Source organism: Cheilinus undulatus, linkage group 18 (assembly GCF_018320785.1).
Source record: "Cheilinus undulatus linkage group 18, ASM1832078v1, whole genome shotgun sequence".
NCBI lineage: Eukaryota > Metazoa > Chordata > Actinopteri > Labriformes > Labridae > Cheilinus > Cheilinus undulatus.
In genome coordinates, this window is record NC_054882.1 from 14,128,481 (window position 1) to 14,272,319 (window position 143,839).

The following is a 143,839-nucleotide window of genomic DNA, read 5'->3' on the forward strand; positions in this document are numbered from 1 at the left end:
TGACCTTTAAAACTCTATCTCATATTCTTGTCTTTTAAAATTCTTATTTGACTTTGAATTTCGTTTTTTGACCTTTTGAACGAGAAAGTTTGACTTTTTATCTCACATTTAAAGCATTTCAAGTTATCATTTTGACGTTTGTACCTCAAAACCATTTATCATCAGTGCCAAGTTTTCTTTGCCCACATAATTCGTTCTTGATTAAAAAAAAAAAAAAAAAATAGGTTGACAATTTATGGTTAAATGTTGACCATGACGGGCTCTCAGGTTAGACCTAAATTCAGAATCGGGCCCCTGCAGTGACTGAGTTTGACACCCTTGAAACTCACTTCACTCATAGCATGACAGCTAGTCTACCTGACGTTATGCAGCACCAACGTCAGGGGGCGCGCTTGGACTAGTTCTGGTAGAGGAAGCTTGTGGGGGATCAGCAGCCAATCAAATTACAGAAAAGGGAGGAACGGGATTCCGGCCTAATGAACGACAACAGAACTCCAGCGTGAAAGACGAAGAGCACAAGCCATACGATACAGCGGCTAAACTCACCTCTATGAGACCATTATTTACCGTAAGTTGCGCTTTCACAGAGTTGGTTGCATTTTAAGAAAATCTTTTTACCCAAACCGCAAAAACGGGACCGTTAGTGTGCAGCTGGGGGTCAACAGGGGGTCGTTTGTGCTGCTAAAGCTAACGGTTGTTTCTCAGACCCCTAGCTAAAGACTATCACGCAGCTGGCCGAAAATTTTACAACCCGATGCACTACAGCTATCTACTGGTTTATTTTGGTATTCCTTAGACGTTTGATAAAGCATTGTATGATGTTTTACATATCAGACTACGTAAGCTTGCTGCGTTAGCACTGATGTATTTACCCGGCTCCTTTATATCTCGATGTAATCATGGTGGGATGATAGATTTAAACGTTACCAGCGTTAGCTGATGTAAGCTCCTGTTGAGTTATAGTGTAACCCTTTACTATTAGTGCAGATGCCTATAAGTCAAATGTATTAGGTGTTCATATATTGACGTTAGACCCAAAGTTTTTCTGATGCTTTTGTACTACGGAATGGCCTTGTGATTGTCTGGTTGTTGTGGAGCCTTTCCACTTCTTGTCCAGGGTTACTGAGGTCTCTCGTATGAAAGGCAATGCTGAACTTAGAAATTTCAGGGCCCCAGGTAAACAGGGGCAAGGGGCTCTTCACATCCATCCACCCTTTCTTAAGCCCCTATCTAAGAAAGTCAAACAAAAATAACAAAATAAACCAAACAGTTAATATCATAAATAACTATAAAATCTTGTATGTATATACAAAACAATCTCTTTAAAAATGTACTTTGTTGCCCATTTATCTGCCATGTAAGGCATCATCTGTCATGATGATGGTGGTGTCATGATTTTGGTAATTTGATAAATGCATTATTTGCTGTTCATTTTATTCTACTCATTTGTTGAAATACCAGCTAATCTATTTGCATTAATATCTCATTTATTTAAAAAAAACACAACTTTAATATGGCTTAATATTAAAGATAATGTTAGAAAGTCATAAAATTCAGAGATAAGATACTTAAGCTGAGGGAAAAAGTAAGTGAAAATAATCCATTTCATAACTCAGTATCATTACTGAATACTAGTATTAGATAACTGAAAACTTGACATTAATCTAAAATGAATACATTCAAAATGTAATACATTTTATTGTGTCTGACAGAGTTTATAAAAATCTTCATACAATGGGCAAAATGTCATCTTTTGTTAAAAAAAAGTAATTAAAATATTTCCATCACGCAACTGTTAGTTTAAACCTCCGCTTAAACAAATAATGTTCACATCAAATTATTGCAGTAAAACAAAAGAGCAAGTCAAGTTTGGAACCTGTTTTGTCACTTTTCTCAAGAATCAGTGGTGTTAATCGTGCATGTTCACTGTTGCACTCATCTGATGGAAATATACGGACAAAAAATAAAGGTTGACAAATAAAGCCTACTGTATAAGTGTGGGAAACTAACTAACTGATGTGACTTGCAAGGGATGATTTGTAAAGTCTATACAAATTTCTTTTTTAAGGTTTTCTCATGGAATTATTGTTCAAAGTAAGACTTAAAAGAGCCAGAAGTCATTACAAAAGACCTACATGAGGCTCAAGAGCTGCACGTAGAGTATCGCTGTTCCAAAATATTTCTTGCCCAAACAATAAATATTCAGAATCTCAATGATTTGTCCCATGCAGCCTAGTTAATGATTTCCAGACTATTTTGCGTTTCCTAAGGGATAATGATGCAGTGTTTTCTTTCCTGTCTCAACAGATGCTCTAACAAATCGCCACTCAACATCCAAATTGTTGGCAGTCGTACTGACATGCCATTTGTTTGCTGAGCTGCTCCTGTCTTCAGCCGCTGCCAAAGTTAAGCACTAGTGTGCAATTACCAAGTGAATGAGCCTGAACCACCATGAACATGGAAACAGAAACAGTAAGTTTAACCCCAGGATGTTGATAATATCCTACTTAAACACTAAAAATCTGTCATGAAGAGATTTTTTAACCTATGTTTCACAGGAAGTTATTCCTATCTGGCAGAATAAGCCTCATGGATCCACGCGGAGTGTTGTGAGAAGAATAGGTTCGACTCTTCCTCTCAAACCTCCACAGAGGGCATGTTTTCAGGTAAAAAAAAAAAAAACATCCCAAAACTCCTGTATGTTACCTCTTCATGTGTTCATGCATGCCATTTTTACCTACTGCAGTGTACTACATCAATGTGTGTTCTTGTATTGCATGCATCAGGAACTACCAGGCCTGCCCTCTCTTCGCCCCATGGATGGCCCTATCGTTCCTACCTTGGCAGACATAGCCTGGATTGTCGCAGATGAAGAAGAGACATACGCCAGAGTGCGGCAAGTATCCACGAAGTACTCAGAGACAGCCACTGTAGTTATGGAGTGGTGCCAGGTCTCCACCTCATAACTGCATTATCCATGATTCTCTGGCTTTGTTCTCAAATCAGAACTGCTTGCATTAGTTACTGCTGTAACCACACAGATGTCAGACCAGAGGCATGGCATACCAGCACCAAATCATGGGAAATGGAGACTTACCTCCCTGCCCTTAAAAATAACAGATGATGCAAAGGTTGAAGTATGTTTGTAATCCTTCATTATCTCAATATGACAGGCTTCAGTGTGCTGGCATTGGAGTGCTGTATTACTATTGGGGGCTGTGGGGGACAAAATTTTGTATACCCGAGTGTAACATTTTTGGAGGCGAATTGTATTCTGCTAATCTGATATTGTATGCATCATCATATAGTTGTCTAGCAATATGTTCCTGCACACCTAGATGTGTGACGGGTGAGTCAGAGAAGGATACGGCTTTCAAAAACTCCAAAAAAAGCTCCAGCTCACACCTCATTTTTAGCTGACATTTATTGAAACATCATACCTGAGGTCGGTTAGACTGAAACATTGTGTTTCAATAAATATCATCCAAAAACAGGACGGTGTGCAGGAGCTTTGTTGAGTTTTTGAAAGTCTGTAGAATACTGCAGAATCACTTTATCAAGATTTGATCATTATCATGGGCCATGTATTTTATTTTGGGAGATATCCTGTGATTCCCACTCTTTGATTCATTTGTTTAAGCAATCTGGATTTTATCGGGTCTGCTGCCTCAATCCGATTGGTGACATTTCAGTGTAACAGCGGGATATGTGTGGCATTTAGAAATTAGGCTAAACATGTCCTCTTTTTGTTGTACTCTGTGAGAAAGGGCCAACCTTTAAACCTAATGATAGTTCCTATTGCAGTGCTGTTGAACTGGACTGCTTCTGTAATAAACTCATTGTACTGTGGTGAAGTGCTAGGGTGTTTTCCAATGTATAGTGACAAGATCATATGACATGAAGCCACAGCATAAGCTGGACTCAACTTTGAGGTCTGATGTAGTAGAGTCAACCATTCAGTGACACTGATCCTCCACTCTTCTGTTCTCAGGAGTGACACTCGTCCTCTGAAACATGAATGGCGGCCCACACCTCTCCTCGTCCTCCACAGGAACTCATCTGTGCCCAACTTCCGCCCTGCTGGCAAAAGGGTAGAGGGGCTCAGGAAGCCCGGGGTGACAGCGCTAAACCGTACCACCGCCCTGCAGGATGAGCTCAGCAGACTGCGGGCACAGATTGCCAAGATTGTTGCGAGTGATTCTGGTAGGTGACTAAAGCAGGGCCTGCAGAGGACACAGTGGAAACTGATGCAACATGTAATTTGACACTCCTCTTTTTTATGTCTCAGACCATAGTCTAGAACACAGTGCCTTCTTTATTGAGCTTACTTTTTAACATTTCTGTAACTGTCTGCACGTGACTGTGCTCCCTCGGTTGCCAAGTCAGCTGCCCTGATTCTGCTAAAGCTCTGCAGCATTAAGATGACTTGGCATCGGTTTGTAGGTCACTGACAAAGGATAATCTCTGTGGTTCAGTGGCACCATGGTCTCTTGTTGAAAATGTCAGTACTGTTTGGGTATGGATGTATATCCACTTGTATTGCCGTTTTAGGAAATAACCCTTTTTGATTGTGCCTGAAGTACTACACAATTTCAAGCTGGCCTGCCCCAGTAATATCTGCAATATTGGTTCAGTAAGATGATTTGTAAACAGGGCAAGGACCTGATAAAAACTATGTCTTTATGCTAAGTGTGTCAGGTTTCCAGGTTGCAAGGCTTTTACTAAGGTAATGGATTACATTCTGATGATAAAGAAATGTTATTGTTAATGAGTCCCCCAAATACTAAAGTCAGGAAAGGATTTTTTTTTTCTTAAATAATTAAATTGTTTTCTCAATCTCAGTTCCCCAAGAAAAAACAGAGAAATTCTCTATGCTGGCTGACACAGGATTCTGTTTAGTTTTCCGCTTGTTTCTGATTACTCGCTTAAATATTGCCTGGGGGAGAGCTGCTGACAATAACAAAAGCATACCTAAGCCTCATACCCTCACTAAAAGCAGCAGTTAGAAATAGAGAAGCCATGTACACTCTGTACTCAGGATATTTACAGATGGCCTGTCTGTCTCTCAGTAATGTCATTGTCCATGAAACAACATTACACCCTCCTTAACTTCTCGTCTCCCCATCTTTCTTCCAGGCTCCAACCCCCTGACTCCAGACCTTCTCTCTCCAGACGACACAAGTATGAGCTTCTCCATGGCACCCTTTGAGGCGGCACCCTACCAGCCAGCCGCCACAGCTGCTGCCTCCTTCGTCATTAGCGATGTCACAGAGGAGGAAGAAGAGGAGGAGGAAGATGAGAAAGATGTGGTTTCTGTGGTATCAGAGCTTGTTCCCGACCCTCTGCCGCCTGTTTCCATGACAGCATCAGCAACCTTCGACCTGGACAGACCGAGCATGGACTTCCGCGAGGCAGAGGAGGACACGGTGTCGCTATCAAAGTCCACCAGCTTTGCTGATGTGATGGATATTCTGAAGGACATGAACCGCATGAAGATGAGCAAAGACAGGTAGGAATTTTCAGTTAAGGCCACTTTTTTGTCTTTAGAGGGTGTTCAGGCTTTTTTTGTTTTTTTGTTTTTGTTTTTTTTGTGGCTTAAATGGTCAATTGAAACTGCAATTTTTAATCCATTAGCGATTGCATTTAGAAACATGGATTTAATGGTATTAGCCTTTCATTCGGGAGTCATTGTTTCAAATTTGCTGTTTTTCCTGTTCCTCACCAAATGTCAGCCATTTTACCATATTTGGTATGAGAGGAAATTGCATGCTTTTTTTCATGGTTTCCTCTAGGGGCACTACTGTAACGATGAGTTAAAATAAAGAAATTTAAGAAGAAAAACAGTGCATAACTAGAACAGCACTTGGAGAGCGCAGACCTCCACCATTAACCCTATCTCCTAATAGTAAAGAATCCTTTAAAAAATTCTGGGCTCAAGACGGTGATCCAGATCACTCCCAAAATCTAATCAGTTCTTCCTTATGCCATTTCTGACAATTCCAGAAAATGTTATCAAAATCCGTCCATAACTTTTTGAGTTATGTTGCTAACAAACAAACTAATAAACAAACAAACCCTGCCGATCACGTAACCTCCTTGGCGGAGGTAAAAATCACAACTTTGCTCATGATTGCAGTGTTCAAGGCTGTGATAATCCCCTACAAGGAAATCCAGTTTGCAAGTTGTACATTTGTGAAAATATTTTTTTTTTTACATAATAGGCATTAGGGAGTTTTTTTGCACTAAAATTGTTATTCAAAGGGTGAAAATACCCCCAAATTAATCAGTATTTTATAATTATGATCAGGCCCGATGATGATTAAATGAAAAGAAAATACAAAAAAAGTGGAAAATGTTTTTAATGTGTAGTATTTTATTGCTATTTATGTATGGTGGCCATATTTGGCTACTTAAACCCTGAGTGTAAGAATTTATTAAAACCTTAAAATGCCTCCAAAAAATAAAGATGCATAAAATCAAAGTTTCAGTTCATTGTAAACATATTCAAGCCTTTGATATGGGCCTTAAGGCCTTAAGGAAATTCAATTTGCATGAAGTATATAAACATTCTGTATAGAGATATTTTTTAAACATTTTTTGCAGCACTTAAACTGGCATTTCCCAAATATTTACCAATATTATTTATTTATTATCTTGTCTGACTGTGATTTAAAAATAAATGCAAAAAAATGTGAACATTTTCTTTTAAAATGTAGTATTTTAATTTTTGTTACTATTTATGTATGGTGTCCATATATGGCTGCTTACAACCTGCTTGTAAGAATTGATCAAAATCTTAATCTTTTTTAAAACAGTAATGATCAAGATTCCAAGTTGTTGCTCCATATTAACATATTCAAGGCTGTAATAATCCCCTTCAAGGAAATCCAATTAGGATGTAATGTATGAAAAAAAAATTCGTTTTTTGCATTTTGTTACATTCAGAAACCAGATTTTTTTTTTTTTCACTTAAACTGGCATTGAAAGGGTAAAATCCCTAAAAAATAATATTTGATCTTTTATGATCAGGTCTGATCTTGATTAGAGAAATAATTCAAAAAGTTGGAAAAAAATATGAATAAATATCTATTTTTTAATTGTTATTTATGTATGGCATCTATTTCTGGCCACTTGCACCCTCACTGTAACAGTGTCTTGTCCACCATAGAGTGTTAAACAGGAGTATCAATCAAATCCAACTTACCGTACAGGAAACACTATTAATACCTTTTTCAGATCGACAGCAACAATAATAGAAGCCCTAGGTACACAATATTGGATGACTTGTTGTTTGCAGTTCCAAAAATAGCTTCCAAGTTCCTGCATCCTGTCTAAATTGTATAAATATGTTGGCAAAGTTTCTCTACCAAAGCACATTCAGTGTACTTGTGTGATTTTACTCTATGCAGGAGTATGCTTGCAGTTTTTTGAAGGACTCAGTCTTCTCCTTCAACTCTTTGTTATGACATAGTTAAAAGTTTTATTTTAAGTCTTAATCTAAGCTTATTCACAATTGATGCTGTTGATTGAAATAGCAGACTATAGTTTTAAAACATGCCATGAGAGCAATCAAGTGTAGAAAATCTAGCCAGACTTAGATGTGCATTAATATTATAAACTCAACTTTAATGTACAGAGCCAGGTCAGCTTATTTTCCATTATTGCTAGTCTTTATGCTAATCTAACTAGCTCCTGGCTGTTATATCAAGTTTAAAAACACAGAAAAAAAGATCAGAATCAACTGTCCTCTTCACCCAAATGACATCTCTACTTATGTGTTACACATTGTTTTTAATTTGATTTGTGGCATTGCAGTAAACATAAACAGTTTTTATATTATTAATATTTGTATTTTCTGTCTGTTTTTGTTGTAGGTACAACAGAGGTTGTACATCCCTCAGAGAGGAGGATTCGGCCACTCTGATTTCTGAGGCTCTGAGGAAAAAGTTTGTCCTGAAGGAAGAAGATACTGCTGCTGTGAAACGGAAGTGACCATGTCTATTGTCAGTACCAATCCTGCTGCTCCATGTAAGTTGGGACAGGAGAGTAGATGGTATTTAATATTTACATATACAGTATATTTTACAGTAAACTGTTGTAGGCATGTAAAGCAAGTTCAGACCAAAGATTTGACATGACAAGAGTTGAAACTGCATGTAACGGAAGAGGCGAATTTTTTGCAAACTCTCGCATGCTTTCACGTATTTTGCTCTAAGGTGACATCCATCTATCCATTCTGCCATAAAGCCCAGGTCAGGGAGGGCTGCAGTGATGGTTGTCCTTCTGGAACTTTGTCCCATCTTCACACAGGATCTCAGGAGCTCAGTCAGGGTGACCATCAGGTTCTTGGGTCCCCTTTCTTATTGAGGTCCTTCTTCCCTGATTGCTCGGTTTAGCCAAGCGACCAGCTCCTGGAAGAGTCCTGGTTGTGCCAGACTTCTTCCATGTGAGAATCCTGGAGGCCACTGCTTTTGGGAACCTTCTGAGCAGCATTCCCCAGATCTGTGCCTGTCTACATTCCTGTCTCTGAGCTCTGCGGTTGCTTTGACCTCATGGCTTGGTTTTGCTCTGATATTATTGTCTGCTATGTGGCCTTCTATGGAGAGAAGTCTTTCCAGAATATGTCCAATCAGTTTAATTTAGCACAGGTGGACTCCAATCAAGGTGTAGAAACATCTCAGCAAAGATCAGAGATATGGGAGGAACCTGAGCTACATTTAGTGTTGTTGCAAAGGGTCTGAATACTTGTGTGAATGTGATATTTCAGTTTGTCAACTTTAATGAATCAGCAAAAATGTCTAAAAATATGTTTTCGCTTTGTCATGATGGGGTGCTGAATGAAGATCAATAAGAGAAAAAAATGGGTTTTTTTTACTGTAGCATTATAACCGTTACATAAAAAAACAAAAAACTGAAGGGGTCTGAATACTCCCTGAATTCACTGTAGTTGTTTTAAACATCAGTATCACAGCCCTGATTTTTAGAGTTGATGCATCATTAATTATCAGTATTTAGAGGCAGCAGACTGTTTTAGCTCTTCTGTTGATTCTAACTGCTTTTTTTTTCTTTTTATTATTTTTAGGCCTTTGCCTGTGGAATTAAGTTCCCATGGATCCACGACCTTGCTCCTCAGACCCGGGGCTACAGCTGTCTGCCAGAGTTAGGACAAAAAAACACTTTGTTCAAGACTTTCAGAACTAAATGTGAACTTCACAGTGCTGCTGCAGTGTGAGGTGGGGAATGGCCAAGTCTTGATGAAAATACCCAGTTTCAGCACTGCATTGCATTCAATAACCAGTCTGTTTCTCTCTGCAGGAAGGCTTTTATTTTGAACTTTATTACAGACTCAAACGACTGTTTCCATTAGGCACTTGCTTTGTGTAAAGGCTGTTTGGTTTTGTCATATCACATTATGGAACTCCTGTCATCCTAAAAGATTGAACTCAAATTGAAGAATGTCCCTTTAAAAGCCTTTTCTCAATCTTGCCACAAAAAAACTGTTTTTTCCCTTTTTAGTTCTGTCTGAGGCAGTGCAAATAAAGCTCTTGTTTTTTCCGGATATGTAAAGAAGGCCTCTAACATACTTGAAAACATTATGTGTGCAAAGGAGAAAGATCAAATGTACATGCAGAGATGTACTGTAGCTTTTCAGTGTGTGAGTGAGAGTGTGCTAGGAAAAACCTGCAGATCTTCACCTTCAGATCTAGACACTATACGTTGCTTGCACCACTGCACCTCTTCTGCCTGTCATCTTGTTGGTATTTGCTTTATAACTCAATAACGACTGAACTGCAGTACACTGATTTTTAACCATAAATACTCTGAGGTTTTTTTTTGTTTGGTAAATTTTCATCACTCACTGTTACTGCTGTTTTGGCACATGCGGCTAAACACTAGTTCACTTGTACTAGTGTACACTAGTACTAGTTGAATTACGAATTACAGGTCTTTAGCATACACGGTTCCTGATAGGCTGATGAAACAATATTTTATGGTGTTTCTAAATGATGTAGGTGATTTCAGTTCAGGCACAGAAAACTTAGCAGTGAGTGTGAGTGTTTTATTGTCATTGTGCATGCAGTTTTGACAAGTTATGGATAAATTGCTTGTGTGAGTCATGACAATAACAATGAATATTATTAGCAACGCCTTACCACAGATCTAATGCCTGCTCCAATGCCTGGTTTTGTTTCTAAATTTGTTCTAATGCCTCATGTTTTTCTCACATAACCTCTTATCCTGACTGTGCCCTCCTTCCTCATCATCCCATAAACATACAGTGAATATTAAAGTTTGTTTGGTTCCCTAAATGCTCGTTGAAAATAATCCCCCACAAAAAAGACTTGGTGTTGTCACTTTTACCTCCACACTTCACTCCTACTCAGTTACATCTTGTCACTTCCCTGCCAACATGACTGGGAATTTCTTCGTGCATTTTTGCAGAGTGAAAAGTTACCGCTTAGTTATGAGTTTGGATTGAACATTCATGTACCTGTTTGTGTCTTTGTATGCTTTTAAGTTTTTGTTTTGTTTTGTTTTTTTGCTGGATCTCAGTAGTTAATTTCCTCATTCACCGAAGGGTTGAAGTGAACAGTCTGTCTGAGAGTATGTGCTAGTTTAAATATATTCTTTGTACATGTTGAATCTGACTCTGCCATCTGCAACACTTGCTCTGGTCATAAGTGAAAGGGAGATTTGATGTAATTTACACAGACTTTGTTTTTAATAATTCCTCTTCTTCTCCTTAGTGAAAGGTTTCTTAACATAGTGTATGTTTGAGCCAACCACCATCTGTATGTTTTTTCATTTAAAGACTTGTAAATAAAGATTTGCTGATGTTTTGAAACTCACTTTGTTTTCTGTTTTGATAGAGATCATAATGTGTTCCAAATCTTTGCAATGTCATTTATCACCAGCTGGTGGCAGTGCAGGCAAACACAATTCAAAAACATTCAGTTATGGAGGAAAATGTATGCTTTATTTTTAAATAAAGATAGAAATTCCTGTTGAAGAATTACTTATAAATGTATTGAATTCAGAATTTTGCTCTGGTTAATGTTTTTACAATGAAAACAAATCTGAGGAAAAGTGCTAAAGCTAAATGTTACATGATGTACAACTGCATATTTTAAAGTATTTTAAATGACTGGGTGTCTTGTTAAAAGGAAGTCAGGCATGCACAGGCTGAAGAGATTGAATGTAGCATTGCTTAAAATAGTGCAGAAAAATTCCTGGGGAAATTTACTGGAGTTTACAAAAAAAATGATGGAAAATCTAAAAAGTTTCTAAAAAAAATACATTGTATTTTTCTAATTCAATTTCTTCCTGAAAATTGCTGACCAGCCAGGAAAAAAAATCCTGCCATCTTTCAGTCCAAAGTGAAAAAAAAAACTTATATTCCCATAAAAACTTAATTTCTTTTTACCAGGTCAAAATCCTTTTAGGAATTCCCGATGAAAATCAAATGTCCCGGAGAATTTGTGAAAAAACAGATCCCGAAGAGTCCCAAATTCCATGTGATAAAAAAATATTGGAAAAATCTCAGCGACCATCTTTGGTGTGAAGGTCCAAAAGGGTTTAGAACACAGCCAAATCCCTTACTGGAAAAGAACCAGGCCTGGGACAGTCAGGCTCAAGAACTGAATACAAGATTAACGCTTATATCTCTTTCTGCTCTCCCACACTCACCTTCTTTACCTGTACTCTTTTTGTTCACTCTTTTTAACTACTACACCAATGAACTGCGTGTTAGGAAATGTTTCTACATGTACTTTCCAGTACTTCACCGCAGTTGTAAATCATGCTCTGTATTCTCCAGGGGGGAGAAAGACAGAGCACTACTGCTCCACAGGAGGAAGCCTCATCTAGGGTTCAAACTAGGAACCTTTTTGTGTCAGCTTACCAACTAAATAGCATGCTGTCCCAGAATGCTTGTCTGTTAGCCTATAAGTTGTAATTATGACACGTGCACTTTTTTTTAAAGAATGTCTGTATGTGTGTTTCAACTTCAACTTTATTGTCCCCTAAGTGAAATTTGCTTGTTACTATATTCTCTCACATCACCTACTGTCTGTTGTGTTGGTCAAATGCATACTCTACAGCCATAAAACCACTGGAATCATTACATAATCAAGCGCTCAAAATTTCTCAGTTTTCATCATTGCCACATCCTGAAGAAGTACAGCCTATTCAGTTGTTAAAGCCTAATTAAATGTCTGCCTAGTCTACAGGAATCTATGTGACTTGACACCACAACCTAATAAATAATAACAATAACAATAATAATAACAACAACAACAACAATAATAATGTTATCATTATTATCATTATGACTAGTGCTGTTAAAGTTAATCCCATATGACCCCCTTTTATTACTTTTGATTTTACTCTTTTTCTTCTGTCCCTCTTTTTCATGTTTTCTTCTGTATGTACACTCAAAATCACTTCGGATCTGCTGTGTTGTGTGTAAAGTTGTATTTAAGTAAGTTGATTTGAAGTTTTTAAAGAAAAAAAACTGTGTAAAATTAAAGTGCTTTGATGCATGTCCCTTTTGGGCTTCCATAGCCAAGCCTTTAACTATTAGCAAAGCAAGACTAAGGGCTTTTACCTGGAAAGTATTATCGTGTCATTTTTGGTATTGTTTTGTCTTGAATAGGTCTGAGTTAATCACTAAAACACCTTTAATTCTTGTCATTGATAAAAGAATTAATTTTATAATAATTTATGACGCGATATTGTTTTCTTTTGCTAGATTTTAACCTCGATTTTTTTCTAAATCCGGGCTTGATTTTTAGTTTTATTTCTTCAGAAGGTCTCCATTCAGAAACCTACGGATGGATGAATGACATGCTCTCTCTCAGTCCCGGTAAAGAAATCCCCTCCATATGAAAGAAAGAAAATTAACATAGTGAGAGGGAGAAGTAGAAGTGGTTACGTAAACCCTACGTAATGGTTTATTTATGTCTCCTGGCCAATAAAATCTTCCCTGAGTTCAGCCGTCATGACGTAATGTGATCTACTCCAGAATAGCGCGCGGCGGAGGAGCAGCCACACGGAACCGTTTAGCATTTCTGGCTCCTCTCGCCAATGCTTGTTTGTTTATGCGGGATTTCTTTGGTCCGGATTAAAACCTGGCGGGGGAGAAATGCGGTGGGATGTCGGCGCTGAAGGAGAACCAGTGTTACGGACTGTCCAGCGGTACACTGAGCCGCGGCGGTAACGTCTCTGTTTTTCATGTTAAACTCACTGACAGCGCGGCAAGAGCCATTGGCTCCTTTCAAAACGGCAAGGTGGGTTGTTTTCAAACATTTACTCCTCAAATGACTGTCTAAACCGTACAGTGAGGCTCAGTTTTGTTGGACCACTTCACCAATGACAGCTTTACTTAAAAACAAGTGATAAGGAGAACCGAGGAAGCTGGGTTGTGATTTCCATTTCAGCCGAAGTTCACCAACACCTCTCTGGTTTGTTTTCTCCTTTGAGCCTCCGTTTGGCTATGAAATGGGAATACATGTTGCATAATGCAATGCGGAAACGCTTCACTGTGTGATGATGCTTGTAACGAGCTACTGGCCAAGTCGTTACATGCTCCTGGCAAGTATTACGAATGTTAATCAGAGCTGGAGCCCCACTGAAAAGAAAGGAAGCAGGATTTTGTGAGGAGAGAGGCTGTTAGTCTGAGGGTCTTCATGATTGGATTTGAGGATGATACAGTCCCAATTATTTCTGGTAAACATGACTGGAGTTACTGCTCGATTTTGTCTTGTGTGGCTTCAGGGAGGCAGGTGGAAGTACAAATATGGACAGACTCTAAATCAAACTACTGGCAGCATTAAAGGGGGCTGTGCCAAATAATAACGTTAACTTAAAGTCAAAATGCAGCAACTGTGTACATATGTTTGCAGCATTTAAATGAATTTCTGAAACCTAGCACAAAATTATAGAAATTAATGTTTGGTTGGACGTTTCTTTGTTGTTCCAACACTTCTTGGCAATAAATCTTGTAGCATTGGAAAGCCTGTTCATTCCCTTTTAAACAACATGCCTTTGTAGGATGAGCAGCAGAGCTAAGTATGTGGGCTGCAACCTTGAAAAATTTGCTAAATCTTCTCTGCCAATGCCAAACAGCTTATTCTGCCATCACTCTTGTTTGGTGGTTTGGATGATTGAAGTCTGAAGAGACAAAACATATTGGCGCTTTATTTATCTAACAAACAGGAGCCTTAGGCCCTGTCCACACCGAGGTGGGTATGTTCGTGCGGTTTAGGATGCTGTAAATGCTACTTTTTAAAAACGCCTTCCAGGATGAACAGTTTTAGATACTCAGTTTACCCTGTTCAGCAGATGGAAAAAACTGAGAATTTGGCCTGTAGCATCACACTGTGCTGGGTTCTCCTCTGTTTGACGCCACTGGTGTGGGACGTTACTTTTGTTGTCATAGCAATGGCAGATGCAGCCAAAGTTGTGCTAACTTTCTCCAGGCTTATACAGACAGTTGCTCTCTGACTGTATTGATAAACTGAGCCCCCCATAATGAACTATTGAGCTCACTGCTGTTTTATAACCCACCACCAACGTTGATCGTTTTGATCAGACCCGTTTCAGGTTGATGGGACAACTATAAAAAGGAATCAGACCTTACGTAGGAGCTCTGCTCAGCTCTGCTGCTCATCCCACAAATGCATGTTCCTTACAAATGTGACTAATTTCCTCACTTTTTATACTAAGTTTAGTATTTTTCTCATCTTCTGAAGCACTTTCTAAATATCAAAACCATTCTTTCACTCACATTTGTTCGTTAATTGCAGAAACTACAATGCAAAGTACCAGTCTGCCTCTCAGAATCTACAGCTACGCTCACATTATAGTTAAAAAAAAAAAAAACAAATATGATTATTTTTGCTTACATGTGATTCACATCTGATTTTTTTCTGGCAATGTAAACAGCACAAGTCACATTGAATCTGACGTTTTCAGATCAGATCCAGGCCACTTTCATAGCACTACTAAATCAGATGCTGTACCTATCCGATCTTTTTGGAATTTGACTGCAGACAGGTCACATTGAATGTGACTCTAAATACATTCTGGAGTGACACGAAAAAAATTGGTGAGGGCGGGAGTCTCATGCGCTACGAAAAACATGGAAGACAGTGGTGATGGAGGTCGTCAGTAGAGGGACAGTGAGGCGTTAGATCACAAGTATCGGGGATGACTCTATTGTGCAAGCAGAACTTGAGGGGCCTTATAGTAACAGACCTGTTCTTCAAAGAATTCAGACAGAAATGGCTAAACATTGCCGTAGAAGGACGTGGCAGTAGATCCAAAGGAAAATGAAAAGCTTTAAAGTTAAAGAGGCTAAGACTCCAAAGTAGCAACTATAGTCGGATCACGTGTCCATTTTACAAGCTGGACGGTAGTTTGGGGGACAAACCCAGCCATCAGTTCATTGAAGTTGTTCAGGACAGGAACCTGTTTACACAGCAGTCTGCATACAGGTTATATTAAAAATTTAATGTGAACAGCCAAACAAAAACAGTCAGATCTGAGGAAAAATCAGAATTGAGCATTAAGGCCTGCAGTGTGAACATAGCTTAAACAACCTCTTTCAAGCAGCGCATGCCGTCATTCACAGACCAATGGTTGTGCCATGTTGAGCAATTTGGGGTCCTGAGTCTTGGACAGGTGCACGATACAGTCAGTCCCAAGTCATTCCTTGCTCCTACTACTTGGCACTACACTTACATTTTGCATGTTTACATCTGGGGTTGGGGTGTTGTTATTCCTTTTGGAATGGAGGAGTACCGAGGGATGCATGGCCTTTCAAACTGAGATTTTTCAGAGGCACACTTCAAACCGATTATTATTGAAGGAAACCTCCCAGAAAGTCTTTTAAATCATCAACAACATGGCTGCTCAAGCGTCAAAAGAAGTGTACAAATGTAAAGAGTTTCTTCCAAGATAAGATCAGAAAATTCAGACAGCCTTTTAATATCTGAATGTAATGTTGTTTGGATGCATTGTGGTCCTTACTTATATTAGAAATGTGCAGCAACATCTCCACGTCTGGTTATGTAAATGCCATCAACGACTACAGATGACCTATCGAGAGGGGTCAACCCATTTTGTAGGGGGGGATTTTATCACTGGCCCTTGTAGCTCTGTTTCAAGTAGCAATGGGGCACTCAACTTAACCTTTCCACAATGGAGCGAAGTATCGCCCCCATATATTGGATTAACATGTCACAGTGCTCTTTTAGCATAACAGCCTGAAAGCCTGCTAGACCAACAAAACAGTGGCACATTATTGTTTATTAAGGTTATTTTTTAGGCTTTTATCTTTTTATTTGATTGGACAAAGCATGCAGGGTCAGGGTGAGAAATTGAACCTGCGACCAGTGCGTTGAGGACTGCAGCCTTTGTATATGGCCGCCTGCATGAAAGGCTCTAAAATCTCCTGGTAGATGGCTGATGGTGTTGACTAGACCAACAGCAGCAGATGACCTGGGCCCCCAAACCATCACTGACTGTGGAGACTGAAAACACTGGACTTCAAGCACTGAATGATTCTGGTCCTCTCTGATCTTACTCCAGAATCTGGGACCTTGATTTACGAATTAAATTCAAAATTTAGTTTAATCTGAAAACAGGACTTTGGATCAACAGTCCAGCTCTTTTTGTCCTTAGCCCAGGTGAGACTCTGATGACATGTGGTTCAGGATTGGCTCAGCACTAAGAACATGACGCTTGTAATCCATTTCCTGGACTCGTCTGTGTGGTGGCTCTTGATCCACTGACTCCAGTCTCAGTCCAGTCCTTGTGAAGCTCCCTTAAGTTCTTGAATCTGCTTTGTTTAACGATCCTCTGAAGGCAGAGCTCATCCCTCATCCCTGCTCCTTTACTTACCGTTCCTTTAATACAGCTGCTGAGAACTTACCCTCCTTTTAGAGAGTGTCAGTGATTGTCCATTTGACTAAGGAAACCTTTGCAAGACTGACTTTTCAACAATATTCTAATATTTTGAGATAATGGATTTTTTGGGAGCTATAACATGTAATCATCAAGATTAAAGCAAAAATAAAAGTCTTGGAATATTTCATACTGTATGAGACAAATCTAGAATATATAAAAGTTTAACTTTTTAAGAAAATCAGGGGAAAACAGGAGCTTCTGCATTATATTTGATTATTTCAGATGCCAGTTCTTTAATGGGCTTCTGTACGTTAAAGACTTTTTGCCACATTTTTTTCCAACCCACTTTAGAGTCTGGACCCACCAGTTGAGAATCACTGCTCTATAGGCTTCTATACAAAGGTTTGGCCTAGTTAGCCTGAAATGAATCTGATGCAGGAAGTCTGAGCAAACAACAGTCATAAACATTTCCTCTATTCAGTGATTCCTCGTAACACAAAGGGGAAACTACACACTGAAGATTACTGACATTGATTTTTTTTCCTAAGAAAAGGTGAAAACCACACTGCTCCTGTCATAACCTCGTCTTTTCTGAGTGATTCTGTCATGATGACAGAGACAGAAAGTGAGGGGTAGGACCTAACAGGCAATTCTGTTTCTTAATTTAGTTTCTATGTGAGGCTATTCAGAATACCCTGTGCCAAACTGTTTACAAGCCATCTGACTCACTCCTCAAATCAGCAGGTGGTCAAAAACACCTCCATGAAAAGGTCAGTCAAACAATTCCAATCACAAAGTGTCTGTCCGTTCTACAAAGGTGTCATTTCTGCACTTCTCTACAGGCTTATTTCCCCCTGAGAGATGACAGCCTGTTATTTTACCAATATAGTCTTTTATGACATGCTGCTGCATGAAAGGAGCAGGTTATTATGACCGTAGCCTGAGCTCTCTTTACAATGGAGTTGAGTTTATTCAAAGACAAGTCATGCACATGTGTCAGGATGCACCAGGGAAAGATTGTGGGATACTTGCTTAATTTGAAGAAACAGGAGGCACAAATCCAGCTGGTGAAGGCATGATATCTGCAGAAGCAGACTATGGTTACGTTGAGGGGTGGGAATTGAAGTGTAACTCATGGTCCAACAAAATAAAATTCAACAAGATGTAAGATAGAAAGGATGTACAGTGTGTTACACAATACATGACCCATGTCAACCACATTATCCCAAAACAAAAACTGAACAATTGTTGACATATTGTGTATTTATTCCCTGACATGTGGTTTGGTTGCCCCTCTTATCACACTTTTAATCTTTTAACTTCTTTCTGACATATTCCACCGTCTTTTTCTTTTATCATACCATCTATTTCTTCTTCCCCTTTGCATTTCCTTCAGTCATGTTAAAAGTTCCCCACAAGGGAGTCATCAAGTGGTGATGCAGTGAGTCATACTGGCAGGAAATTTCTTTCAAAGTGCCATAGTTTTTTCATTTAAATATTGATATTCAGCACCAGTGATGGGGTTTTTGTATCACCCAACTCATAAAGACAATGCACAGTGTATAGCTGTATTTACAGTGCCTTTAAAAGTATTCACCCCCTTGGTTGTTTTACCCCTTTGCAATCATGGTCAGCTTTGCTTTTAAAGATACAAAAAAAAACAATTTGCTAAACTGCTCAAGATCTTTCAGGTTGCACAGGGCTCAGGCGTGAACAACCCTTTTTCAGTCCAGCCACAATTCCTCTATTGGATTAATGTCTGGGCTTTGACTCAGTCACTCCAGAGCATTCCCCTTGTTGTCTTTAAACCATTTCTGTGTAGCTTTTTCTGTATGCTTCCAGTCATTGTTTTACTGGAAAATAATTATTCTCCCAAGCCGTAGGTCTCTCAGACTGACTAAGATTGCCCTGCAAGATTTTTCTATATTTTGCTGCATTAATTTTACCCTCTACAATTCAAACCCTTCCAGGGCTGGCTGCCGAGAAGCATCCCTACAGCATGATGCTGCCACCACTGTGCTTCACAGTGGAGATTATGTGGTGATGTGCAGTGTTTGATGTCTTAGCTGATGGTCATAAAGCTCCAATCTTGGTCTCATCAGACCAAAGAACTTTCTTCCACTTGTCCAAGGAGTCTCCCACATGCCTTTTGGTGAACTCTAGTCCAGATTTAATCCGGGTTTTCTTCAACAGTGTCTTTCTCTTTGCCAATCTCCCATACAGCTTTGACTGGTGAAGAACCCAGCCAACAGTTGTTGTTTGCAGAGTCTCTCCCATCTCAGCTGCTGAAGCTTGTAACACCTTCAGAGTAGTCAAAGGTGTCTTGGTGGCCTTTCTCACTAGTCTTGCACGCTCACTCAGTTTGTGAGGACGGCTTTGATCTAGGCAGATTTACACATGTGACATATGCCTTCCATTTCTTGATGATGGATTTAACTGGGGGATGTTCAGAGCCTTGGAAATGTTTTTGTGTCCATCCCCTGACTTATACTTTTCAAAAAACCTTTTCTCTGAGTTGCTTGGAGTATTCTTTTGTCTTCATGGTGTAATGGTAGCCAGGAATACTGATTAACCAGTGACTAGACCTTCCACACACAGGTGTCTTTATACTACAATCACTTAGGTGATCCCCATTTTAAAGGGGGTGAATATTTATACAGTCACTTATTTTACCTTACATATTTTTTTATTTAATTGCCATCACATTGTAGAAATCTGTTTCTACTTTGACATTTGTCAAAAAAAGACAAATTAAATTGACCATAACTGATTTCTAAAATCAATAAAAGGATAAAACATCCAAGGGTGTGAAGACTGTTTATCGGCACTGTGTATGGGTGCTTCCTTCACCAGCTGGGCTAAACCAACACCTCCACTTATGAAGTTTTTTGATGTTCCTTTCTGATGTGACATATTGAGCTATAAATTCTGTATAAAAGATTGTTCAGATTCAAGATCTTTCACTGAAAATGTATAAAAATCTGTTTTAGACGTCAGAATCAGGAAAGAAGAGGTGTAATAATTGCTTGTTGGGAACGAACCAGTAAACAGCCAGGTACAGGATGAACCTGGAGCTAATATTAAGACCCCAGTGTATTAGAGAGTGGGTGAAGCAATTCTTCAGTTTTTGGGATATAAACAACGAAACATTTTGAATCAGTTTCAAATGGAGCAAAAAGCACCGCAATTCTGATCACTGGCCAACAGACAGAGCAACAAATGAACCCAGGACGAGCACTGATAATATATTACAGATAATGAAAGATGATATAACACCAACAGAACCAAAAACATCTGCAGTTTTTTGTTGTGCATCTTTGCTTTTGTGTGTGCAAACTAAATGTGATTTGTCCTTTTCTCCAGGGTTGGTCCTCCCATCCCACCATCTGTTTCAATGGGAATCAAGGGGTAAGACTTGCTGACTTTCTCAGTCATTACTTCTCTTGTCATTAGCTATTTCAGAGATGTTTGATATAAATGTGCTTGTCTTTCTATTTTTCCTTCACATCACAGAGAATCACTATCCCGTGTTCGGAGAATGGAGATGATTCCAGAATATTCACCTTTGGTGTGACTAATGTTGCCCGTGATAACCCACATGGGAGCTTTGACTTTGTGCAACAGCTCAGCACTGGGTAAATCAAACACATACAGAACAAATCAAATCAAACGTAGTTATTCTACACGTGATGAGATTACATTAGCTATTTCAATGCTTTCACTGCTGCATGTTAAGTAATATAGAGGCATGACAGATGGAAAGGAATGATGCCATCAAAACGGAGAGAGATCCCACATTTAATGCTGCAAACTTTAAGGCTTTGATTATGTTCGGTGATTACAAGATTATACTCTACCAACAGGATCTTCAATATCATTGTATTAAAACCCATGTACTTTAACAAGGTGTTGCCCCCCCTTTTACTGCTATAACAGCCTCCACCCTTCTTGGAAGGCTTTCCACAAGATTTATACACCTTTGGGTCTGATTGAAACACCTGAATCCAATAATTAACAGGTGTGGCCAAACACTTTTGTTCATATTGTGCATGTTAACGTGTTTTTTAGGCTTTTGATTAAGTGAGATTCTTAACATTTTTCAACATTTAAATATCTCAGGCTCCCTACTGCTGTGAAAAAGTCACCCAGCTGGTGCTGTCTTTCTGTTGTCTGTTTTTAAATGCCAGAGAAAACCCAGGGTTCCTGGCTGCACCAGCTAAGATACCCAGAAATAAAGAGAAGCGAATTTGATAAATGCCAGGAATCATGAACACTGGGTGTTTGAGTTTTAACAAAAAAAAGAAGAAGAAGAAAACAACCTTTGGAGCACATGGGAAAGCATTCATAATGTTTGATAGCATACACTCTGATAAAAACTACCAAAATATAAGCATCACTCCACAACTACGAGATAATACAAAACAGAGGAAGATAACAGAAAACATCCTAAAGACTGCTGTCTTTAACTCGCTCCCCCCCTCTCAGTGCTACCGAGGAGCTGTCATGTCTCGGGGTGATTCAGAAGAAGATGACGGTCAAAGCGACGGATGACTCGTACGATAAGGCTCGTCAGAGCATGGCCCAAGTCGAGGAGGAGACGCGCAGCCGAGGAGCCATCGTCATCAAGCAGAGCGGGCGCTATCAGGGTGAGAAACACAGAACACTCACATGTGTACGCTTGAGTGCTGAGTTATACAAGAGGAATAAGTCTGGCCTGGAGACAAATGTGTGTTGTGCTGAAGCAATAACAAGAAATGGAAAAAACATGGCAGACATATTACATTGGTCACCATAGAAACTTTTGTGGTAACCAGTGGAAAAAAGAAGTTAAAGCCAGGTGCATCCTTTTTTCTGTCTTTACTACAACATGTTAACTTTCATTGTAAAATACAACTCCAATACCAAAAAGGTATTAACCCATATTTTATTCACAAGAGAACATAAGCAACATATCAGAGGTTGAAATGGAGACATTTTACCATTTCATGGAAAGTATTAGCTCATTTCGAATTTGATGGTAGCAAGAAATCTCAAAAAAGTTGGGACAGGGCCATGTTTATCAGTGTGGAACATACCCTCTTCTTTTAAGAACAGTCTGTAAATGTCACTGAGAAACATTTTTCTGAAATTATTCCACAGTCTTTAGACAGATGGGTGCACCTCTGCCCATCTTTAATTCTGACAGACTCTGTCTCTCTAAAATGCTCCTTTTATACGCAGTCATGTTACTGACCTGTCGACAATTTACCTAATCATTTTCAAAATGCTCCTCTAGCTTTACTTTCCAGGCTTTTGCTGCCCTGTCCCTACTTTTTTGGAGATACAGTCATGGACGAAAATATTGGCACCCCTGGAATTTTTCCAGAAAATACACCGTTTCTCCCAGAAATTGTTGCAATTACAAATGTTTTTTGTATACATGTTTTTATTTCCTTCATGTGCATTGGAACAACCCGAAAAATCTGGAGAAAAAAGACAAAATTGACATAATTTTACACAGAACTCAAAAGATGGGCCGGACAAAATTATTGGCACCCTTTTAAAACTGTGGGTAAATCATTTTATTTCAAGCATGTGATGCTCATTTCAACTCACCTGTGGCAGTAACAGGTGCTGGCAATATAAAAATCACACCTGAAGCCAGTTAGAATGTATAAAAGTTGACTCAACCTTTGTGTTGTGTGCCTGTGTGTGTCACACCAGGCATGGAGAAGAGAAAGAGGAGCCGAAAATTGTCTGAGGCAAGAAACAAAATTGTGGAAAAATATGAACATTCTCAAAGTTTCAAGACCATTTCCAGAGATCTTGAAATTCCTTTGTCCACTGTGCGTAATATAATCAAGAAGTTTATAACCCATGGTACTGTGGCTAATCTCCCTGGATGTGGATGGAAGATAAAAATTGACAACAACACAGGAACACAGGATAGTTAGAATAGTGGATAAACATCCTCAGTCAACTTCACACAAATTCAGGCTGTCCTGCAGACTGCAAAAGTGTCAGCTCAGACCATACGTCGTAGTCTGAATGAGATGAAGCGCTATGGCAGGAGACTGAGAACCCCACTGCTGACAAAGAGACATAAAAAAGCCAGACTGGAGTTTGCAAAAATGTACCTGAGTGAGCCTCAATCCTTCTGGGAGAACATTTTGCGGACAGGTGTGACTAAGGTAGAGCGTTTTGGAAAAGCAGGTCATTCTACTGTTTACAGAAAATGGAGTGAGGCCTACAAAGAAAAGAACACAGTACCTACAGTCAAACATGGTGGAGGTTCAAACATGTTTTGAGGTTATTTTGCTGCCTCTGGCACTGGGTGCCCTGACTGTGTGCAAGGAATCATGAAATCTAAGACTATCAAAAAAGTTTTGGGCTGCAATGTAGGGCCAAGTGTCAGAAAGCTGGGTCTGCATCAGAGGTCATGGGTGTTCCAGCAGGACAATGACCCAAAACATACCTCAAAAAAGCACCAAGAAATGGTTGGAGACAAAGCGCTGTAGAGTTCTGAAGTGGCCAGCAGTGAGTCCAGATCTAAATCCCATTGAACACCTATGAAGAGATCTCAAAACTGCTGTTGCAAGAAGCACCCTTCAAATCTGAGAGATCTGGAGCAGTTTGCAAAAGAAGAGTGGTCCAAAATTTCAACTGAGAGGTGTAAGAAGCTTGTCGATGGTTATAGAAAACCATTGGTTTCAGTTATTTTTTCCCGAGGTTGTGCAACCAAATATTAAGTTGAGGGTGCCAATAATTTTGTCCGGCCCATTTTTTTGAGTTTTGTGTAAAATTATGTCAATTTTGTCTTTTTTCTCCAGAGTTTTTGTGTTGTTCCAATGCACATAAAGGTAATAAACACATGTATACCAAAAATATTCAATTGCAACGATTTCTGGGAGAAATGATGTATCTTCTGGAAAAATTCCAGGGGTGGCAACATTTTCGTCCATGACTGTATGTTTCTGCCTTTTAATTCAAAATGAGCTAATATTTTTAATGAAATGGTCAAATGTTTCAGTTTCCACATCTGATATGTTTTGAATAAAATGTTTGTTTATGAGGTTTGGCAATCATTGACTTATGTTTTTATTTACTGTTAACACAGCGCTCCAACTTTTTGGAATTGAGGTTGTATTATTGTAAATAATCTAAGGCTGTAAAGAATGCTGAGTCTCCACAACCACACTTTCAAAACCCACTAAACAACATGCTCATCAAAATATGCAAGTGCATGATAAACCAATGACTTCGTTTCCTGTGTAACCGCAGGCTTTCTTTTTATAACCGCCAATACACTTCCCCTCGAAACATACTCCTGCCAACGTCATCCTTTCCTTCTGTACACACACATTAGCACATGCATGACCCACACAGACACACAGGCTAGTTTTGATTATTCTTCTTTAATAGTTTAGAGGAAGCTTGTATAAAAATTGTTTCCTCTCTCACTGCTGGCTAGAGAAACTGTGTGGTTATTTTCTGATGCAGACAGCAGCTTAGCCCACAATGACGTCTATGTTTGTGTCTTTAAAACCCGTCTGGGTTTCTGAAGAGGTGGAACCATTTCTCTCCTCTGCTGTCAGACAGATATAATCTGCAAGAAGTGCTTTGTTTTTTTCACACATGCATTAAAAAACACATTGATTCTAATGAGAAGCATTAATGCATAAAAGACGAGAGCCAACATTAACTCACCTTTTCTAATAGAAACATCTGTTTGTGAACCTCACAGGATGACTAATGAAGAGATTTAGCTCTGCATTGCAAATGCTGCTTTTAATGCAAGATGTCTTGCTATTTCCCAGGGAAAAAGGTGACGGTGCGAGCCCCAGCACCTGCGCTGGCCAGCCTGGCAAAGCCCCGAAACCCGTCCCGTTCTCTGGTCAGCAACATCAGGAAAGGAGTCGGCATGTCCAAGCTGAGAAAGAGCACCTGTACCTCACACAGGAAGAGCGGAGCCATGGTGCAGGGGAAGTCGCTCACAGAGAGAGTGACTCACCTGCTGGCTCTGAGGCCATACAAGAGGCCTGAGCTGATCCTGAGGCTGCAGAGTGATGGACTGACAGCGGGAGACAAAGACAAGCTGGACTCTGTACTGATGGAGGTAATTTATTTCCTTCTTTGGCAGAATAAAGAACAGGTAAAAAAAAAGGAGAACTAGCTTGAAATTTTTCAGGAATTTATTCACTCATGCATTTTACTCGTCATGCCTAAACCTAACCAGTTCCCTGTGCCACAGTATTCAATAGGCCGGTGAGTGTAATGAATACAATCACTTATACAATGTGATTTTGCATACGCAAAACACCATTTTTTTCTCTCAGGGTGAAAAGATGTGTGCTTCGACGTAGAAATGTCGTGCAGGCTTCTTGCAAACATCTAATGTTTGTGTGGCTGATGATATGTGCTTGCAGCTCCTCTAAATCCCTGTTTGTTTCTTTCATTTGTATGCTCACATCCTGTCAGTATTACCTTTTCTTCTTCTCTGAGTCTATCATTGTGTGCTACATGTTTGAGAAGGCAAGTCCAGACAATGATCAAACCTACCACAAAGAAGACATACTTTATTAATCCCCAGGGGGAATTCAGTCTTTGTTGCACCCTGTTGTTGGACATGCTATATACACAGAGGCCAGGAATACACAAATCCACAAGGGACAAACACAATCCCATGAACATGGACTCATGGAGCGATGTAAGATTGAAGAGCTGCACATGAAAGAGCACACAAGCTGTTGGAGGTGCAGTTCTTGCTCAAGGGCATCTTGCTCTTTCTAGCACCACCTGTTCTCACCATGTGGAGTTTGCAATCATGCTAACTGTAGTTGAGTTCTCAGCCTTATTTATGTTAACTTTCTTTCTAAAGTGAGGACCCACAGCCCATGACCAATTAATCTGGAGCTGCACTGCCTACCTCTGCTGGTCTGGTCTGGGGTGAGAATGCATAAATGGAGAGTAAATATATTATTACTATATTCATATTTTATAAATGTATATTTGGACAGAGGGGCCAAGTTGTCACAAATAGGACCACCAAATGCCCAGTCAAGGTGATATATACTAGTGCATACCTGTATTGTACATAGGTTCATATGGCCATACAAAAAGGTGAGAAATGAAATGGTTAAAAGGACCAAGACTGTTTGCATGATTGATGAAAAGATAAGAGTGATAGTAAAATTTATGAAAAGGGTCCAGGTCTCTATGAATTTATTTTGGGACTTTGTTGTATTTAAGTTTTTTCCAATGTGGATTAGAGCTACAACTTCTCTGATCCATGTTATTAATGATGGGGGCTTTAGAACTTCCTAATGTGGAAAATAAATTTCCCTGCCTGGAACCAGGCAAATGCCACAAAGTTGGCCTGTGTTGTGGTTATATTTATGCTCCTGTCTGAATCTCCAAATATAGCCATGACTGGATGGGGTCCAGTTGTTTTCTGGCAAATATGTGAGAAGGCAACAAAGATGTGGCTCCAACATGAACGTAGAGATGAGCAGTCCCAGCTGTGGCTGGGCTGAGGTGGCATCTGATACGTATGGGATCTGTATTGGAGTTAAGTCTGGACCGTTTGACTCTGCTGAGGGCTTACAATGTAATATTTAAAGACCACAACACCTGACCACTACACCAAATTCATGTACTTTAGTATGGAGTTTGCCACCCTTTGCAGCAATAAAAGCATCCACTCTTCTTGAAAGGCTTTCCACAGGATTTTGGAGTCTTTCTGTAGGAATTAACGCCCGTTCATTCAGCAGAGCATTTATGAGGTCAGGCACTGACTCACAATCTCTGATCCAGTTCATCCCAAAGGTGCTCAGTGTGGTTGAGGGCAGGGCTCTGTGTGGGCCAGTCAAGTTCTTCAATTGCACTGGGGCACAGTCATGTTAGTATAGAAAAGGGCTTTCCCCAAACAGTTGCCACAAAGTTGGAAGCATTGCATTGTCCCAAATGTTTTGGTATGCCTTAGCATTAGGATTGGCCTTCACTGGAGTTATGGGGCCTTACTCAAACCCCAAAAAACTGCCCCATACCATTATCCCTCCTCCACAAAACCTAACAGCTGGCACTGTGCAGTCAGGCAGGTAACGTTCAAACCCAGACTCACTCATCTGACTGCAAAACAGAGGCACCTGATTGGTCACTCCACATAGCATATTTCCACTGCTCCACAGTCCAGTGTCAGTGTGCTTTACTTTATCCAAGGCTTAGCATTGGACTTGATAATGTGAGGCTTGCATGCAGCTGCTTGGCCATGGAAACCCATACCATGAAGCTCCCACTACAATGTTTTAGTGTCAGTTTTGTCAGTGGAAGTTCAGAACTTTTCAGCCATGAAATCAGCAGAGACTTGGGGACCTTTGTGCACCATGAACCTTAGCACTGGAATATCCAGCAGGTATGAAACCTCACCAACCGTCTTATTGCAAAGGGGTCTTCCATCACAGTACCATGCTTGAAGTCACTGAGCTCTTCAGACTGACCCATTTAGGATCACAGATGTTTGTAAATGTAGACCGCATGGCTAGATGATGATTTTATACACCTATGGGAACTGGCCTGATAAAAAAAGCCTGGATTCAATAAGTAACGTGTGTGGCCAAATACGTTTGTCCATTTTGTGTAAATGGTTATTTTCCAGGCATTATTAAACAATGATAAATGAAATGAACTAAAGCATTACAGAAGTCTTCTGCTTTCTTTTCATGTGTTTGTGGATATTTGCAGGTTGGCCAGCTCAGCAGCAGAGACAACACCTTTGGTCTGAAGGACAGCCTGTATAAGGACCTGCAGAAGGACTGGCCTGGCTACACCTCAGGAGATCAGCAGCTTCTTAAACGCATCCTTGTCAGGTAACAGATGTAATACTTAACACCATTTTTTAATCCAGAAAATATCTCCCAATTAGACAACATAGTTGAACCAAATATGTCTTATATCCTCCATATTGTTGATTAGGAGACTGTTTCAGCCACAACAGAACCTCCTAAGTGTACCTGAAGCTCAGGTCAGCCCACTACGAGACACCCCTAACTCCTCTCCAGCCCATCGTCCGAAACCGTCCCTACCTGAGGAATACACAGACCCTCTGCTGAGTAAGAAGCCTCGGATATCTCACCTGTCCACTAAAAGTGCCAGCGACAGGTCCCAGCTGAGGGAGTCGAGATGGGCGGAACGTAAAGACGCCACAGAGAACGACAAGCAGAGGAACTCGCTTGATTCTCGAAAGCTTTTTGACTCCTTGTCAGCCGTCTGTCAGCAGGACGAGGAAACAGCCAAGAGGCTTGAACCAACTCCTCCCCGTGCTCAGGAGGAGCCCATTAGCACGGCAGCAGAGCATCCGAAACCCAATCCTGATCCTCCATCCCCTCTGGTAGAGCCTGATCAGGAGAGACACACAATCAAAAGGAAAAAGAGTAAACACAAACACAAAGATCAGGTAAGAAAATTATTTCTTGTTGGGATTCTGTTGGTATCTTATTTTGATGTGAAACACTGATATTTGATTTTATATCTTTGTAAAGGAGAAGGACAAGCGGAGAGAAAGGAAAGAAAGGAGGAGAGAGCATTATTCAGAGGATTCTGCAGCCGTAGACTTCACAGGTGAGCACTGTCACCTGTACACTTTGTCCTCGTGTCAGTTTTTTATCCATTTTTTTATTGTTTGACAATTTTTTTTTTCTTTTTTTATAGAGCCAAGTGAGATTTTGTTCGACTCGCCTCTGCTTCGAATAGAAAAAGACACAGCAGACTATTTATTGTAAGTACAACTTTTTTGGTGCTTCTGATAGTTTTCATCCAAATATCCTCTCTAACAAGTAGAGTTTTAAGATAAAATGACCAAGAAAAGGACTTTATACATAGGAAAACCTCCACAAGTTTCTTAAACAGTAACCTATAGTTGATTACATTATTGATCTGATCAGCATGTGACCTTTTCTGCTTTTTGCGTAGGACTTATACGAGGATTCACAGTCATGACCAGAGGCAGAGCTACAAGCTGGATTTTAACAGGGAGTACAGCGAGTACAGAGATCTGCACGCTCGTATTGACAGTGTGACGCGACAATTCATGGAGCTGGACACGCAGCTCAAACAGCTACACCATGAATCACATAAGTACAAGGTAAAAAAAGAATTCAAGCTTTCCTAGAGGCATTCTAATCACGTTATAACCTCTGTTTGGATGCCAAAGCCACGTTTTTAATAGTAAATGCTATGAAGAACACAAAATTTAGCTGAGGAACACTCATTTGGTTCTCAGACAGAGTTTTTCTTTGTCAATTGTATTTTCAAACATTTTAAGAGAAAACATAAAATGTTACTATTGAAATGGCTAAAAAAATCACTTTATAAGAGATGTTTATCTGCTGGCACTCTTGTTTTTGCTACCTTAGCTCGGCTTTGCATTTTCTGAAAAGGTTCTGCTTGCTGACTAATGCTTTGTCAGATCTGCATCACATACACTGTATGGACAAAAATATTCAGCCACTTGACCATAATACCAACAGGGACTGTAATGATATTCAAATCCATGTACTTTAAATATGGAGTTGGCCCCCTTTTGCAGCTGTAACAGCGTCCACTCTTCTTGGAGGGCTTTCCACAAAATGTTTCTGTGGGAATTTGCTCCCATTCATTCTGCAGAGCATTTATGAGGTCAGGCACTGATGTTTGATCAGAAGGCCTGGCTCACAATCTCCATTCTACTTCATCCCAAAGGTGCTGGATGTGGTTGAGGTCAGGGCTCTGTGTGGTCAAGTCAGATTCTTCCTCTGAACTTATGAAACCGTCTTTCCAGTCCTTCTTTGTGCACTAAGGCACAGTCATGTTGGAAAAGAAAAGGGCATTCCCCAAACTGCTGCCACTCAGTTGGAAGCATTGCATTGTCCAAAAGGTCTTGGTATGCTGAAGCATTAAGATTGGCCTTCACTGGAGTTAAGGGGCCTAGCCCAAACCCTTGAAAACAGCCTAATACCATTATCCCTCCTTAACCAAACTTCACAGTTGGAACAATGCAGTCATGAGGTAACATTTTCCCAGCATCTTCCAAACCCAGATTCACCCATCTGACTCCCAAACAGAGGAGCGTGATTGGGCTCTCCACAGAACACGTTTCCACTGCTCCACAGTCCAGAGTTGGTGGCTGAGTTGCTGTTGTTCCTAAACTCTTCCACTTTCTAATAATGTCACTTACAGTTGACTGTGGCATATCCAGCAAGGATGAATGTTCTCTAACTGTCTTATTGCAAAGGTGGCAAAGTGTTTGTTAATGGAAACTGCATGGCTAGGTGATGATATGATACACCTGTAGGTCTGATTGAAACACCTGAATCCAGTAATTCACAGGCGTGGCCAGATACTTTTGTCCATATAGTGTAAGGTTAATGCAGATTCTCTGTCAAGATAAACTTTTTTATGTTTTGCTTAGAGGTAGGCATGTTGTCAAGAAGCAAAAACAACATTAACTGTGTTCCATCAAATACAGTGCCGTGAAGAAGTATTTGCCCCCTTTCTTATTCCTGATGTTTTTGCTATCTATCACACTTAAATATTTCTAATCATCAAATCAATTTTTATATTTCACAAAGACATCCCAAGTGAATACAAAATGCAGTGTCAGAATTATTATTTATTTTTTTAAGGGAGGGGTGGATCTAAACCTATCTGACCCTATGCGAAAAAGTAATTCCCCCTTGTTAAATCATGAGGCAATTACGTTTTCACAGAGGGCCAGATAGCGTTGGATTTTTCCCCCCTTAAAAATTTAACAATCATTCAGACACTGCATTTTGTATTTACTTGGGTTGTCTTTGTGAAATATAAAAATTGGTTTGATGATCCAAAACATTTAAGTGTGATAAACAGTGCTTAACAAATTTATTAGACCACCTAACCCTAACCAAAGTAAGGTTTATGCCACAGCTGCCCTAAATTAACTGCATTGATAATTACCAAAATCATTTTTTATGTTTCTGCAATGGTTAATACACCAATATGTAGAAGCTCTTTAACTGAAATGATATTTTAATGCTAAGATATAATTATTGTTGTTATCCATGAATTTTCAAATTTACTGATTTACAAAACAACTGAAAAAATAGTAAAGCACATTATTTTTTCTTGATTAATATGTCAAATTATGGTTATTTACTTGCATTCCTGAACAGAAAAATGAGTTTCAGTGGTTGAATGTTATGCTTGATTAATTTCTGAATTTCGGAGAAGCCCAGTGAGCCGGCTCAAATTTGGGTGAATTCAGTTTGAAATTCCTCATTCCTGTTCAAAATAGTAAAACATGGAGAACTCACTGAAAATGAAAGGGTCCGCATTAAAGCACTTTATGATGCTGGATGGTCTTTGAGACAAATATGACAGGTGGTCTAATAAATTTGTTAAGCACTGTATATGCAAAAAAACTCAGGAATCAGAAAGGGGGCAAATACTTTTTCACGGCACTGTAAATAAGTCATTTTGCAAATGAACAGGCAAATTCAGAAATTCAAATTGTGACAGAATTATGATGATGAATTTTGTTTTCTGTATTTTCTTACAGACCGTTCATGATCAAATACTCCAAGAGTATCGCAAAATCAAAAAGGTAACTTCCCTAAGACTTTGCAGTTGTGATTCCAACATTGCCGGATGATTCCCTCCTTTCTGTGCTGCATAAATAAGCGTATGTTTTTTTCCTCTTCCTTTAGTCCAACCCAAACTTCAACCAGGACAAGATCCGCTGTGAATATCTTCACAACAAACTGGCTCACATCAAGAAGCTCATATCAGAGTACGATCATCAACAGCTTGGTGCAGACTCGAGTCTACACTGAAGAGCTCTGCTCTGAGTCTGATGAATTTTAATAAGAGGAGCTTCATGCTGCTGCAATGAAAGCCATGATGCTGGAATCGATGGTCCTCATGGCTCAACGAAGTCTCAGCGGACCTGCAGGATGCGTCACTGCAGTTGGGAGACATTTGTGAGAACCAGCCGGTGCACGCTGGAAAATTATCCCTTTAATATAAGATCTTCTCTAAGAGGATGGGAAATGTTCTAGGAAAAATGGCTGTCTCCACGTGTACTACCAAGGAGGCTGGTAACCAAGGTTTTACAAAGACTTTACAGCTTCAACTCACTCTTTAAAAATGCAAACACATACACTGTATGTGGAGATGAGGTGCTAAGCTCAAAAACACGATGTAGATTCCCATCTTTATCACAGGTTTTTTGTGAATTCAGTCAATCTGGGTGTTTGCTTCTGTATTCTGTTAGCCATGTCAGTGTTTATTCAGGAAGCATGAGATAACTGCACGCTGTACATACCCAGTCAGCTCATAAGAATTCAGGGTAAGAGTTCTGATGCTCACATCAGAAGAGTGTTCTTTGGGTTTGGTGAATTATAATTTTTCTCCAAAGTTTGAGCTAAATCCACTCTGCATTGACTTCTGAAAGTGTTCCTAGGCTCTGAAATGGTTACCACCTCTACACTGACTTCATCGTATTACACTGGTGTTTTCCTTTGTTTGGCCTTCCTGGAGCACACATGACTCTTATGTTTAATGTGAAATGCTGTCTTGAAGCTGTATTCAGGGAATAAACGGTATGAGTTGCAGTAAAAATTTTAATGAAAGCTGATTTTGAAGATGAGAGAAAAGTTATGGAGTTACTGTTATTGTAAGATGAGAGGCTGAAAAGATAAATATAAAGAAGCTGCATGCCGTGTACTGTACAGAATGCATGCAGAATTTCAGACTTTCATGTTTCAAATAAATTCATTTGTGTTTATTTTGTATGATCTCATCCTTATTTGAATTCCTTTATAGTTAAATAGCAGTCAAAGAAATCTATGCTGTGGGTAAGGATAGTGGCAGTATGTTTTTAGCATGGCCTAGATGGGGGACCTGAAATGCTCAGAGATTTCCTTCAAACTTTTCATGAAGGTCTCCTCAGTCGTGAGAATGAACTGGTAAGATTTTGCAGGACCAAGATCAAAGAATTTCAAGAAAAGAAGAGAAATCATTGATATCTATCAGTCTGGAAAGGGTTACAAAGACATTTCTAAGGCTTTGGGACGCCAGCCAACCACAGTCAGAGCCATTGTCTACGAATGGAGAAAACTTGAAACAGTGGTAAACCTTCCCAGGAGTGGCCAGCCTACCAAAATGACTCCAAAAGTGCATTTATGACTCATCCAGGAGGTCCCAAAAGAACCCAGAACAACATCTAAAGACCTACAAACCTCACTTGACTCAGTTAAGGTAAGTGTACATGATTCAACAATAAGAAAGAGACTGGGCAAAAATGGTATCATGGGAGAGCACCGAGGCCAAAACCACTGCTGACAAAAAAGACACAAAGGCTTGTCTCACATTTGACTAAAAATGTCCTGATGATCCCCAAGACTTTTGGGAAAATATGTGGACTGACTAGACAAAATTTTTGGAAGGTGTGCATCCCATTCCATCTGGAATAAAACTAATATAGCATTTCATCAGAAGAACAACAGACCAACAGTCAGACATGGTGGTGGTGGTAGTATGATGGGCTGGACCGGGGGCTGGACCACATGCTGTAATTGATGGAACCATGAATCCTGCTCTCTACCAGAAAATCCCGAAGGAGAGTCTCCAACCACCAGTTCATGACCTCAAGATCAAGCACACTTGGGTTGTGGAGCGGGCAATGATCCCAAACACACCAGCCAGTCCATCTCTGAATTGACTAAACAAAATAGATAAAGGTTTTAGAGTGGCCTTGTCAAAACCTGGACTTAAGTCTTATTGAGCTGCTGGAGCATGACCTTAAACAATCCACTCATGCTGGAAAACCCTCCAATGTTGCTGAAGTAAAACAATTCTGCAGAGAAGAATGGGCCAAAATTCCTCCACATTGATGTTAAAAAACTCATTGACAGTTATCGCAAACATTTGCTTGCAGGTGTTACTGCAAAGGATGGAACAACCAGTTATTAAGTTTAGGGGGCAATGACTTTCACAGAGGACCACTGTAACTAGCAAGAACTGAGTTTTCAACAAGTCACACTACCACAAAAACCACCCCAGCTTTCCTTAACCATCTCTACAATTTCACTATCTGTTAGTGTTTACCTTGTATATTTTGTTGAGGCATCTACTGTAAGTGACCACTAAGCAATGGTCCTGGTTTTTCGTAATGGAGAAGTATTTTCAAAACAATGCTTGTTTCATCTACTTGATGTTGTAGTTTTCCTTTGCTACTTTACTGCGCTGCCCTTTGCATCTGAGGAAGGACATTTAAAATAAAAGATAAAAAATAAAGCAATATAAATTTATTTAAGAATTACAAGGACTCTGATTTAACCCCGAGGGTTTTTTAAATTGATTTTCCTACTCTAAAAATGCTTAAGAGAATTGAAACTAGGTAAATAATTATGAGATTTTAAAAAATCAGTTGATCTTTCTGTATGATTAGTCTGCTGTATAGTTTTACAATAAGTCTAAAGAAAATCTTGATCACTTTCAGAATAATGCCACAAGCATTTTCCGTTTTGATTATGGATTAGTATCCAGTCATTTGGTATTGATTTAAGACTTTATCACATTTTAACCTATCTACCTAGAGAAGAGCTGAAAATATATTTTTACAAAAGTACCGGCAGGTAATCCTACAGCTTTCCTGGTAAATATGTAAACAAAGCGCTTCACTTTCTACAGTAATCATTGGCTAGACGGGGCCGACTCAAAGGCTCGCATTTATTGGCTGACTCTGAGAGAAGCCTTCTGATTGGTCGACAGTCTTGTCAATGATTTGTCACCCCGTCTTCACCCTTGGTAGCTTCCTGTGTTTGCTCCATGCTAGTTGTAAACGCTGAGGGTGAAGTAACTTCACTCGCCTTGAACTTTGTGACACATTTCGCTCGGAGATATGACAACTATAAAGAGACAAGGAGCGAAAGATGCGGGATGTTAAGTAAGAGTATCTGGTGAGTGAATAAAGATACTGTATATATTTGCTAGCTGTGCTTACTCGGTGTGCTATGTTAGCTTTCAGAATTGACAGCTTTATGAGGCTAGAGAAATCAAAACTCTTCACACGGTTACCGTTAATGTTACTGAGGGAAAATACAACGGGAACCAATGTCAGTTTGCTAATATAATCCTGAATATAGATGCACAACAATTAATAAAGTGGTACATGAAGGGGTAAAATAAGCACCAAGACACTGAAGCCTTGTTTAACATAGAAATGGCATTAAAATGGCATAATATCAAGGAGGAAAAGAAGGTAGAGGTGTGACGTTTCACTCTGGAAAGGTGAGTTTTTCAGTAGCCTATATGGACAGGTAATTAATGTAACCCTTTTAAGAGGTATTCAACTTTAAGACGTAGAGGTAAGATTAGATAACGTTTGCCCATCCAAAGATCTGTAACATCCACTGTTACTTTAAATATCAGTGCCTTTGTTTGTGTAATTTAACCTTGTTGTTGTTTCATTGTTAACAGTCAAGTACTGTCAAATCAAATCATTAAGGTTCAGTTCGGTATGCTTACTATTAAATGGTGAAAGTATTTATACTATTATAAAAATCCAAACATTTTTCTTACACTGTATTGGAGGGACTGTGATGACATTATATTCAAAATGTACTTTAATATGGAGTTGCCCCAGCTATAATAGGCTCCATTCTACATGGAAGGCTTTCCACAAGATTTTGGAGTGTTTCTGTGGGAATTTGTGCCCATTCATTCTGCAGAGCATTTATGAGGTCAGGCACTGACTCAATCTCCATTCCAGTTCATCCCAAAGGTACTGGATGGGGTTAAGGTCAGGGTTCTGTGCAGGCCAGTCAAGTTCTTCCCCTGAACTCTGTGCACTGAGGCACAGTCATGTTGGAGTAGAAGAGGGCCTTCCCCAAACCGTTGCCACACAGTTTGAAGCATAACATTGTCCAAAATATCTTGGCATGCTTAGCATTAAGATTGGAAAACCAGCCCCATACCATTATCCCTCCTCTACCAAACTTCACAGCTGGCACAATGCCGTCATGAGGTAACGTTCTCTCGGCGGACTCGCCCATCTGACTGCCAAACAGAAGAGCGTGTCTGGTCGCTCCACAGTCCAGTGTCCTGATCTTTACAGATTTTTTCAGGGTTTTTTTCTCATACAGATTGGCTTAAAATCAGCACAATTTATAATGCATTGGTGTGTAACTATCCTAAGCCTCTAAAACGATGGCTGGAAGTGTAATAAACGCCAGACAGGTTAGAGTGAGATACTATAAATGAAAGAACTGCTAAGAGTTGGCATGCTTTTGAAGTTAACAGTTGGTCTGAGTCTGGAAAGGATGTCATCTGAGTCCAGATTCCAAGCCACCATTTGGTGCCTTAGACCATACTCTACTAACTCATTCAGTATTACATCAGTGGCTTGCTATATGTGCTGTACCGCATAGTGTTTAATAGGTGCATGTAGTTAATATACAAAGGTATGACTAGATAAAACATATATTAAACAAAAGTTTAAGGATTCTCATGGAAACACACTAATGTTTCAATTCTCTTCTGTTAACAGTTTGTCCTGCTGCCTCTATAAACACTCTTTCCAGTGATGGCAAGGATTTTCCAAAAAGCCCTGAGACTAAGAAAGTCTCTAAACCTCCACAGCACCGTCTCATCTACAGCCATTATTAGACCCTCACCTGTGGTCCTCAACAGTCAGTTTCTGCCCACTAATTCATGGCTATCAGGGGTCTGCTGCCGGAAACTGCATGCTGGGACAGATGGGCCCAAGCCATCCCCTGCTGCAGCCCCAGAGAGACTTCCTTTTTCCAAAATAACTCCAGAAGATTTGGCCTTTTTTAGAGAGATCCTTCCAGGGAGAGCCATTACAGACCCGGACCTGCTGGAGTCCAGTAATATGGACTGGCTGAAATCAGTGAGAGGTAGTGGCTCAAGACTGATTTAGCTCATTCCATTTAAAGAAATGATATTTTTAAGGTAATGTTTTTCATTCTTCTGCTTACTCAGGTTCTAGTGAAGTGTTACTGCGGCCTCAAACAACAGAGGAAGTTTCTAAAATCTTAAAGTAAGGATCACATAGTTAATAGAAGAAATATATTAAACACAGGATGGTAAAATTGTTTTATTCCCTGTCCTGAAGGTACTGTAACAGTCGAAATCTGGCGGTGAACCCTCAGGGAGGAAACACAGGGCTGGTGGGGGGCAGCGTGCCAGTTTATGATGAGATCATCCTCTCCACTGCACTTATGAACAACATCCTTACCTTTGATAGTATTTCTGGTAAGTCTTAAACCGATGAAGTTTTACCCAGAATGCAACTCTTACTAAAACTACATTTTGTCCTTTTATTCAGGCATTCTGACCTGTCAGGCTGGCTGTGTCTTGGAGAACTTGTCCCTTTACCTTGAGGAGAGCGACTTCATAATGCCTCTTGATCTTGGAGCTAAAGGTAGCTGTCACATTGGGGGGAATGTGGCAACGAATGCAGGAGGACTCCGACTGCTGCGATACGGCTCCTTACATGGGACAGTTCTGGGTCTGGAAGTGGTAAGTGGAGTATACAGAGTTTATAACAGTGTTTCTAAAGTAGTCTAGCCTCGAGACCCATCTCCTACTACTTAATGAGAAATGGCAATCCAAATTTCTGATGTTTTTCAACCGATCAGATTGATTGAATGAAAAGTAGTGCAGTTTGAACTGCACAGACAGCACCAAACATACGAAGGAACCAAGCAACATAACTGATTCTGCATGTTTAAAAAGCAGCTTATAAACTTACCACAATCTTTTAAACAGGCTCACATTTGCAACTCACATTTGGGTCCAGACCCACCAGTTGATAACCACTGGTTTTATATCCATAAGTATTGCAATTAGAGCTTAGATCTTGAACGGAGTGAATGAATGGATGAGGATCAGATGTCTTTGAGTCCTCTCGGGTCCTGGCTGGAGAAGGGTGGATCCTGGCCCTGTCCAGGCTCCAGGCCGTTGATCAGGTTGAGTCAGTCCCAGGCTCAGGCAGAGAATCTAACCTCTAATTCTTTTACAATCAGACACATATGATAATAAATGAAAGCACTGATTGAAAGTTTTGCATCTCTGTGTGTGCCATCTAAAGGTTTTGGCTGATGGGAGAGTGTTGGACTGCTTGGCCACACTGAGAAAAGATAACACAGGATACGACCTCAAACAGCTCTTCATAGGTTCAGAGGGAACACTGGGGGTTATCACCGCAGTGTCCATTCTCTGTCCACGGAAACCAAAGTCTGTTAATGTGGTTTTTCTGGGTAAGACTGACATCTTTTGACATGTTTTCCTAATCATTAAATCTTCTTCACTTTTGATGCTATTATTGTCATGTTTCAGCAACAAAAGCTGACAGTGTTATGTTGATTAATTTCATACTAATTATGGTTTTACATTAGAGACCCGGCCCAGATCTGAGTACACTTCACACCAAAGTCTGGTTCAGTTGTTCAGTGTGAAAACAAACTCATACACCGTCCTCTAGTCCAGTTGAAGAGGTGGTCTCAGACATGATGTGTGCAGAGTGAAGCTGTAAAAGCATTAAACAATCTCCTGTCTCCAGCATGGACCCGTTTTATTATCTGAGCTGCAAATTAAATATGATATTAGGGAGAAGGTTGTTGTTGGCATCTCAAAAATGATGAAACCTCCATCGTAGAAGGTTGGAGTCCAGGTTTGCACAGAACATAAGCAAATGCTGCCTACTTCATGTCGTGAGTGATTACCAAGGTTTCTGCTGCTTCTTTCCTCTTCTTGGCAGATTTGCAAACCAACTGTGTACACCTTCTTTAGGTCTCTGTGTACATATGCAACTGTGCATGGGCACAGTTTAAGGGGGTGCAATATGGGAAAAAAGACATGCCACAATTTTCAAGGCTGGATCAGGATCTCAATTTTATGACAAATCTCTTTCATTCTGATTTTAAGGCTAATAAACAGACTTAGTTCTTCCTATTTTTTTTTTAAATGCACAAATACCTAGATTAAAAGTAAACTGTATTTTTTTTTTCATTTTCTTCTGCAGCAATATTTTTAGCATCTAACATTTTTTATTTCCCTGCATTTACCATGACAACATTGTGATTTATGTGTCTGCTTTTGTGTTTTTAAATCTGGATTAGTTTTCATTAGGCACATTTTTACACAGTTGTATTTATTTTGAAATGTGGGCTAAAAGCAGCATTCATACAGCTGTAGGTTTATTCAAGTAGCATGTTCATATGCAGTATTTTATGTTACCTTACCCTTTTTTATAGACCAGCAAGAATGACAGATATTTGATCATTACAACTAAAAACAAAATAGGATCAATTTCTGTGATATTGGTTATGCTACAAATAATCAATCTTATTTTATTTTAATATAATCTTGATTTTTATTCAATAAGGGGTAGAGAAAATGAATTAATGGCAGTCGTGTCACTTCCACACCTGCCTGCTGCACACTGAACAAGAAACAGAGTTGCAGACTTAAATACCTTCAAGTAGCATGCAATATAAATAAATGCATAGATATTGATGGAAATTCAGTCTTTGATGTTCTAAATTTCCCTGGGGGAGGACCTCAGACCTTTCTCTGATTTTGTCTGACTCTCTGTGATTTAATCAACCCTGTACTGCTGTGAAACAGTAGTCCAGGTTGCTCACTTAAACCCTTGCAAATTCCTTGTAGCCCACCTTTATTTTAACAGATCTTCCCTGACAAAAAGGGTTATTCTGCCTTTTAAATGTTAAACTGTTTAGCATCAGCACACCTGCAAATGTGTCATCATATGACATATAATGGAGCAGAAAGACTAAATGTGGCAGAAATCATCAAATGTGGGTGTTAATGGCAAAAAAGTCTTTTTCCTTTATCATTTACCTCACATGACTTTCATTCATGACCATTCCCTATGGAAAAAGTGGTATTAATCCTCATAGTTCAGGTCTTACAGTGCCTTAAATTAGATTTTTAAAGTGTGTAGGAGAGGTGGAGATGCTTGTTAATAACTTGGTAAAACACTGAGAGAGCAGAGTAATATCAGCAGGACTAGATCTGCCTCTGCCACTCTTTGTGAAGCGTTCCCATGCAATAAAGACTGCGGTGTCTCTGGTCTCTCACCTGCTGACTCTGAGGATGTTGTCTCTTTGCAGACTTTGTGCAGATTGTACAAATAACTGTTCCTTGAATCCCGCAGTTCCATACAGGCCAGCTAGAGCTCTTTTTTCAGGTCTAAATCTTAAATTTCACCATGAATCTCTGCTCTGCTGAAGCAGAGGGGGTAAATTATTTAAGCAAAATGGGATTCTCTGATTTCCCAGCTTCAGCAGATTGGAGGTATGGTCTAATACTTCCCGATCTAAGATCACTCTATCATGCACCTCTAGCACAGAACAATGTTACTTATGTGAAAGCAGACAAGCAGGGTAGAGAGGAAGGAGGGGGAAACATTCTTGGGCATGATACGAAACAGTCAAGCCTCATGTTAAGGCTTGCTTGCTCTCTGTTGATCAAATTAACCAGACTTTGGCGTAAAGTGTCCAGAGATCTGGCCCCTAATGTAGAACCACCCTAATTTAGAATTTATACACTCGTGTTTGAACTTTTTAATTCTCTTTCTTTCTCTGAAGGCTGTGAGACCTTTGAGCAGCTGCTGAAGACCTTTCAGCTCTGCAGAGGCATGCTGGGAGAAATTCTATCAGCCTATGAATTTCTGGACAGTGAATGTATGAGGCTGCTTAATACACACCTCAAACTACCCAATCCTATTTCTGGTAGGTTCACACACTTCAGCACACTTCTATAATAAACAATAAAACACAAAAACATGGAAAGATATCACTTCGGTCCTGCAGATTGTCCGTTCTACGTCGTCATAGAAACATCCGGTTCTGATGCAACACATGATGGGGAAAAACTGCACAACTTCCTAGACGAGGCGATGACAGCATCATTAGTCATTGATGGGACTGTGGCAACAGAGGACTCAAAAATCAAGGTTGGTTTTTTTATCTTTAAGTAAAGTCCAGAGGTATATTTGACTGACAAAGACATTTCTAGAAGGAATAAATGATATAGCAGGTACTTTTCTTTTTAAATCTTTTGTGCAGCTTATTCCTCCATGCTAAAGCACTTCTTCATTGTTAGGAATTACATAAAGACCTCAGTGAGCAGCACTGCTGTACTGATTGACATATTCCTTTACAAAGATTAACACTGATTTCCCTTGCAGTGTATTTAAGAAGACGCCTCCCACACAGTGCTGATTTATAGACACTCTGCAGCAGAAAATACCAAGATTAAATTTGCCCCTAACAAGCATGCTGTTAAATCCTGTTTTGAGCGATGTCTCCAGCTGTTATTAAAGAATATTTGGAGATTTATGAGGCTGGTTTTGCTTCAGGTTCCTGCCCGTTAAAGGGAAGGTTTTCCTCGCCATGTTACAAGGCTAAATACTGCTGGTGATTAGTGTTGGGTCTAAGAGGCTACATCAGTAAGTACGGTCTAGACCTGCCCTCTTTGTCAGGAGTCTTGAGATAACTTCTGCTATGAATTGTCGCTATAGTAAAAGATGGATTTATCAACCATTATAAAGAATATAACAAGCACCTGTCTTTCAAGCTTTAGGTCTGAAGTTAAAGCTGTGTATTAGCTATGTTTTAAACTCTGCTTTAAATCTGATGATGATGACTTCAGTCCTTCCTCTTCTGTTTTCAGGCTTTGTGGTCAATGCGTGAACGTGTCACAGAGGCACTGACTCACGATGGCTTCACCTACAAGTATGACATCTCGCTTCCATTAGAGCGGCTTTACCAGCTGGTGACAGACATGAGGGAGCACCTGGGGGACCGGGCCAAAAGTGTTGTGGGATACGGGCATGTAGGTAAGATCAGAAGACTCTATTTTAAGACTGCTAATGAGTTCCCTATTTAACCGGATGATACACAATATGGGTGCAGTTGTAAACAAAACACACAATTTCTGATAATTGTGGTTTGTATTAGGGTCAGGCAATATACAATACAATACAATGCAAGAACTTTATTTATCCCCGAAGGGAAATTCAATCGTCTGGGAGTCTCATCTGTTTAGTTTAGAATTATACAGTCTAATTGCTGATGGTATGAAAGATTTTCTAAATCTTTCTGTCCTGCAGCGCAGAGATAGGAGCCGTCCACCACCGTTGTTTCTTTGCTCATTGAGGGAGATATGAAGTGGATGATCCATGTTTCTCAGAATGGCCTCCACTCAGTGCGCGTCTCTCCACCTCATCCTCCAATGAGTTCAATTTGATTCCGACCACAGAGCCAGCTTTTTTAACCAGTTTGTTCAGACGCCTTGCATCCTTGTGTTTTACACTGCCTCCCCAGCAGACTGCAGCATAAAACAGAACACTTGCCATTGGCATTCAACTACATCCAACCCACCATACTCAAAGACAAGCTCACGGAGACGGGATAAATTAGCATCTTCCTGCAGATGTCTATTGATCGGAGTCTTCTGAGGCAAAAGAGGCGGCTCTGCCCCTTTTTGTAGATGAAGTCTATGTTTTTAGACCAGTCCAACTTATTATCCAGGTGTACACCTAAATATTTATACGATGTCACCACCTCAATGCCCATGCCACAAGTGTTCACTGGCTGAAGAGGGGGTTTGGATCTGTGGAAATCTATGATCATTTCCTTTGTCTTTGAGGTGTTGAGTAGCAGGCAGTTTTTGTGACTCCAGTCGCTGAAGGCACTTATCAGATCCCTGTATTCGGCTTCATGTCCATTTCTGATACATGCCATGATAGCAGTGTCATCAGAGTATTTCTGAATGTGGCAGGACTCAGCGCTGTATTTGAAGTCTGATGTATACAGTGTGAACAGGAATGGAGCCAGGACTGTTCCTTGTGGAGCCTCTGGACTGCTCATTAATGTCCCAGAAACACAGTTCCCCAGCCTGACAAACTGTGGCCTTCCTGTCAGGTGATCTACGATCCAAGGAACACAGGAAGGATCCACTCCCACTTTGTGAGCTTGTCTTTGAGTATGGTGGGTTGGATGGAGTTGAATGCATTTGAAAAATCAAAGAACATGATTCTCACATAAACTCCAGGTTCCTCCAGATGAGACAGGGCACGGTGAAGCATGAAGAGGATGGCATCATCCACTCCATGTGTTCTTTGTATGCAAACTGCAGGGAATCGAGTTTGTCTTTGACCTCAAGCCTCAGTAGGCGTAGAATCAGCCGCTCGCGAGTTTTCATGATGTGTGAGGTAAGGGCAATAGGTCTGTAGTCATTTAGTTCAGCCGGACATTTGATTTTTGGTACCGGTACAATACAGGATGTTTTCCGTAGAGCAGGCACCCACCCCAGCTGTTGACTCAGGTTGAAGATCCTGTGGAGAGGTTGACACAGTTGTACAGCACAGTCTTTAAGCAGCCTTGGGCACACACCATCTGGGCCAGCTGCCTTCCCAGAGCAAAGTCTCTCAAGCTCCAACCTCCCCCCTGTCTCTGTGACAGAGAAGGGTACAGGTGCTAGAAGGGAAGTGGCTGCAGCTGTGGAGACAAGTATAGGAGATGGAGAGGGAGAAGGAGGAGCTATAGTGGGGTTCTCCATATGTTGAGGAGAAGAAGAAGGAGCAGCAGTGGAAGTAGGTGTGTCCACAGTGTCAAATTTGTTAAAGAACAGGTTGAGTTCATCAGCTCTTTCCACATCACCCACTATTGGCTCCCTTTTCTTTTTGTTGTTATGTCCAGAGATGGTACTGATTCCTCTCCACACATCACGGATGTTGCTGGGTTGAAAATTCCTCTCTATCATCTTTTTGTATTCCAGCTTTGCCATCTTCAGTCTCCTCTATGGACCAAAAGCCATAACTCAATACTGATGCTATGATGCTAGAAAAACACCAAACAATATAGAGACTTTTTTAGATACCACAGCCACAGAGTAGAACTCCTAAACACCCAAATACTGGGTAATCTTGAATTTGTTACTATCAAAAATGGTAGACAAACTCTTAAGAGATGTGCCAAGGGGTTATGCAATATGCCAGTATGTCACTGCTATTTATGTATTTATTGATTTTGTAACTGTGGGGCAGAGTCCAGGACAGATTTCCCTACGGGGACATTAACATTTGTCTTATCTTATCTTATCTTATCTTATCTTATCTTATCTTATCTTATCTTATCTTATCTTATCTTATCTTATCTTATCTTATCTTACAGGTGCATCTAAATAAAGTGGAATACCATGTAACAGTTAATTTATTTCACTAGTGAAGCTCATATATAGATTTATTACACACAGGGGGGAAATTTGAAGTCTATTTCTTTTCATTGTAATGATTATGACTTGCAGCTAATAAAACCCAAAATTCAGTCTCTCAGAAAATTGGAATATTATGAAAAGATTAAATATTTGAGACTCATGGTGTCACACTTTAATCAGCTAACACCTGCAAAGGTTTCCTGAGCCTTTAAATGGTCTCTCAGTCTGGGTCAGTAGCCTACACAATCATGGGGAAGACTGCTGACTGGACAGATGTCCAGAAGACAGTCATTGACACCTTGCACAAGGAGGGTAAGACACAGAGGGTCACTGCTAAAGAAGCTAGCTGTTCAGAGTGCTGTATCCAAGTGTGTTCATAGAAAGCTGAGTGGAAGGAAAAGGTGTGGTTAAAAAAAGGTGCACAAGCAACAGGGATAACCGCAGCCTTGAGAGGATTGTCAAGCAAATGCCATTCAAGAAGTTGGGGGAGCTTCACAAGGAGCAGACTGAGGCTGGAGTCAGAGATTTAAAAGCCACCGTGCACAGACAGATCCAGGACATGGATTACAAACCACTCTTGAACCACAGACGTCATCAGCAGCTAACTTAGACTAAGGATGAAAAGGACTGGACTGTTGCTCAGTGGTCCGAAGTCCTGTTTCACGTGGATGCAAATGTTGCATTTCTTTTAGAAATCAAGGACCCAGAGTCTGGAGGAGGATCAGAGAGGCCCAGAATTCAAGAAACTTAAAGTCCTGTGTGAAGTTTCCACAGTCAGTGATGGTTTGGGGTGCCATGTCATCTGCTACTGTTGGTCCACTGGTCTTTATCAGGTCCAGAGTACTAGGAGATTTTAGAGCTCTTCTTGCTCCATCTGCTGAGAAGCCTTATGTAGATACTTATTTCATTTTATATCAGGAGTTGGCAGTACTAAAAGCTGGTTAAATGAATGATATTCCTGTTCTTGATTGGCCAGCAAACTCACCGGACCTGAGCCCCAAAGAGAATCTCTTGGGGAGATGCAAAACACTAGACTCAACAATCCAGATGAGCTTAAGGCTTCTATCAGAGTAACCTGGGCTTCATAACACCCCATCAGTGCCACAGGCTAATCGCCTCCATGTCACATTACCAAGTATTGAGTGCATAAATGAACATACTTTTCTGTATTAAAAACATTTTTTTATCAGTTTCAAGTAATATTAGAATGTTTTCTTTAGATACTGAGTTTTGGGTTTGCGTTAACTTTTCCACAATATTCTAATTTATTTAGATGCACATGTAGAGACAGGCTAAATTGTACAAAAGCCTCTGCAATATTTCTGTATTTTGAGGTTGTCAAAATGTTCTCAGTGTATTGCCCAGCCCTTGTCTTTGTTTTCATCTATTGTCTAATCTCTCTCCATGTGCACCTTCAGGAGATGGAAATCTTCACCTAAACATCACCTCTCCTGCCAAAGACCCGGCTCTCCTCGCTGCGATTGAGCCCTTTGTTTATGAGTGGACGGCCAGCTGTCAGGGCAGCATCAGTGCAGAACACGGTCTGGGTCTGAAGAAGAGGAACTACATCTACTACAGCAAACCCAGCCAGGCTGTGGCTCTCATGGGTGACATCAAGGCCATGCTGGACCCTAAGGGCATCCTCAACCCGTACAAGACTTTACCAGATAACCTGAAATGACCCAAGAGCTGCAGGGTAGGTGGTGATGTCTGCACAGCTCAGACTGGAGGGGTCAGTTTTAGTAACACTCAGTGCCATGTGGGTTTTGTGCCACCCTGTGATACCCTTTTAAAAGAAGAGCTGTGGTTTTGCACAAGGAATATAATTCGTCCAAGAAGCTATAAGCTGTAAGCATTAGTTTGTTCAATATGTACTGCCTAGTGTGATCATCTACCTCAACTACTCACATTTTGAGTAGCTTCAGTCTGAAGCACTCCAACACTAAACTTTTAAACATGATTTAGATCTTAAATCAAAGACAGCTGTATAAAAATGAATACCAGAGTGTATTTTAAATAAAGAAGGAAGTGGAGGAGTGATATCTGTGTACAGTAGTTTTACTGGCAACCACTAGGGGGCAGTACAGCTTATAAAACAAAGGCTGTGCCTGTAAGAAGTACAACATAGACTTGTTCTTCATGTAACTTCTTTGTATGCTGTAGTCATGTCTTGGGACAATTTAATAAAAATTTAATGAATGATTTTAAAGATTGTGTAAATACTTTTGTCTGCAACCACAAAACTAGAATTCCCTGCAGCTTTATAGAAAATGTCCAAAAATTTGAAATTGTTTTACATATTAACTGTTTTTATATAATATTATATTACATATCTTCATATCTCACAGCAAGAAAAGACTGCTTCATTTACTCATGTAAGCCTGTAACTTAAAATTGTTTACACCAGCAAACTCAACAAGCACACACGTATTCAAATTTATAACAAGAATCCTGAAATAAATCCTACCTTTATGGAGATTTGTTTGGATTCAGCTGTGAATGATTTGAAAAGAATGCTGCACATGCAGACATGTTGACTCTGTCAGATTAATATCAGTGTTTTTCGTGTGTATCCTCTAAAACACCAGGATTGTGCATTTTGAGAAATTTTGAAAAAATAGATCAATATCTAGGCAGCCATTTTTGTGCAATGCACTATGGGTAATGACTTTCTCTGTATGCTTCCAGTCATTGTCTTACTAGAAACTAAATCTTCTAAGCGGTAGTTCTCTTGCAGACTGAAGATTGTCCTCCAGGATTTTCCTGTATTTTTCTGCATTCATTTTACCCTCTACCTTTACAATCCTTCCAGGGGCAGCTGCTGAGAAGCATTCCCACAGCATGATGCTGCCACCACCTTGCATCACAGCATCTCGTCTGTTGACCAAATAGCTCCATTTGTGTCTCATCAGACCAAAGAACTTTCTTCCACATGACCATGGAGTCTCCCGCATGTCTTTTGGTGAACTCTAGTCCAGATTTAATCTGAGTTTTCTTCAACAGTGTATTTCTCTTTGGCACTCTCCCATAAAGCTTTGACTGATGAAGAACCTGATCGACAGTTGTTGTATGCAGTCTCCCATCTCAGCCGTCGAAGCTTGTAACTCCTTCAGAGTAGTCATAGGTGGTCTCTGTCACTAGTCTCCTTCTTGCATGCTCACTCAATTTGTGAGGACTGTCGATCTAGGCAGATTTACACGTGCCATATTCCTTCCATTTCTTGATGGGGGATGTTAAGAGCATTGAAATTTTTTGTATCCATCCCCTGACTTATACTTTTAAATAACCTTTATTCTGAGTTGCTTGGGGGGTTCTTTTGTCTTCATGGTGTAATGGTAGCCAGAAATACCCATGTCTGGACCTTCCAGACACGGGTGTCTTTATACTACAATCATCGAGACACATTTACTGCACTCAGGTGATTCTCATTTCACTAATTGTGAGACTACTAGCACCAACTGGCTGGGCCTGTGTTGAATTAGGTCAGCCACTTTAAAAGGGATGATTATTTATGCAGTCACTAATCAAAAAAAGACAAATTAAATTAACATGATTGATTTATAAAATTAACAAAAGGGTAAAACATCCAAGGGTTGAATCTGGCACCTGAATGCAATCATCCTCACACAGGCCGGTTAATTGTTAGGCAATGTTTTATTACATATAAAAAAGACAGAGCAACATTTTTCCAAAACAAACCCAGCATTTGTGAACAAATTCATTGTAACCGCTCATCTAGGCAACTTTGTTTCTTATGAAAAATGAACCTTGAATAAAAAGACTGACGATGGAGTGTTCTCTTGTTATTCAGGCAACTTCTTCAGAGTGGCATTATGGGAGACGAGAGAAGTAAACAGAGACCCCACTCGCTTCAAATTAAAAATGTCCGCTCTGCCACAAACAAACTCACCTCGACTCCTCCCTGCCTGAACAGAAGACTTCTTTAAAATGAGCCACAGTTAGTGTTTAAAGGCAGAGAGGATCACGTCATTTATACTCTCTTATTATAAACTAACTCCTATTGGCAGGTACACTTTGTTTTTTTCCAGTTTTGTCTCTAAAACAATCAGGAACGATCTACCTCGTTCCTATTTTTGAGAATCAGTTCCTACTAGCTCCAATAAACATGGGTACACTAAGTCCAGTAGAGTAAATGCCTATATATGTATACAGTCAGTTTCACGCAACCTCATACATCAGTCTTGCACATCCTCAGTAGTGTGGTAGCATTGGATTTAATACATAAACATTATTCAAAAGTTTAAAAACAGCTTTGATTCTATTGGCTCTTCTCCTTTTTGTTAGTCAACATTTCAGTGTTTTGTGTGTAGAGTTGGCATGTTCAGATAAAGCTAAACCATAAAACATGTCTGATTGTCTCTGAGCAGCTGCAGTGGCTGGGGATCAGTAACTGAATTGTAGTCGACTCAGTAACGTAGTGGAGAGTGTCTGTAGTTTTGGAGTAGTCATAAATGGGCGTTAAAGCGTTTGGATGGAGAACTACCATAACCATCCATGTAGATCACACTCAGTCTAGAGTTCAGTGCGGTTTATGTCCCGTAGTAAAGGCTGGCGTATTCAGAAAGAACAGATCCAAACACCAGAGAGAGAAGGATGCTCGTGGAAGACGACCACAGAAAAAAGGTAAGAGAGCCAGGAGAGGGATGAGGCTGGATGATGCTTTTCGACTCTTTTCTCTGTCCGTTCTCTTTGTCACCCCCTGTTGGTAACAAAAAGGAAGTCTTCTGTAGGCCGAGGCTCCTCTCACGACTCTTTGCCCTTTTCCAGGGAGCTGTGGATCTTGTCCAGGGTTTTCTTGATGCGCAGCGCTGTGAGTCTGGCGGACGGGTTCTGGTACCAACATTCTTTCATCAGTTTAACCAGAGCCGAAAGAGTCTGAGAGAGACAGGAGAGTAACAGATTAATCAATAAGACTGCAGGAGCTCCTGAGGCTGAGTCTGTCATAACACCAGAATTTTACTCTACTAGTAAAAATAAAAAATGCTGATATCTATTTCAATAAAAACAAAAACAGAAGCCCAGTATTGGGTTATACTCTGCAGGCAGTTACCAAAAATGGCAGGAAAAGTCCTGCATTCTGTCTAAATTGCACAAAAACATTGTCAACATTGTGTGCCTGCAGTTTTTTTTAATTACTTTTTTTTTTGTTTGTGTCCCTGGTTAAAAACACTTTAATGCTTAAACAACCAAACATTTCACATTAGTTGTGAGTTTTTTAAAGAAAAAAATATTTTGCGGGTGGGGGGAAAAATACTTTCTTGGTTATTGCCTGTAACAGAGATTTATCTCAGGCCTACAGTGACGGTTGTCAGACATAAAAACAAGTAATCACACCCAAAGCCTTAGGCCATTGTGATTTATAGACCAGAACAGACACTGAAATCATCTATTTTTAACAGGTTTTGGTGTCAAAGGAATTGTACAACCATCCTTTAACTGGATTAAAAATGATAAAAGAATGAAATGATGTACTCACAGGATCAGAAAACCAACGATTGGGAATAAAAGGCCTCTGCTGCTCCACACACACAACTTTCCTCATGTCCTCAAAGCTGGGATCATTGGGCACCTGATCGTAGAACGGAGGTTTGTACTCCTCAACAATACCTGGAGTCAACGCAAAGAAGTTCATTATAGAAATAGCTGGAACAAGGGCAAAGCAGGTCTGTCTTCTATCAGCACAGAATAAAGTCTGTTTGGACCACAGGCCGGTGAACTAAAGTGTACATCATGACTGAAGCTCACCGTTGCTGTACGTGCGTCTTGCAATTTCCCACAGCACCAATCCAAAGGCCCAGATGTCCACGCGCTTGTAGGCATCAAAGCAGTCCGTCTGGATGGTCTCATCCAGCACTTCTGGTGCCATGTAGCGTTTAGTGCCAACCTTTGGGTTGTTGCCCACATCCAGCTGGTTATCTGCCTGTGAGTGTGTCACAGCCAGCCCTGTAACATGCAATTTAAACAAATTTTTTAAAAAAACAACACATCGGGCACTTTTACACACAAAGACAACCCAGATGACCAAAAACAAGGCTGCAAACAAATGAAATGTGCAAAATCAGCTTCCAAAAGTTTGATAAACATCTTTTGACCTTATAAGATTTTATTTTTGTTGTCTTTGTAGAAACAGTCTACCCACTACTGATGAGTGATGGCATAAATGATGAAACTGATGAATCGCAGAGGTAGCTGAGAGTGAAATATTAACTAACCCAGGTCTGCGATGCAGCAGCGCAGCTCCTTTGTGACCAGGATGTTTTTACTCTTCAGGTCCCGGTGTGCGATGGCAGGTTTCCCCTCAGTGCCGAAGATCTCCGTGTGCAGATGCACCAGGCCGCACGCTATTGATGCAGCCATCGCCAAGCCTTCTGACGTCTCCACAGCAACCCGCTGCAGGTAATCATAGAGAGAACCGTTCTCATGGTAATGAGTGATGAGCCACAGCTGGGTGCTGGAGTTACGAGAAGTCATGTCAGACGCCATGAAGCCTGAGAGGAGGAGAGACGAGAAAACAGGATGGATGGGGAGAAAATGTCAGTTATGATTTTAGTAACAAAACATCATTTCAGACAGAGTTGATCACAGGGTAGCAACATCTTTTAAAGGAGACAAATCATCACGCCTTTTAGTATTTTGCACATAGATTTGGAAATCCTGAAGATCTACTATCCAACACAGTCCTTTGTTTGTGGTCCGCCTACACAGATTTCAGGGTTAGGGTTAGTATTTCCCAAGTGCTGATAAACAGAGAAAACAATTTTTAACACAGCTTTTCTAAACATCCTGGTTTTATTTTGGATGCTTACATTATTTTACTTTGCACACAGAAACAAAATTATTTCACAAAAAAACAAAAATTACCAGAGTGTAAATTATTACCCCCCTTTAGAGCTGACCGCCAAGAGTCAAGAACTGGAGTGAGAAGGATCATTACGAAATTCAAATAGAGCCACACAGTCCAGAACAAACCTTGCAGCAGTAAGAAGAGAACAATTTTAGAGACTCTGGAAAGAAAACTACTTGGAGATGTGTCTAAAGCGCCCCAAAAAACTGCCAAGATACTAGTGGCGGACTTAGACAAGACAGGAACTGTAGTCTCAAAGAAGACCATCACCAGAGCCCTGCACAGGAATGGACCAAGAAAAAGTCCACTTCTGCAGAAAAGACACCTTCAAGCCAGACTGAAATTTGCTGGGGACAACCTGGAGAAAGATTCTGATCCTGGAAGCATGTCCTTTGGTCAGATGAGACCAAACTGGAGCTCTTTGGCCACAGTGATGTTGGTGATGTTTGGAGAAAGAAGGGAGAGGAGTATAACCCAAAGAACACCATACCCACAGAAAAACACAGCACTGGGAGGATTATGCTGTGGGGATACTTCAGCGAGTCTGGAACTGAGAATCTGGTAAAGGTGGAAAGAAATCATGTAGAAATAATGATATGTGGAGATTTAGAAAGAAAACCTCAAGCAGTCAGCAGCTGAACTGGGTCTGGGATGTCTCTTTGTCTTCCAACATGACAACAACCAATAATATCCTTGGCTCCTGGTGAAGAACTTCCTCCAGAAGACTGAAGTGAACCTTAAGAGACTGGCCTGACCAAAGCCCTGACTAGAAACTCATTGAAAATCTGCTGGGTGAACTGAAGACCAAGGTCCATGCCATCTGACCATCAAATCTGGAAGAGCTGGGGCGTGCAGATGGTTGAGTGGTTTAGGGTGTACCCCATGTACGCAGATGGTCCGGGTTTAAATCTGGCCTGTGGCCCTTTGTCCCATTGCTCTCCCCAATCTTTTGTCCCTGTTTCCGTGTTTATCCACTGTCCTCCTCTATCTAATAAAGGCATACAAGGCCCAAAAATAAATCTTTAAAAAATCTGGAAGAGTTTGAGAGATTGGCCAAAGAAGAATGAGACGAAATCCCTCAAGAGTCAAGTCTGAGACTAAATCTACAACAAACAACTGCAGGCTGTTACCCAGCAAAAAGGAGACACAACTGACTATTTGCACCAGGGGGATCATTATTTGGACCCTGGTAGTTCTTGGTTTTTGTGAAACATTTTGTTTCTGTGTTCAAACTAAAATAATGTAGGCATCCAAAATAAAACTAGGATGTTTGGAAAAGCTGTGTTAAAAATGCCTTGCTCTATTTAACAGCCCCTCACAGAATAGAGGGTCAAAAACCTCTAGTGCTCGATGCATATCATATTTTGACCAAGAAGGGTAAAAGGAGGAAAGGGGCATGGTACTTCACCTTTCAAACCAGAGGGATGTTTTTCCTCCCCTGTATTAACTCACCAAGTATGTTTTCATGTCTTAGCAGCACAGTGTTGTAGATCTCGGTTTCTCTAAACCAGGATTTCTCATCTCTGGAGGAGAAGATCTTAACAGCCACATTCTCCCCCTGCCACTGCCCCCTCCACACCTCTCCGTACCTTCCTTTACCTGAAAAGAAAGATGAAGGAAGAGGACATTGAAACAGGTAGAAAGAGCAGAAGCTGTAGTTCACTGTCTGTTAAAATATTGAAAAAGTGCTCTCAGATTGCTCTTTTTGTTATTGCACAGCTGTAATCCTTGTCTGAAGTAGCTCTGAGTTTGACTTCCATCTGACGCGGGTCAGATGTTTCCACATCGACAGAACAAAGTAGCACAGAGCCACATTTTTCCACTTCTAAACTCTTAAAATATGTGCTCTATTGTGCAGTGTGAAACAGGACCGCAAGGCATCTGACCTCCATATTTTTATTTCAACACTCAAAATATTAAACTGCCATAAAAAGTAAAACTTGCATCAACAACAAAAAACAAGAACTGTACATTTGTGTTCTTTCTCTGAACACAAGAACAGTAAAGATAGACACATGACCTGATATTTGCTCTAAAGAAGTTGCCCTCACATCAGCTGTATGGGGCAGCTTTGTATCATTAGGTATTACGTTATATCCTACATGCTGTAATGACATTTGTCTTCTGTACTTTGGTTAAAGTAATCAGAGACTTGAGTCCACCATGCACACTTCTTCTGTGGACCCTTGTATGCTGAACTTACCCACACACTCCATCAGACTGATCTGTCTTGCCACAGTTCTCTGCACAAGGAAGGGAAGACCTGAACCACTGCCTGATGTACACGAGTGGTCCAACAAGTCCTAAAGAGAGAAGCAGATATCAGCTCAGCTACTTGTGCCAGAATCTTTAAGGACAAATATGTAAACACAAAACACAAGCTGGCAAAGCCTGTGGGAGCATCAACAAATATCAGACTTGACTGACTGCTAATGCGGAGGTAAACACTGTTGAGGTTAGAAGTGATCATAACAAGTGTGATGGTATATCTGTTTACTCTGCTGGGAGTCTCTCTTTCTATTTCTTGGAACAAGAAGCTCTTTATTCTCACCGCTAAAGTGCTGTCTCCAACGTTGGAGCTGATGAGGCCGTCTATGGCTCCCTGCTCCGTGTCGAACTCCTGCAGCCTCTGCAGACGGCCGTGGTGGAGTCTCCTGCAGGCCAAAACCGACACTATGGACAGCAAAGCCAGAACCACCACAGGACCGAGAACAAAGAGGGCTAAGGTCTCTAAACGATACCGGACTGGCTCTCCTTGTGGAGCTGTGAGCAAGGATAGGAAAAAATTTAAAAAATTACATTATCACAAATGCATTTTGTCAAATGGCGTGATAATTTTTTTGTAGTAATTCCCACCCTTACAAAAGCTACACTAAAGCTACAGTAGGCAACATTATCAAATTAACCTTCTGATTTTGAGTTTTTCTGATTGCATTAAATATTTCTTTAAATTAATGTGCATTCATCTTTGTCTTTGAGCTCCAACAAAAACATCTACAACCCATATATCAGCCTTTAATGGCCATATATTCGAGAAAGTTTTAGGCAGGTTTCACTCTATTGTGCTCTCTGAGAGAGGCACGGGGCACCAGCTGTGCTGCACGCACCATTTGCTACTTTTAACCCATTTAAAAAATCTTTATTGACCTGCTGTCAGTGTGTCTGTCCTCCTAGCTGAGTAGCACAGACAGTTTGCATGCAAATTTTTTTGCATCATCTGGTGTTAAGGGCTCAGTGCAGCTAGTAGACAGAGTTTTCAATACTCCGCAATCCTACTCAGTTTTTGTCCTGATATTAGCTTAGATTCTTATGTTTAAACTGTGTATTTTGTTTTTACTATGTGTCAGTTGACCTGTGTTCTCTATGTCGTCTTCACACCAGATTGAGTTGCATTCTTAATTTTCTTGTTTACTGAGTTTACAATGACAATGAAGACTTTCTATTTTTTCTATTCTATTCTATTCTATTCTTCACCTGATGGCAGTAGAGACATCAGCGAGCTCCTGCTCGTGTTGCCATTGCACATGTCCTGGGAGCAGCAGAAAATGGCTTGGTGCGAGGACGGAGCTGTGGAGCAATGCAGTTTGATTTTCTCCAACCCCTCCAGACAGCCGCGCTCGAACTCAACCCCACCGCCAATGACTTTAACAGAAGAGAAGCACCGCGAGCCATGGCACTGGGTGTCCTGGCATTTAGGGGTATCGCACACACACACTAGATGTCCATCTGTGGGAGAGATGATAGGAGTAAGTACCAAAACACAGCAGAGAATCAAAGAAACAACTTCTATCCATTAAAGCATTTTCTAAGTAAATCATGTATGATGAAGCAGCATGAGAGTCTGACATCTGTTGAAGTAGAATAAAGTTCAGAACAGTACCTGAGCCCTCTGCTGATGTCTGCAGGGTCAGCAGCAGGAGCAACAGAAGGACGTGGACACCGCATCTATCCATGTTTCAGTGCACTAGAAGAGAAAAAGAGACATCAGGTTAGTATTTACTCCAGCTCAGAGGATAATTATATTGAGCTATTTTGTGTTTTACCACGATCCTGCCAAGGCTTCACGCAAATAAGAGCTTTTAATATCAGAGATTAAACATTCACTGTTTGCTTTTGTCAGTCTTTATTTGATACACACCCATAATTAAGGGATTAATAGCCACATCAAAGATAATCGCCTTGTTTTCAATTAAAAGTAGTTCATCAAGTCAGTAATCTTTGCTATGATGCAACATAATTATGAGATTATCCTTCATTGATTCATCACAATATAATCAAGCTAGCACTTGTGCTTTCGGAGGGTTGTAACTCTTCCTCTGCAGGCTAACAGTCAGTGTAGAGAGAGTACACTGACAGCTACTACTACAGATTCCGCCTGAAAGCTAACACTTCACATTTCAATGTCACACTCGATGTTTGTAAAGGAGACGTAGGAACAATCAGCAGCTTGTTCTTTACCTCTCAGGCTGTGGCTCTGTCTGTTTGCTATAGCTGCTTACAGGCCATTAACAGGAGGTTTTATTGGCCGTCCACAGGCGCCTCAGAGGCGCCAGTCAGACAGACGGCTGCCCGCTGCTGCTGCTGTTAGCTCCGCAAGCTAAGCTAACAGTACAGCAACAAAGCAGAGCCTGGCAGCCTGGCGGAGACTATCAAAATAAAGCCATAAAAACCGTTTACCTACCGGGCACACGGCAGGGAGAGCCTCTAACTCATCCTGTGATGAACCTGTATTTCTGTTTTAGGTGAAATTATCTAATAAACCAGCTTTTAGTGTCAGAAGGTAAGACCACAGCCCAGCCCACCCACTGGCTGTCTTCCCTTACAGCCACCCATGACGTAATCAAAACATTATCGTCGAAATGCATTGTGGGGCGGTGGAGTCCTCCAACAGGGAGTACACTGATTTATTGATCAGAGTAAAAGCTGATGATTACAATAACTGGAGCTAAACTGAGAGACTTTTATCATTCATTTTATTTATTAGCTGTTTAAGTATAATTAAATAATTTACAGAGTTTAACATCCTGACAGGGACCTAACTTTTTTAATAGGAAAGTCATGTTCATTTAGCTAGATATAAATTTAGACTACATTTTTGTACACTGTGTGACCAGTAAAATTCAAGGGATTAAGAGGGTCTTATCTGTAAAATGTAGAAGTCAATCGCTGAAACTATGAACAAACAATTATCCATAGACAAAAAAAAAAAAAAAAAAAAAAAATCTTTTACTCAGCAAAGCATCAAATTGACTTCCTAAATCAAAAGTACAAACATTAATAAAGCAGAACAAGGTTATTATAGTTGAATTAAAGTAACTAACTGAAACTAAAGTGTAAAAATCCTTTTAGTTACCTAAAACTTCAATAAAAACAAGGCTTTATAGAAACTATTCACTAACTAAAACTATATTGTGTGCTCAAAACAAACTAATATTAAATAGAATTGTAGCAAAAATATTCTTAGTCTTTTACAGAAACTTACTGACTAGGAGCAGAGCCCAACTCAGGGAGATCCAGGGACATGCTACCTAGAAACTACTTATCAGGTGATTATATACACGGTTATTAAACAACTTTAAAACAAATGTAGCTTTAGAATGCCAACATCATCACATCATTTGGGCAAAAATAACACAGTTCCACCTAAAAAATGTCACCCTCATCATTTTTAATTTGTAAATGTTCCCAAAGAGTCCTAATCTTTTAAAAATGAAATACTAATGATCAATCATTTTTAATTCCTCCTCCCAAAAACAGGAGAAAAAATGTTTATTTTTAACATTATAACACAAAAGTAGAGGTATTGACTATAACAGTTTGTATTTGGTGCTTCAATTTGGCTACAAGACTGAGATGTTCATGTTGTGACCTGCAAGGTTCATTTTTTTATTATCATCCATCTGTCTTTATCCATCATAACACTCAGAAAGTAGAAAACTTTTTTTTACCAACATAAAAGATTTGGGGCTTCGGAGCTAAAGCCCTGCGAGCCTCTCCTCCACCTCTGTTACCGACTGACATGTCCTTTATGATCCATCTCAAGATTCATTTTGCACAAGCTTGTACACTGCAGAAGTAAGAAACTGGTTCTTTTCTTAAACAATATTCTTTATTTTTTCAAGAGCTTGGGAGAACCTGGGACTCTCACTTATGGCTGCAGAGGTGGCATTAAAATGTCTTATTCTTACATGTATATATTTTATATATTCTTAATTGTGATCTTTGGCTGACTCCTGCTCTTTGCTTTTTTGTAATGGTGCTGCTCTAAGTGCCTTGATTTACCTCTGGGGACACACAAGAGAATATGATGTATTTACACATTCTACAATAATCCTACCTTCTCTGAACTCTAGCATTAAACTAATTAAAATGTTGAGTTGTATTCAAATATTGAATGTGAATAAATAAAATGGGGAGGGAAGAGTATCTTATCTGAATAGAAACTCTAAATGTTAACTTTGCTCTCTCTTGCCCTCTCCCATATTACTGAAAGAACTAAAACTAAGAATAAAAAAAAAAACAAAAACAAAGACAAAACATCTTTACAAAATAAAAAACGAAATTAGACTAACAAACCAGCAAAACCAACCTGAAACTGACAACAGAAATGGCAAACGATCTACAGTCTTTATTTTTTTTGACAAAAAAGATATAATAATAATAATTTCCATAATATGGAGTATTTAATTATTATTATTATTTTAAGGCCCTGAGATGGATCAGTGATTGGCAGCAACACTGATTGTGATGCATTGATATTTTTATTATATATTTTTTTCTTTTTTTTGCAGTATCAGATTAAAAAAAACTCACACTCGAAGTCCTAACAACAATAAATGTCTGCTTCCCAAAAACTGATGTAAAAATATTATATATTAATATTTTAATGTAATTAAATGAGTCAGTCTTTTAAAACTACTTCTGAAATATGCATATCAAAAATAAATTATATTTTTGGGGATATTTAACCCTTTAAAGACCATAATGTTTACACAACTCCACTGTTTACATAGATCAAACTCATAAAAACTCATTAAAAATACACACACACATTTTTTTTACACACACAACATAACCCAACATCAATAGCAGCCACACTTATCGTCTCAGTAGCAAGGCACCTTTTTGCAGAAAACAGTAAAAAGTGAAATTTTATGGCATGCTTTGACTTGGAAAAAGAAGCACCATCTGGTGGACAAACACATAAATTTAAAGTTGAATGCTAAAAGTCCAAAATGAAATCTGAACATAAAGGAATGCATTTGTTTATGTTAAGATAAATGTGGGATCAAAAATTGCATTTTCAGTGGTTTTTAATGGGACATTTTTTGTCCTTAGGAACAAATTCATCGGTTTTTGTGTAGCTTTGCCATTTTTGGCTAATTTAAGGAACAGGTGGCAATTCTAAACATTTATAAAGATCAATATTTTCAGAAAAATTTGAGCTATATTCATTCAAAACAGCTTGAAAACAAAAAACCTGAATGGAACAAAATTTCTTTAGGATCTCTTAGGGTTATATGGATGGATACATGTTTGTGTTATTGTAATTAGGGGTTAAATACTAGGGAAACACTACCATTATTTACTTCTTATGTCTTGTGTAGTCTGAAACAAACAGCCATAATTACAGTATGGTGATAATTATACAGTAGTTGTCTTTGTTTGGCTTCCTTTAGGACAGGGGGTTTTCCAGCTGTTGTTATTCCTAAGTCACACTTACTGCCAAGCTAAAATCTCAAGGCACACCATACTTATATCCATGCAAAAATAGCTTAATTAGAGTCTTTAGTTGTATAGTTGCAGTATTAAAGTATGGATGTATAAATTTCCATGGCACCCTCACCTCAGGTCACACCACCATTTAGGAACCACCGCTTTAACAAACAGGAAAGGCATGAGATCCTAGAGGTGCATTCTTGGAGATGTAGTGTTTTCTGGAGCTCTCCCAGCAGAGCTGACTTTTCTGCTGCCAACTATTAGAAAAACAAATGTATTAAAGATGAATACATTTCTCTCTTTGAAAAGACTGGCTGTGTTTCTCAGTCGGCTCTGTAGCTGACAAAAAAGTTGCAAAGTGTCTGTGTGGAGAATTGTATCAAGTAGCAGATATGTTTTCCTCCACTGGCTCCGTGGCCCAGGACAATAGTCAGTGCTGTTTGTTCTTGCTTACCTGGGGCTTTAGTCTCCAGTGAGTCGGAGCAGAACTCAGCCGGTATCCGTTCCCCAAACACGACTCCAGCACAGAGACACATTGTCCATTGCTTTTTTAATTAAAGACCCGGGGTCGACGCTCAGAGCCAGGTGACCTGAACTGCCCCCATGCCTGCGTGTGTCTCCTTCTATCCTCTCCACCGGGGATCAGTCTCAGTTGGTAATTGGAGGGAGAAACGCTATACCGCTACCATGAGATGGAGGAAGGATTATCTACTGAGGACTTCAGCTGAATGAAGGAATAATGTGATGTTTTCTTCTTTCTGCACCCAGCCTACCTGTCTCATTCTCCCACCTTTACCCTTCCTCCCCCTCTCTCTCTCAGGGCCAGGTTATAAGAGAGGGAGGGTAGCAGACTGACCTTTTTTACTCCAACTAAATCCACCTTCTGTTCATCTTTGTTGTATTAGAGAGACCGTCTAAAGGGCTTCCTACCAGAGCTGAAATGGAGCATCTAGAGAGAAGATTGCCTGCAGCTTTCCTCCTTCTTCTGCAGCTTCTTTCTGTCAGCTGTGTTTCCACTCAAAAAGCTACAGGTACATACAAAATAATGTTCATTAAGGATTATTTGCAAGTAATGTTAGACATTGGAAAGACTCTGAAACCGTGCTCAAAGCAATGTTTTTGAAAGAGGGATACGTCTCAAACACGTCCATGTATGTTTGATTCAGCAGGTGATGTAGTTAACAGTCTTTCCCATTGTTTGGTTCAGTCTCCTGGTGCGTGGTGTCTGACCCTGAAGAGCAGAAATGTCTGGATTTGGCAGGGAACGCCACAGCTCGGAATATTAGAGGAACTTTGCAATGTGTCAGAGGCCTCAACACCAGGGATTGCATGGACAAAATCAAGGTACCTGCAGAAACAGGGACTGGAAATAGAATTATGTCTGTCTGTTTACATCTGCATTTCTATTCAGTGTCATTAGAGAGCGCTGACATTTTTTTAATAATCTCAAGGTCCTTTAGAATGCAGTCTTACTTTTATAATGTGCTGCAAATAAAGACAAATGTGTTTTTGCCAGAATGGGACGGCAGATGCAGCCTCCATGTCTGCAGACGACATCTACGCCGCCGGCCTCTGCCATGGCCTGGAGGTGTCTGCAGGGGAGTCCTACAACGGAGTGGGTAAGTCACAGCTTTAAGTCTGGCCTAGAGAATAACTAACAAGAAGGTACTGAAGCTTCTCAGGTGCAACAGGAGCATGGTGACATTCTGAAAGAAAGAAACAACAAGAAGACTGCTTAGACATTCTGACATATGGAGTTTTCTCCAGTGGACAGATTTGAGGAGGATGTTGCCTCCAATTTATCAGAGGTATTTGAGATTAGTTTACCTCAAGTGCTTGTTGCACTTATTTTAAATATCTCTGATTTAGGCTTAACAGCAGTAGTACGGTACAAAGTATATTGACCTCTAAATCCCCAATGATGCACATCATTCAGTAATAAAGGACGCTGTAAGTTCCTCCTAGGAGAGAGAAGGAACTTGCCTTTCTTTGCCTCTATATTGGCTAATCCTCATGAATGTCTTTGCTGGTTCATTGATGCAAACATAGCTGATGGCTCTACTTTCTCTCAGCTTACTTCCTTCATCATAATTTTATATTAATCCTTACTATTTGAGGTCAACCAGGAGGAATTTAGTGTCAATGTGTAAATGCAGAAGGCCTGTTTTTAGGTGCAGTCTAATTCAGGCCGTTTATCCTTTCCTGGATGTGTCATTGAAAAACGTGGAGCATGAATTAAGAGTACATCCACGTCTGCAGGCAAAACTACACCACTGCTTAACAGTGGACTAAAGAGGGCATTTATGCCTGGTCCTACAGCTATTGAGATGTGGAAACTGCTCTCTGTATAATCAAAAGTAATACTAATTTATGTATTCATACATCTCATTCATTCATGTCATTTTGGATTTCTTCCTTTCATTTTTTTTATGACAGTAATGCCAAAATATTTACATGCACACTGTTAGTTCCATTGGCCTTTTTTATGTAATAAACTCATTTTAAATGTCAATAATGTGAAAAAAATGTGAAAGAAAAAAAGGGGGGAAGTTTGAAAAATAGCACATGAAATGTCTTAATTTGGGGTTTCTTCATAAGAGGCTGAAGACTCAAACCTTTTAGGAACAGATTTAAAATCATCCACACTCACAACTAAAGATGTGTGCTGTCCAGATGTGCACTCATATTTAGTTTATTCTTCTTAAAATTACAAAAAGCATTTATGCATGTAATTTTTGGATTAATACACTGATAATAGCCTCATATTTTGTTGTTGTTTTTTATATTTCTACATCAGAAGTCTTATTTGGTAAAAACACACACACACACACACGCACACCCACACACACACACACACACACAAAACTTAGAATTCCAGGAAAAATTAGTTAAAAACTCTATCGAGGAATACTCAAATTAATTGAATTCTGTGTTTGATCCATTTGTAGTACAAGCTCAAACAAGGTGTCTTTCAAAAGATAACACTCTGAAGTTTCACCCAAAACTGACAGACTGCCTGTAGCTGCTACTGCTATTGTGTAATACAACAAAAAAACAAAATGTTTTTTCCTATCTGAATTTACACGACATCTTAGCTGGTTATGAGGAGAAGTCCAGGATTTTTCACACTGGAGTTTAAAAGGGTCTAGGTTAGCAGAGCTTTTTCTATACAGCATTGAAAGTAATTACCTGGAAAAATACATTATTACAGCAAATACCGTGGTCTATTGCAAACACTAACTGCAAATTTGCAAAGATACAAAACCAGTCCCTGGATCTTTATGGATGAAATCCTGTTTTTGAACCAAATATCTGACTGGATTTAGATTTTGGTGACTCGTTCTGTTTTTGATGGAATATTCTGATCAGGAGGGAGGAGAGCTTCTAATGGTGAGCTGAGTCACTTTTATTATTGTTTGAATTCTGCCAAATGAATTGATTGTACCTGCTGTTTTAGTTTTTATCCTGGAATGGTTCAGAATTCTAAGAATCAGAGCTTCCTCAAGATGTATGTCATGGTTTACTTCTGAACAGTCATTTTGTAAATAGCTCAACAGTTAAAAAAAAGATTCTGCGCACCAGTGAGCCCTGGGATTTTTAAGGGGTTAAAAAACTCTTTTGACTTAACTGGGTTTAAGAAGCCTCAGTCAGTTTACTTTTCATGGCATCCAGGTAAACAGTGAATTACATATGGAGTTCCTCAAAGCTCCATTCTGGGGCCTTTCGTGTTTAACATCTGACAGCTGGGATAGGCTCCAGCCCCCCACAACCCCAAACAGGATAAGCAGTGTAGTAAATGGATGGAAATGACAAGGGTCTATGAGGTACAGATAGCTGGCACTGAAGGCTTCCACTCGCTCAGATTACAGAAACAACAAGAAAAGTTATCAAAACTATGCAGATGACACACAGATCTACACTTCAGTGCTCCAAAAAATAAAAAAATAAAGAAAACAGAGAACATCAATAGCTAGTGTCATGCCATGTATTTGTACTTTTAAATCATCCCTATGAATAAGATGAATACAGAAAATGGAGTTAATGATTAGACTCAGAAAACACATTTTACAGCCGTGCACATCAAAAGTAATCAGTGTTGGCTAAAGACATGTAAATCTGCAACATACAGTTGGTTTCTAGCACTTTCCCTGTACCCTGATCAGACTTTTGTTTTTTCTCCAGATGGTATCAGTTACTACGTGGTGGCGATGGCGCGTCGCTCCTCCTCCGATCTGTCCCTTCTGGAGATGCATGAACGCAGCACCTGCCACCCCGGCATGCGCACCACGGTGGGGTGGACGGTTCCTATTGGCTACCTGGTCAACACCTCCCAGATCAGCGTGGGGGAGCAGTGCAACTTCCCAAAAGGTGAGCCAGAGCAGGATGAGAGGGGTCAGTGTATGTGCTCTGAGGTTTAAGCAGTGATGAGGAAGGAGGAGTGAAGGTGAGGAGGAGACTGCAGATTAGAAAAGCAAAAGCAGCTGGAGATTTGTTTCCAATACAGGATTCCCATTCCCATAACAGAGGTTCTGCAGGTGGGGCTTTACCTTTTAAAACCATAAACATCATTTTAAATCCAAGAAGCAACCAAACACAACCACAAGATTCTACCTTCTATCCTTTCCTACATTTATTTTGTCTGATGCACAGGATGGGTGTCATGGTTTGGCTCGTGCTGAATTAACTGGTGATGCTCCACTAAACATTCAAATATGCTGTGTTACAGTCATAACAAACATTTTAAGGGTTTATTATAGGAAAAGAAAATATAGGTGACTTAGCAGATGCCTGTTTAAACAAAATAAACGCCACTGGCTCATTGATCGTACTTCCTTCAGGAACACCCTTACCATACATTGAACTATTTTATTGCAAAATGGATCTACAGTTTTACTTGCCGGAGGAAGCGCAACATGCTTTTGTTTCCCAGGAAGTGCATGGCTAGAAACCTCCATATGGATAGATGACTGAATACAGTAAAATTAGTTCAAAAGCAATTAATCCAGTAGTAGCATGAATCTCAATATGAGCATGCAACAAGCTTTATGCTATAAAAGAGGAGGCTGTGGTGGAAGAGGTTAAACTTTGCCAGCAGCAGCAGCAGCATGGTGCATCAGCATTAATGCAAGCAGGGATTCGTGAGAAGTGCGTCATAATTGAATGGACTGCTGTGTTGAGAGAAAGAGCTGTGATTGGCTGTGGGAGCTATGAGGCGACAATTGGGATCAGCTGGCCATCAGCTGATCACAGCTGGGCGTAAGACTACCAGTCCCGCATGAGCTAACGCTGCGCTATATTTAATATCTATGCCAACACTTAAGTCTTGTTAATGTCTTTTAAATCTATGCATTGCTTTGAAATCCTTTGCTTCTGAAATAAAAATAAGGAGGTAATACTTTTAGACTCATTTTATGGTTGAATGATGGTTGAAGATTTTCAGGATGCAAAGCTCAGAGAGTTGGCTGAGTTTGTCCCTTCTGTCCCACTTGTCTTGAATAACTGTAGACCTTTTATTTTAACTAAAGGTGCTGGTTACTGGCTGACTGAAGTGGCAGATTTTGATCATATATCAGCGATCCCCCTTTCACATACTAATTTTGTCTTTTCTCCAGCCGTGGGAAACTTTTTCGGTTACAGCTGTGTGCCTGGAGTTAAAGACCCCCAGCACGACCCCAGAGGAAACAACCCAAAGAACCTATGTGAGGCGTGTATAGGAGACGAGAACGACAGACACATCTGTGCCAACAATCCCAAAGAGAGGCATTATGGGGAATCCGGAGCACTCAGGTACGACACTGACTCGGACCTAAGTAGCTGATGACAGACGTGGAGTCTGGCCAGTTCATCTGCTTTGCAGGGTTGACCTTTAACCATTCAAAAGATCAGTACTGAAAAGATTTTAAATCTAAACTTCATTTCTTCTGTCAAAGTTTCAACTGAAAGCTGCTGAGGGGAAAGAGAGCAAAAAACATGAGCATTACGAGTGTTCACTCTAACTAATTACTTACTAGAAAAACATGAATTTCCATAATATTCAGTCTGATTGAACACTTTTCTCATTAATTAATAATCTAGGGTCTGTTACACTTTTCCAGACCAGAAAACAAATTCAAAATCAAAGAGTTTCAGGGAAACATGGCTGACCTTTTCCCTGAAGTATTGAACTAAAAATAAAAAATCAAATTAAGAAGTAATTCCAGTCTGTTTAATGGTGTTTCCCAGTGTGTAAAATCAAAGTCTTTCTCTGTAGCATAGAGTGCAGAAAAAGTGTGAATTAAAGAGCTGCAGGAGCCGGGACTGTTTCCTCTAGACCACAATAGAAGGCTAAAGTCTTGACTCGTAGTCTCCAGGATCCTGCTGTTAGGATAATTTATTACCTACTGGGCTCATTTCTATTTTATTTATGCTTTGTTTTTACATTCATTTTCATGTGTTTTATTATTCATTTGCTTTATGGTGTTTTTTTTTTTCAGATGTGTTGCAGAAAACCTTGGAGATGTTGCTTTTGTCAAACACACGACACTGTATGATAATGTAGACGGTAAGTGCTGATTTAAGCTGATAAAGAATGCAAGTATTAAAATTAATTACGGCAGGGTTACCTGAGGCAAGGCCACCCATAAGAGGAGATAAAGGGGCGAGCTTTTTGGGGGCCCTGGCAAATGGGGGGCCCATAGATGTCAGTAAAATCATGGTCCACTGTAAATTAGTCTGTGATAACCATATTTCATGTTTAACCCAAATAATAACCTTTAGAATGGGTAAAACGTGGTTAAAATGGATAGTCAAAAATGGGCAAAAAGAAGCAATAACTTGTTTATAGCTGCAAAAAGCTGTAGAAATGATGAGATTAAGTAGTAAGAAGGAGTTAAAAAGTGGCAAGAAATTGGAAAAAAAAAATGAAGGAATGGGTTAAAATGGCCAGATGAAGAAATGAAAATGGGTAAAAAATTCATAACAATTTGAAGAAATGGGCTAAAAGTGGAAAAAAGGTGGATAAATAGACAGAAACGGGTGAAAATGGGTTGAAAAGTGGCAAAACAATGGTTGAATGAGGAAATATATGATTAGTGGAGAAATGGATTTAAAAAAGTGGTTAGAAAGGAGCAAAAAGAGGCAAAACTGGTTAAAAAATGCCCTGATAGAGTAGTAAGAATGTGTTAGAAAGTAGCAAGAACTGGTTAAAATTGGTAAAAAAAAATGTTTTAAAAATGGAAAATAAAGACGAGAATGTGCAAAAAGAGGTTTCATTTGTTAAAGTAGACAAAAAGTTGACAAAAATGGTTGGATGAAGTGGTGGAAATTGGTATGGAGTGGCAACAATTGGTTTAAATTTTAAGAAATTTGTTAAAAGTGGGAAAAAAGTGGCAAACATAGGCAGAAACAGTGGTGAAAAGAGGTTAAAAAAGTGGCACAAAGAAATAATTTCTGAAACAGCACCCAGTAACAGTTTGACACAATTTTCAGCTCCAAAATGTAGTAACTGTTAGCCAGGATGCTAGCACCAATAATACTGATCCAACACACATACACTGATATTATCTGTAAATCACAACTTGGGAGGGCCCATTATCGGTTTGTCAGGGGCCCATTCTCTTGGTTTGTCAGGGGGCCATTCTCTGGGTTTGTCAGGGGGCCATTCTCTGGGTTTGTCAGGGGCCCATTCTCTGGGTTTATCAGGGGGCCATTCTCTGGGTTTATCAGGGGGCCATTCTCTGGGTTTATCAGGGGGGCATTATCTGGGTTTATCAGAGGGCCATTCTCTGGGTTTATCAGGGGGCCATTCTCTGGGTTTATCAGGGGGCCATTCTCTGGGTTTATCAGGGGGCCATTCTCTGGGTTTATCAGGGGGCCATTCTCTGGGTTTATCAGGGGGGCATTATCTGGGTTTATCAGAGGGCCATTCTCTGGGTTTATCAGGGGGCCATTCTCTGGGTTTATCAGGGGCCCAGTCTATTCTCTGGCCAGGCCTGCTTGGGGCCAGGACAGAGTGCTAGTCCCTTTCACAACACAGGATGTCAGTGTTTCCCAAGGTTTCTCACAGGATGTCTGACAGGAGGATGTGTTTACATCTGTGTTTGGTGACTCAGAGATAAAAAAGAAAAAAAAAGAGACAGGAAATATCAGAGAATATAAAAAACAAATATTTTCTCATCAGAAGGATGAGGACAGTGTTTCAGACATTTTTGTCCTGTAAAGAAATACCCTAATTCTCTGTTTGCTGCATCTGCTGCTTTGCTTTGGGCTACATCCTAAATTAATGGTGATCATTATCACAGTCACGCTACACAGACTCTGCTAGTTCAGCCGAGAAGGAACAGTTTGACGCCGGCTCCACAGACGCTGTGGCTGCCTAACGAAGCATGCTTTGTCATATGGTTCAGAAATGTCCAGAGTCAGACCAATTAACAGAGGTCGAGAAAACACAGAAGGTCTGAGCTGTTGTCTGGGGAGACAGGAAGTAGCCTCAAGGTGGCCTCTCCTCTTCCTCTTCTCTCTTATTTGTTTAGATTAATTCAGTTATGCAATAAAAATTCTTCTTTGGAGAACTAAATTAAATCATCTAGGTTTCAATAGAGGTTCAGATTCATCTGACATAAGAAATACAAATGAAAAAAGAGAAATATAGTGAAGACTCTTAATGCTAAGATGCTGATTGCTAACTTGAACCACCATTTTATTCAGAAATAATAAAAGTTTCCTGTCATACTCGTATGCACTTGCTTGAAGCAGTGACTTGCCACTACCAATAGACTATGGCTGACATACTGTCATATCACAGCAGCAGCCCAACACAGTTATTGTGGCGTCTTAGTCTATAATGGGTTTTTACTATGCTGCTTTTATGGTAAAACCCTTCAGGACAGTGGTCTCAGCATTGTTTCCTCTGGGCCCCCCAGGACTCACACAGAAAATAATGATCTACTTTACTTTAATAAACTTAAACTTTACTGTTTCCATTAAGTGTGTCATTGTTTTTAACATAAGAAAATGTAATTATGATCATTTTACCATTGTAGGTAGTATTCTTGGGGCCGTAACTTATCTTTAAATAATATACTGTCATCCATTCTTTCCTCATTATTTTTGTGTGTAGTCTTTTTGTTGGCTTGTTTTTGTAAATGTAAGGTCACTCATGTTTGTAGCTTACTTAAATAAGTGTTTTTGAACGAGCCTGTTCAAAGAGCCAGATTGTTTTGGATTCTGTTTAAGGACTGGCTGTTTGACAGAATACACAGATGATCTTTTCTCCACACTTCTCCACCACAGGCCCACCACTCACTGAGACCTTATACTTGATGATAGCATTAATATTTTACACCAGAGGTGTCATACAGCTGAGCAGGGCTCATCTACCCCGCAAGACTTTTAGAGATGGGATAACCCAGTAACCCTGCAAAGCAGATGGATCGTACAGATTCAGGCAGATCCATCCTGCATAGCTCCAGTTTAAAACGATTGTGCCAAATCTGAAAATGGAACAGACTAATCAGCGTCATTTGAGGAGAATGCAGCAGTAGCTACAGCAGGGTTTAGTTGTACTGGAAGCTGGTAATAATGGCTGCCGCAGGTGTAGCAGTTTTCTTGGATGTAGCTATAGCATAGCAGGAGTGACAAACGGCACTTAAAGTTTTTCATGACAGAAAAGATGTTTTCACTCGACCTGCTTCAGCATGAGTTTGCGATAGCTACAGACAGAGTTTAGTTTAGTACTGTGAGCTGGTATCATGGACATTGTTAGGCCGTTGTTTGGGGGGGCTGAAGCCACTATAAATGTTTCTAAGCCCCCCAACAGTAATTACAGTAAAACAGTGACTAAATTAATTACACCATTATATTACTTTCTGTTCAATACATAGACTGTCTTCAGACAGTGAGAAATATCAGTGGCAGACATTCTAGTTTGATTTGGAAAGCATGGACAGCCTGAAGGAAGAAAGAGAGGATATGAAACTATATATTTTTAGATATTACATACCACATTTATATTTTAGTAAATACATTTATGGATATTTTCCCAAACTTTTAAATACCAACTCATAAACTCAAACGATTGTTATTTTTCAGAAAAAAGGGAGACCTCCTGAAGGTTCAGGTGTGAGCCAGATAATAGGTCCTAATAAATGCCCTACAACTAATAAAAATTAATAAATTAATTGATTAAGCCTTTTAAGGTGTGATTTAAAAGAGTCTGTTCAAACATTACATGCAACTCTTGAGGCTAAGCCCCCCATCTTTCAATCCTTGTGACGTCCCTGGTCAGTATATACAATGGCTGCCACTGATGTAGCAATTAGCTTGGAAGTAGTCATAATGTAGTCAGTTTTATCAGAGCTGATCTACATTTCTTGATAAAAACAAGAGCAAAGAGCCACACTGAAAACTTTTCTTGGCTTCAGATAATTTTTTCAAAAAGTCCTGCTGTTCCCAAACACTGTGTGTGGGAGGTTTCCCAGACAAATGTGACATGTTTACATGGAGATATGAAACAGTCTATCTGGCGTGTCAGGTTAATAATCCAGTAATTGTGACTTTATTATCATTGATTTAAAGAAGTTAAGCACAACTGGAGTAAAGTTAATTGCACACTTATAAATCACAAGTCAAGCCATAGCTACATTTGGATGGTCCAAGGACGCTAGAGTCTGAAAAAAGTGTCATTTAAGCAGCAAAGTACCATATTCCATTTAGTATTGGCACCTCTTTTTAAAGTTAAACTCTGTCTAAAGTCTGCTCTTTCTCTGAGTTGTTAGCTTGAGTGAAAAACTGCCACACCCTCACTCCTCCCCTCCTCAGGTAAGAACCAGGAGTCCTGGGCCTTGGATCTGGAGCTGGAGGATCTGAAGCTGTTGTGTCCTGATGGCACCGAGGCCGGTCTGGAGGAGTATGAGCGATGCCACCTGGCAGCCGTCCCCGCTAACGCTGTGGTGGTCCGCATGGAGGACAAGTGTCGCGTCTGGAAGTTCCTGGAGCGTTTACAGGTGGGTGTGGACAGACAAATGCTTCAGCTCTGTCTGTGTATGTGCGTATCATTCCCCAGCAAAGGGTGTTTACGTGTGTCTCATATCTCTGTGGAGTCTGCCTTATCGATCAGCACGTCTCAGAACGCAGGTTTCTGCTAAACTACCATCCTTCTTCCTTACCCAGACTGTTTGAGTGTGTGTGGGAGACGCCAGGATGACTGATAGCTCCTGTGCTGATCCTCTGGCTGCACAAACACACACACAAACGACAAGAAACACACACTCCAACGCACATCCATGCATGCCCTCATGCATTAAGTCCCGTCACACTTTTTCTCTCCTGCAGAATGTGTTTGGCAACGCCACCGAGGGCTTCAGCCTGTTCAGTTCAGCCGGCTATGGCGAATCCGATCTGCTCTTCAGCGATTCCACACACCACCTGCAGAGGGTTCTGGGTAGCTACACCTCTTGGCTTGGCCCCACTTACACCACCGTGCTGCAAGCCTTCGAGTGTGAGGGTAAGAGGGAGGGGGGTGTTTTGCTTGTGTGGAAGTGTGTTTATGTGGCTTTGCTGATGAAGAAGGGATGGAAAGGAGTGTTTTTTTCCTCCTCCTTCTGTGTATCTGCTACAGCTGTTCTCATTACTGTGCTCTCCCTCTAACAGGCTTCTGCTGATGGAACAGGAGGAAGACATCCAGAGCCTCAAGTTCCACCCAATCCCTCCATCTCCGTCCTCCCGTTCTGCCTTCTCCTCCCTGCCATCTGTCTTTCCATATTTGCCATCTTTAATCCTTTATTTTGTTTGAAATTTTCACCCTGCATTTTACCTCGTGTTCTCTATTATTCCAGCCTCGTCTTGCTAAGATCTAGTACCCTCCACAGGCAGGCATCTCTAAGGCTACGTTCACACTGCAGGCCTTCGTGCCCAATTCTGATTTATTGTTCAGATCTGGTATTCTGTTTGGTTATTTACATAAGATTTCTAATATAGCCTGTAAGCAGACTGCTGTGTGAACAGGTCACAGCCCTGAGCTGGCATGTGCATGAACAATAATGACGTCATGCACAGCACAGTGTTTACTGGAAGTAAACATTAGAACAGCTGGGTTTTGAGGCTCCTCTTCAGCTGCAGCTACAGAGCCATCCAGGAGCTCTAATGGTTGACAGCTGGGTTTATCCCTCAAAATACAATCCAGCTTGTTGTAAAACCGACAAATTATCCAACCACGACTGCTACATTGATTGCATTCTTCTGCCTCTGTAAACATTTTTCTTCGGCACTCCAGCCATGTCCTTCTATGGCCATGTTCTGCCGAGTCTTTCGAAATTTTTTCAATAAAAAGTTGCTTACAATGCAACCCTTCAAGTTTTGCTTGCACAAAAGAGTCACCCTGAATACTTCTGAGGTCTAAGGCCTGTTTCAGACTGCACTTGAATGCAACACAGCGTCATTTTCATTTTGACGGTCAGTGCCTCATATACGTCTCGCGTAACCTGACGCACAGATAAACTGTTTTATATCTCTGTTGCACAGATGTATTTCATAATCATCTAGAAAACCTCCCATAGAAAGTGTTTGGGAAGGGCAGGACTTTTCAAAAATTCTTGGAAGGTGACTGGGCAGATGTTTTGTGTGTCACATTCTAGACGGGCCAATCAGAGCGACGAGACAAAAAGAGGTCATACGCTTCTTGTGAGCTGACAGGCTGCCATAGTTTTTGAACGATGGAGCTTCTCTGCAAATCCAGTTGATGCCAAGACCGGTTGGGAGATGTGCATACACATCTTCTCTGCCAAGACAAGCTTTTGGTATGGCTTTATGCTCTTGTTTTAAAATGAAATGTGGTCCAGTTCTGATTAAACTGCTGCTTTTAACTAATAGCTACTGCGGCAGCAGCCACTGGATACACCCACAAACCTCACCCGTAACAATCACAAACTCATGTAGAAAAACGAAAACATCTTTTCCACCATGATAAGATTTTAATCTTTATTTCATACAGAAACATGGTCCAGTTCTAATCAAACTGACACCATACTAAAGCTAAATTTGAGCTAATTACCGCACTAGCAGTAGCCATTGCAAACGGCATTTCACTACAAGTATACCCTGACCATAGATACCACCTCATTGTCCCTTAACAATCCTGATTGGTCAGAACCATGTTTGGTGTGGCACAAACACTATGGATTGAAGCTTTTCAAGATGGAGTTTCCTGATGACAGAGATTGAGGCTAGCAGATCCATCTGCTTTGCAAGGTTATGTCTCACATGCAGAGAATCTAGAGCAATGGTTCCCAACTGGGGGGTCACAAGGCTCTGTGAGGTTATCAAAATTCATTTTACATGGGAAGTAAAGTCATGATAAAACACTTATGTAACTGTTCATTCAAAGGAATTGTGGTAAGGATAACATCCATCCATCCATCTATTATCTATACTAGTCATGTAGTGGGTTGCTGGTGCCAATCCCAGCTGTCATTTGGTGAAAGGCGAGGTACATCCTGGACTGGTTGCCAGTAAATTTCAGGGATGACATGTAGAGACAAACAACCTGGAACTCTCACACTCACACCCACGGTCAATTTAGAGTCATCAATTAACCCGATGAGCATGTATTTGGTCTGTAGGCGGAAGACAGAGTACCCTGAGAGAACACGAGCATGTACAGGGAGAACAAGCACACTCCACACAGAAAGGTTCTGTGTGATTCAAACCAGGAAGTAAGAATAAAATGAAACTTATTTCTTTATTGTTTCTTTATTTATGGTATCTTATTTCTTTCTTCTAGGCCATGAGGGGCTCAGCATTTATTAGATACGGATGGGGGGCTCCAAGGAAAAAAGGTTGGGAACCACTGATCTAAAGAATAGAGGGCTCGCCTATTTTTTTTTTCTTGGCCAAAATAAACAGGGAAATGATAAAGAGAGAGCCATATTTACCTTGTTGTAGCAGATATATATGTCTACATTGGTAAAATATGTTTGCAGTCTGTTTCTTGATGACCCAGTTTAAGGTCACAAGCTAAAGAGCACCTTTTTAATAAAGTTCTTTTCTTGACTTCTACCATTAGTGAAGCTTTCTGTTTCCATGCTGGTACACAGGAAAGACACATTGGGAGTAAACTTCCAGTTTGTGCTTTCCAAAGTAAAAGCCCAGTTTAGCATTCTTTTATTTTGAACTCTTCCTTGTAGGGTTCTACTACACACTGAATTAATTCCCCTGTACGGAGGTATATTGAGGTAAAACTTATGAAGAATGACAGGGCTTTGACATGGCCAACACACAACACTCTCATTCCTGGTATAAAGCTGTGACGGTGCATGCTGGGACGAACACTTGCAGCAGCTGTGAGCATCACTCCAAAATGATGTGGCCTGGCCGTTCAGTCTGCAGGAAAATACCAAATAATCAGATGTTTGTCTGATTTAGTCCCACATATAAAGTGGACTGATTGTGATATGAAAATGTCAGATTCAATGTGACTTGTGCCGTTTACACTGTCGGAAAAAAATCAGATCTGGGTCACTTTAACTGCAGTGTGAACGTAGCCTGAGAGGAGTTAATCGACTAAGAGTGATTTCAGAAAATGTTCTGAAATTGAGCTGGGATTGTTTTTTTTGAAGAAAGGGCAGAAAACGAGGGAGAAAAATACCTATAAAATATAAAGTAGAGCAGGGGTAAATGTTGTAGTTTTTGTCATTTACAGATCTGTGATAAAGATTTTGCTAGAATTCCCCTAAAAACCAACATCTGCTTTAATATACATTCCCTCCTTGTGTGTTGGAAATCCGCTCTCTTCATATTGCATTAGTCTAAGCTCCAGCACCACCCGTACCCCCAACCCATCCTCCTACAGGGTCCTGTCTCTGGCACTGAACCACTGGGTGCTATTAACGTGTAGCTTAGAAGTCTCAGTTACTGTATGTGTGTGTATGTTTTCCCCACAGCCATTATTGCTGTATAATTGGCAGTTATACTGTTAGTGTGGGAGTCAGAGAAAGTGTGTGTCCTTCATATGTCTATGTGTTAGTTGGTGTGTCTGTAGCATTGCTGCTTTCCCATGGCTTGTATAGCTTACACCACTTTGGATCACTGCTTTCTCACGGTTGGTATGTTGGGGCGGACCGTGCCAGCTCAGTGTGATGTTACACCATAAAGTAAAGTAGAAACTGAGATGGAGCTCAGGCTGCCTCAGGTGACCTCTGAGTGCCTCTTTGGTCTCTTTAAAACATTTGAATCAACCTGAGATTTCCAGATGGTTCTCTTAAAAACCTACTTTGTCTGTCCTGCTTTGACATGTGAAGACATATATGTCCATTTCTGCTGCGGTTTCTGCATTTTTAGGGCCCGAGTACTGACCTTGGTCAGCAAGGACCCTATAGTATCTGTAGGCATTATTTTTCTGTCAGAAGAATAACTAATTTGACAGCTTTAACATGCTCAAATACAATTGTCCCCCAGTGGAAATTTTGTATTTTGGTGGAATCCTGCAAGTCCATTAAGCGAGATAGGGGACTGAGCTACATGTATGAAAATTGGTACACATATGTATCATGACTAGACAAAAAAAAAGTCTCTTGGGGCCATCCTCTAAAAGGTACAGGAAGTACACTATAAACAGCTAAGTGTCAAATTTTGGCATTTTTGGATGATTGCCAAGTTTCATATTTTAACGAACTAGCCCAAAGGACTTCATTTGATCAACTCCACAATTTTTTGCTCCTACTAGACAACCTGGAGATCTTAAGTTGTGCTAACTGTAACTTTTCACCACAGGGCAGGGCTGCAACAGGGGCCAAGATTTAAACTGCTTTTCGGTACATTTTTGCAGTGGAAATACACCAATTATGCCATTTAACTTTTTAATGGTCATGTCAATCATCACCAAACTTCACAGGGATGATCACACATTGATCCTGAATACAAGCCTATATTATCATCATCACTTTGTCATAGCGCCCCCTTCTGGCAATTGAAATTTTACTCCTCTGATTTTTTAAAATTTCCCCTTTAAAAATTCAGCCCCCGCACACATATTCAGCCTAGGCTTATGATTTTGGGTCTAAATATGGGTCATCATAAGACCAACAAAACAGTCTCTTGGAGCACCAGCTTCATCTCAATTTCAAAATAAGGTATTTTTGATGTTGCAAAATGACTTTAAGTCATGTTTTACAGCCCGGCTGAGCAGTGAAAGTGACATCAGTGTAAACCCTCTACTGTGTGTGTAGATGTAGGTAAGCTATGGAAGGGTTCCAGAAAAGCGGGACAGTGTGGGTCAGTTATTTGGGACCCTTTCCACCTCTTGAAAATGGAAGCGCAAATAAATACATACTGTCCCAGACTGAAACAGATGGATCAGTGGAACCAACCTACAAGTGGTTCCTATGACCTCCTGTCATCTGTGTTTCCACCGGGGTCTAAAGGCCCGGGAAAATTATTCAAATCAAGTATCCTCACAAAGCCAAGTTGGACCAAATGTTGCTGAAAAACACTGATTTTTGACATTGCATATTCTGTTGTCACCTCACTGTTGTTGCTGGTTATTGTCACAGTTGAGATGATTGTACTGACTGGTGTAGTAGCCAATAACAGATTACAGGTGAAGCCTTCTATTTCTTTAATGGTATTGGAACAGCTCTGAAAAATAAATAATTCTGGTGGAACTAGGGCCATCTACAGCCTTACTTCAGCTGTAATCCTGTACTGTAAAGTAGGTCATAATTCTGGGCTTTAATCGTTGTTTCCACCTTTATTATATTTCAGATCCTGCACCACAGAGATCTTAAATAAACGTATAAAGTGGATCAAGTTCTCCTTTCCAAACTCTGTTTTTAACCTCATCATACAGGAAGTTAGAGCTAAAATGTATCCACAGTAATTTGCTGAGTTTTTTGCAACACTTATGTTTTTGCTTTTGAAATCAAGTTGTCACATTTGATCTCCTGCATCTGCGTGTTTTTTGGCTTGTGATGGAAAAAAGATGCCTCAAGTGTGCAAGATGAAAGAAGCCAAAATTCTTGCAATATTTTGCACCTCATTTGTGAAGGATAAAGGCGTATCTGTAGTACTAATTCAACTCTGTTTGTACCATGGGTGCTGTTTGTTTCCTCTGTTGTCTGACAGTCTTCAAAGAGGCCTGGTGTAAATACTCATGCTGAATGTGTAGCGCTGCAAACCCTTTTTTTTCTCAAACCAATTAAAAGAATGATGATAAAGAAAATAATCCTCTCTAGTCTTTGCAGCTGACTTCTAATTATCCTGAAACTGCTACACGATATCTGTGCGGAAATGAATTAAGCTTGATATCATCTCTGTTCCTTCATCTCACACACCCTCCTCCTCTCTGTCGTCTGCTTTTTTGCATCTTTATTCAGAAAGGGGTTGTTTGCTTCCTCCTAGTCAGGAGAAAAAGAGCAAGGGGAGGAAGTAGGATGCAGAGAAGTAGAAAAAAAGAGTGTTTCACAAAGACAAAGCCCTGCATACAGGCTCACTCAGGTGGAGAGAAGCATCCCCTAGGTTGGCAGGTGAATCAGCGACACACGATCATCATAGGTGGTCCTGGCGTAGAAACAGAGCCCTTTTCAATGAGGACCAAAAACTGCACCCACTGGCACTGTTTCACCTGATTAACAGCATTAATCCTTTACAGAAGCTTGTGTCTATGATGGAGGACGAGCGTTTAGCAGCCAGCAGTTACTGTAGATTCAACTGCAATGCAGCAAAGAGATTCCTCTCAATCCTCTGCTCTCTGGCTGCACTTTTAGCCGTAATGCGAAAAACAACTGGTGAGACCTCAGCAGCAGCTCTCAACCTTGAAGAAATACAAGAGTTTAAATGCCATGGTGGGAAATGAATGTAATTTAGTACTTTTATATTCTCTATTGTGGAAACAGAAGAGAAAAATTAACAGGAAAGATCAAGAAACAGTGGAGGCTTGGATTCTGTCAACTTCCCTTATAATAAAGAATTAGAAATAAACTTAGCACTAAAAGTAAGAAAATTAGTGTTTGGTAGAGTATTTCTTTGATGTAACAATGCGTCATGGCAATAAATCTGATACCGTTGGAAAGCCTGTTTATTTCCCTTTTAAATGAAGCCAGATGTGTAAGGAACATGCATTTGTTGGATGAGCAGCAGAGCTGAATATGTGGGTTGTGCCCATGAAAAATTTCTTCTCTGCCAATGCCACACAACTTATTCTACCATTGACTCTTGTTTGGTGGACGGGATGATTAAAGCCTGAATAAACAAGATATGTAATAGTTTCGTTATTAAATAAACCGGAGCCTTAGTAGTGTATGGAAGAACCATCCACAGCCATAACAGCCCGGCATGTCACACACTGCTGTGGGATGGAAGTCCATTCTTCAACCTGCATTAGTCACCAGTGAGCCAGTGTGGTTGTGTTGGTCACTCTGGCATGCAAGCTGATCCCACATGTGCTCAATGGGGTTGCAGCTCTTCCATTCTCTCCACTCCCAAAGTCTGGAGGTAGTCTCTGATAAACCCCGCTCTGTGGGGGCCAGCTACAGCATCTTGGAGGATAGAGTTCAGTCCCAGACTGTGGAGATATGGGATTACTACTGGTTGCAGAATCTCAGCTCCATATCGCTCTGCATTGAGAGATATCATGTGAAAATTATCATCCTAAAACAATGAGAGAAATAGGCTGAGATCTCAAGACAATGACCATAATACACAAGTTATTACAGGATAACAGAATAAAACTAAATGCATGGATGAATGTCCTCCAAACATATCACACCTTTTGCAAAAATCATTTTTCCACCACTGAAGGCAGCTTTGCGGCCCACTTTCAGGTCACTATACACCAGTTGAGAACCCATAAGAATGCCCATAAAAGTGAGTTAAAAGAGGAGATTTTCTCTCTGATTTAGTGTGACTCATTCCTATTTATTTCAAGCATCCACTGGGATATTTACTGATTAAAAAGCACTTCATTCATTCACCTGCTCTAGTTTTAAAACACAACATACAGCACCACTGATTACAATGAAGTGATATTTTATGAAGCACTGTACCAATTAAGTACCAGTTCCTGCAGTGAATGCAGCTAATCATATTTAATTATGATCTGCATGTTTATCCCACCGCTGATTAAATTCTCAGTAGACGAATTACAACATATATTGTAAAATTTCAAGGAGTCAAATTTGATTAAAGAGCTTTTTTGTTTGTTTTACATTAAATGAAGATTTCTAACTTTAAAGCTTCTTAGCAAGGGAAGGAAATTAAAACTGCTGCCTCTTTATGACCTTTAAAAGCAAACAAGACCATCAGGAAGAAGAATGATGACAAACCAAAAAGTTGGAATCTATTGTTTTTAAAATGACACATTCTGAATTTGATGTTTGCAACATATTCCAAAAAAGTTGGGACAGGAGCATGCTGACCACTCTTGAAGTGACTGAGGAATGAAGACACTTATGGTTGAATTGTTGAAAGTTGTATTATTCTCCATTGTTCCTTGATGTACATCTTAAATTCTGCAGGGTTTCAGTTGTGGTGTTTGCTAACCTTGCAAAGCAGATGGATACGCCCGTTTCCTTATTTTTCACTGGCGAATCCATTTTGCAAAGCTCCCATCTGAACTGTTTGGGCCCGGTTAGAAAGTGACAGGACCAATCAGCGATGAGGGGCAGTACTTTTGGGTGCGGCGGAGTCGTGACGTATTCAAGCAGCAGCAAGAGGCTGGTGCAATTATGGAAGAACTTAGTGTGGATGCTGCTAAAGCGCCAGTTTAACAAGAACTTGACGACATTTCTTCATTAAAAGAAGAACAAAGAACAGCAGTGAGTTGTTTTCTTTTCAAAAACGCCAAAAGTCATGTACTGACATGTCCATAGTCGCCATGGTTCGCATTATTCCTTGGTAGCTGCGCATGCGCACCTTGGTCACAGATACGTCACGTGTTTGGTGCTCTAATTGGCCCATAAAGATGTGACAGACAGAACATTCATCCAATCACACTCTGAGTTTCTTTCAAATCCTCTGCCCTTTCCCTAACACTTAGTGTTGAAGGTTTTCCAGATGGATGTGTGAAAAAAATCCATCTGATGTGTCAGGTTAGATGTTTGCATTTCATGAAGCAGATTCTAGATCACATGCAGGCCAGTCTAGTACATGCAGAGGGCACTACGGCCATTATTTCCAAAAACAACCTGGACTCATCAGACCACAGCACACTCTTCCATTGAGATAAATCCATCTCAGATGAGATCAGACCCAGAGAAGTCAGTGGGGCTTCTATACACTGATAAATGATAAATGGCTTTGTCTTTGCATGGCAGTCCTTAGTTAGATTTGTAGATACAGAGAGATATCCTGTTAACTGTCAATGGTTTTCTGGAGTATTCAGAATGGTGCTGGTTTTTAACACAGTGCCTTTTGATGAATTGAAGGTCACAGATATTCAATGTTGGCTTTCGTTCTTGCCTTTTCCAGAGCCTCTAAATTTTATTAAATAATCTCTAAATTCCTTACACTGAGAAACACTATTCATAAACTGTTGAACTATTTATCCACACAACCTTTCACAAAGAAGCTCACACCATTATTGATGCTGAGCCTTTTAGGAGCACCCGTTTAGACTTAATCATGGTCTGATCACCTGTTATCAACTCATCTACTTCTTTACTGCCACTGCCTTTAGCTTGGACTCCTGGGCCTGCTAAAGGTAGCGATGCTGTAATGTAAGGTAGAATGATGATGTCTCCATGTTGCCATGGTAGGTGTTGGCTTTGGGATGCCGGAGATCACGGTTCTGCCCACTTGAGATGTCTTACTGAATGAAACACTGGCAAAAGAAGGGTCCCTCTTGACAGCGATGGTGAAGTGCTAGCTTTTTGCTGCCCATCAGTCTGCACTGTTGACTTGTGGATGCAAATAGAAAAGATTTAACTGCACTGAGTTCTTTAGTAGAGCGCAGGTATCTTGTATTAACTAAAAATCTGTTGAATGTTTCAGGTGTTTTTGTGTATACCACAACTTTCCCAGTCTTTACTTGCCCTGTTTCAACGTTTCTGGAGTGTTGCAAGAATAAAAATCAGGTAGGCATCAAGATGTGTGCGTATTCTTCATAGTTGATCAGTCTGAGCATTACATATCTTGTCTTTGTGCTGTATATAGTATATGTCGCTCTGCAGCCAAGGTCAAGCTTGATGGCATTTCTTTTGCTGGACCTTTTCACTCCTGGTAATAGGCCAGGAGACTACCGGTGGTTTTCGGGCCCTCAAGACATCATCAGCACAACCAGGGGCTTATGGCAACCCAACTAGCCACCTAGATGGTGCCTTATTATTTGACCCCAGAAGGCTCAGTTATGCTTTCTGCATGAACGGCTGCATAGACATGAACTGATGCAGAATTGTGGTGCCAAAATGTCTGGTGCATTATACCTAGTGCCAGCTTCCTCCTAAAAGCTGGGGGGTGGGGGTTCAGAAATCACATCAGTAGCATGTTGTGACATCTGGCACTTCTGCATCTGTTAATATTTTGGAGAAGTGTGCAGCCAAGCCAAAATTGGCTGCACAGGACCCCCCCCTAAAGGGGCGTGTCTGTAGATTTTACATCACTTTTGATGCATGGACACTTGCGACTCCACGTATGCGTTGAGCAGAAAACAAGCTTTACTGAGCCCTGAATGAGCTGACATTATTTTTCCAACAGACTGTTTTCCATGCCCCACGTTCCATGCCCCAGAGCACGGCTGGGGTTGTGTCTATCTTCTGGCTTGCCCTCTGGTGGCCACATCTATGCCTTTCTTCATCTTCAGTTTTTGGCCCAAACATGCCTAAAAGTTCTGCACAGTACTGTAGGTTGAAAAGCATGTCTGTATTCTGTTTTATTTGCATTTTACACAACGTCCTAACTTTACTGGAATTTGTGTTTTTCCAAAGAACGAAGACTGGAATTTTTTAGAGAGAAAAAAAACAAAAACTATGCTAAGAACATATATTGCACAGAGATGAGAGATGGCACTTTGTCCACAAGGGGGCGTCAGAACTGAACCAAATAAAAAATCCTGACAGGAGCTTTAACTTAGAGGCTATGAATGTGAATCCTAACCTCTGATTGCCATTAAACCTATTAAAGTCTGGAGGATGTAGCTACTTTAAAAATCAAGTGCGAACGTGCGTGTAACTGGATAATGGATGCGTCACCTCTCTGCATGTTTGTGGGTGTCTTTATCTCCTGCTGGCACGGGTGACGGCACGGACGGGAGACAATTTGACCGGAGGTTGTGAGGCGAGAGAGGAGAGAAGAGGAGGAGATGACAGTGATGGAGGGAGAGAAGAGGGAAGAGTGACAGGTAATCCATCAGAGGCGTTACTGTCATTATTCAATTACCACCCATCCTTAACACTCCTGATAACCCCGACACACATGCGCGTGCGTCTCTGTATTAAAGTGGTGGATCTTCTTACACAAGGTGGGTTTGTTTCTGTGTGGGAGGTGAGGTGAGCCGGGACACAGGGCTTGGCACTGGTTCCTCATATGCTTTTAGTGCAGCAGACCCTTAAATCTTCTCTCTTTCCTCCCCCTTCACCTTTCTTTACCTCCTCTCCTTTCTTTTACAACCTTCTCTCTCTCTCCTCTGGTTCCCACCATGCCCCCCCCCACCCATCCCCTCTTTTCTCCCTCTCCACAGTTCATTCCGTCTCGCGAGCCCGGAGCCGATAAGGAACACGGAGTATGATTAGACGCCAGTGACACCGGGCTTATCGCTCTGGTCCCATAACGCTCCCTGGATCGCTTTCACAATAAAAGCACACACAAACACACACAAGGGGGCTCATGAGACCGGTTATCAATTCCAAATATGTTTTCTCGCGCTCAGTTTGTGTGACGGCACATGTTGCCTCTGTAATGACGCAGGAGCCCGGGTGAAAAATGACCGCGAGCAGCAGCTTGTTTGAGTGTGAAGCAGCAGGGAGGAGGATGTTTATGCACGCTATCGGTGTGTGGAGGAGCGAGTGACTGTGAGATGAGGATGCAGGGCTGAGTGGCTTTTATACTGTAGGAGACATCCACACACCAGCCACTAGATGGCACTGTCTCATCTGCTATTATGGGAAGCCACAGGAGATTTTAAAAAACACAGAGTGGAGCTTCTCTCTGGGTGTTTCTACTTCCTCCTCGGCTATTCCTCATTTCTCCATCCTTCCTCTTCTCATAAGCCCCAAATTTCCTCCTGTTTCCTCTTTAATCCATTTTTCTCCTCTTATTTTTAACTACAACTCAACTCACAGAATTAGCCCTTTCTTCAATTCTTGTTTCCTGCATATTGTCACATCAGATCATCAAACAAATTTCAATATTAGACAAAGACAACCTCAGTGACAACCTGAGAAACAAAGTCACTGGCATCTACCAGTCTGGAAAGGATTACAAAGACATTTATAAGGCCAACTATGGTGAGAGCCATTAACCACAAATGGGGAAAACCAGGAGTGGCCAGCCTAATTAAGTGACTCCAAGAGTGCATCGACGACTCATCCAGAAGGTCCCAAAAGAACCCAAAACAACATCTAAAGACCTGCAGGACTCACTGACTCCGTTAAGGTCAGAGTTCATAAATTCAACAATAAGAGACTGGGCAAAAATGGCTTTATAGGAGAGGTCCAAGCCAAAACCACTGCTGACAAAGAAGAACACAAAAGACTCGTCTCACATTTGACTGAAAACATCCTGATGATACCCAAAACTTCTGGGAAATACGACCAGACAAAAAGTGTACGTCCTGTTAAATCTGTAGTAAAATTAACACAGCATTTCATCAAAAGAACATCAGACCAACAGTCAAACCAGTGAAACACTTGCTGTGATTGATGGAACCATGAATTCTGCTCTCTACCAGAAAATCCTGAAGGAGAATGTCCAACCATCAGTTCATGACCTCAAGATCAAGCACACTTGGGTTATGGGGCAGGACAATGATCCCAAACAGACCACCTCTGAATGGACTAAAATACTAAATGACAGTTTTGGAGTGGGCTAGTTGAAGTCTGGACTTAAATCTGATTGAGATGCTGTGGCATGACCAGTTCATGTTGGAAAACCCCCCACTGTGGCTGAATGAAAATAGTTCTGCAGAAAAGAGTGGGACAAAATTCCTACACTGTGATGTTAAAAGTCCTTGCCAATTATTACATAGCTCACTTGCCACTAAGGATGGAACAACCAGATATTAGGTTTAGGGGGAAATGATTTTTTCACATAGAGCCAGGTAGATTTGGATGGCTTTTTCCCTTTAATAAATGAAATCTTCATGTAAAAATTGACTTTTGTATTTAATCTTTGTCTAATTTTAACATTTGCTAAATGAGATTTAACAAATGATTTTATAGAGTTAAGACTTAGGTAAAAGAACTGGCGTTATAGTGCATTCAGTGAAACCTACAGTTATGCAAATATATATATATTAATATATATATAAGTCATATTGCACCAGCAGTACTGCGGATATAAAACCACACTGCACTTTAAAATGAGCTAAGCATATGCACAAAACGGTCATTAAATATAACTTTCACCTCCTTTATTGATTATCTTCATTTTTGTGCTGCTTCCTCCTCTCATTTCCGTTTATCCTCTCTTTGTCTGCCTCTTCCTTTTCTCTCCACCTTTTTCCACCTGCATCTCCAAATATCATCTTCCTGTCTCCTCCAATTTCCCCTCTCCTTTCCTCTCCTTTTTCCACCTCCCTCCCTCCTTCCTTTTCAGGGCTCCCTCACCCTTTTTCCTTTCCCTTGTCATCTCCTATATCATAATGTCTTTTCTCCCCCGCCCTCATTTCTATTACTAATGTTTTTCTTTTTTCCCTGCCCCTTTGATTAACAATTTCCTTTATTCTTTTAAATGTCTCACATTGTTCTGATAGTTTTTGCTCCATGGTATCACCATATTCCCACTCTTTTTGTCATTATCCTCTCCTATTTTCTCTATTTTGTCTGGTTTTTAGTTTTCCCTCTCTAGTCCTCTCTGTATCTTATCTATCTAATCCTTTATCTTTTCCCTGCATCACCTCATTTCCTCTCTACTATCTCTTTTTCTCCTTTTTTGTCTCAGTCTAATCAATTATCCTGTTTCCATCTATCCTCCCTTATTTCCGATCTTCTGCTTCTCTGTTTTTGTCCTTTTTCTCCACTCGTTCTCTCCGTTTTCCTCCTTCACTGTACTCCTCTCCTCCATGGGGCAGTAGCTCTGTAATGTTGTTAGGACATGCTCTCATTAATAACCTACACTCTCAGAGTCTTTGCCAGTGAAGCGTGAATCTCTCGTTCGTTTGGGGACGAATAGAGGGTGTTTCACTTTTGTGTGTGTGAGAGGAAAAAAGAGAAAATCAGAGAAACACAGCGGGTGGGATTGACGATGTACAAAACACATGTGCTTCCTCGCTTAAAGGCTCATTTCTGCTCTATATGTTTGACACACACACGGACAGAGCCTTCTGTCTGCATACTTTGTTCATTTCATCTGTATTTGTGCATGTTCTCTGGGATACCAGCATTAATCATGAAGGCAGCGTTGAGTATCATAGCCAACAGTCCAGCCTAGACCAGCAAAACACACACAAAGAAGAAAATAGCAGAACTTTCTGAGGAATTATTGCTGAATATTTCATTAGTTGTCAGAAACTACAAACATCTATATGTACACAATTTGACCAATTATGAGCCTGGGTAACAAGCTCTTTAGTCTACAGTCTAAAGAATTTCAAATTTTGATTCATCTGACCACAGAACAGTTTTCCATTTTCCTAAATTAATAAATCTTTGTTTGTATAACACCACTTTATAACTGAAGTTATCTCAAAACACTGTACAAAGAGGGCAGGTCTAGACGGTACTCTCAGTTGTGGCCTATTAAAATAGACCAGCATTGATCATTTATATTAGAATTAGACAAAGACTGTACCCTATTATAATAAAGACCAGGGTTAGTCACCATGAGCACAGCTCTAGGAGTATTTAACTCCATTACAGTGGCGATATAAACCTTCCTTAACTATAGAGCAAGACTGCCAAGCAGACCAGACTTATGTTGAAAGCTCTCTACAGAACTTGTGCTGGATTTGGAAAGGGCTAGAAGGAGGGAAGGGGAGGTAGAAAAGCAGGACAAAGAGAGGGACAAGAGAAACAACAAAACAACAAATAAAAGACACATTTATGGCAGTTGAGGCTATAAACTTATACCTCATTTTGGAGCATATTGATATAGCTATATTGATGACAGTAGCAATATGTGGAAAATTATCAGGAAGAGATGTGATTCACAGAAAACAGACGGCCCAACTTAAATGAGCTTTGGATCCTGTTCACATATGGCTTCTTTTTTCCATGATCCAGATTTGACATCATTTGTGGATGGAACGGCCAACTGTGTTGACAGTGATTTCTGGCAGTGTTCCTGAGCTTATGCAGTGATTTCCAGTATAAAATCATGCCTGCTTTTAATGCAGTGGCCTCCAAGGGCAATCATAAGTATCCAATGTTGACCTTCAGCCTTGTCCTGTGCACACAGAGAAATTTCTGATAGGTCTTTCAGACCAGCAGGGCTCCATGCCAGTTCAGGTTCCCGAACCTAATTTTGAACCAGCTGGTGTGTTCAAACAAAAAAAAAAGCAAAAAAGGGGTCCGGAAACTGAAAAGTTAGTTCTTAGCTGGAACCAAAAAAATGTTGGTTCTTCCTTGCGAACCATGACATCATGAGTGTGCGTGTCATATTCTAGGATGTGAAGAAATGGAGAGCAGGTGGGCTCGCTGAAGAGACAAAATGTTTGGTTGTGATCTGGGCATCGACACAATTCCAGGTGAAGCTAGAGTGAAATACAAGGAAGAGCAAGTTATATGCTGAACTTACGGGAAAAATGGTGAAGGCTGGGTTCACCTAACCTTGCAAAGCAGATGGATAAGCCCGTTTCCTTGTTTTTCACTGGTGAATCTATCTTGCAAAGCTCCCATCTGTACATTTGGGCCCGGTTAGAAACTGACAGGACTAATCAGTATCGAGGGGCAGTACTTTCAGGCACAGCAGAGTCGTGACGTTAACAAGCAGCAGCAAGAGCTGGTGCAGTTATGGAGAAAGAGATTAGCATGGATGCTGCTAAAGCGCCAGTTTTATCAGAACTTGACGACATTTCTTCATTAAAAGAAGAACAAAGAACAGCAGTTAGTTGTTTTCTTTTCAAAAACGACAAAAGTCGTGTACTGACATGTCTACGTCACGTGTTTTGTTGCTCTGACTGGCTGCAGAGATGTGACAGACAGAGCATTCACCCAATCACACTCTGAGTTTTTTTCTGAGCCCCTGCCTTTTCTCAAACGTTTCCTATTGAAGCTTTCCCAGATGGATGTGTGAAACAAATCCTTCTGGCGTGTCAGGTTAGGGTTCACCCGAACGCCAGATCAATAATTAATAAACCCCCTCTATCACCCATCTTTCAAGCTACTTTGATTCTGCTTAAACTAATGTGAACGCGGACATAGTTTGCCAGAAAGCACCAAAGTTTTGAGACTCGAGAACGCAGCCAGAGCCAGAGCAAGAACCATGTCTGTTTGACTCTGCCTCTCTAAAATGCCTCTTTCAAACCCAGTCATGTCACTGACCTTCTGCCAATTAACCTTATTCATTACAAAATGCTCTTCCAGCTGTTTTTCATTAGTACCATTTACTTTTCCAGCCTTTTGTTAGTCCATCCCTATGTTTTTGAGATGTGTTGCTGCCATCAAATTCAAAATGAGCTTATGTTTTTTTTAATAAAATGGCAAAATGTCTAAATTTCAACATCTGATATTTGTTTACACTCTGTTGTGAATAAAATATGGGCTATGAGATCTGACAACCATTGTATTGTTTTATTTACATTTTAGACAGTGCCCTAACTTTTTCGGAATTTGGGTTTTTTAGCCAATCAGCAACAAACTGAGCGTACAGCATCACTTGCTGTTTTCCTGCTGCTACTGTGCTAATTTATCTATTGTCCATCTTTTATAAATCATGTAATTTAACTTGTTGATTCAGTTATCAGTCTCATGAATCAGTATCCGCTCTGAAAACTAGTTTTGTTCTACCCTTATATATGACGTTAGCTCACCTGGTTGTAGGGATGCCCAGGGTCCACCCTTATTCCCACATTAGTATGAGGCTGCTGTCGGCTGTATGGTTTAAAATGTGCTAATCTATTTTGGTGTGTAAAGGGAGCTTAAATGAGCCCTAATGGTGCTGGATAAATGTGTGTGCGTGTGGGCACATGGATCGGTGCCAGACGTCCTTGAGTCTGACCCTGGTAGGGAACCTTGCCTTTGGGCATCCCATGGCCCACTGCTCATTACAGCTCTAGGCACACACACTCACACACATATGCTCATACACACCTCACAAAGTCATCATGTGTGCTGATACTCCCCTCTGCAGGTCCACACAAAGCCCTTAAGAGTGTCCACCGTCTTATAAAGCTTCTGTGTTTTTGAGTTTTCCATTCAGTTCATTAAGAAAACGGTCAGTTTAAAGTCTTAAAGTCTGCAGTCAGGCAATTAGAGGTGACAGAGGAAGTTAAGGGAAGTTAGAGGGGGTGAGCATAAGTCAACAAGAGTATAACAAGGTTGTGTATTTGTGTGCAGTGTGTGTTGGTGGTTAGATTTATGCTCTGTGTGCCACCTCTATCTGTTCCCTCGCTCCATAACGAGCTGACAGGTGCGCAAGCCAGCAGGCTGGACACTGACTGATGCAGCACTAATGCTCCAACACTTTCCCTGCACATATACACTCACTGTGGTAATGTATTGTACAATAAGTGTTGCCTAACCTCAGCAGTACACTGAGCTTTGGCAGAGAGGCAGAAACAGAGGAGGAGGAGGAGAGAGAGTGATTAAATAGTCTAGTTAGTCTGCAGAGTGGTTGAGAACATTAAGAGCCGGGCCATTCATCAGTACGGCACACGCACGCAAATACACACAACATAAACACACTTATATTGATTTCAGAAGTTGAAAACATCTCTGCTTGGCGAGCTGGTGAATTTTCGTAGGAAAGCAGCACACAAAAACCCCCAAATATTCATAAGCACACTCACAGAGCACACACTTTCTCCCTCAAACAGATTAATTTTCCATCACTTACCCGTCCTGTCATAAGTGTGAGCTCTGGCTCATTAAAACTCTTCAAACTCCCTCCCACACCTCCTCACCCGTCTCTCCGGTTTCCCTCTCTCGCTTTAATAAATGGACAGGGCTGAAGGTGGGATCTAGAGGGTAGAGGAGGGGGAAGAAAAAGGCGCTAAGGAGGTAAAGCAGGTGGGCTGCCAAACAAAGAGAAGATGAGAAATGAGTGAGGGAAAAAAAGAAAAAGGTGGGTTAAAGAATAAGCAGAGAAAATGAGGAAAAGAGCGATGATTTCTACAAATAGGACAAAGAAGGGAAAAGGACAAACAGTTGGGGATAAGTAGTTTGGATGTTTAATAAGAGGGAAACTTAAATAGAAGGAATTAAGAGGGTTAAAGGGGAAAGCAATAAATTGAAGTCAAGGACAGCAGAGGGAGAAAAGAGGGGGCGTTCATTAAAAACAATAAGAGGAATATTCAGAAAAAAGGAGCAGAAGTCTTAAAGTAAGCAAAAGAAAATGAAGAATAAAACAATCATGAGGACAATGAGGTTAAAAAATTACGTATATGAAGCAAAATGAGGCATTTAGTCAGCGATTAGTAAATGGGATGAACCAGGAGGTAGAAGAACAGAGGCAAGGACATCATCAGAAAGAAACAAAGAGAGAGGGAGGAGAGAAGCAGCCATTTCTCCTTCTGCTTTCAGTAATTCCCAAATATAAAGTCCCTTGTTATCACTGTTTAGTTTTAATCTCCAGCCTAACAGTCTTTTTCATTATCAGGATAATGCCGGTTATTACCTCTTCATTGCCGGGAATATTATGATGGATGTGTTCCAATCAACCCCGGCATTAATACGATCAGCGCGGACATTAGCACAATCAGTCAGCACGCCTTTGATAATAACTCATGATTGTTGTGAGTTAGTCCCAACGCTGCGACAGCTGGAGCTGCGTTTAAGGACCATTAGTTACAGAGAGATGGAAGAGTGAGGAAGGGGTAAGGCAGGGAGGGAAGGAAGGAGGGAGCAGAGGAAGGAAACAGAGGAAGAGGGAGTGACAAACATAGGGGAGACTGAGGATAGATGGTGACAAAAGGAACAGAAATTCATGCTGCATTCACAGGAACGTTTAGATTCAGTTTCTGGAGTATTCAGCTCAATACCATGTAAAGCAGATGGATTGTCCAGATTCATTCCAGGCAGATCCATCTTACAACGCTCCAGTCTGAAACGTTTAAGGCTGGTCTGAAAACAGACCTGACCAATCAGCGTTATTTCAAGAGAACGAGGCAGTAGCTACAGCTGGGGTTTAGGTGTACTGGAAGCTGGTAGCCATGGTTGCTACTGGTGTAGCAGTTAGCCTGGATGTGGCTTTCTCCTGGTGGTGAAGAGGTTTTTGCACGTATCCTGACTGGCCTCCTTGGCATGAGTTTTATGCACCATCAGGCTCCACCCGTGTAAAACTATGACAGCAGTGTTCTTTCAAGCTCAGGTTCCTGCTGGAGCTGCATAAGCTTACTACCTTGTTTCATCTTGTCACTCCGATTGGCCCGTAATCGTCCAATCACCTTCTGAGAATTTTTGAGAAGTTCTACCTTTCCCAAACCCTTTCTGTGGGAGATTTCTCAGATGAATATGAAATATCTCCATGCAATGGATTTAACATCTATCCGGCGTGTCAGGTTATCATTCACCAATATCTTCCTGGGATTTTTCTTAACTTTGTTTTTAAAGTTTCTCACAGAAACTTAAGTTAGATTCTTGAACTGCTGAATCTTTCTTTACTGGGTTTTTAAGTTGATGAATGCCAGGTGCTTGTATGGTAGAAGCATGTGCACCTTTATCTTAATTGAGGTAGAGAAATGTCCCTTTTATATCCATATAAGGGCATGAGACTTCAGGGCAGAGTGCAAACAGAGAAGGTACACAGAAGTGAGGGGAGAAGAAGCTAGACATCAGTGACGTCTGCTGTTAAAAACAGTAAATTCAGGCTGGAGAGGGGGGCCCTTTTTTAAGTAAGTATGATTTGATTCCAAAGTGCATTTATTTATTCTAAAACTTGATGTTTTAAAATTATGGAACATAGTTTAAACACATTTATACCTGCGGATGCACACATGCCCATGTGTGAAGATGACAAAACACCAACATGTGCTAAATTTCTATTTTAACATTTTGAAGCTAAGATCAAACAGTGCATGTTTGAATTAATACTTGACCATATTTAAGTCATGTATTTTTCCATCATATCTAAGTATGTAACATGGTAAATTAATAAAAATGCAGTAGAATACATATAAAAAGTATTTTCTATTGTGTAACTCTTAACGTAGCTCATTTGAGTGCTGATAAATGATAAATTAAACATTTTATCCTGTCATATCAGCATTCAAAGGTTGGCAAGAGTGTTCAGGAGTGTTCTTTGCTTTTGTTTTTATAGCTAAGAACAACTCACAGTGTCAGTATTTTCTTTAAAAAATGCATAAGAGTTTCAGAACAAATTTCTTCCTAAGAACGTTTAATGAATAAGGCCCAGTGTTGTGTATTCTTACAGCTCAGTTCAACATCCAGACTGGAAAAAAAAAAGCTACAAGACACCTGGAGGTGCAGGTTGTGGTTGTCGTTTAATCGACAAGAAGCAGATTCTTCAGGTGACGGAAATCACTTCAGGCTAAACGGACATAAGAGAACACAGATGGGTGAGAGATTACAGGATGATTCAACACAAAATGTTAGCTCATCTTTTCTGACAAATCAGCTGTTCTCTCTGTAATTTTCTTAGCTCTTCAACTCCAAAATCCAAATTCCAGTGGAAACCTGAAATGAAAAGTCTTAAGGGAAAGGGAAAATTACAGGAAGTAGTCCGAAAACAGAGATAGCCACACTTGTCCACTTTCCCATGCAGACAGGTAACAAGGCTGGCAGATTAAGTGGCTCGAATGCTTACTGAGGAGCGCATAAGATGATCTGGCAGGGAACAGGTGGAATTAGGCCAGTAAATATACTGCAGGGATAATGAGGGCAGTGGAAACAGGAAAGCAGGTGGACGGGCCGTCAGGGGTTTGGAAACGACGAAAACAGAGGTTATTTCAAGTCAGGAGGCCGTGATGAGGCATGTGAAGAGAAGAGAGCATAAAAAGGCTTGGGGATAAATAAAATTGCAGCAAGATGGCGGATAAAGAGAGTATGGACTCTGTTGCTTATTTCAAATACTGTCTTAACTTTTGTTTACCCAGTCCCAAATATTTTTAAACTTCATTTGTGCTGAGCCTGCTTGCAGAACACTACTGACTTTGTTTGTGCGTGAGGCACTTTTACAAGATGCATTCATTGTCATCCATAATTTCTGATTTCAAGCCAGTAAACATGTCAACAATACAGCTGAAATGGACATGCTGTTAACTACCTGTATGTGGACATATGCCACCACACTGTTTCTTTTTTCTTGTCATCCATGAAATTAACGTGGCCTAGAAGCAAGTTTTAGGTCACAAAATAACCCTGGACACCTAAAGACCTGCAGGCCTCACTTGACTCAGTTACAGTCAAAGTTGATGATTCAACAATAAGAGAGAGACTGGGCAAAAATGGCATCATGGGAGAGTTCCAAGACCAAAAACACTGCTGACCACTGCATCTCATATTTGACTAAAAACATCCTGATGATCCCTTTCTCTGAGTTGTTTAGAGTGTTCCTTTGTCCTCATGGTGTAATAGTAGCCAGGAATACTGATGAACCAGTAGATCCAGAATTTCTTGACAAACCAGCAGTAAATGTTATTTTTCATTGATTTTAAACTGAATTTGTAAGAAAAGAATCTCTTCTTTCCAACACAACCGTTGTATTCTGGTTGTAAATGAATACTAAATGGTCTCCTACCATTGGAGGAAAGAGTATTTGTTATCTTATGTACTCCATGTGTACTTTGATGCAGATCCAGATCCCTATGGAGAACTTTTTTTTCTATTATTCATCTGTGTTATTCATTACAGTTCAGCATTTGAGGTTTTCCCAGCAGCACATGTTTCATGAATGTGAGCTTTTGACAGAACACACGCTGAGATGAAAGCATGCAGCTCGTCACATGTTTCTACAAACTAGACTTTGACTTCAGATTTGGGACGATGACTCATTCCTTAATCCACATGTTTCTGCATGCCATGGACTTTAATACATACTGTTGAATTTTCCATAAAAGTGCATGTTACAACTTCTTTTTTCATCCACCTTGCCACAATAAAAATGAAACCTCCTTCTGTTAGGAAATGAATTTTAACATTAAATAAAAAATGGTGGTGCTGGCAAAATCAAGAAAATATACTGACATTTACTAACCTGACACGCCAGATGGATTTGTTTCACACATCCATCTGGGAAAGCTTCAATAGGAAACGTTTGAGAAAAGGCAGAGAATTTGAAAAAAACTCGGAGTGTGATTGGTTGAACGTTCTATCACATCTCTACGGGCCAATAAGAACAACAAAACACGTGACGTAGCTGCTATCAAGTTGCGCGTGCGCAGCTACTGAGGAATAACGCAAAACATGGCGACTATAGACATTTAAGTACTCGACTTTTGATGTTTTTGAAAAGAAAACAACTCACTGCTGTTCTTTGTTCTTCTTTTAATGAAGAAATATCTTCAAGTTCTAATAAAACTGGCGCTTTAGCAGCATCCACGCTAATCTCTTCCTCCATAACTGCACCAGCTCTTGCTGCCGCTTGTTTATGTCACAACTGCGCCTGAAAGTACTGCCCCTTGTCGCTGATTGGTCTTGTCACTTTCTAACCGGGCCCAAACAGTTCAGATGGGAGCTTTGCAAGATGGATTTGCCAGTGAAAAACAAGGAAATGGGCTTATCCATCTGCTTTGCAAGTTTAGACATTTACAGGAACCTTTGAAGAATATACGATAGATAGTTACACAAGAAAGGATAGTCCAGAGTGAGTTCTGTCCAGTCTGTCTTGATTTGCATACCCCACTGTTGCTCCAATTGTTCTCAATACCCCTTAGAAGACTTCTTGAGTGAAATGGTTCAAAACTAGTGCCATAAAAAATCATAAATATTTATAGATTTTCTATAAAATCATAACATTTTGCGCTGATTCATCATTCCGGGACTTCTGCTGTGTTCCATTTACCTCTGAAGTCAGATATCAGACCTGGGAATAACGTCACACTCGAGTTGAATGCTTTTCCATTTGCTTCAAGCTCATAAGACTAAGTGAGAGAGCTGTGTTTTGTTGATCTGTGCAACCTATCAAGATGTGCTACTTTGCCTTTGTGCACATTGTGTTAATGGTTAGGCTGAAGGTTAGGAATAGACTCTATTATTTTTTAGCACTGTGGTAGCAATTTTCAACTAGGCAGCGAAAATAGTCAGAACACCAAAAAAACAACTGGACATTGTTGAAACACGCCCACAAGGAAACGTATTTGGATGAGTTGACATAGCTGCTCCCTGATCCCCAATCAAAGTAAGCTCTCTTTTTCAAATAATTATTTCAGGCTTTTAGTTCCTTTAAATGATAGAGGAGGACAGTGGACAGAATCGGAAACAGGTACGAGAGTTGGAGAGAGACGTAAAGGTTAGAATCATCCACTCAGAAATCATGATTTAATAGCTGTTTTGTCAGCTGGTACTGCAGAAACATGTATGAATATAAGTCTGTCTCCGTGCAGACAGCATCACACAGCAGGTGGGCCGTGCAATTCTTTTTTAAACTCCACAAAAAAGTGTGTGCAAAAACATTGTAAATAAGTCAAAAGGCGCAGCTTTAATGCTCCCCTCTATGCAAATTTGCCTTATTACATTAATCATCTAATGATGAAGACAGTATCAGCATAGTGTAGAGTAAAGCTCCTTTTAAGAGAGCTGATAGAAGTATGCTGCAGTTTCTATGATGCACAAACTTTCCAGAGATCAGAAAACAATTCTTTTAAGAGTTTAGAGTATCCCAGCTGCTTTTTTTTATCCATGTGTTGCTCCATTACACATCAATAGGATGTGGTCAGTTTCTTTTCCTCTCTTTCATTCAGAGAGGACACTTAATCAGGGTGGTGCTTAACTGAACATACCAACATTGCCTTCAGTGCACTGTCTGTTATCCTGAATATTTAACATGTATTGTCAGAATCAGAGTGGGGTGCAGGCAAGAGTCCCAGGTAGGGCTCTAGTTGTTTTAGCTGATGGAAGCACAATAAATATAGATTGAAAGCTGCATTGTCTTAACACTTTTTTTTTATCATACTTTTTATGTCAAATAATAATTTACAGCTCCCTATATAGGATGTGAACTTTGAATAAGGAATTGCTCAGAATCAAAACTTGATTCTGGATCAAATCATGACCTCCAGGATGGAAATCGAATCAAACTGTGAGATATTGAAAGATTATGACCTCTACTTTGTACTTAAATAATAAAGTTTGGACCCTACCTGATCAACAACACTAATAAATACCCATATATGAAGATTAATGCTAAAAAAAAGTGGTCTGGGGGTTCAGTTGCTCTTGCAAAGGTAAAAATTATTCAGGAGGCTTTTTTGTCTCTTTCACATCAGAAAGCTGAGAGAATTTTTGTGCATGGATTTTAATTTTGCAATTCAAAACTGTCATTTTTAAGCTGGGAGAGTCTATTCAGCAGGAAATTAAATTATTTTATGCCTTCAAAAATGGCCCTTGGATTAATAAAGAGCCAGAAGTCCTTTCTGTCCACATTTCCATCCAGTGAACTGAACTGCTGAATAAATGTGCAGGCAGCACTAAAAAGGCACTTTATAATGGTTCAAGGATACTCAGCCTTGAAGAACCTAATATATGCCTTACTGCCAGTGCAGAGAGGACAGCGGGTCGAAGCACTCAAGGAGAGCAGAGCGCTGTGTGAACATACAGAGTGTATTTACAGTGGAATAGATGGCAGATGAGATGAGGTCTGGTTTTAATAGAGCAGAGACCTGCTCTCACTGCCAGCTGCCTTCACAGGCCTCAGAGGAGAGGTGCCAAGGAGAGGTGAGGAGCAGAGGAAAGAGAGAAGTGTGAGTGTGAGCGGATTTATTAGCATGGAGGGACTTCTGAACCTGCAAGAACGAAAAACATGGAGGGTTAGTCATCTGTGAGGACTTAATCCAAGACCTCATTAGTAAAAAGTAGATTTTAAGGTTAAAGAGTGAGTGGTTCAGGCAGCAAAGTGTGTGTGGATATGTATATAAATATTGTCACCCAGAAATGACATTAAATTCAGAGCACAATGCTTGTTAGCTAATGTTATTCATTCATATAATGATGAAATGTTAAAACATTTGTTAATTAAAGCGACTGTTGTGAAACATACAAAAATGAACTCTATTATCACTTATGAAATAAGTTCAAAGAAGACCAGCAGCCACAGGACTGATCCATCCTATAAGGTCTTTTAAGAGTGAAGAGTGAAGAGGGCAATTTGTGATCTGTTTCCGTTAGCTAACATTAATTCCAGCTATAATATCAGGTTGATATCAAAAAATGAACACATTTGAGTAATCAACTAAAGACTACCTGACTAAACCTTTAACTTTAACGGGACTTGGTGAGGCGAGTACTTGCTTGTATTTGTCTTTTTGTGCTTCTACCATTGTTCAGTGCACACGTATCTTGTGGAATTTAGGGGTAACTTCCATGTGTGTGGCATGACGAGATAGCTGCTAACTTTAGCCACGCTCTACTCAGCTCGCTGACACAACAACACTGTGATGATTTTGACTGTTTTCTGAGCCTTTTTAGAGTAGTTGGTTAAAAGGGAGTCCATCCCAACAGTTCCAAGGCAACAGCACCATCTCTGGAGTAGTCCATTCTATCAAAAAGTATGAACAGGTACGGGTATATCCACTGTTAGCGGCCTGGTACGTGTTCAGAACCCCCTCATTTACCATCTCATCTAGATGGCAGTGATGGACATCAGGTTGGTGGGGTTACACAGTGCTATCTTCACATGTAATGAACAGTGTACTGTTACAGGGAAACAGACGCCTGAACACATCCATGTTTAGTCACCTTAAGATGGAAGCAGACCAATATTTACCAGCAATTAGCAATTAGCTAGCTAATCAAATACATTTTGCAACCTTGCCAGTTTGCATTAGAATGACAAGTTGGTTTAAGTTGTGACTGATGTTTCTATCAATTCAGGCTCACAATAACCTGGAATGCCAGATACACTGTTTCACATATACATTGCATGGGATATATTTCACAACCATCTGTGCAACAGCCCATAGGCTGCGTATGGGAGGGCATCTAGTAGTCTGACTGAATGTTTTGTCTGTCACATTTAACAGGAGAAACAAAACTTATAACACAGTAGACGTGTTGTTCCAAGGAGCAAATTACAGGTGAGCTCAACAGGCAGCTGGTATCATTAACGATGTGGAGTCAAACTCTCAGGAAACATCTTTTCTGCTAAGAAAACCTTTTAGCTGGGTTCATTTCTCTTCTTTAAATAAAGAAATGCTGCCCATCTCTGACGCTACAGCTACATCCAAGCTTATCACGTCACCAGCCACCATATCGATTTGCTGTACAACCAAAACACGCCTGTAGCTACTGTCTTGTTCTCCTAATAACACTTTGTGGTCCACTCTCAGATCATGCACAAATGTTTAGCTTGAGGCTTTGCAAAATGGATCTGTCTGATAGAGGTGGTTTGATTGATGGATAAAATTGAACATAGTCAGCCACAAGCAAGGAGGCCCAAAGGCTGGCAATGCTAGCACTGCAAACATAAGCACTGCAAACCACTCAGTCTAGGGATGCGAATGGTCAGCCGGCTAAATGGTCAAATACAGATAAAAAATGATATAAAATTAGCCGTCACAAGATGTACACCTTTGTTAAAGTAATTATCACATATCATTTTTTAAAAACATAGGTCTGAAATCCCGGTCAGATGCTCTTTCAAAACTGTAATGAAGCCTTGTGCCACTAGCTGGTGGAGATACCAGCTAACTTTAGCCATGCTCTACTCATGCTGCTGACACAAAAACACTGCAATAAATTTGACCATTTTCTGAGCCTATTCTCCTTTTTAGACTAATCTAAGTGTTTCTATAAGATTTATATTATCATTTAGAGCAGCTGGGTTTAACTATTTCTAGTGTTTTATTGCTAAGCTAGCTGCTCTGAGGTAGCTTATTTTCCATGTTTCTGGGCTAACTCTAAACAAGGAAGCAAAAAAATGTTATTTATCAGATGGTTTATCTACTACTCTCGTGTCTGTTGTTTTTATATTCCAGTTCAACTAATTTTCTAGGACTTGTCCATAAAGTCATCTTTTACAAAGTGATAAAAACATGACTGGGGAGCATATTGCAGCAGTAATAACAAAGTCTCTTTTAAAGTCCTTGCAGTGAAAATAGGTTGTTGCTATTTCTGTGATGAAAGTTGTTGTCTACAAGTGTAGAAGTCTGCCAGTTCCATTTACAGCTGAGATGCTTTTCACACACATTACAAACATGGTCTATATGGGACAAACTAATGACTTAATCATCACGTATGTTCTTTGAATGGGAAGCATGTGTGATATTCATGAACATGGAGAGATGGCTCTCTGTAAATATTTATACGGACATGAGCCGGATCCTCTTCCTCTAGAGCTCCCTCTGGTCTTTCTGGCCGCTCGCAGTTATGTGACAATGGCAGCACAGATCCTCCATCATCTCATACAAACGCTGGTTCACTTTTATACCCTTTACCTCCTCACACTCTCCCTCACTCTCCAACACCAGTTTGACAGCTGTGGAGCAGCTCGCCGGCAATGTCACGCAGATAGAAAGCTTTTAACACGGAGAGGTGTGTAATATTCATAAGGAGTGCTCCACTTACTGTGTAATAGACGTAGCTGAGTGTGAGTGTGAGCAACACTGATCTGCTCCTCTGGTGATGCGGTCTGATTTAATATTAATGCCAGTTGTGTGAGATAGCTTCTACCCTGTTCTGCCCCATTTCTCACATGCAACACACCCCCTCATTACAGCTGAGACACTCGATGGGAGCTGGCTCTGGTGGCTCACAGTAGGGTGCTGCAGTGCTATAGGGGCAGTTTTTGAAGGAACTTCTTTGGGCTTTGTTCCTGCCATGCTGAATTGTTGTTCCTGCACACAGAAACACTTTCCAGTGCGCAGATGTAGGGCGACTGTAGATTAGCTTGGCAGGAAAACAAAGTCCACTATCACTTTTTTTGCTAACCAATTTGGCAGTGATTATCGGAGGGCACAGGCTCACAGGAGGTTTGCTTTCTTTGTTTACAACCGAAGTTTAAAAGTTCACTTTGTTGCATTTTTGCAGTTTGTCCTTTAATGTGCACCTCGCCTAATTGCAAGTGAGGCAGGGCATGTAAACAGGAGTCACGAACAGTTCAGCTTTATTGAGCTATTTAGCTAATTTGGCATCCTGTTATGTTGGAGATTGAAGTGATGCATGACAGTCAAACATTTTTAGAGCTAAAGCAAAGGCCTATTTTACATGAATGTCTGGTGTGTGGTTAATTTTCATAAAGAACTCGGGATCAAGGCCAGCCATGAGGGGGGATGAAGGAGAGAGCTTTTAGGGGCCCAGCCAAATAGGGGGTCCATGGAGGTCAGCAAAATCATGATCAATTGTAAAGTTAAGCTGTGATAATCATATTTTATTTTTATTTTTTTTCTGAAAAACAAACACTCTTATCAAAGCAACAAATAGTTTATTTATTCATTCATTTAAGCCATAGTTTTTAACCTTCATTAAAATGTAAACCCCTTTTCTTAGAACAAAATTAAATGGGTTAAAAGTAGCAAAAGTGGGTTAACAGAATCAAAAAGTTATCAGAAAGTTGTAATAATTACTTCAAAATGGTTAAAACAGGCAGAAAAAGTTGTGAAATGGGGTCACAAATGGCAAAAAAGAGAGTAACAAAGGGTAAAATGCAGTTAGAATCTGCAAAAAAACACTAGCATAAAAAGTGGGATAATAAAAAGGGGTTAATGGCGGCAAAAAATGGGTTAACAGAGGAAAAATGGGCAGAAAAGTGGTAGAAAGCATTGGAAAAGAGGCAAATAGTTTAAATTGGGCAAAGTGGGAAGAAGAGGTGTTAAAATAGGATTTAAAGAGGCAAAAATGGGTCAAAGGTTGTGATAAAGGCAGAAATGGTGGAAAGGGGCTTTAAGTGGCAAAAATGTGATGAATAGGGGTTAAAAAGTGACAAAAATGGGTTTAGAGAAGCCAAAAAGGCCATATAGTTCCAAAAAAGTCTTTAACATCTGCAACAAAAAACAAAAACAGAACAAACAAAAAGTGGTGAAAAGGGATTAATATTGACCAAAATGGATTTACAGAGGCAACAGAAGGCAGAAGGCGACAAAGGTATTATTTAAGTGGCAAAAATGGATCTACAGTGGCAAAAAGTGCTGAAAAGGGGTTAAAATGTAGAAAAAATGGGGTGATAGAAGCAAATATAGGTGGAAAGTCACTAAAATGGCTTTAAAATGGTAAAACAGTCAGAAAAAGTGGTGAAAGGGGGTTATAAGTGGCAAAAATGAGAGTAACAAAGGGACAACTGTGATTTAAATCTGCAAAATTTCACACAAAAAAAATGGTCAAAAGGGATTAATAATGGCAAAAAATTGGTTCACAGAGGCAAATGGGCAGAAAAAGGAGTGAATTAGAAATAAGAGGGGGGAAATTGGGCAAAAGTGGCAAAACTTGGTTAAAAGTGGAAAAAAGGTGTTAACACAGGCAGAAAAGGGTCAAATGTGGCAAAAATGTGATGAAAAGTGGTTAAATGTGGCAAAAATTGTAAAAAAGAATAGGCAAATTGGGAAAAAAGTGTGCATAATTGATGAAAAGTGGCAAATAGAAGTGTCAGAAATGGGCTGAAAAACTGGTCAAAAGAGGTTAAAAAGTGGCACAAATACATACCTTCAACATCAGTCCCAATAATAGCTTGACACACTTCTCAGCTCCAAAATGAGCCAACTGTTAGCCAGGCTGCTGGCGCCAATATTATATCAATAAATCCCAACTAGAGAGGGCCGTTCTCTGTTATTGTCAGGAGCCTAGTCGACTCTGTGGGCGGGCCTGCTCAGGAGGAAATAGCTTAATGTGTCCTTGATTCACTTTGCTTTACTAAACCTTCAGAGCACGAATGAATGCTGACTCTCAGATGTGCAAATATAATAAAATATACAAATGGATGCAGAAATGTGTGAAATGAAGGTGTTTGCATACAGAGCACAGAGGGTCAGTGGATGGTTTAATGAGGCTGAAAATGAAGTGAATCATGTCTGAAGATCTCAGTCACCTGATGTCAACCCAGCTGAACACCTATGGGAGATTCTTCAGCAAGTTGTCAGTCATGAAACCCACTGAGGTGAACTCCACTATTATTCATTTCTATTGCACGAGAGCAGACGTGCTGCAGCGTGAGATTTCAGCCTGAAAATATGTTAAATGACAAAAGAGGGTAATGTTTCCCAAAGGCTTGAAGTAATGAGATGAAAAACTGTGAGTCATGTCTTTGTAAGAGACTGTCATTGGTATCGTAGCTTTGATCAGTTTTACAGATTACTTTTGTCTCAAAAACTACAGATTAAATAAAATTCTAAATGCTGCATGGCACAGAGGGTACTTAATTTTAAGAGAAGCAAAATATTGGATTTTTACTGATATCCTATACAGCAGTATTTATGAATTCATTTTAGCTGATATCAATGCCAACATTTAAATGGAGATCAGCAGAACTTAAAGCAGGAAGGCTGTTTCTACTACTTTATCAATCACTACTTGTTCATATCTCTCTTTTCTTCCATTCTTTCTCTCTGGTGATCAGCTGATCATGGCCTTTCACCCTCCTAGGTACTCAGATAATCAGATTCTGCCACAACCTTGTATGACCAATCATACATCTGTCATTCTCACTTTCACAGCCAGCCTGTTGTTTCAGTGTGAAAGCTGCAGCCCTCCTCCACCCCAGCCACCTCCATTCAGTTAATCTGCATCTACTCCAGCTCCTCACAGGACTCCTGCTCATCTCATCCTGCATACCTCAGTCTCTTCCTCCAAACCACCTCATTGGTTTCTGGTCCAGCTTCTCAAAAGTCTACTCATCATCTGATCCTGCAAAGCAGCTCCAGACCATCATACCACCACCATGTTTGACTGAAAGAAAGTTATTTGGTCTAATGAGACCAAAATGGAGCTTTTTGGCCATCAGACAAGATGCCAAACACTACACACTCAAACACACCATCCTCACTGTGAAGCACAGAGGGGGCAGCATCATGCTGGGGGGATGCTTCTCATCAGCCGGCCCTGTCCAGTACGACAATGAGCTGAAGCATACAGAGAAAGCTACACAGAAATGAATAAAAGGACTAAAACATCCAAGGGGGTGAATACTTTTTATAGGTCCTGGAATTATCACGGGAAATGGAGTAAATAAAATGTATGGATGCCCACCTAGGGTTTCATAGCATTATCCTTCAATCAAACAGATGAATAAACTAAAATAAAAAAGTGTTTTAAGAATAACAAATGACCTGATTGTTTTAATAATGAAGAAGGATAAAGAAGAAGAGAGAGGAGAGAACAACAGTCAGAGTTTTAGTACATTATGTAATAACTGCTGCTCCATATTTAAATTTAAAAAACCCCCACATCAAATTGAGGTTGTTAGTAATCATAAAGCAGCAGTCAGAGCCACAAGCTGCTTTTGTAAACATCTGTTAAGTGCTCCTCTCTAATAAGAGGTTCCCAGCAGTTGCAGGGACTCATTTTACAAGCAGGTGTTCAGAGGAGGGAGAGGGGCTGGATGTAAATTTAAGACGATGTTAGCTTTGCCAAATGAAAAGAGAAGAACTCCCTCTGTTTGAAAAATTAACATAAGTGTAACCTTACAGGTCTTGGCACACTGTGGGTAACATTTATAAAGGGTTGGATTTAATCAATTCACTGCAAGAACAGTCGACCGTTAATTCTTTGAATAAGTCAGAGTAACCTGCCTGATTTTTAAAAAATGTTTGCCACATTAGAATAAAAGCCATTCTCTATGGAAGAATATAAATTTTCCTTAAACTGTGGTATAAGACAGTTTCTCCCTAATCCTCTCTATCAGCCGAACAAATGGCTACATGGTATTGAAGTGAGGGGGAGACTGCCTCAGAGAGGTTCAGAATAATCTTGTTTTACTAGGAGACGTAAATCCCAGAGGTCTGGGGCTGATCCTGGACTCATTCCTGCTGTTTCAGAGGTTAAGAGCACACCATAAATAAGCAGGACACCACATTACGTTTCTGATCCAGATGAGGATACATGAGACCCTTGAGCGCCGTCTGAATGTGTCATGTTGCGTAAATTCTCTGACTTAATTGACAGCGATTACTCCCTAATTAGTCTGCAGAGAGAAAAGAGGCGTGATGGGGATGAACCACTTCTGTCAGTTTTAACACAGCAATGTCAGCGAGAGGCTCCGAGGTGCAACCTACTTGTGTCAAAGAGGGGAACCATTCGTTTTTGGTGTAAATGAAATGCCAAAACAGGTAACAATTACTCATACTTGCTTTATAAAACAACCTTGACAAGTTACATCATGTTATTAGAACCATCACAGCGGAGGTTTGTCTTTGAGAAGTGAAAAAACGATGGTGCCAGTAAGTGCTCAGTGGGTTTCGCACAGAGGGTTTTGCTTAACTTAACCCGTTCTGGCTTCAAAATGATTTTAAGACCAGTCTGCATCCTGGCTTTTTTGGAGTTTTTCCCCACTGGCTATTCGAACATGTTAAAATGGTGCCAATTATCCCGTGGAGCTACACCTTAATGTTGCATGTTAAGATGAACGAGCAACAGCTGTCTGAGAGTGAAGCCAAAATAATTTGAGCTGCCCCTGCTGGGCGTTACTGAGCGGTGCTCGTCTTAACCTGCAGGAAATGTTCATTCCCTTTCGCCCAAGGCACACCACAACCATATCCTTACAAAACAGCCTATTACATGATGCAGTAAATCAAGCATATGGTGGTAGTTCAGGCCATGGAGTCAAGTGCAGCCATATAACTGAGATCAGCTATACTAACAAAAGTCCTCATTAGCTGACGGCAACCTAATGCACTCGAGGCATGCTATTGGTGATTCATACTCATGCTGCCATATCTAAAGCCTGTCTGCGCTTTGCTGCTCCTTCTGCAAGCTGTTTTTTACAACCCTCCTCCACCCCAGCTCCTCCTTTACTCTACCTCTGTCTTCATCAGTGTCATTCTGTCATTTATGCCTGTTCTGCTCTGTCTTTTTTGCAGCTTCTCTCCCTGCCCAGGCTTTCCTTGTAGGCACAGGTAAAGGCAGGAATGTGAGGTGTTCCTGTTTGATGCTTTCCATGTAGACCTGTGGAAGAGCAGGAGGATCCCAGAGCAAATATATAACTGCTAGAAACAATATTTATAACCACACATCATTTGTTTTGTTTTGTTTTGTTTTTTTGTTTGTTTGTTTTTTTTGACAAAGAGGTCCTGACTGAACTTAAGTTATTGTATAGTTGTGGGGATTACATATGGTTGTACAAACCACCAAGACTTGGCTAATTTGCCTTGCCACACCATTTGAAAACCACTGCTGTAAGACTTCCATTTAAAAAATATAGGTAACACTTTATTCTAAGGGCCCCAATTACCTGGTAATTTCATAGCAAAAAAAATGTTATCTTGTGATTTCTCAAGAATAAAGTGGTAGTTACCTTGTCATAAGTTGGCATTTTACCAAGTAATAACTTGGATATATCGAGGAAGTATTCACCTACCAATATGCATTAATTACCAAGTAGTTTCTTGTAATATTGTGACAATTCTCTGGTAGTAAGGTTGTATTCTACCCAAACTCTAACACAGGGGTGTTCAAACTTTTTATACTGAGGGCCACATACAGAAATATACAAGGATGGTGTGGGCATTTTCATAATCCTCACCCTGAGAATATTTAAAAACAATAAAACCAATCTAATGTAGGTTAAAATATGCTAAGTTTTTGAGTGTGCCTAAATGGTTAACGACTAACAAGGTAAATAGATGATCATTTCGGGGGTTTTGGGAGGCCGATCAGATTTCAGGGGGCCCTGTTTGGCCCTGGCTACCACTGGCTCCGCCCCTGAAATGTTACTGGTTGTGCTATTTGCAGCAGTAATTTACCAAGGAGTTATAAATCAAGATATTGTTATGATTTTGGTTGCAAGTCTGTTCACTCTTTACAGTGTTATCCCAAATTAGTCACAAAAAAAGTATGAATACATTTTTGTCAAAATGCCAGTCAAAAATGGACCGTGGGCTGCGTTTGGCCCCCGAGTCATAGTTTGGACACCCCTGCTCTAACCCTTAATCTATGTGGCTGTTCTCTTGTAACAGGTTTGTATTTTACCAAGTAATTTTTATGAAATTAGATGATACTTTTCTATATAAGATTCTTGATAATTCCAAGTTAATGTCTTTATTTTGGTCCACTAAATTAAAGTGAGTTCCTTCTGAATAATTTTCAAGCATTTTTTAGGGTTAGGGAGTTAGGTTTAAAGCCGGGTAAAATACCAACTCATTACCAGAGAATTGCCACAATATTACAAGTAAATACTTGAAAATTGATACATTAATACTAGGTGCATACTTCCTCAATATTACAATATTTCCAAGTAATAACTTGGTATTACACCAATCTATCTATCCTAACTTCTATCGTATTCTTGAGAAATTACTAGATAATTAGCACACATTACTATAAGATTAGTAGCAAATTAGGGCCCAATAAAATAATAAATGAAATAAAACCATAAAATATAAAACAGAGGAATGGTCAGTTTTCAAATTAATATATACTTTAGTGCAGAAATTACACATACTTTATCTTTAATGTAAGTGTTTTACAATTATATTAATCTTACAAAAAATCTATTTGTAAAAGAAATTAACAAAAGGTAAAACTTTGATTGACTTAAATATATTTTCATCCCCTGAAACTAAAACTGAACTGAAATGTGACTTAAATTAAAAGGCACTGTAATCTTAAGACTAAGACTAAATTCCAAATGACGCCAAAATTAACAGATTCAGAAACGTAGCAGTCTATATTTTCACTTCTTATTTAAATTTTTTAACACCTCTGAGATCAACTTTAATGCCTGCATTTCCCTGGGAAATATTTAAATACTCCTGATTCTGATTCAATTCAAACTGCAATAACAGGGAGTGAATTATTACAGAATAAAGAAATTCATTCTAATCATCAGGAAGGCACAGTCCTCTAAAGAAAATATGATCAGATACTGTTTTCATCTTCTTATCATGTTTGCATGAAATAACTGAGTTAATTGTACAGTGCTTAACAAATTTATTAGACCACCCTAACCCTAACCAAAGTAAGGTTTATGCCACGGCTGCCCTAAATTAAAAGCATTGGTAATTACCAAAATCACTTTTATGTTTCTGCAATGGTTAATACACCAATATGTAGAAGCTCTTTAACCCAAATGATATTTTTGATGCTAAAATATAATTATTATTGTTATCCATGAATTTTCAAATTTACTGATTTACAAAAAAACTGGAACAATAGTGAAGCACATTAATATTTATTGATTAATATGTCAGATTATAATTATTTACTTGCATTCCTGAACATAAAAATGAGTTTTAGTGGTTGAATGTTATGCTTGATTCATTTCTGACTTCTCAGAGAAGCCCAGTGAGCCGGCTCAAATTTGGGTGAATTCAGTTTGAAATCCCTCATTCCTGTTCAAAATGGTAAAATGTGGAGAGCTCACTGAAAATGAAAGAGTCCACATTAAAGCACTACATGATGCTGGATGGTCTTTGAGGCAAATATGACAGGTGGTCTAATAAATTTGTTAAGCACTGTATGTGTATGACATTTTACTTCTTCTTCTGTCTGCTTAGTCTCTTGTTTTTGTCTTCCAGTTGTTTAGAGCACAGTGTCTTTGGTGGGATTTAAACGATTTTCCCCTGAGATTAAGTGATTTCTCATTTAATTCCTTATGTTGCTGTTAAAAGGATTTGCAGACAGACTTGTAAATTAAAAAAAAAAACCAGACACTCATATGAACTCCCTCTGCACTCTCACTCTCCTCCTCTTCCTCCGTCTCCCCGGTGGTGCTATCAGAGGGCTGAATCTGTATCTGCTCCCTGCAGCGCTACATGAGCTCCATCTCCTCGAGAGCATTGACCGGTCTGTAACATGCTACGCACACCGAAGCCTTTTCGCTCGCTCTGTTAGACGGTTAGTCTCGGGAAGACTGAAAATCTATACAAAGAAGAAGAAGTGAGGGGGGGTGAGAAAAGTACAGAACGCCCTTAAACGCACTGGAGGCCATCTGCTTTACTCAGAAAGCACACATACTCAGAGGGATGATGATTATTATTACCCCTCTCCTTGTGGAGGTTTGTGGTGACCTTCTTTGTCCGTCCCTCTGTGCGCCACTGCTGCTGCTGGGGCTGTTGGGCCGAACTAGCCAGAGGGCAGGAAAGGGCCCGTAGAGGCCCCGTGATGGATGGACCGTGCTTATTTATGGAGGAAAAACTCCATTGCTCTGTTGTGTGTCCATTCCAGTATGCATGAGTGTGTGTGAGACTAATGCAGGTAAAAAAAAGTGTGTGATTTGAAGTCGGCTCTAACCTTGACCTTGCTTCTGGCTAGGATAAGGCCAAAGTTTGTGTATGTGTGTGTTGAATATGCGTGTGTGGAGCATAGCTGACAGGGTTTTAAAGGCCAGAGGATAGTCTAACCTTGGCAGAGAATAGGTTGGACTTCAGCCAGCTTCATCTTCACCTTAATCCCCAAGCCTCGTATATCCTTCAGCAGACCCTGTAGAGACGATGGCATATTTCACTTTATGACCCGATCATATTTCTGATAAATCTTCGCCATTACACCCCAAAAGAGCTCTCTGAATATCCATGTGAATGTTCAGAGCCGGTGGGTTAGCAGCACTGCACCCTTGCACCTGTTGATGGCACTATTGAGCTGCTGTTTCCTGCTCTGCTATCTCCAGTCATCAGCAGTCAGATAAAGGCGGTAACAACCACCAAAGCACCGTGCAGACCCCTCATACCATCCTGCAACTCCTCTCCTCCCTCCCCTGGAGCGCTGATGGATGCTCTCGCCTGAAAAACTACTTAGGAAACACTTAACCGTAATAATGTTATTTCTCTTTCACCATTCAGCTGAGCTTCTTTAGATCTGGCTGAAGGTAAATGACAGAAACTCACACTTAAATGTCATATAACTAACATAAATGCATGCAAACCAATGGCTGTAGATGCATTCTGGTGCAACATAAACAATGGCACAGTTGAATGATTCATAAATGCATTAAAGAGCAGCTTGCAGCTTCTTTTTTCCATATAAATAGGTCAAATCTATACATCTATGTTGTGTTTGCATTTCCTATCCTGGTTATCTTTGCATTCATCAGCATGCAAAAGATTAAAAATTTATATTTTTGTGGGCAAACATGAAGAAAAGTTTGCATTACCTCACCCGTTCCCATGCACCCTGCCACATTGGGTGTTTTGATCCCGACTACATCAAATGAGTGTATCTTATTATTCAAAATTATGCCGTGTTAGAGTATCAGAAGGATGTTTTGTCTGGTGCAATTATATAGATCCGCCCTGGCAGTGGGCGTGTATAAATAATTAATGTCTCCATATTATAGTGTTTTGTTGGGGTAACCAGCAAAGATCTGCTGCAGAGAGGAAATCAAATCCAACAAATATCTTGTTTGTCACTGAGGCTTGCTCTCAACACTGTCTAATGAAAGATGGAGGCAGAGTCAGAGAGGCAGGCTTTCTTTCCAAACAGGCAATTTTCTTCTTGCCTTAACCCTTACCCTGACCCGAATGCTAACCTCCACCCTGTCCAATACCACGGACAAAGAGCACATATTTCATGTGTTCAATCATTGTCGCTGACGTTATGGCCATTGGCTGCGCTGTCAGGCATGACTACAGCATATACCGGCTAACCCTCGGGTCCCCCCGTAAATACAACGGCGGCGGCAGCTCCTCAGCCGCCCACAGTGATGGCTGCCTGGGAAATAGAAGTACAGCCTCCCTGTGATCATTCCAGGAGCCATCCTACCTAACAGCTCTGGGCTTTATGGCTCCGCTGCTTCTGATGATTCACACTCTGTCGTATAGTGCAAGCACAGCTACACAGACAGACAGATTCATGGGTGCACACGCTCACACAATAATACATACCTATAAACAGACCGCACAGACATGCACACCAGCAGCTAACAAGCAGACACATTTCTGCACACGCGGGGAAATGCACACCAGAAAACACCACGACACTGCACATATTGTTCGATGGTACATTAAAAACTGTTTTCTGCAAAAGTGCACACAAATATCAGTTTATACTGTGAGGACACACTCTTATCAAGGACAGCACAGCTTTGGTGATGTTTTTGTTGCTTTTGATGATCTGAATTGGCTCAAAATCAGTGACAGAAATGGGAATTATTTAAAATTTAAACATCGATCTTTCCATTATTTATACGGCTCATCCTGTACGTGGTCACAGGGGGGCTGGAGCTTATCCCGGCTGTCACTGGGTGAGAGGCAGGGTGCATACTGGACTGGTGGCCAGTCAATCACCCAGCAACACACAACCAAGCATGCTCACACTCTCACCTACGGACAATGTAGATTCACAGATTAACCCAACAAGGGTGTTTTTAAGGTCTGTGGGAAGAAACTGAACAGAGAACCCAAGCATGCACAAGGGAGAACTTGAAAACTTTGTGAGGCAAGAACACTAACCACCACACCATCATGCAGCCAAAAATGTAAGCAAACCAAATCTACTTTCAACTGAAATAACCTGAGGAAGTTATTTTTATGCAGTAAAATTAATGCGGTGCATAAGCACTAGTTTTCTGAGTGATGCAAACAGAACTTAAAAGTTGAACAATGTGGGGCAGGAACTGAGGAGAGCCACTGAAATCAGCAGAGGCCCAATTAACTCAAATGAAAACAGTGTGTGAAGCCAGACTAACCAAACTAGCCACAGGGTAGAATGGCAGGAAGTCACTTTGACCAAATCTAGGACTGTGGCAACAAAACCATCAGTACAGAGGACACCTGTTGGCTGAAAGTGTGGACTTTTAAAGAGACAGTCAGGAGGAATAAACAGCCTACAAGACAGGATACCCTTTGAATAATACAGAAAAGGCCTTATTAGCCAGTACACATTCATTACATTATAGACTGATTCTATGAAGATTTCAAATGATAGGTCTTCAGGGCGATAAGTTTGTGCAAGGGGAAGCGGCAACTACCATCATCCTTTGTGTTCCACTCACTGGCTTGATCTAACAACGGGAAAACGGTTTATGCCATGAGTGGTGAGGGAGAACTGAGTGACAAAGCATTCGAGATTTTGGGGGCTAAAGACTTAAATTCTGACTGCTGAAAGAATTTTGTTTCCTAGTGCCAAGAACTGAGAAAGGAGGAAAGGCAACGGGCAAACAAAACGATATGCAGACACTGCCAGACTGCTGTGACAGGTGTATAAAATCATCACCATGCAGTCTCACACATCTGTGAATCAAAATGGGTCATTCTGAAGAGCTCAGTGATTTCAAGCATGGTACTGTGATGGATGCCACCTTTGCAATAAGACAGTTGGTGGTATTTAATCTCTGCTAGATATTTCACAGTCAACTGTAAGTGATATTAGAAAATAAGAGTTCAGAAACAATTTACTAACTAGGTAATCACTATGGCATTTAAGTATAAATGTTTTTGTCACATCCCAAAATATCTATATACTGTTACTCCATCACTTTCATAAGTTTGGATAAATGTCGACAGTCAAGTCCATCACCAAGTGCAGTGCTACACATCGGATGGAGTGTTATAAAGCAGAGATTCTCAACTGGTCTAGCCTAAGGACCCACTGGTATTTGTGATGACAAATCGCGATCCAAATTTCCTAAAAATTTCAACAATGCACTATTAATAATTAAATAAAAATGTTGCACTTAAAATCTTGGATGGAACAGAATTTATGTCAGGAACAGCGGGGCAAAACTGATATGTTTTACACTTTCCCCTTTACCCATGATAACATGTACATTTCAGCCAATTTTCCAGAGATCTTGATAAAGTACGTCATTAACGCGGTAAAAATAGCTTTTTTATTGAAAGAAAATAAAAAACATGATTTGAAAAAATGATAAAATATGTAAATTTACTCAATATCACAATAAAAAGAGTACGATCAATGGTAGGGTTGCATGTTCTTCATAGACACTTTTTTCCAGACACACATTCGCCACCCACTCAAACTGCTCTGTGATCCACTTTCGGGTCCTGACCCACCAGTTGAGAACCACTTAGGTAAAGCACACCAATACAGGAATTCGGAGCAGTGGAAACCAGATGAATCACACTTTGGCAGTCAGGTGGCCCAGTATGGGTTTGAACATTACCTGCCTGACTGCATTTTTTGAACTTCAAAGTTTGGTGGAGGAGGGATAATGGTATGGGGCTGTTGTTCAGGGTTTGGGCTAGACCCCTTAACTCCAGTAAAGGCCAATCTTAATGTGTTGGCATTGCTATGCCAGCTGTTTGGCAACAGTTTGGAAAAGGCCCTTTTCTATTCCAACATGAAAGTGCCCCAGAGGACAAAGAAGGACTATGGAGACACGGTTTGATGAGTTCAGTGTGGAGGAACTTGACTGGCCCACACAGAGTCCTGACCTCAACCCCATCCAGCACCTTTGGGATGAACTGGAATGGAGATTGTGAGCCAGGCCTTCTGGTCCAATATCAGTGCCTGACCTCATAAATGCTCTACAGAATGAATGGGCACAAATTCCCACAGAAACACTTCACAATCTTTGAATTGAAGGCTGTTACAACTGCAAAAGGGGCACCACCTCCATATTAATGTAAATCTTTTTTAATACAATGTCAGGCGTCTGAATAATTTTGTGTATATCCCATGCACATATCACATGGATATATGAAACATGGTTAGTGCCATGCTGACTTACTTTAAGCTGAAAAAATGTCAAAGCAATGATGTGGGACAAAAACTAATTCACTTCTGTTGAACACTCAAACACCTCTGCATCATCCACTGCATTATCCAGACATAAATAACACGTCTGCACACTTTAACACCTGTGCTTTAGCAGTTATGTGGAAAGATGCAGAGTGTGCTTCACACACCTGCTGATACTCCCTCCCACAAACACACCTGTACAACACACACTGTCAGACAAGCCAAGCATCTGCATGAGTGTAAACACTCACAGACAGTCCTCTATCACAGTCACAGCTGTGTTTTTCCTCTGTTTCTTCTTCTACTCAGATAAAATGTCCCACCACCAGTCCTACAGTGTATTTTAGTTGCCTAGGTAACCTCACAGCGACTTTAAGACCCCATTAAAATCAGTCAGGGTGGAATAAAAAAAACAGATCCAACAAAATCCCTCTTAACCTTTACCAATCCTCCCGCCCCCCTCTCTTTCCTCCGTCCTCTCATCCCCGGTCTCGGTGGACTGCGACTCAAATCCACCTGTACCTCTTCACCTTCATCAACCTGCACATTTTTCTCTCTATTTCCCCTCCACCGACATACCATTATAACTTCTCCCTTCCATTTCTTTGCTTCCCTAATCCCTTGGCTTTACTAGCGCCGTTTTCTCCCTGTCCGGTCCTCTCACTCGCTCTCTCTCTCTGCTTCAGTCCTCCCTTCTACCTCGCAGCTATCTCTGTGCTCCCTTTTCATCCCCTCGCTTCCCCTTCATCTCTATCCCTCCGTATACTCAGAGATGGAGTGGATGGACCTTCCTCGTCTATCAAACCCCAGCTATGACATTTTATCCCTCTCATCCTCTTCTCCATCCTTCTCTCTCTCTCTTTCTCACTCAGCAGCCCTCCCCTTGGCCATTTCCCTTTGAATGCAGATGTGAGCTGCTGCATAAATAGCACGCTGTATTTTTTTTTTAACTGAGGCTCCGTCTGATTGAAGTCCAGCCATGACCAGTGCATCGCTTATCCCTTTGCATCCCTTATCTCTTCCTTGCGGCTGTAAATGAACAGCATCCTTTACTTTTCTCAGTCTCACTGTGGATGTGAATGAATGATGCATTGTGATCTGCAACATCAAAGTTGTGTTGTTTTATTCATACATCTACATTATCAGGCTGCCCTTGGCGTGCGTCAGTGGAGAGAGTGCAGCGGGTGTCTGGAAGCGGGCCGACACTGTCCTGCCCCGGCCGCTGTCACACTGATGTATAGCTGCAAATTACAGCGATAAAAGCCTGACGCTGCGACTGTTACCAGCCACTCGAATGCACTTAATGCAGAGTGGGAGGGAGGAAGAGGAAGAAGGTGCATTCGATTGCATTGAACGCTGGCTCGTGTTTGTTATTTTGAGTTACGAAACTGTGCAGTTGTCGCTGTCCCTTCGGGAGGCCGCTACAAGGTAAATAGGATGTATCTACAACTGTCAAAGTGGAGAAATACACTCTGTGTGTGCGCATGTGTGTACATGTGCACGTCTGCTTGGATAATAGGATGGCTGCTTGAGTGAACTTTCTCTATCAGACGGCGTGTTACTGCCGACAATGTCAGTGAGCAGCGTTTTGTCAGATGTTACCGCTTTGAGCGATGTGTAATTCTCAGAGCAATGACAGCAGAGCCTGAGATGACTTTGAAGAGATGGGGGAGAGAGAGGGGAGGCGATGACGGAAGGAAGGGGAAATCGAAGTTGTGAAGTTTTGAGGAGGGAATGACAGGAAGGGTGGAGGATCGGGGGAAAATGGAGGAGAGAGAAAAAGATGGAGGATGGGTTAGCCAAGGGAGAAAGGGCTGTAGGGAAAACAGCCAGTTGGGAGATGAAATTCTGAGATCTAAAAGAGAGAATGAGAACTTGTCTGAGTTAAAACTTCCCTTCAGTGAGGAGATTTCACCTTTAGACAGGCCTCAGCTTGATAGCGTTCACAATAGAGACTGTTTCAGGAGCTGTTGTGGTAAGGACGGCCATTTACAGAGAAAATATCAGCCTGGAAATGAAGCCAAGCTATTTAGAATCTGGCCTTACTGAATGCACCCAGACATGGCGTCCTGCTAACCTGACACGCCAGATGGATGTGTTTCACACATCACATCCATCTGGGAAAGCTTCAATAGGAAACGTTTGAGAAAAGGCAGAGGATTTAAAAAAAGCTTGGAGTGTGATTGGATGAACGTTCTGTCTATCATATCTCGACGGGCCAATAAGAGCAACAAAACACTTGATGTAGCTGCTATCGAGCTGTGAGTGTGCCGCTACTGAGGAATAATGTGAAACATGGCGACTACAGACATGTCAGTACTCGACTTTTGTCGTTTTTTTAAAAGAAATCAACTCACAGCTGCTCTTTGTTCTTTTAACAGAGAAATGTTGTCAAGCTCTGATAAAACTGGCACTTAAGCAGCATCCACGCTAATATCGTCCTCCATAACTGCACCAGCTCTTGCTGCTGCTTGTTTACGTCACAACTCTGCTGATCCTGAAAGTACTGCCCTTTGTCGCTGATTGGTCCTGTCACTTTCCAACCGGGCCCAAACAGTTCAGATGGGAGCTTAGCAAGATGGATTCACCAGTGAAAAACAAGGAAATGGGCGTTTACATCTGTTTTGCAAGGTTAGTGTCCTGCTTCACCCATTAAAATTTTAACAAATTGGATAATTCCAGATAAAGTTTGACTAAAGACTTTGTGATTTGCTTTCACATGTAAAACTCATCCTGAAAAAAAGAGGTGAAAACCCCAAAGCATGCCAAATAGACTGTTATATGCAACCATCTGTCATGAAGAAAGGCTGTTACAGTGTGATTCCTAGAAATCATACAAGAAAGATCAATGGCCTCGACTTTTGACCTTTGACCTCCAATATCTACCCAGTTCATCCTCAAGTCAGAGTAAACATTTGTACAAAGTTTGATTAAAATCCCATAAAGTGTTGTCGAGATATTGCGTTTAAAATCAGGAGGTGAACATGACCTATGACCCTGACCATCAAAAGCTAAAAAATTCATGCTTGGGTTGGAATGCATATTTTGTGAAATTTACATAAAATCCCTAAAAGTGTTCCTAAAACATTAGATATGTAAGCAAGGGATGAATAACAGGGCCCACTAACCTTGACCTTTGACTTCCAATATCCACTGAGTTTATCGTTTGTCAGAGAGAACAGCTGTGCAGAGTTCCTGAGATATCACATTTAAAACAAGGGAAGAACATTAGACCAGCATTTAACCTTGACCTTTGACCTACAAAATTTACTCAGTTCAGGGAGTGAAATTAGAAGAAAATTGATCCAAGCTTACTTGGCATTCCTTGTTCATGTACAAAGGATGAACATGAGGCTCAGTGACCTCCAAAAGTCATCAGATCATTCTCCAGGCTGAAAAGAAAATTGAGCAAAGTTTGAAGGAAAACCCCCTGATGCAATGTTGATGTGCCATATCTAGAGATTAAAATGAGGCAGGACAGAAGGGGGCTTATGGGGCCCTCAGTCATAGAGGGGCCCACAGAGGTTAGCAAAGGCATCCAGAATGTAGAATGTTGTGTAGGACAGTAATTTCAGTGTGTATAGCCATGTTAACTCCAGGACATTTCTTTGTCCCTCTAAAACTGACTAGAGCCAGCGCAGGAGGCAAATGTTAACCAGGTGTTAACACTGAAGAATTGGTATTATTACCAAATGGCAGCCCAGGGGGGGCCAAGTTTCAGGACCTTTCAAGGGCCCAGTCATTTCTATCATCTGCTCTGCCTTGACATTTGACCTCCAAAATCTACATGGATCATTCTTGAGTCAAAGCAGATATTAGTGCAAAGTTTGAAGAAAATCCCTTAAAGTGTAATTGAGATATTGTGTTCATAAGCGAGGAATGGACATAACCTTTGACCTTAAAAATCTAATCATTTCGTCTTCCTACTAAAAAGGACATTTGTGCAAAGTTTGAGAACAGCTCAATGACCTTGGCCGTTGACCCATGATCACCAAAATCTAAAGGCTGGAGTCAGAAAAAGGAAGAAAAAACAACAGACCCTTCTTAATATTTAATGGTCACATTCAAGGGATGAGGCCCAAAGACTTTCAAAATCTAATCAGTTCATCCTGGAGTGTTAGAGGACATTTGTGCAAAGTTTGGTGAAAATCCAATGAGGGATTCTTGACATACGCGTTCATATGTAAGGAATAAGCATTAGGCTAAATGGCCTTGACTGTTGACCTTCAAAATCTCATTAGTTCACCCCTAAGTCTCAGCTCAAAATTGTGCAAAGTTTGAAGAGCGTTGTTGAGCTATCACATAAAAAGCAAAGGATGAACATGGGCCCAGTGACCTTTGACTTCCAAAATCTGATCATTTAATGCTGGAGTCAGAGTGAATTTTAGTACAAACTTTGAAGAAAATCCCTTAAAGTTATCTTGAGGTAATGCATTCACAAGAATGGCCTTGAACAGAGGGATGTACAACCTGAAACATAAGCCCTCCAGGCTAGGCTATCACTAATGAGGAGGCAAAAAATAGTTGGTTCAGTAGCTTCTTGAATCCTGGAAACCTTTACTATGACTGGAAGACACTCTGCATAGTTGTGAGAAGAACAATGGGTGGTTGTAAGGTAACTGTAATTTTGTTGATGTCTTCAGACATTCATATTTTTAATGCTCCTGGTAGAGGCGAATTCCCCTGCAGAGGCATTAAAGGCTTTATGCATTCACTCGGATTGACATCTCTAGGAAAGAAATAACAATGAATGATTCTCCTTGGACCACAAACTATGTTATTCAGTCAGCTTTAGAGGTATTAGTTGCAGTATTTTAAATTACCTGTTTCCCCTTGCATCCTGTCTTTATGCTAAGCTAGGCTAATCATCACCCAGCTCCAGAAATCAGTTTCCCTTTATTCCTTTCTTTAAGGTGTGCCCTAATGTTTATCCTCTAACAATGCAACTCCTTTAGTTTTCGTTTTTTTTTTTAATAAAATGAAAAAATTTGAAAATGTTCTTCTAATAATAAGAATAATATTTCCATTTATTAAAGAAAAACGCAATCCTAACCTACCTGGCCCTGTGTGAAAAAGTTATTGTCTCCTTGTTAAATCATGAATTTACTGTGGTTAACCACATTAACTAATTACTGCCAGACCTGTCGAATCCAGAAATCCCCTAAATAGAACCTTTCTAACAAAGTGAAGTAGGCTAAAAGATCTCAAAAAGCAAAACATATCATGGCGCCATCTAAAGAAATTCAATACCTGATGAGAAACAAAGTCACTGACATCTATCAGTCTGGAAAGGGTTAAAATACATTTCTAAGGTTTTGAGACCCCAGACAACCATGGTGAGAGCCATTACCCACAAATGGGGAGAACTTGGAACAGTGGCAAACCTTCCCAGGAGTGGTAGGCCTACTAAAATGACTCCAAGAGCACACTGATGACTCATCCAAGAAGTCCCAAAAGAACCCAGAATAACATCCAAAGACCTGCAGGCTCTTGACTCAGTTTTCCCTTTTTTTTTTTTTTTTTTTTTCTTTTTTTAAGGACAGGGTTTTCCAGATGAAGTGGGAGTTACAGTGACTCCTCTTGCCAGAAAGTGACACAGAGTCCCACAGCACTGCTGCCCCAGAGCGATCTCTTAAATTGGAGGTTGTTTCCCCACCAGAGTCCCTTTAAGCAGGCTGTGGAGTGGTGGCGGACCGTGGTGGTCCTGAGCACTGCATGTTTGTTTGGCTCCAGCACTGATGTTACTACAGCTGGAGCTCTCAGAGCCAAAGCAGTGCAGGTGCAAGCAGGAGAGGATGGGAGTGGTTTCTGAATGGGAAAGTCAGTTACAGGTGGTAACATTCTACGTTTTATATGGAGTTTGTGATGTAGAAACCCACCAATGGTAGGATTCTATGTCACATAAGCCCCACCTCTTCAGAAAAGATTTTTCAAGGCAGATGTCTGAACTAATTGAAAGTCATAAAATGCTGATTATGGTGTTGTGTGTGGCCCGCTTTCAGGTCAGTGTTCATGATTCAGTAAGAAAGAGACTGGGCAAAAATGGCATCATGGGAGAGTTCCAAGGCCAAAACTACTGCTGACCAAAAAGAACACAGAGTTGTCTCACATTTGCCTAAAAACATCCTGATGATACCCAAGACTCCTGGGAAAATATTCTGTGACAAAAGTTGAGCCTTTTGGAAGGTGTGTATCCCGTTCCATCTGGAGTAAAACTAACACAGCATTTCATCAAAAAACATCAGACCAACAGGCAAACATGGTGGAGGCAGTGTGATAGTCCGGATCAGGACCTAGACCACTTGTACAACTGACAGAACCATGAATTCTGCTCTCTTCTGCCAAGGATGAAAAAACAGTTATTAGGTTTAGGGAACAATGACTTTTTCACATAGAACCAGGTAAGTTTGGATGGCTTTTTACCTTCATAAATAAAATCATTATTTAAAAACTGACTTCTGTATTTATTTGTCTAACATAAAAATTAGTTTAATGATCTGAAACATTTAAGTGACAAATTTGCAAAAAAAGACATAAGGAACCAAGAAGGGGAAATACTTTCTCACAGCGCTGCAGTCGTTCCTTTCTACCCACACACCTGTTCTCTCTCTTTCTTCCCTCTGAAAACACCTGAAAGGACAGCAGCATTTTGCCCAGAAAGTCTGCCTGTAATTGTTCTGGAAGGATACACAAGGGTGTAAAGAATGTGTGTGAGGTACTTTTTAAAACCCTGGTGTGTGAGCCTGCAGGAGTGTGTAGACGTAGCTTGAAGGATTTGTGTGTACAATGTTTGTGCGTATGCTTTCACAGCTCCGACCATTCAATTGATTTTTCCCTGCAGTCTGTTGGGATCTCATTTGTGTTTCCAAATCATTTTATTTAGCTGAAATTACTGCCAGATCCCCAAGACAACAACTTGACAGAAAATAGCCCTCAGACCAAACCAGGTTATTTCTTCAAAGGTAGGACTTAAAAACAAACACTGGACTCTGTTTTCCCAGTGAAACATCAGCAATTACATCTGCAGTTTCACTCAATGATCTCCTCCCTGGCTTACTTGATATTGAACATAATGGTGTAGGAGCTAATTGGCTCACTGTATGTACTGCTGTTTCATCTGTGGAATGTAAAAGAGAGCGTTTGTGTGTGGCTATGCTCTTCAGCCGAGAACTCATTGCCTCCTAATGGTCCATTTTTTTTAACTCGTTGGATCTAAGATGGGTCCGTGAGGGAGACAGGTGCAGAATACCAATGAGGCGGGCAGTTTCAGTCCACCGTGCTGCTGCATGCTCACAAACCAACCTTACTCTCTGTGCAATTTCAGTTTAATGAGCTCAACTGGAATGAAAATTCAGAAACAATATTGCCAAAGCAATTAGCTACAAATGGTGAGCATGCCGTTTAGATAATAACGAGAAACTGTAAGAGAGGATGGTAGGGTTTAATGTGTGTCAGAGATTTTAAAGGCTCTTGCTGCTTGGAAATTCATGTAATCTTAGCAGGCTGATGCAGTTTGTTTTCAAGTTATGTTTGTATTTGACAGTGTGGTTAATTAATTACAAGGAGGATTATTTGTGCAGACAAAAAGGCACAGGGAAAGGTGTGAGGGATAACTGGTGCAGACAGAGCTTTAAGGCATAACAAAACAAATAAACAACATGGATTTAAAAATGTATTAAACAACACTGATACTTGAGAGTAAAATAAAGAACTGATAAGTAATTTTAAAAAATATTTCACAGAAAAACAATAGGGCTTGTTCACTTTGCGAACACAGTTATCAGTGTTTCAGGAATATGACTGTTGAGTGAACTTACTCTCTGTTTTATTAACAAATTTAACTAACTTTAACTTGTGCATCAGTGTTCACATTTCAAAGATGGAGATAAGCCTTTGTATACAGTTTCTTGAAGTTATCACATATTAACCATAGTCAAACCTAATGAATCTCTCCTCAAAGTTAAAGGGATTTTCTCACACAGCATTGACTCACCTTTTCAGGTAGTCTCGGCCCAGCTGGTTGGTCTACACCAGTTTGACTTACAGCTTTCACACCAGTGTAAATGAATCACACTGACCTGGCGGATAAACTAGTATTTGTATCAACCAAACCAGAGTGAGAGGGGTCTGACTGCAGAGCACAGCCCTCAGATGCCCTATCTTGCAGATGCTTGTAACAGTACGGTTTTAAGCATATACCAGTGTTAATTTCATCGACTAAAACTACGACTAAAAATGTTTGTCAACAGCCTTTGATTCTATGACTAAAACCGACAAAAAGCCAGTTTAGTTTTCATCAAGATGAGTAAAACTGGACTAAAATGTAATTTAGTTTTCATCGGACATTCACAATCCGTGATATTTCTCCACAGTGGGTAAATCTATTAAAAAACAATGCATCAGCATCTCTTTTGCCTCTTAGCAGTAGAAAGCAGGGAGCCCACATTTGGCAGAGTGCATAGAACACACTATCATGACTTGGCACCAGACTTCAGCAAGAGAATAAATGCTTGGACTAAAAGTAAAGACTTAAGTGTGAGGATTTTTATGGACTAAAACAAGACTAAAATGTTTTTGAGTTTTCGTTGACTAAAACTAGACTAAAACTAAAAAGTGTAGAAATGACTAAAATGTGACTAAAACTAAAATACATGTAATTAAAAAACTAAATTTAAAATAATAGGGATGCACAGTATTATCAGTCTGGTAACGGTACTGGCAGATATAAAAATTTCAGCCAGTATTTACATCTGATATTTTGCCTGTGTATTTCAGCATATATTGACTGTAAATTTTGTCCATATATACTAATAAATTAGTGGAGTTGAAGGCTGAACCAACAGACCTATGTCAGTTAAGGTCTTTTTATTTATTTATCCTCATTCTTTAAACTTAAAGTGTTTTTTAAAGACTAAAGTTTGTTACCTTGCTCCTCCTCAAACCTTAAGGTGGGTCCAAAAGATTAAAATTTCTTGTCATATATTTTAAGCATATTTAATAATCGGTGTTGATATCAATAAAATGAATCTGTAAAAGTCGGCATATTGGATATTCACAAAAATCCAATATCGTGCATCCCTAAAAAATAGCTGTCAAAATGAACACTGGCATATACAGAAACAAACACACAGATATGTAAAAACAGAAGACAATAAAAAAGAGACAGGTAGATATGCATCCAAGTTACCTGATTACATCATTTTTCTGTTTTATGCTTTGTACCAGTTATGCTTTGCTTATTTTAGTCTTAACTGTCTTTGCAGTATTTTGCCAGAAAACCACATTTGATCTAATGTTAACACAACACGACTATATGATTGGCAATGATTCCATGATAATATGACAGTGACATTAGCATTATAGAATATAATTCATTTAACCTGGATAAATAAGAGAACACCAATGGCATTTAGTTTCATAAACAGCTCTTTAGTTACACTCTTTGATAAAATCTGTCTAGCCATCACTATGGAAGTATGAATCAAATCTGCACAATCACAGCTTTGCACGATTGAAGTATCACCACAAATAGAAAAATCAAAAATATCTGTTGTCATGTCTGTAAAACATTTCTGTATTTGTTTCCATCAACTCCAGAATATTCCCCTTGTTTAAACCTTTTCTGTGTAGCTCTCCCCATAGGTGTTAGCTCTCGTAGTTCTCTTACAGACTGGACATGATCATCCTCCAGGATTTTCATACATTTTGCCTTTTCATTCAAGCCGTCCAGGGGCAGCTGCTGGGAAGCATCCCCACAGCATGATGTTGCCACCACCAAGCTTCACAGTGTGTTTGTGGTGATGTTCAGTGTTTGTGTTCTCGTCTGATGGTCAAAAAGCACCATTTTGGTCTCATCAGACTAAAGAACTTTCTTCCACATGACCATGGAGTTTCCCACATGCCTTTTGGTGAACTCTAGTCCAGATTTAATCAGAGTTTTCTTCAACAGTGTCTTCCTCTTTGCCACTCTCCAATGAAGCTTTGACTGGGGAAGAACCTGGGCAACAGTTGTTGTATGCAGAAACTCTCCCATCTCAGCTGATGAAGCTTGTAACTCCTTCAGAGTAGTCATAGGTGTCTTTGTGGCCTCTCTCATTAGTCTCCTTCTTGCACGCTCACTCAGTTTATGAGGACGGCCTGATCCTAGCAGATTTACTCATGTACCATATTCCTTCCATTTCTTGATGATGAATTTAACTGAACTCTGGGGGATGATTAGTTTCTTAGAAACATCCCTTGAGTTGCTTGGAGCATTCTTTTGTCTTCATGGTGTAATGGTAGCCAGGAATACTGATTGACCAGTGACTGGACCTTCCAGACATCTGTTTCTCTTTGTTTTTTTTCTGTTGTTTGTATAGGTTGGAAAATTATAAATAAAGTACTTATATAAAGAATATCTATTGGTTATCAAAGTTCTCCAAATTTAACTTTTGATTTCAGTGAATTTAAGGTGGATAAATGAATATGTCTGTACAATGATATAACAGGGATAAAAAGTGGTGCTTTCTCTCTCTGTCCCTGTAGTCTTCATAAAAACTTGTGCAGCACACACATTGACACACAGAGCGCACATCTCAGAGCACATTTGACTTTTTGTCGGTCAGGTGTGAGACAGCTCATGTAGAGAGATGCTGTCCCCTCTGGGAGCAAACCAAACCCCCAACATGGAGACTTTATTAAAGACTCACCAGGTGACGGAGGTACGCCTGAGATGGGCTTCATCGACTGAGACACACACGACTAACGCACACACATGCTCACATGGAGGCATTCAGCTCCATCTCTCAGTCCCTTCACACTCATTGATTGCTTTCATCCAGTATAACCTCTCGATCCCAGTAGCTCCATCCGTCTGTCTCTCTCCTCTCTGCTAAATTTCCCTTCTCGCTCTTCTATCTTCCAATCTCTACCAGCTGCCTATATGTATTGTCCAATCCGCCACCTTCCCCTCCTCTTATATCTCCACTTCCTCCTCCTTATCATTCTCATCCCCTCAGCTCTACCTTTAAACTCTCCAGCTGCCCACCCACCCACCCTCCTTTTTCTATCTTCTCCCTGGCCTTTTCTACCATTCTCCCTCGGTCTCCATCTCCCTCCCTGCTGCTCCCTCTGTTCTCGGTGTTGCTGTAAAGGTCAGGTTAGCTCCATGAATAAGCTGTAGATTTATGATGCTGCCATCTCTCAGGAATCACTGTGACCAGGGCCAAACAAAAACAACACTGCAATAGAGCGCAATAGATCGCCAGAGCCCCATTCAGCAAACGCAGGGGTTATTAATGAGGCTACGGGCCGCTGCACTAGAGGTTGAGGGAGTGGTTAAAGCTGGGCTGGGCGCACACACCTAAACACACAGACGGATGCACATAGCCTTTATGGGAAAACACAGCATGATTTCCAATGAGAAACCGGCACTTTAAATTTAACTGACAGAAAATAAATAATAATGTGAGTTTTAAGGTTAAAATAGTGTCTAAATAGGATTACAGAGTCATTGATATGTTTAAAATTTTAGAAATAATAGACTGCCAATACCTCTAATCACACACAACAGATTTGTTTTTAAACCTAAAACATGTTTTTATTCCTCCACTCTGGTTATAGCAGCATGTTTTCAGGTCATCCATCTTCACCTACACGTAGGCTATCATGAACGCGATAGCCCAAGAATACTCAGAGGGATTTTCTCTAAACTTTGCATGAATGTCAAATCTGCCTCAAGGCTGAGCTGGTTAGATTTTAGAGGTCAAAGGTCAGTCCTTGCTTGTAAATGCAATATCTCAGGAATGCTTTGAGGGATTTTCTCCCCAATTTGCACAAATACAGTACCTTTAAAAAGTATTCACCCCCATTTTACCCTTTAGTTTTTTTTTTTTATTCAATCATGGTCAATATAATTTGGCTTTTCTTGACAAAAAAAAAAACAAAACAATAAAACCTCTTTAATGTCAAAGTGAAAACAGATTTCTGAAAAGTAATGTCAATTGAATAAAATTATGTAATGCAAAATAAGTGACTGCATAAATATTCTTCACTTATTTTAAAGTGGCTGACCTAATTCAACAGAAGTCCAGCTATTTGGTGCTTGTAGTCTCATAATTAGTGAAATGGGGATCACCTGGGTGCATTGAATGTGTCTCAAGTGATTGCAGTATAAAGACAACTGTGTCTGGGAGGTTCAGTCACTGGTTATTCAGTATTCCTGGCTACCATTACACCACGAAGACAAACGAACACTTAAAGACAAGAATATCAAAAAGTATAAGTCAGGGGATGGATACTAAAAATATTTCCAAGGCTCTGAACATCCCCCAGAGTTTAGTTAAATCCATCATCAAAAATGGAAGGAATATGACACATGCCACTATTGAAGAAAACTCAGATTGAATCTGGACTGGAGTTCACCAAAAGGAATGTGGGCGACTCCATGGTCAATCAGAAGAAAGTTCTTGGTCTGATGAGCCAAAATGGAGCTTTCTGGCCACCAGACGAGACACTAAACACTGCAAATCACCACAAACTCATCATCCCCACTGTGAAGCACAGTGGTGGCTGTAACATGCTGTGGGGATGCTTCTCAGCAGCCAGTCCTGGAAGGTTTTAAAAGGTAGAGGGTAAAATAAATGCAGTGAAATACTGTGAAATCCTGGAGGATAATCTGATTCAGTCTGCAAGAGAACTACAACTTGGAGGAAAAAAGATTAGTATTCCAGTAAGACAATAAGCTGAAGCATACAGAGAGAGCTACATAGAAATGGTTGAGCTACAGAGAACACGTGGCTGAAGCTGCTTTACAAAACAGTGCAAAACAGGCTTTTTGGGGAAAAAAAAGAAACGCTTCAACATTTTTGGATATAGCGCATATTTAAGCTAACACTGTTTTTTGTCCCATTATTGCCTAAAATTGGCCAAATTACACAGAGCTGCTGTACCCATCTGTATAGCGCCCTTTCCAGTAATGTGAGTGTGCTCTCCTTAAAAGGTCAAAATCTATAGAGGCTAATGCCATGACTAAAGCCAGGTATCTAATTCAACTTACCTCCAAAAATACCAAAATATCCCTTCAATGAGGTTTCTTCTTTCTTTGGCAGAACCAAATGTATTTTCTGACCCACCATCTTAAGGACAGCTCCAAACCGCTCAGAAGATGGAGTATCGAGGAGAAAGGAGGGAGATCTGATGACTGATGAGCGAGGTCACACGAGAGCAGACTTCCTGGAAATCTTCTCACTGACAGACGTGCCACTTTATTGGATATAACTCACTGACTGGACGCTGCGGCACAGCAGACTTCATGAAACTTCACAACATCAGCAGAGTTCAGAAACAGAGAAAAGACAGACTCTAAAACACACGCTGAACAGACCAATAGACACTTATCAGATGATGAAGATAACGTTTCTAAGGAGGAAATATGTGATGTGATGGGATTTCAAAAAGTGTTTGAAATAACTGTTGACAATGAAATATTGAACGTAATTTAATTAAATAAATATAACAGAGTGAATCATAATGAAATTAAATATTTGATCTCTTTTCTGATTCAACATCAAACAAAAGATGTGTTCAAAGTCTTAAAATCAAAAGAATAATTTATGAAAATGTTCTTTCATGGTCAGTTATTTAACGGTTCAGATTATGAAGACACTTTCTTCAAACATTGCATATGCATCAAGGTTGAAGTGATAAGAGTTAAAAGGTCAAAGGTCAAGGTTGTTGGGCCTCATTTTCCTCCGTTGCTTGTGAACTTGATATCTGAAGAGTGGTGTGAGGGGTTTTCATTAAACTTTGAACAAATACTCTCTCTATCTGTCTTCCAAAACTTAGCATTACTAATGAGGAAAACTTCATATTTTGTAGGGAAAACTAATATTATTCATCCCAAAATTACTTGTTAGAAAGACTGTGTCATTTGTTGGAAAAATGCAATCACACTTACACTATATGGACAGAAATATTCAGCCGCCTGACCATTACACCAACAGGGACTGTAATGACGTTGTATTAGCATGTACTTTGATATGGAGTTGACCGCCTTGCACAGCTTTAACAGCCTCCACTCTTCTTGGAAGGTTTTCCACAAGATTTTAGAGTGTTTCTGTGGGAATTTGTGCCCATTCATTCCATAGCACATTCATGAGGTCAGACACTGATGTTGGACAGGGCCCTGTGCAGGCCAGTCAAGTCCTTTCACTGAACTCATTAAACCATAGTCCTTCTTTGTGCACTGGGGCACAGTCATGTTGGAATAGAAAAGGGCCTTCCCCAAACTACTGCCACACAGTAGGAAGCATAGCATTATCCAAAGTGTCTTGGTATGCTGAAGCATTAAGATTGGCTTTCACTGAAGATACGGGGCCTAGACCTAACCCTGAAAACCAGCTCCATACCTTTATCCCTCCTCCACCAATCTTCACAGTCAGGCAGGTAACGTTCTCCCAGCATCCTCCAAACCCCGACTCATACATCTGACTGACAAACAGAAAAGCGTGATTCATCACTCCACAGCACGCGTTTCCACTGCTCCACAGTCCAGTGCTTGTGTACTTTACACCACTCCATCTGATGCTTGGAATTGGACTTGGTGATGGGAGGCTTGCATGCAGCTGCTTGGCCATGAAAACACATTCATGAAGCTCCTGCTGTACAGTTTGTGTTTACATAAATGCCAGTGGAAGTTCAGAACTCTTCCGCTATGGAATCAGCAGAAACTTGAAGACTTTTATGCACCATGGCCCTTAGAAGTTGTTGACCCCACTCTCTGATTATATATTGTCTTCCGCTTCATGGCCGTTGTTCCTATACTCTTCCACTTTCTACTAAAATCCCTTACAGTTGACTGTGGAATATCCAGCAGGGATGAAATTTTACCAGTTTTCTTATTGCAAAGGTGGAACCCATCAAAGGTGCTCTGAACTCCTCAGAACGACCCATTTAGGATCAGAAATGTTTGTACAGGAGACTGCATGGCACGTGTGGCCAGATAAAATCTTTTAATCACTGAAATGAAAAAGAAAAGGCTGGATGATGACTCCGCTACGTCTTTTCACCAAGCGATCTATAACAATACATCAACAACTCGTTTGGGTTAAACTGTGTCATGGCAACACCACCATTCATAAAGTCACATTTGTGATCACTGTAAATGTTCTTATGTTAGGTCTCTGCAGGCTTTTGAAAAAATAAACAGCCTCTTTTCTGCACTGTGCTTTGTATTCCTGCAATCACTCACAAATACAAACAACTCAGCACACTGTGATAATGAACATTCAGGCAACAAAAGACATGTGTTCAAGCATCAGTAACCATTCAGCGAGTAAAAAACATGAAAGGCCAAAACAAACTAACAGAAGAATGAACATAAGTTAGCACAATCCTCCTCTGCACTTCAATCAGTGTCTGAAAATATGAACCTTTCTTTCCCCACAGCCAGACACTGTGACTGAATGATTTCCTGGGGATACGGTCGAAAGGGACAAACCTTATTTTCAGTGTGCATAAAAGCTTGCTCATAATGACACAACAGATTAAAGTCTTAGGGCTGTTTTCAGCTGAAAGAATTGTTGCTTTAAACTACTGTATTATTGAGGAAAAATAAATCTTTGACAATTTCTTTAGGAATTTATTCTAACACGTCTCCGCTGAGGACACTCTCCTGAACATTTCTATACGTTACAGGTGTCTTTTTAAGGAGCCGAGGCACATCCAAGTTCACGTAGAGAAGCTGTGTAACATTTTTTTTTAATTCTTTGAAGCTTTGCTGATTTTCCCTGCTTCTGGTGTAGTTAGGGGACGCTCAGACACTCAGGCACTCAGACAGATAAAATTACCCGTCTACACCTCCAGCCAGCCTCATTACTCTCCTCTTCCTCACAATTTCCTCGCCTCGCTCCTACACCCACCGGCACCCCCGCGCATCCCTCAGCGAATATTTTCACTCCCGCAAGTGTTGGGTCACAACGGGGTCAACCTCCAGTCAACAGTCTGGATTAAAATTTAACACGAGCCCTGATGCATATTTCATTGTTCTATGCCCTCTATCCATCACACTATATCCTTCTGGCTGCCTGTCTCTCCTCACCTCTCCTCTGCTGGTGATCTCTCCTCCATATTTGTCCATCTCCAGAGACCAATGGATAATGTACCGGCATGTGGTAAGGCATAAAGACTCGCTTAATGTCAGTGTGAAAAAATAGGAGGACGTCTACATGATTGCCTTTACTCATTCTCAAAGTAAAACGCCAGTCCTGAAAGCAAAGATTCAACAAAATGTCTCGTTTAAGCAGCTAGGAGACTTAAAAGCTTTAAAGGTTGAATGAAGACAAAATAGAAAGCGAGCAGCTTTGTAAAGAGCCACATAGCTGAGATGTACAAGCTTAAAAAGAATGACAGAATAAAAGAAATGTTTGACTACCTTCTTTCTTCATGAGCCTCAATAGGAGATCAATAGGCGCTGTCAGTTCATGGTTTAGGTCACGTGGCCGCTCGGAGGCCTGGAGGGCAAAATAACAAGCTTAGAATCAGTGAACATTATGTGGCACTGCAGCACCATCATTTTATTTGCCATATTTTCAAAACAGTGCACTTTTACAGCAGCTGGGACACTAATATCACACTAATAATATAAACCACTAAAATCAGAAAATTCTGAGCCAGAAACTTGCTTTAGTGATATGTACATACCAGTACATCTGGTACCAGTAAATTAGTAGTGGAGAATCATAACCTGACACTCCAGATAGACTGTTTCATTCATACAGGAAGTGTTCAGACCCCCTTCAATGTTTTCTATTTTGTATGTTGCAGCCTGATGCTACAGTTAATTTTTTATTCTCATTAATCTACACTCAGCACCCAATCATGACAAAGTGAAAACAGAATTTTAGAAATGTTTGCAGATTTATTACAAAAATAAAACTGAAATATCACATCGACATACGAATTCAGACTTCAGACTTTGTCCCATCTACACACAGGATCTCTGGAGCTCAATCAAAGTGACCATCAGGTTCTTGCGCTCCTCTCTCACTAAGGCCCTCCTCCACCAATCGCTCAGTTTGGCCGGTGTAGGTACCAGACATGTCCAGGCTGCCAGATCTGTCTGGGGGCCTGTGCCTGCTGATGACGTGGCACATTGTGATTGGCTGTGATGACATAGCGCATTTTTATTGGCTGGAAACTCACACCGTCTGATAGCGAACCCGTTAGCTTTCTATGACAATAACGTTGTTATACTTTGGCGTTCTCTTTACTGCAGAATTACCTTCGACCCTCTGTATGTTTGGTGGTGATGCTAAAGGTGTGAGAAACTTCATTTTGAAAAAAATGTTTTAATTCTGCAACATTTACTATGTCTGAAATTGTCATGACTTCCTATTTGCTTTTGCTGTTTATCAGAAGGATGATCTGTGATTGATGTCTTAAACAATGGTTTAACAAGTGCGAGAGAAACAATTCATTTTTGAAAAGCAAAAAAATTACACACTAAAATGTTTTTCTTTTACTTTTATAAACCTGTATATTTGTCATTACACATATCTTTCTAATATTAAATAGTTAAAATAAGAGTTTTACCTACAAAAGAAGGATCTTTCATGGAAAAAAACACAATTTACAACAAAAAGCAATAATTACTTTACAAAAAAAAATGCTCACTTTAAGTAAAAAACAAGAATATACATCTCGAAATGAATGATTAAAATATTAATCCATCAATTACCTCGGCTGCATTGTGGTTTGTCCACATGGAGTTGCCATAGTCAATGATGTTTGTAACGTCATCGGAAAATGCAGAATGAAGGCACAGGCCCCTGGACAGATCTGGTACCTACACCGGGTGAACAGCTCTTGGAAGAGTCCTGGTTGGTCCAAACTTCTTCCATGTCAGAATTCTGGAGACCACTGTCAGTGCAGCAGAATTGTTTTAGTAGTCTTCCCCAGGTCTGTGCCTGTCAACAATCCTGTCTCTGACCTCTGTAGCTCCTTTGACCTCATGGCATGTTTTTGATATTGTCAGCTGTGAGACCTTCTATAGAGAGGTGTGTGCCTTTCCAGATCAATCAGTTTATTTCCCACAGTTGGACTCCAATCATAGTGTAGAAACATCTCAGCAAAGATCAGAGAAATGGGAGGAACCTGGGCTACATTTACAGTGTTGTTGTAAAAGATCTGAAAACTTATGCCAATGTCATTTTCAGTTTTTATTTTTAATAAATTAGCAAAAATTTCTACAATTCTGTTTTTACTTTGTCATGATGGATGTGTAGATTAGTGTAGATTAATGAGAACAAAAATGTTTTTTTCTACTGTAGTGTCAGGGTGAAACAGTAACAAAAATGGAAGATGTTAAGGGGGTCTGAATACTTTCTGAATGCACTGTATGACCCAGGTACTCATCAGTTAGTGCAGTGGTTCCCAACTGGTCTAGCCCACAGATTCGTCACCTGCTCACAGAGCAGAGGAAAGCCTTTAAAGGGGCGGTTCCATGAGTAAGTGGTGTCATGTGAAACCTATCAAAGTCAGTCCAATTAGAAATAAAATACACATAACACTGAAATGGCTGCTGCCTTCTACTGTAGTTACTTAAAAGTTCTTTCTACCATCCAGCTGTAGTGCTCTCTGTAAATAAAACTTGATGATTAGAGTGAATTAATAACGGTGATTTGATGAGAAGATTAGGGCCACACCATCATATCTACAGTCAACTCTGCAGGACCTCCCATCTGAGATAAACCCCTTATGCCATGAGCATATGAATCTTAAAACAGACTTAAAGGGTTATCCTGTGATGAAGAGCCACACACTGATTCACACAAACCACACACACACACACACACCAAACACAGTTAGTCATCATTAGCTGACACAAACACAGTAGTTTTCATTTTCAGATTTCATCTCTGCTGCTTTTTGAATGAGCTGGAGCGTCTCTTCTTTGAAGTGTAAAATAAATTTCTATCAAAAAATAAATTATGGATTGAGATATGAGATGACTTCAGAGAAGATCTGGGGAAACAAAAGATCCAAATCTTTGGAAAAACATTTCCTTTTTGTTTTGATTTTTTGAAGTTTAATTGTCACAGGCATTCTTAAAAGTATACCTGCCTGTAATGTGATACTGGAGAACACCACTGTAGGGAAAAACAGAGAGCTGGGGTCCATAGTGGCTATCTACTCCTTCATACTTTGTCGGATTTACGTCGTTCAAACTTTAAAATTTCAGCTTTTTCCTAAGATGATTGCTATGACTTATCACATTTCTAACTTTTATATTTTTTTAAATATTTCACTTTTTTTTAAATAGTGTTAAACAGATGGCAAAACTCCTCAAATTTGCACTTTCTTCAACTCCTCATAACTTTGGCATTTCTCATGCTATCTTCACTTTTTCTGCTATTTATACTTTTTTAACTATTTTGCTTTTTCTATAAAAGAAATAACATTATTTCAAATGGGTCAACTTGTCAAATCTTTTGAAATTCCTTCAACTTCTAAGAGTTATAACCAGCTCACTTCCACATACACACTTCATTCTTGCTTTAAAATGTAGTCAAACTCTTCAGCTATTCAGGACTGATTCACATCATTTCTATTTTTCGCAGATTTCTAACAATCACGGATCAAACTTTATGCAGATTTTGGCTCTCTCAGACTTTACAATGACAGTAAATGGAGAGGCCTGAAGTGATGATGTCACATTCTAGAGCACGAGAGTCCTTTTGAGGAGAGGCAAAACTTCCCAAACAAACTGCTCTTCTGGAAAAAATATTTGTTACACAGAAACCAACCAAATTCTAAAAGATAGCCACACATCCCCTCTTACTTACAAATAGATTTGAGGTCAAAAGGATAAGTGGTTTCCCCACAGTGGGGTTCAAAGTGTGACCATCATCCCCTCAGCTGTCCATCTACGCTAATGTTGAAATTTATCCAAGAATTCTCAGTGAACTTTTTAAACTTGCTTTTAAAGCACAATTTCTTGCCTCCCTGACATAAAACATCATAGCGTTCAGCAACTCCTGATGATTCTCATGATATTTTTGGTTTTATGTTAGCTGTTACAGCTAAAGCTAAAATTGACCCTGTTTGAGTCACAGAATTGAGTTTTCTGACAGTTGTCTGCATTAACTGACAGCTGTAACTGACATTCCTTTGATCTCAGCTGTGAATAACCACCTTGATGTCACCATAGCAACTGTTGTCATGCATGAATACACACAAATCACGCACACACATAATCTCCTACTCTGTTATTTATTCAGATCTTCAACCTTTAGATTTAATTTAAACTTTAGAGGTTTTCAGACTTCAATCTCATTGGCTTTTAATACAATTTAATAAAATGTCGTGTATTAAATCATACACTCTTCCACAGTTCAGCTCTCAGCATCCTCATGCAATTTCAGCTGAAATTGCTTTTTTTGTCTAGTTTTAAGCACAAAATATATTTTATCAATAGAAGAATCAGGCTGCACGATAAGGAAAGAAGGATATAAAGAGGAGAAAGAAGCAGAGAGTAAGAAGGAAATGCAGAAAAGAGAAAAGGAACGTGCAGAAAAAGAGAAGAGGGAGATGCAAAAAGAAGAGAGAGAAGCAGGGAGTGACAAGAGGAAGGTAAAGAAAAAGAAAAGGGAGATGCATGAAGAGAGGAGAGGGAAATGCAGACAGAAGAGGGAGATGCAGATAAAGAGAGAGGAGGGAGACCAGGAAAGACAGAAGAGGGCCATGCAGAAGGAGAGAGGATTGAAATGAGGACAGAGAGAAGAAAAAGACAAAGGAATGCCAAAAAAATTGAAGAGGTAAACTTATAAGCAGAAGGTGCAGAAAAAGAGAAGAAGAAGATGCAGAAAGAGAGAGGAGGGAGATGCAGAAAGATGAGGTCGAGGTATGGGCAGAAAGTAATTAGGGAGCGGTGTAGAAAAAGAGAAGAGGGAGATGCAAGACAGAGGAGGGAGATCCAGGAGGAGAGAGGAGAAGGATGCAGAAAAACAAGAAGAGGTATAAGCAGACGGTAAGAGGGAGGTGCAGATAAAGAGCAGAGGGAGATGTGTAGAGATGGAGAAAGAGAAAATAAACAGTGCAACAATAATGATAGACTTTTGGCTGTCATAAATCCATCTAAAACTTTTTTTTTTTTTGGATAAAGTTAAAATGCCAGCAATAATAGTGCTAATATGTGAAGAATCAGCAGTAAAAGTCAGGCTTGAGAAAGGGTTAAAAATTCTAATATTACCATTAGAAACTCAGTCATAATGAAATGGAGAGGACTGGTGTAGGAGTTACAGCTGAGCATCAGCAGTAGGTGTGGAGGCTAGGTTTAATTCAAATTGATGCAAGATTTGAGGTCACTGTGACCTTCAACTTTGACCTTCAGAATATAATCAGCTCCTCCTTGAGTCAGAGTGGTTTCAATCAAAAGCACCTGAGCTTGCAGCTCTCCATAAAACAGAAGAAAAATGAAGACTACGAAGGAAGTAGCTGTGAGAGAATAAAGGCTGGATCATTTTTATCATCAAGGCGGAGTAGTAGCTGCTGTCTGACTTCATTTCTCCTCACAGGTTCCCATGGTGAGGAGAGAATAATGTCATGCTGGTTTGGTACAAAATTTCACTTTGCTTTCCCATTCCTGAAGGCAACTCTTATCTTTAGCTTTCATTTCCAAAGGATTAGATTACCCAGAGATTTAATTGTGATGTCCTAAAGCCCGGCATCCTGTCATCTCTATGGGGAATTCCAGCTCAGCGGTCTTGTCGGTCTAAACCACAGCGGCGGTCCTGCCTCTACCTGAGCCGCTCTATGCTGCTTTCTAGCCTCTGTGCTACTGAACTCTGACTGACCTGACAGTAGACTGGTTTAACCCGGCGCTAACCCCACATCCACTTGTCTCATCACCCCGACCAACTCAGGAGGAAGCCAACCGCAAACGCAATCTCACTCACACGCGGATCGTTCACTCAAGCACATCGGCCGGTCAAGTGTATTGCCTCGCACTAAATAAAGTTCTCATGCATTTTTAATCAGATACGGAAGCAGCGAGGAAGAATCCGGATATATGCGAGCTTAGAAAGACAGTAAGAGCGCAAACAAACAAACATGAAAGAGCATGTGTGCAAGCGATGGCCTCAAAGTGATGTGAAGCTGCTGTTGGTGGCTTCAGTGAGCTACATTCACTCTGCTGCAGGGAGCTCGCAGCAAACGGAGCATATGGCTCCTTAGAAATGGTTCAGCTCATAAATGGAAATCAATCTGCAGATGTGTGTGCATCAGTCCTCTCACTGAGTGTATGTGCTGCACATGTAGCAGGGTTTCCTTCCTGATGAGTGCTTATTATGCTGTTGTCACCACAGCCTCGCAGACAAACACCTCCAACTATGTGTCAGAGCATCCAAACACTTCAAACAGACGCCAATAGCGGCTTCGCCAGGGTCATCCGCCGGTCAGGCGTTGCAAGCTGATAATTTTCTGAGCTGAAAGCACACAGTGAAAGGTTGAAATCTGAAAATATAATCATCAATTCATCTAATAAGCATGATCCATTCAACAACAAGCCCACCATTCTCCTCTGAGGGAAAACGTCGAGACGTTTCTCATGTCATCTTTTGTGCACTGGATCCTCTCTTTGCTCCTTTCTCCTCTTTCTCCTCTTACTCTGACACCAGCAGAAACATCAAAACACATGATCTGAGGCAAGGGCACCATGTCTCAACTTGTCATTGCTTTACATAAAAAAGTGAGTCATGAATAAAAGCTTTTTGCACCCGACACTGGCAGACTCAGAGGGGGGAACGGGGGCAGCTGCCCCTCATGGGACCTTTATGTTCACAAAAACACCATGAAAGTGCCCTCTTGGATGTTTCTTTAGTACATGAAACATGATAAGGAGCCCTTCAGAGTGTCCCTCCAGTTGACAGAACGGGACCAAGTGTCCAAAAGATGGCCTTCTTGTGGAAAAAAGTGGAAAAGTGTCGTCGAGGCTTGATAAAGGGCCCTCTACAGTGCCCTTCTGGTCAACAAAATATGCTATAGTGGCCTATGGATGAGGAACAGTTCTCCCCTAGTATGCTGTTCAAGGGGAAAAAAACTGAAAAAGCACCCTTTAAGCTGCTTTTTAGCTCCCCAAAACATGCTGAAGTGTCATTTAGAGTGTTCTTCCATAGTGATGAAAATATAAGGTTGCACTCTAAGCTGCCATGACAGTAGACAGATGGGAACAGTGCCCACTACGGTGCTTTTACAGTGGATGAATCTTAAAGTGCCCTCAAGGATGCCATTATAGAACGTCCCTGTAGGGTGGCCTTCAAGTGGACAAAACAGGGTACAGTACCCTCTAGGATGGCGTGCAAGTGGGCAAAACAGGATAAACGGCCCTCCAGGGTGGTCTTCTATTCATCAAAGCCTGGTAAAGTGCTCTAAAGGATATCCTTCCAGTGGAAAAAATGTAAAAAAGTACCCTCCAAGATGTCGATTAAGAGGAAGACACTTGATGTCTTGCCCTCTAGGGGGGCTATTTCAGTGGAAAAAACAAGATAAAGGACCCTTCAGAGTGCCCTTCTATACATAACAACTGGTAGTGACTTAAAGGATGTCCTTTCAGTGGAAAAAGTCTGAAAAGGTACTCTCTAGGACTTTGTTCTAGAGGACACAAAGGATGCGCTTCTAGTGGAAAAAATGTGAAAGTGCCCTCTAGGATGTCATCTCTTGAGTTGCTGTCTATTTGACAAAACCAGGCAAAGTGGAAGTGGAAAAGTGCCCTCTAGGATCTCATTCCAGTGGATAAAGCTTGATAAAGTGCCCTTCCCTCCCCTGAACAATCTCCTCAAATACTGTATCACTACGGACAACTGTTCATCAGCTGTCATTCTTCAAACTGAAGCTGAAGCTACCATCCTTCGTTGGGTAAACAAATATCTAAATCATTTCTAATTTCTCATCTGATTTATTACAGACGTGTAACAGGTGTAAAAACCATGATAAAAACTTTTGATCTTACACAGAGTCTCTATGGGTGACAGTTTTTGTGAGCTCATTACCCACGCCATAAAGCAGGTGCCCTTTAAGTATTTTCATCCCCCACTGGCACCTGATAAACAACCTTAACTTTAAAAGAGATCAGAATGGCAGCAACATAATTCACTACAAACAAAGCAGCAGACAGTATAATGGCAGCAGAGTCATGCATTAAATAAACATTACAGTAAGATGGCTTCTAAGTAGAAACATTAATGGGACACATGGCAGGAAATCTGAATGAGTCACCCATTGAGTGTCGAATTTTCTCCCTGGAAAACGAGGCCCGACAGAAGAGAGCAGGACAAATGACTGCCTCACTGTAATGGGACGCAAATAATCTGCAGCGAAAGCACAGAAGTAATGATGTCTGAGAGTGTGTCTGGGCTGCAGAGATGTGTGTGTGGGAACGTTTGTCACACGGTGCACAAAGGCTTTCCTGTATGTTTGGAGCTGTGGCGGTGCATGTGTGTGTGTTGGGTGCATGGTTGTGTGTCTGTTTGTTGTTGAAAGTGGTACTAAGAGCATTACATGGCTGAGCGCTCCGCTGACTCCCAGCAGGGCTTTTAGACAACTTAGTGACCATCGTTTTGTCTTGTTACACACAAACGCACACACTAACACCTTCAGGGGTCAGAGTAAGGTTGTGGTTTAGTGTGTTAGTGTGTTTTTTGTGTAAACAGGCACGTTTGAATAAGTGACAGCTCGTTCTTTCCTGCTACAGAAACTCCTCGCACAGACCGCTCCATCAAGATCGCGTTAGAGAAAAAGGGGCAAACGTTTTAACACACCACTTTGCTGTTTTATCAGGCTTCAGAGAACAAAATGAACTAATTTCTAAATTAGTCGAAGAGTCCTGCTGTGATCAGTCGATTAGTAAAAACATAAAGTGGTTCATTTCATCAGCACGGCTTTGGAAGCTTCAAGGGCACAACTGAAGAGAAACCTGAAACAGAAAAGTCTGCATTAAAATAGAAGTAATTGATTTATTTTTCAGTTCTGCCAACTAAATATTCCACAAATATTAAATAACCAGCAATAACAACTAGTGATGTTCCCAGCAACATCCCACTGATTACATGCTAATTAGAATTAGTCTAGTCTAGTCTAATGGTAAGAAAACAGTCCAATTAAGCCAAACACGATTAAACACTGCCACAAACCACACTGCCTGCAGCATCTTTAAATACCATTTGGAGCTTTTTGGGTTATTCAGGGGATTTGGACCTGCCAAAGGTATGGCTATTAAAACAGAACTAATGCTGTAATACAGTTTTATGGACCATACATATTTTTCAGTGTCTCCTCTTCTGCATCAGCACACCGCTGTATTCAGGTCTTCACTAATCAAATCAGTGCAGAAGGCTGTCTGCTGTCTCAGAACCTCTGTGGTTCTTAAGTTCTGACTCTAAATGTGTTCCTTTGAGCTTTGATTTGATCTTAGGAAAAATAAAAAAGTCCCACAGTGCTAGATAAAGTGAACAGGGAGGGTGATCATCACTGTGATTTGTTTTTGGTCCAGAAACGTCTTTTCTGAGAGCTCAGTGTGAGTCGGAGCATTGTCTTGATGAAGAATAAAAACATGTTTTCACAGTTGAGCTCTCTTTCTTCATTTCTCACATTTTCTCTCTGTTTTCCTAGATCTTGTTTGTAATAGTGTTGCCACCACTTTAACCCTAATCCTTCAAAGAAAACCACCAACATGGCCTTGGATTTGGACTGTCTTTCTCCATCTTTGGTGACGATGGTGTTTTCATGATTTTACTGCTGTTTTGTCTCAGGATCGAATTGAAAGATCCAAGTTTCATTCCAAAATGTCCTCACTAACGTGCTTGTGTTTTCCCTTTCAACAGGAGTCAGAAGTTTTGGACAACTCTTTTGTCATGTTGAAATTTCATGTTAAATTTGCTGAACTGTCCCTTTATCAATGGAGGCCATTTCTGCTCTCATTCTTATCCTGAGTCTTCAATCAGTTCCAACCATTTGTACAGTTTGTTGAATGTTTTCAGAAGTCTTTGACAGTCATGGGCACCAAGGACATTCATGGTCTTGGACATCCTCTCCTCTCTCCTCTTTAAGTCTTCAGTTCCACTCAAACACATGTGACCGTGACATGCAGTGTTCCCCATACACCTCAGTTAATGGACCAAAGATTCAGCTGCTGTTTTGTCAAATTTCAACAAAAAATTCTGCAGTGCTCAACTTTTAAGCTAACCATTTTTCAGTGCCTTAGCAAAAACACAAACACTTAGCTAGCAGTGAACTAAAACCATCACTTGTTGGAAACTTACAGCAGTTGCTGGTGAATACCCAACGTTTAATACATTACACTCAGCGTGACTGTGAACCACATGGTTTTATCCTCATGAGAGAAGGAACATTATTTAACAGCCACACCTCAAAGTGCCAAACACAGAGGTTTTCTGAATGAAGTAAAGCACTTCCAAACTTTTCGATATAGCGTACAATTGAGCCAACATTGTTTTTTGGCCTGTTAAATCTCACTAAATAACGTGGAACAACTACACCTGTCTGTAGCGTTACATAGCCTAGGTTAGTGACCTGTTTAAAGGGGCGAAGCTCTCTGAAATATCTGGAGGATAATGCCACTGCCATCACCAAGTACCTTAAACAAGCCAACTTCAAAAATGCTGAAATATCCCCTTAAGAACTCCTAAGCATTCATTGGCTAAGAAAACGTTAGATTGGTTTTACTAACTTGAACCCTGGACTTCCACTTGTTCCACTAGTTCTGTCTCTGGTCTATAATTGCTGCGCTGAGTTGCTCGACTTGCAAGATGTAGGAGTTTAAGCAGGATGTCCAGAATCATGCTGATCACGTGAGAAGTATACTGAAGTGCTACAAAAACATTACAAACACAGGTGAAGCTGCTGTTCTGAGCTGCATGAGTTGGAGAAGGGTGGACTTGCTTGGATTTGTCTTTTTTGTCCTTTTTAGATTTTTGTGCTTCTACCATGGGTCATTAACCTATTTATAAATAACTGCCTTTCTTGTTGTCCCTCTGACCTGTTGACTCCAGGCTCTGCTACGCCCCGTAAGGACATTTTGTCCATGTAGTAAAGAAACAATCTGGCATTTGTCTGCTGTCAGCATGGTGTATTTTATTCTGAAATTTGAATGAAATATAACTTCTGGGTCTGCTTCAGGGTCTCCTCCCAGTTGGACTTGCCAGGAAGACCTCCACAGGGAGCCGCCCAGGAGGCATCCTGATCAGTAGCCTGAACCACCTCAACTGGCTCTTTTAAATGTGAAGGGGAAGCAGCTCTGCTTCGAGATCCTTCCGGATATCCGAGCTTCTCACCCTATCTCTAAAGCTGAGCTCAGACAACCTCCTGACCACTTGAACCTGCAATCTCATTTTTTTGGACATTACCCAGAGTTCATGACCATAGGTGAGTGTTGGGACAAAGATCAGCTCAGCTCCTTCTTCACCATGATGGTACGGTGCAGCGCCTGCAAAACTGCTGATGCTGCACCAATCCGCCTGTCGATCTCAAGGTCCATTCTACCCTCACTCGTGAACGAGACCTGAAGATACTTGAACTACCTCACTTGGGACCTCTGACTTGGAGGTGCTTATTCTCACACCAGCTGCAAACCGTTCCAGTGCCTGCTGGAGGTCCCCAGCCGAGGAAGCTAGCAGAAAATGGAGCAGATTGCAGAGAATTATCATGGTCTACTACAAAATGGCAGCAGGAAACATGAATAAGATACAGCAACAGGAGGGCAGCTTCTGGGAGCTGTTCTCATATCTTTTGCAGCAATCTTTCACGTAACCTCACATGACAAAGATAAACAAACTAGCGCCATCATGACAGCCGCCTTAACATGACATCCTGTTACAATCTAAAAACTAAGAATTTGTCTAGCTTTAAAAAGTTTTGGAAATATAGTCGTAAAAGAAGCCTGATCTTGACTTACTTCTTCCATATATAACCTTTCCAAAGTCTGATGGTCTCCCCAGGTTAAGGGCCATTTTTCCCTCTTCCTCCCCACTTTTTCTCAGTTACAGCTGTAGCTTTAATTCTCCCGCGGAGTAAAAACTTTTCCAAACTTCACTGAAATGTGAGTGTACTTGTTCCTGAAGAGTCGTCAATAATAAATATCCCCATCTTGTTTTTAATATAAATCTGTTGGCATGCTCCCCTTGTGGACTTTTCTTTCCAACCTTGTTGAAACTTGGAAGAAACACCAGGATGAATTTGAAAAAATCAGAGTTTGTAAACTCATGCATCTCCTGCGTCTCTGGGCTGAGCTCACCCGCTACAGGCCACACGTCAAACTGACGGGGTCAGAAAATTCAGTTTCATTTCTCAGGGCGCTGCTTATTGATAATTCATCAATCCTACTCTTTGTGCCTGCGCTTTATGTATACAACCTCAAACATGAAAAACACTAAACTCTGTCTGATTGTGTGCATGAGTTTTGTTTGTGATATGCATATATTTATGGGCTGGCTTCATAGAGAGAAGCAGATGTAAACTTTCCTATTTTTGTGTATCCCATTTTTACTTGATCTGAGATGAAACGCACACTCTGTCCACAAAAACAGCCGCTCTGCTTTGTCAAATTCACAATTAAATACATTCCACACCCTGGAAAGCATCAGCCAGCGCCAGATAAAATGGAATATTTAAGCAACACCACTGTCACATCATGCAGGCGGCCCTTAGAGAGGGACAAACACCAATTATATTTTGCAGCAAACACAGATTTTAACCCTGGGAGATTGGTCCAGAGCAGTGCAGGTCCAAAGAACAGTCCTTATTAAAATGTTCAAGACAGATTAGAATGAATAAAGGATGCTCGCCCTTTGAATGTTGATTAAAACGAATATGGAATTGCTTCACCGAAAGCCAAGCACTATGCTGCGTACAGTGAAACTCCTCCGACTGTAGCCGTTAATATTTAAAGGAATCCAGAGTGGAGAGAGAGAGAGGGAAGAGGACGGGCTGAGGCAGAAATGGAGGGAAATGCTTGATCATGAATGCAACAAGAGAGAGGCAGAGAGAAGAAGAGCGATGCGTCCGGCCGCTGTTATTCGTTTTCATTTGAACCCCTGAACCCTGAATGACTTCCCCTGGGTAGAAACAGCTTGTCAGCGCTGTGTGTGCGATAGTGTGTGTGTAAGAAGAAAAAGAGAGTGTGTCCACGCTTACATCAGCAGTTCAAACCCCTCATTTCACCGCCTCAGCACCCCGCAGTATTGCACCCTGTTCTCTTTACGCCCCATCTCTCTCCGCCCGGCCACCACCCCTCTGTGTCACCAGGACGGCTATTTACTGTTCCTGGGTGATGCTAGTCCTCAGTGTGCCCAGGGCTTTTTTACTGGCCTGTAGCTAGTCAGTCAGTCAGGCAGACAACTTTGACAAATCTGGCTGGTTTCTGGCTTGCTGTCAGTCAGTCTGCTTGGCGGTCACTCACTCAGGCTGCTCTGACGGCCTTCCTGTCAGATTATTTGTCAGTCTGTCTCTTCCATTTCTGAGTTATTTCCCTGGGAGAATATTGGTGGTTTTACAGGGAAAGAAACATTAATCAGTCCTGTTTCATGTTCAAAACTGATGATAATCTAACAGTTTCTAGAAATATGTTTCTGTAATCACAGGGAATTTTAAGACAGTCTGGTAGACACAGTTTTAAATGTGAATTCCATACAAACATATGGAAACACATTAAGAACTTTAGCAAAATAAAATCAATCTGTCTGTCTGTCTGTCTGTCAAGAGCACTTAACGTCGCATTACACTGTGGTCAAATAACTGCTCAGCAAAATCATCAGTGTTGATTCAGCTCCCATAGAGTAAAATGTAACACTTTTTCGAGGTATATTATTTGCAGGTTCCAAGTTAAATTTATACTCCAGAACGGGGTAATGCCCAGTGAGGTGTCCAATTATCAGGTATTAATGGATGACGTGGAGGCCTGAACTGTCCGATGCCTCCGAGAAGTCAATTAATCCCTTTTGACTGGACACCTGGAAAGGCATTAACTCGCTTATCCCATGGTGACTTTCCAAAGAAAATAATTAATAAAACCAGTAACTTATCATTTCATGTTTTGCAATCAAAAGAGAAAGTTTTAATAAGGCAAAAATTCCTTTTCCTTAAAACACCCGAGGGCTTGACTAATAACTGGAATAGTCATTCCAATCCCATTACGTTCTTAGGGAATGTAAATGTTTTTCAGTAGTCCAGTAAATAGGACAGGCCATAGATACGAAGTCACAACGGAGCCAAAATACTAGTCCGCCCAGCACACTTTCTGAACGGATTTATCAATGAAAAGACATGAAGACATGTGAGACTGAGAGTCAACTGTGATCAGACTATAAACCTTTACATTAACATGGACAGTCATCTGATAGAAAGGGTTTATTTTGGCACTACAAAGAAATAATGGCTTATTTTATTTTGTTTTATGTTATTTAAATATTCTGACAATAGTTTACAGAAGCTATAACAGGAGGGAAGTGAGTTTTTTGCAACACTTACCTCTCAGTGTTAAGGTGAGCCTGGGAACAAGTCATACGTCGAAAATAGGAGATAAGATTGTCTGAGTTACTGGTCTTAAACCTGCATCTGTCATTATATTTATGTCAGTTTAGTGGCGGTTGATGCCAGCCCACAGGCTCCATAGGCAGGCGACGCTGTACTCCCTATTTAGAAAATATAACTGCGTCAGGTTGCTATGGTTACTTTTATCATCTAATGGCTGCTGCACATTAATTTGGAACAGTGTAAAAAATTGTTTTGACCAGAACTATTTGTGAAGTTCCATAGGTGTCCATATATCAGAAGTTATTGGACACCAATGGAATTTTCAGAGCCAATCAGAATTGAGCATTTATCAAGACCATGGTATAAATCACTTAATGCCACTTCCTGCCTGTGGTTCACAAGATGACCTGCTTTGCTTTCACATTTGGCACCAGAGTCCCAACATTTCTCCAAATGGCCAGGAACATCTGGGAAAATGGACCAGACTTTGTTTAAAATGGACCAAACAGCTCTAATGTCAAAGAGGCCTAATTGGGTGGATAACTTCACTCATGGTGCAGATGTGTCTAACATTAAAACAACAATTATCAACCAGAAACAAGAGCAAAGGAATCCCAGCAGGGATAACTGTACATCCAAACACACCTAAAACATATCGAAACACTCAGAGGGCATGATGGGGAAACTCCGCCCCGGGATTGAAATTGGCAGTGGGCAATTGACTCTCTATAGACAAACACTAATGGATCAACATGGTCCCATTACTCCCAACACTGAAGGCTGTTTCACTAAGAATGGAGTTAAAATTACACTTCGGGAGGTGACACTGAAAATTCAACACACCAGTTTTTGCTGTGAAAATCTTGGATGCTTGTGAATATTCCAAACCCCAAACTTCATTACACTGTTGAACCTAGTATGCATTAGTATGAGAGCAGCATGTAGTATGACTGATGATTGATTATTATTTTGCAGTATGTTGGGCCTAGCTTAGCTTGTTTCCAGTCAGACCTTCAAATCCCACATACTCTGTCTGCCCAGCGATCTGAAAGCCTTTTCAAGTCAATCAGGGTATTTATGTGATTCAGCATACATGCTATTTCATCGGAGGCCGTTACCAAAGCGCTTCATTTCACGTAGGAGCAGACTGACCCAAACAGGGACAGGACACACAAAGCATCCAGTAAATTAAAGAATACGACACAATGTACAGACCCTCAACGGTAAATTAAATCACTTTTTAAGCATTACATCCCATCCTGTGGCACAGGTCATCAGTGGGTCACAGAAGTAACAAGACACCATGGAAGATTTCAGAGATGAAAAACCACAGGATTTCACAAAACACCACACATCATTAAGCTTTTAACTTTCCAATGTACTTACCTATGGTAGAAGCAAAAAAACACAGAATAATATCAAAGGCAAAGCAATCCTTAATTCACATTCTACTCTCATGCTGGACTCATGATTGTGATACATATCATGAGCTGAGTCCACAATAAGGTGCAACTCTTATGGTAAGAAAGTAAAAGGTAGTAAAGTATAGTAAATAGCTATTTACGTAAAGCTGCAGCGACTTCATTCCATTCTGTGATAGTATAGTGTGATAAAATGTGAGCCTCTACAATGAATCAGGCACGCTCACATGACTTTATAATGGTATCTTACATTGTTCCTTTAGGTGATATGGTATCTAAGGAATCATCTAAGTATGGGGGTGAGAAATAAACTGCAATGTTTAAAGTTACAGGTAGAAAAGATGTTATAAGGTAGAAGAGAAGGGTGAAAGAATTTCACATTTCTCATATGGAAGGGTAAATGCATCTTTTAATAGCTGATATGAAGTCAACAAACTTAACTCGCCAAAGTTCTGGTGGAGCCAAAGAAGTCAGAAAAGGTTAAAATTATTTTTCCTCAACATTTCCGAGTCTTTAAACCACAAATTCATCCCTTTATTTCTGTTAGAACCAAATTCAGCTCTATCAATGCCTTCCGGATAAACTGTCCAAATGTTCAGCCTGTAAATGCAGACAGCTCTGGCTGCTTTTACAAGTCCCCACACTGAGCAGCTCTCCACTCTTTCTGCCTTTAGACATGACTGAGTTACTTCTGTCCAGCAGACTGCAGCCTTGACCTTCGTCTTCTTCCTTTTCATTTTTTTTCTGTAAATTTATTTCTTAGAATTTGCACTCATTTCCACAACAGTCCACACAGATGGATATAACACTGCATCTTAAAGGCTAACCGGCTAACATTACCACAGGTATTTGAAGGTCAGACCAGAAATGACAATTGTGTTTCTGCAGTAATGAGGTTTGGAGGAGACGTTCTGTTTCAGCACAGAGCGCACACACTGACAATCCAGTGTTACAGTCATTTTTTGGAG

General features: G+C 40.4%; 5 protein-coding genes across 8 annotated transcripts; 4 read left to right on the plus strand and 1 right to left on the minus strand.

The window, feature by feature from the left end:
• Positions 1-454: 454 nt before the first annotated feature.
• mtfr1l (mitochondrial fission regulator 1-like) lies at positions 455-10,846 on the plus strand. 2 transcript variants are annotated; one of them, XM_041813292.1, is made up of 8 exons: positions 455-568; positions 2,308-2,472; positions 2,559-2,666; positions 2,787-2,896; positions 3,992-4,203; positions 5,137-5,509; positions 7,875-8,028; positions 9,083-10,846. In XM_041813292.1, exons 2-7 carry the CDS (start codon positions 2,452-2,454, stop codon positions 7,990-7,992), a joined length of 942 nt encoding a protein of 313 aa, XP_041669226.1. In that variant the 5' UTR covers positions 455-568; positions 2,308-2,451; the 3' UTR covers positions 7,993-8,028; positions 9,083-10,846. The 2 variants fall into 2 exon arrangements, with proteins under 2 accessions (XP_041669226.1, XP_041669227.1); XM_041813293.1 differs by having other exon boundaries at positions 2,580-2,666.
• A 2,190-nt stretch (positions 10,847-13,036) lies between these two features.
• Positions 13,037-32,686, plus strand: LOC121526366 (RNA polymerase II elongation factor ELL-like). Its single transcript, XM_041812932.1, has 12 exons — positions 13,037-13,289; positions 20,275-20,319; positions 20,425-20,546; positions 21,397-21,557; positions 24,708-25,006; positions 27,631-27,755; positions 27,862-28,342; positions 28,428-28,506; positions 28,597-28,663; positions 28,858-29,029; positions 31,460-31,504; positions 31,608-32,686. Exons 1-12 carry the CDS (start codon positions 13,155-13,157, stop codon positions 31,731-31,733), a joined length of 1,857 nt encoding a protein of 618 aa, XP_041668866.1. The 5' UTR covers positions 13,037-13,154; the 3' UTR covers positions 31,734-32,686.
• Positions 32,687-34,724: 2,038 nt separating this feature from the next.
• Positions 34,725-47,122, plus strand: d2hgdh (D-2-hydroxyglutarate dehydrogenase). Of its 3 annotated transcripts, XM_041812062.1 has the most exons (11): positions 34,725-34,862; positions 36,452-36,821; positions 36,907-36,964; positions 37,040-37,179; positions 37,253-37,446; positions 38,018-38,186; positions 40,539-40,682; positions 40,764-40,906; positions 41,626-41,791; positions 45,591-45,868; positions 46,985-47,122. In XM_041812062.1, exons 2-10 carry the CDS (start codon positions 36,488-36,490, stop codon positions 45,851-45,853), a joined length of 1,611 nt encoding a protein of 536 aa, XP_041667996.1. In that variant the 5' UTR covers positions 34,725-34,862; positions 36,452-36,487; the 3' UTR covers positions 45,854-45,868; positions 46,985-47,122. The 3 variants fall into 3 exon arrangements, with proteins under 3 accessions (XP_041667996.1, XP_041667995.1, XP_041667997.1); XM_041812061.1 differs by lacking the exon at positions 46,985-47,122 and having other exon boundaries at positions 45,591-46,381; XM_041812063.1 differs by lacking the exon at positions 46,985-47,122 and having other exon boundaries at positions 40,788-40,906; positions 45,591-46,381.
• Positions 47,123-47,794: 672 nt separating this feature from the next.
• Positions 47,795-55,859, minus strand: acvr1l (activin A receptor, type 1 like). Its single transcript, XM_041813142.1, has 10 exons — positions 55,719-55,859; positions 54,918-55,001; positions 54,512-54,763; positions 53,589-53,800; positions 53,241-53,340; positions 52,490-52,636; positions 50,406-50,681; positions 49,939-50,136; positions 49,670-49,800; positions 47,795-49,068 (listed from the first exon to the last, which is right to left on the minus strand). The coding sequence occupies exons 2-10, from the start codon at positions 54,988-54,990 to the stop codon at positions 48,937-48,939; spliced, it is 1,521 nt and encodes a 506-aa protein (XP_041669076.1). The 5' UTR covers positions 54,991-55,001; positions 55,719-55,859; the 3' UTR covers positions 47,795-48,936.
• A 3,837-nt stretch (positions 55,860-59,696) lies between these two features.
• LOC121526749 (otolith matrix protein) lies at positions 59,697-70,476 on the plus strand. The gene is made up of 9 exons (XM_041813461.1): positions 59,697-59,787; positions 59,964-60,100; positions 60,273-60,375; positions 62,939-63,124; positions 64,369-64,543; positions 65,230-65,297; positions 69,554-69,738; positions 70,067-70,238; positions 70,385-70,476. Exons 1-9 carry the CDS (start codon positions 59,697-59,699, stop codon positions 70,393-70,395), a joined length of 1,128 nt encoding a protein of 375 aa, XP_041669395.1. The 3' UTR covers positions 70,396-70,476.
• The last annotated feature ends 73,363 nt before the right edge of the window (positions 70,477-143,839 follow it).

Bases quoted from the DNA above. Each gene is read 5' to 3' on its own strand.
- LOC121526749 (XM_041813461.1), top strand. From the start codon at position 59,697: ATGGAGCATCTAGAGAGAAGATTGCCTGCAGCTTTCCTCCTTCTTCTG. The intron at 59,788-59,963 runs GTACATACAAAA...TGTTTGGTTCAG, and splicing joins TTCCACTCAAAAAGCTACAG to TCTCCTGGTGCGTGGTGTCT. The intron at 60,376-62,938 runs GTAAGTCACAGC...TTTTTTCTCCAG, and splicing joins GGAGTCCTACAACGGAGTGG to ATGGTATCAGTTACTACGTG.
- LOC121526366 (XM_041812932.1), top strand. From the start codon at position 13,155: ATGTCGGCGCTGAAGGAGAACCAGTGTTACGGACTGTCCAGCGGTACA. The intron at 13,290-20,274 runs GTGGGTTGTTTT...CCTTTTCTCCAG, and splicing joins GCTCCTTTCAAAACGGCAAG to GGTTGGTCCTCCCATCCCAC. The intron at 28,507-28,596 runs GTGAGCACTGTC...CTTTTTTTATAG, and splicing joins TGCAGCCGTAGACTTCACAG to AGCCAAGTGAGATTTTGTTC.
- acvr1l (XM_041813142.1), bottom strand. From the start codon at position 54,990: ATGGATAGATGCGGTGTCCACGTCCTTCTGTTGCTCCTGCTGCTGACC. The intron at 52,637-53,240 runs GTAAGTTCAGCA...CTTTCTTTTCAG, and splicing joins CAGTCTGATGGAGTGTGTGG to GTAAAGGAAGGTACGGAGAG. The intron at 49,069-49,669 runs GTGAGTACATCA...TGTCTCTCTCAG, and splicing joins ATCGTTGGTTTTCTGATCCT to ACTCTTTCGGCTCTGGTTAA.
- mtfr1l (XM_041813292.1), top strand. From the start codon at position 2,452: ATGAACATGGAAACAGAAACA. The intron at 4,204-5,136 runs GTAGGTGACTAA...TCTTTCTTCCAG, and splicing joins GATTGTTGCGAGTGATTCTG to GCTCCAACCCCCTGACTCCA. The intron at 5,510-7,874 runs GTAGGAATTTTC...TTTTTGTTGTAG, and splicing joins ATGAAGATGAGCAAAGACAG to GTACAACAGAGGTTGTACAT.
- d2hgdh (XM_041812062.1), top strand. From the start codon at position 36,488: ATGGCAAGGATTTTCCAAAAAGCCCTGAGACTAAGAAAGTCTCTAAAC. The intron at 36,965-37,039 runs GTAAGGATCACA...CCTGTCCTGAAG, and splicing joins GAAGTTTCTAAAATCTTAAA to GTACTGTAACAGTCGAAATC. The intron at 41,792-45,590 runs GTAAGATCAGAA...GTGCACCTTCAG, and splicing joins TGTGGGATACGGGCATGTAG to GAGATGGAAATCTTCACCTA.